Source organism: Mesoplodon bidens (assembly GCF_964165515.1).
Source record: "Mesoplodon bidens genome assembly, chromosome: X".
Lineage (NCBI taxonomy): Eukaryota > Metazoa > Chordata > Mammalia > Artiodactyla > Ziphiidae > Mesoplodon > Mesoplodon bidens.
Window position 1 is genome coordinate 45,867,041 of NC_138163.1, and position 144,179 is coordinate 46,011,219.

Here is a 144,179-nt window from a genome sequence, read left to right on the forward strand (position 1 = left end):
TATCATTCTGGCTCAACCAGTCTGAAAATTTCTTAGAAAAATGTGAATTATCATTGTCAAGACATCATAATGTAAGCTTCAGACAGGGGCATATGTTTAATTAACAAGATAAGAAACTAAGATCTGCGAGTTTTCTTATCTTACTTGGCTCTATCTGAGAAGTCTCCTTCATACTAAACACCTATGTTTTTTTTTCTTACCTTCTCCCTCCCATCTAGTTCCAACCTTTTTTCTGCTCCCATGTATTCAGTAAAAATAAACAAAACAAAAAGTTCTCCCCCTGCCGCAGAAAAAAGGAAAGGAAAGAAAATGTTGCTAGGGGCTTAATGCAGTCACTCAATTTTTCTCTATTCATTTTACCTTTAAGTATATGTTTTCCTGATATCAATATAGATCTACAAAAATTTTTGTTAGTATTTGCTTGACAAAACTTTTTCTCATTATTTTCTTTTCAACCTTTTGAGTCCTTATGTTGAGGTGTGTCTTTTGTAAATTGCATATGGCTGGATTTTTTTTTTTTGGCTTGATAATCTGTCTTTTAAAATGATGTATATGTCCATGCCACTCTCTCACTTTGTCACAGCTTACCCTTCCCCCTCCCCATATCCTCAAGTCCGCTACCAAATGTAAAATAGATAGCTAGTGGGAAGCAGCCGCATAGCACAGGGAGATCAGCTCGGTGCTTTGTGACCACCTAGAGGGGTGGGATAGGGAGTGTGGGAGGGAGATGCAGAGGGAGGGGATATGGGCATATATGTATATGTATAACTGATTCACTTTGTTATAAAGCAGAAACTAACACACCATTGTAAAGCAATTATACTCCAGTAAAGATGTTAAACAAAAATCTACAAAATAAATAAATAAATAAAAATAAAATGATGTATAATTTACCTACAGTAATGTTCATAAAGTTTAAGTGTACTGCTTAATGGATTTTACAAAAGTATCCACCCATATAACTAACCACTAACTACATCAAAACAGAATATTTCCAGTGTCCCAGAAGGCTCCTTTCTGTCCCCTCTCAGTCAATATTCCCCAAAGGTAACCACTGTAATGACTTTTATGATTATAGATCATTTTTTCAGTTATTTAACTTCATATAAATTGATTTATATAGCATGTACTCTTTAACATCTGGCTTCTTTCACTCAACATTAATGTGAGAGCATCCAAGTTCTTTCATTTTAGCAGTAGTTCATTCGTTATTTATAAGAGCTTCAAAATGGAAACAACACAAATATCAGTCAATGGGAGAATGGACAAGTAAACTGATCTGAGGGGAAAAGAGTTCAATATTTCATCATTAAGTAATATGCTAGCTTTTAAAAAATGCCCCAATTTAGAGAAGTCCCTTTCTATTCTTAGTTTGGTGTGTATGTTGTTTTTTTTCTTAAAATAATGATCAGGTGTTGAGTTTTATCAAATACCTGTCCTGCAAGTATTGGCAGCTTTCTCCTTTATTCAGCTAATATAATAAATTGCATTGGTTGACTTTCAAATACTTAAGCAAGATTCATTATTGAGATACACCTCACTTAGTCATGATTCATTTCATACATTGCTGGATTCCTTTTGTTAATATTTTGTTTAGGATTTTTTCATCTATCTTCATGACAGATATTGGCCTGCATTTTTCCTTTCTTGTATCCTTGTTAGGTTTTGGTATCAGTGTTCTGCTGGCCTCATTAAATACAACTGCTTTGGCTTTCTCTTTTGGTGTTTGCATTGTATATATTCCCACCCTTTATACTTTTAACTTTTCTGTATCTGTTATTTAATCTGAGTCTCTTTTAAGCAGCATGTAGTTGCGTTTTTTCTATAAAAGAAAAAGCAGTCTGATAATCTTTGTATTTTAATTGAAGTGTTTAGTCTATTTACATTTAAAGTAATTATTGAAGATAGTTGGGCTTATAGCTACCATAATGCTATTTGTTTTTTATTTGTTCTATCTATTCTTTATTTAGTTTTTCTTTCTTGCCTTTTTATTATTAAAATATTTTTATTACCCTATTTTATCCTTTATTACTTTTTAGTTGTATATTCTTTTATAATTCCTTTCGTGGTTACCCTGCAGATTATAATATGCATCCTTGACTTATTCCAGTCCATCTTAAATTAGTATTTTTACCATCTGCTGAACATGTAAGAACCATATAACAGTTTCACTCCATTTATTGGCCTCATCCTTTGTGCTATCTTTGTTACATGTTTCATTTCTATGTATGTAAAAACCCTATGCGAGTTAATTTTTACATAATGTATATTTTATCACAATACAAAACTCCCTACAGGACATTATTATCATTGTTTTAAACAGTTTGTGCTCTTTGCACCTTCCTGAAGTTTCATGCTCCCATCTGTGATCATTTTCGTTCCACCTGAAGTGTCTCCTTTCATATTTCTTGTAGTGTGCATCTGCTGGCAAAAAATCAACTTTTATTTGAAAATCTCTCTTTTTTTATTGAGGTGAAATTCTTTTAACACAAAATTAACCATTTAAGAGTGAGCAGTACGGTCACTAGTGTTAACAATACTGTATTATATTCTTAAAAGTTGCTATGAGAGGAGAGCTTTAATGTTTTCACCACCAGCACCACCACAACAAAATAGTAATTACATGAAGTAAAGGATGTGTTAGCTAACCTTATTGTGGTAAACATTTCACAATATACACCTGTATCGAGTCCTCACATTGTACACTGTAAACTTATGCAATGTAATATGTCAATATATCTCAATAAAGCTGAGGGGAAAAGTGAACAATTCAGTGGCATTTAGTATATTCACGATGTTGTGCAACCACCACTTCTATCAGATTTCAAAACATTTTCATCACTCCCAAAAGAAACCTTGTACCCATTAAGTAGTTACTCCTAATTTCCCCCTGTTCCTAGCCCCAAGTAACCACCAGTCTGTTTTCTGTCTCTATGGATTTAACCTATTCTGGATATTTCGTATAAATAAAATCATATAATATTATACAGGACTTTTTGTGTCTGACTTCTTTCACTCAGTATAATGTTTTTGAGGTTCATCCATGTTGTAGCTCTGCTTTTGCTGCATCCCATAAGTTTTGGTATGTTTTGTTTCAACCATATGTGCATCCCATATTTAAGGAGTGTAGCATATAAGGTCCCGCTTGTATTGTTTGCTTGTCAACATCTCCAAGCACTTTTAAAAATATGTATTTTGTGTAATTTTTATAATTATTTCCAGTGGGAAAGTTAGTCTGCTAAAAGCTACTCCCTTACTGCTGTAATTGGAAGTCTTTTTTCCCAGCCAGCTTTTGACTTCAACTGAAGAGGTTAGTCTATTATGTTTATTATGGCTACTGATATATTTGGATTTAATTATACATTCTAACCTCTTACTTTTTACCCAAATCTACAGCTCAGTGTCATCCAGGCCTCAATCTCAAAGTCATATCTGACTCACAGCTCTGTCCCACTCCTACCTCCATCCACTGCTACCAAATCAGTTGCTGTTACGTCTATTTTACCTCTTAAATGTTTCTTCCATCCACTCTCCCCTCTCTAGTCTCCTGGCTATTATAGTGTGCAGCATGGTGATGAAGAGCATGGACACTGGCCTCAGTCAGACCTGGGTTTGAATTCTATATCTGCCACTTTCTTGGATGAGTTCATTCCCTCATTCAGTAAATATGTACTGAGCATTGACTCTGTGCCAGGTACTGTTCTAGACTCTAGGGATTCAGCAATGAACAAGACTAACTCCTGCTTTCCTGAAGCTTACATTCCAGTGTGAGGCAGATTATAACTACATGAACAAAACAATAAAAAAGATAATTTCAGATCGTACCCTGATGAAAACAAAACAGTGTAATGGAAAATAAGTGTCATAGGAGGAAGAAATCTTAGAGTCATAAGGGAAGTGTGGCTAGAAAATAGAAGAGCCTCTTGGACTAAGCTCTGGGGCATGCCAAGATTTGGAGGTTTGCAAAAAGAAGAGCAAATGTGTTTATGTTCTTTACTAAATGCCAGGCACTGTCCTAAGTGCATTATGTACAGTAATCCATTCAATCCTGGCCAGAACCCTAGAGGGTATCATTTTGATCTCACCATCATTTTGCTAAAAAGCAAACTGAGGCACAGAGAAGTTAAGTAACTTGCCCAAGGTCATATAGAAAGCAAATGGTAAAACTGGTATTTGGACTTACAGCAGGGGTAGGCTAATGTTTTATGTAAAATGCCAGATAGTAAGTATTCTTAGGCTTTGTGGGCTATGCCTTCTCCATTGCCACTACTTATCCTTGCCATTTTATAGTGAAAGCATTCATAGAAAGTACATAACACAATGTGCGTGGATGTGTTCCAATAAAACTTTACTTACAAAGCCAAGCCTGGGGAGGGCTGGATTTGGCCCACAGGCCAGAGTTTGTCAACCCTTGGCCTACAGAATTAATTTGGCATTCAGGTCCCTACCTGCCTCTTTCAACCTTGCCTCCCACTTGCTCTCAATTGTTGGTTCACAGACTGACCCCTGTACACAGAGGGCAAAAAGACATCAAACAAGCGGCAGAGCTCTCCAGATTGGTAGATGACAGATTTAATGAGCAAAGGGAACTTACATACTAGGCTTATCTTTGTGGGGGGGGGGAGTCCGCAAGATGAGTAGATCTCTGCAAGATGAGTAGATCTCTGCATCCATCCTCCAGAATCTAAAAAGTTTTTATACAGGCCTTAACTGGGTTTAGTCACGTATACGCTCCAGATGGTCTCAACACATTACTATCTCAAGGCTGTGTCCTTGGGATAGCTTGTAGCGTGGGGAAAGCAAGCAGAATGCACATTCCAAGGATAAGGGCGGGGGTGAGGAGCCTCCAGTTGCCCGAGTCCAGCTTGCAGGTCAACTGGTGATCACATCCTCTCCATGAACTCCTCCAACACCAATCATCCATTTAACACTCCAGCCAAACCAGATGATGCTCTGTTCTCTTTGTTTACACTAGTTCCTATATCTTAATTGCCCCCCTCTTCAAGCTCTGTCTGTTAAAGCCCTATGTATCTGTATTGATTAGGGTCCTTTGCAAGCATTAGAACTAACTTTGGCTGTGGTATAGACTGCAGGTGCTCATCAATATCAGTGTTCTTTTCTTTCTGGATGCCCATCTAGACTACATTTCCCAGCCCACCTTGCAGTGAAGTGTGGCCATGTAACTGAGTTCTGGCCAATGGACTATGAACAGAATTGACATGTGCTGTTTTCCATAAAATCCTCCCATATTTGATCCTGCCAGCTGAATGCAGAGGATGCCTATTTTAGTCAACTCAAGCTGCTATAACAAAATACCATAAACTGAGTGATGTAAACAACAGAAATTTATTTCTCACAGTTCTGGAGCTGGGAAGTCCAAGATCAAGGTGCTGGCTGATTCAGTTCCTGGTGATGTCCCTCTTCCTGGTCTGCAGATGGCCACCTTCTTGCTGTATTCTCACATGGTGGAGAGAGATCATCTCTTTTGTGTCTCTTCTTATAAGGGCACTAATCCCATTCATGAGGGTTCCGCCTTCATGATCTAATTACCTCCCAAAGGCTCCAACTCCAAATACCATCACATTGATGATTAGGGCTTCAACACATGATTTTTAGGGGAGACACAACAATTCAGTCATAGCAACTCCTAAGACCTAGAGGAGAGCAGAACCAAAGAATGGAAGGAGCCTAGGTCCCTGAGTAGCATGGAGAATAGTCCTTCTGCTAACCCACTTTGGATTGGACATGAATAAGAAATAGACATTTTTTTTAAGCCACAAAGATTTAGGAGTTTGTTTATTACTTACCCAAATGAATATACTGGCTAATCAAGGAATATACCTGGAAGGCAATGATTTAGCTCACAGAAGGAAAAAGTAAACAACCAGGTCTCAGAAACAAGGCATCTTGCAGGATCTAGATAGAGGGAAATAATGGACCACTTTTCTAGGCACCATTGGCACTATGAATCAGCTCCAACTCTTTCCCATCTTTGCATTGCTCAGCTCAAAATTTAAATTCCTAGGAGGATCCAATTGATTTGGCTTGGACCTCATGCCCACCTCTTGACCAGAGAAGCACAGGATATATTGGTTGGCCGTCCTTCAAATGCTACACACAATGGGGGAAGGGAGTCTTCCAAAGGGAATAACATAGCTGGTGCTTGTAATATCCTGAAAAGTAGCAGTAAACATTAGTCTTTATGTGGGTCGTGGAGAATTCTTCATTTCATTTATTGTATTTTTCAATTTCATATTTTTCATTTGATTATTTTTTATAGATTCTAGCTTTCAGGTGAAATTCACTATGTTGTCATTTATTTTCTTGAGTATTTATAGTCCCTGTCATACAACTGCAATAACTGGATCACTATGAGTCTGTTTCTATTGCTTGGGTTTTTTTTCTCTTCTTGGGCTCATTTCTTGGTATGTCAGTTAACATTTTACTGACTGCAAGACTTTGTGCCTGCAAAGGTATACTGGCTCTAGATGATCGTGTGTCCCTCCAAAGAGGTTTCACCCCATTTTCTGCGAGGCAGCAGAAGGGCAAATTACCTTAATCGAATCAGCCACTGAAGTGACTTGAGGCTGTTTTACAGCGTTTGCTAGACTCAGCCTTCCTCTAGTTTGCCCCATTGCAAGGATGTAGCTCTTTACGGGGTCCCAAATGAGAGCCAGGGGGTGGATGTTTCCTAGGGACCTTCCTCCATGAGAAGTCCTGGACTCCGACCTTTATTTCCTCAGCTCTCTGAAACTTCCCCAAACTCCACTCTACTTTTTGGCCACTCTGCTTGACTTCTAATTTTTTGCCCTGTGCAACTTAATTGGCAATTTCCTGAAGGGAAAAACCTGGGCTGAGTGTCAGGCTCACTTTTCTGTGCTTCTCCTCCCTCCAGATTGTGGCCACTCAAATCCTAGTTGGCTTTGGCAGAACTTAAACTCCAATTTTTGTTGCTTCGGTCCTGTGATATTACCTAAAGCTCTGGTGGCCTCTCTGCCTCTTCAGAGTCATCCTCTACCCAGTGTCTGGTCCAAGAATTGACAAATATCCTAAAGGAAAAAACAACATGTAGGAAGTTGGGCTTGCTTTGAATGAGTTTCCCTTCTTTCTAGAATCTCCCTTGTCAAGTCCTGGTTCTCTGATAGTTTCAAAAAGGATTTTGTTTTTTGGAATTTTACCTGATTTTTCTAGTTACTCTCAGCAACAACATTGGTCTGCTACAAGTTACTCCATCTTGAAGCAGAAGTCCCTTGTATGGTACAATATTTTAATAAGTATTGGGCCTCCAAGAAATTTCTTGTATATTTATCTCATTTATGTGGCCCATAATTGGAAACCAGACGTTTACAACACCTTAAATATGTAATGTTTAATGATGGTGACAATGTTACAGTGTGTGTATCAGTCAGATTTTAGTGCAGGAAAAAAAGCCACTCTAAGTTTAAGCAGGAAGTGATGTCCCTACCTCTTTATTACAAAAATAGAATTATACAACCTGTTGTATTGAATACATCATATATCATGACATACATACACATGTCAATACACACACAACATTTTTTTCAGTTTGGTCTAAAATATCTCATAGTGAGATGTACTGTATGAATTTAGCCATTCCCCTATTGATGGAAATTCAGGATTTTTTTCACCAGGATTTTTTTTTTTTGCCACTAAAAATAACACTGCAATAAATGTCTTTGTGGCAATGGACCCTGATGCTCTTATTTCTGTACAATAGAATTTTCCAAATAAGACTGCCGGGTCAAAGGGTACAAATATTTTAAAACTATAATAGATAGTTAGACTACATTCCAGAAAGTTCATAACAACTTACAGCAATGAATTTAAAACAGAGAATTGAGTACTTACAAAATTGCTGGAAGGTCTAAAGGAGTGGGGTGTAGGCTGGATTTAAAAGAATAGTTACAAAAAAATACTGAACTGAAACCTCAAGGGAGCTCTTACTTCTGAGGTCACCTCTAGAGCCCTGCCAGAATCAAGGACCTGCCATTGTCACCTCTGCAGCTGCTGCAGCTCTCTCTGAATACCCAGGGAGCTTGACGAAGAGCATCCATAACTGCGATCCAGTGATTAGAAACCACATCAAGAAACTGCTGTTACTGCCTTTGCTGGGGGTAACCCCTCTGTTCCTCTTGATACCCAGGAAGCTGGAGAAGAAACACTGCAGAAAATCATTTCTACAGGCAGGACTGCAATTTCTAGCTTGTCAGCAGATTTCCATCTGCCAGACTTTCACATAAGTGCATCTACTGGGTGATATCTAATTCACATGCAAAGCCCTAGCTGGATGGGACTCTGGGGTGGAATGCAAGTGGAATAAACCAATGCATACTGTTAGCCACAGTCTGTAGTTATTATATAGCATTACTAACTAACCAATTCTGCGTAATGCTGGGCAAGACACCAATTTGGGCTATTCTCTGTCTACCACTGGACCTTAGAAGTGGGGGAAGATACAAAGAGACACTTTACAAAACAGGAAATGCATATGACTTACAAAATTATGGCAAAAGAATGTTTAAACAACTCACCAGTAATCCAAAAATGCATATTAAAACTAGATTTTTTTTTTGGCCTGTGGAATTAACAAGTATAAATTTGAGACAAGCTGGAGCTGGTGACAGAGTGATAAAAAGAACACTTTATTTTATTCACTATTAGAAAGAGCATAAATTGGCCCAAATATTTTGGAAAATGAATACCATACATGTCAAAAATCATTACTGATATTCATATACTCTGACCCAGTAATTTCACTTCCGGGAATCTATTCTAAGGTAATAATCCTAATATACTGAAAAGAAGTTTATATTATAAGATATTCGTTATAATATCACTTATAATAGAAAAAAATTGGAAACAACCTAAATATATAATAATAGGGGAATGGTTGAGTGAATTTTGGATCGTACACAAAATTAAGCATTCCACATCCATAAAATAATGTGTAAATGTAATGATAATAATGTTAGCCAGAAACTTTTATTTTAATCCATCAAGCACTATAGGCACAATGTCTAAGGTCTATGAACTTTTCTAAGACCTGCAAATGTGTTTGACGCGTGATGAATATTATTGGCTTCAAAATATGTAGGTAACTGCAAAATTAAAGTCAATAAATGTTTAAGTAAATGTCAAAAATGTAACGCATCGATTTTATAAATTACTTCTTTTTGTACTCAGAAACATTTCAATACATTGGGAAAATTGTTGGTTAGATTGCATCAGTTTGTAAGAGTTCCTGAGTATATATAATCTCTGCTAAGAAGTCATAACTAATACATTTCAAAAGCAAAATTAAAAAAAATTACTTCAATTTAGCAAAAAATATATTTAATGTAGGATGTGGGTACATGTTAAAGTATAAATGGAAAGATTTGGGTGAGGCCACCTAAAGCAAGAGTACACGGGGTTTAGCATGGTCTTAAAATGCTCTGCCTAAGAAATGCCATGTTTTGAGTACCTACTGTGTTCCGGGCACTTTATATGCATCATCTTTAATCCCCACAGCAGTGCTGGGTTGTAGCTCTGTTTAATCATCATTTCTTTCATAGGAGGAAACCTAGGCTTTAGGGAACTTATGCAAGTAGCCCAAAGTCACATGGCTAGGAAAGTCAGAGCTGGAATTTGAAGACAGGTTGGCTTGAGTCCAAATCCTGAGCCCTTAAATTTATGTATGTTATGGCATCAATTTTTTTTAAAAAGCTTACAAAATTGTATATGTGGTTTGATTGTGATTTTTAGAAAAAAATATAGTATTCATTAAAAACAAAATTTTTCTGATTTTTACTGCTCTGCATTTTCTAAAATATGTTTACAAGTCATGCAACACTTTAATTAAAAAAAAAATTGAGGAGTTTGAGAATACTTGTATAATAGTGACATCCTGTGGCTATGTGTGGGTTCACTACAGTCTCAGTTTTAATTTCAGTTTGGGACCTGACTACTAGAGGGCAGCACTGAGCTTCATTCTGGTCAAGATTTCTGGGCTGAATGTGGCCGAAAACTAGGTCAGGATTCTACCTTTCCTCTCAAAACTGGAGAAAAATAAACCCATTTATAATGTCATTTTTTGGCAATTGTACTTAAATATAGTTTAATGTAATTTTATTATATTTAAAAATATTATTCTGGGAAGGGTCTGTAAGCTTCACAAAATTGCCAGGAGTCCACAGCAGGAAAAAGGTCACTAATGACTTTATCTGGCATATTCCAGACAGGCCGCTCCACCAGCTGGGTCCTGGAGAGAAGACCACAAGAAGCGGAGCTGCCACTGACTCATAAAGAAATAGATAGATGGATAAATAAATAGATAAATGAAACACCCTCTAATAGCTTCTCTGTATCCTGAAGCAATATAGCAAAGTTATTAAGCTCGCAGCCCTGGAGCCATGCTACCTGAATTTGAGGCCTGACTCCACCATTTCCTAGCTATGTGATCTTGGCCAAGTCACATAACTTCTCTGGACTTATCTTTTTCTCCATCTCTGAAGTGAGGATAAGAATTGTCTCCCACATCTTAGGGTTCTGAGAGAAATAAATTAAATAATACACTTATAGTGTTAGTTGGGGGGGTGCTTAATAATTAGTAATTATTATATTGCCTGCTACCCAAAGCTATCCTTCCTTTAAGAACCAATATGTATCTTGTTGAGCATCATAAGCAGAGAGAACTTTGTTATCGCTACTGAATTCACAAAAGAACTTTCAGTGGGTTAGGGTTTATATGAAACATTTAAAGAGAGGTGGAAAATTGCACTTCAGAGCTTGCACTGGAATCAGGCAGATCTGGCTTTGAATCTGGCTTAAGCCTGCAAGGTACCTGCTCTGTCTAAGCCTCATTTGTCAAAGATGGAGAAAATAATATTACATGTGTCATAGAGTTTTTGTGATGATTGAAACGAGAGAGCGTCTTTCATGCTTGTAGCACAGTGACTGGCATGTAGAGCTCACAGCAACTGTTAAATTTTATTTTCCTCCTTATCTTCATCAGGGTTATATGTGACATGGCAGCCCTTGTGGCAAAATGTGGACGTTTGCAGTCAGGAAGTCACGTGAGAACCTAGGGAGCAAGGGAGGTGGGGGAAGATGACAGAGAGTGGGAGATTAACTAGGAACATACCATTCTGGACCTATTTTTATAGCCCAGGCCCCAGCCCTGCAGAATTATTCATCCTGTGCCTCAGTCTCAAAAAGAATACATAGATCCCAGGCTAATGTCATGGAAATCCTTTCCCACTTTCCCATGATGTATATAATTGGGGGTTTCCTATAGTATTTAGTAGAAAAAAAATTATTAAATATTAAAGGGCTGTGTTTCTGTCTTTGCAGCTAAAGTTAAGAGGGAACCTGGACACACGTGTCTGGCTTCACAATCAGTCTTATGGGGAGAGAGGGTGCCATTTTGGATCCTTGTTCTATGGCTCCTTAGGAAGTAAAGATCATCCAGAGATGCTTGAATTCTATAAATTGTTAGGCTTTGATATAGGCAACATAGAATGGGAAGCGATATAAGTTTCAATAAAATCCAGTAGAATCCCACTAATATTCTCCAACCAGACAGTGTAGCTGATGTCTCTGACACAGCGATTCTAAAAGGTCCATAGGAATGATCCCTAAGATTGTACTCGTGAATGAACTTAAGGTTTTTGTAAATTTTTAGACTCACAAGGAACCCTAGTGTTTTGAATCATTATCATTTATCATCATTAATTACACTGTCACTGAAGTCTAGAGATCCAATGAGTATTTTTGAGCCTATGGATAAATCCAATGGCCCCACCCTACAATTTGTTTTTTTTTAAATTAATTAATTAATTTATTTTTGGCTGCATTGGGTCTTCATTGCTGCGCGTGGGCCCTCTCTAGTTGCGGTGAGCGGGGGCCACTCCTAGCCGTGGTGCGCGGGCCCCTCACCACGGTGGCCTCTCCTGCCTCGGAGCACAGGCTCCAGGCACACAGGCTTTAGCAGTTGCAGCACTTGGGCCCAGTAGTTGTGGCTCGTGGGCTCTAGAGCACAGGCTTAGTAGTTGTGCATGGGCTTAACTGCTCCACAGCACGTGGGATCCTCCTGGAGCAGGGCTCGAACCCGTGTCGCCAGCATTGGCAGGTGGATTCTGAATCACTGCACCACCAGGGAGGCCCTACAGTTTCTTTTAAGAGGCAGTCGTTAAGGACCTTGACTCTAAAACTAGACCATTTGTTTTCACAATCTGGCTCCACCACATACTAGTTGTATATCCTTGGGCAAGTTACTTGACTTTTCTCTGCCTCCGTTTCCTCATCTATTAAATGTGGATGATAATAATACAAACCCTATAGGACTATTGTGATGATTCAACGATTTAGTATATGTAAAGCCCATAGAGCAGTGACTAACACATAGTGAGCCTCCAATAACTGTTAGCTATAATTATTAACATAGAGAGAGACAAGTGTTTGTGGAAGTCAATTAAAAAATATCACTTTAGACGTTTTATCTATATGTTAATTTTCAGCTACTCCTACCTATAAATTTGGAACCTCATGCCTCTTCAGGATTTTGAAGAATTCCTTGAAAGTGGCCCCTTGAGCATCTTAGCCCTTATCAGAACTCTCCTGTGAAGAATCTGCTGTCCCCGTAGGTAGAGAAGGCTAGAGGGCCATCACTTGCATGAACATTTCTATCACGTCACCTAACATTCCACAACTGGGGATTGTTTCCTTTGGGTAGTCACTAGGATTTCCTGGACCCCCTGTTAAAATGCAAGCAGCCTTGGACGTATAGCACAAGAGATGCATTAGTGGAATGTGGCAAGGATAAGAATGGGTTTTGTTGGAGACAAATGGCCTTGGGTTTGAATTCTGACTCCACCACTTATTCAGAATCCGACTGTCTGGGCTTAAATTCTGGCTCCACTGATTAGTGGCTGTGTGACTTTGGGTCAGTCACTTTAACCTCTCTTTACTTCTGCAATTCAAACAATACCTATCTTATGGGATCATTGTGCAGATTAAAGAAGATATAGGGATTCCAAGAATGCCTACCATATCATCAGTACTCAAATATTATTATTGCCTAACTTATCTGAGTCTTGGTAGCCTCATTTACAAAATGGGGGGAATAATAGCTACTTTCATGGTTGTTGTGAATATAAAATGAGATAATGTACATGTAAAAAGGCCTCCCATACTAAAAAACGGCAGCGAAATAATGACCATTGGCAAGAACAGGAGGAGAAACAAGAACTCTCGTATATTGATGGTGGGAATGTAAAGTGGTACAGCCTCTTTGGAAAACAGTTTGACAGTTCCTCAAAAAGCTAAACATAGAGTTATCACATGTCCCAGCAATTCCATGTTTAGGTATATACCCCAAAGAATTGAAAATGTATGTCCACACAAAAACTTGTACACAATGTTCATAGAAGCATTATTCATAGTAGCTGAAAAGTGGAAATTACCCAAATGTCTATCCATTCATAAATGAGTGAACAAAATGTGATATATGCAATAAAGCAGAAAATTATTCAGCCATAAAAAGGAATGAAGTAGTGATGCATGCTACAAGATACATGACCTCTGAAAACATTGTGCTAAGTCACAGATTACTACATATTGTACACGGGCATTTATATGAAATGTCCAGAATAGGCAAATCCATAGAGACAGAAAGTAGATTGGTGGGTGACAAGGGCTGGGAGGAGGAGAAGAATAGGGAATGACAGCTAACTGGATACAGGATTTCTTTGTGGCAGGTCATAAAAATGCTCTGGAATTGGATAGTAGTGATGGTTATACAACCTTGTGATTACATATATCAAAACCCACCAAACTGTACACTTTAAAAGAGTGAATTTTATGGTATGTAAATTATGTCTCAATAAAGCTGTTAGTTTTTTAAATGTGTGCCATATGGTAACCATAATTTAACAGAAATCACTTTTAGCCACCAACCCCTCAGCTCTTACCTTAGGAATACAGAACAGGTCCCTGAATGAATGATGCTTGTGACACAGAGGATTGCTAAGGGGAAGAGGATAGATTTAAAGTATGGGCGTGTGTGCAGAGTTGGGGGGAGGGAGTTGGGAGTCTCTCTTGGAAGGAAAGGCAGTGAAGGCATTTAAGGAGAACAGAAGGAGACAAACTTCACCTACTTCGAATTTTGCAGGGAGTCAGCCTGGATCATCTTTCATATCCTGGACTGGAATCACAACTGATGAATGTTCTGGCATTTAAAGCCGTCCTGGGAAAAGGGTGATGTGTGATTATTGGAGAGAAGAGAAAAAGGAAGAACACAGAGGCAAAATCCGAGGGTATGTGAGTCCAACTTTGAAAGGTAGAAGTAGGCAGTAGTCCGTGGAGGATGCATTTATCCAGAGGACTCTGTTAATCTCTGGGTCAATGCATTTAGGTCAGCACGAACTCTGCTACAGGTGGGATCAATTTAAAGGATTAGAAGTGTCTCTCTAAATCCTAATCCTGGTCTTGGGCTGGGTATGCTGAAGAGTGATTTACAAAAAGGTTTACTCTCCCTCTCAATTATTTACCCCATTAATGGAATTTATCAACAGACTGGAGTCCTTGGCAGGATTATGAACGCATAGAGGATGCCCTGAAATGGACACACAGGGTAGCCATGCCAGAGATTTGCAGGCGCAGATGGTCAATTGAAGACATTTGAGTGGTGAATTACATGGTGAGTAGTTGACAGCTCTTGGTTATTAGAAAGATTGTAGAGGGGGAAAAAAACATAGCCCACTTGGGAGCTCAATCTTCTGACTGAGATATATCAGTTTCACTGCAATACGTGGCGGGAGAAAAGAAACAAAATAAAAAAAGAAAGAGAGAAAGAAAGAATGAGAGAAAGGGGGAAAAAGAGCTTTCAAGACACTTTAAATAAAGATTTGGGCTCAAAGTTTCTCATCCAATCTTTCATTTAGTTTCTCTCATGATTCTTTTTTATTTCATCCTGATGTTGTCTTACACAAGCTGTTAACTTGATTCAGGCTGTAACTGAAAAGATCTATCATCCATAGAAGTCCTCAGCTTGACAAGCTAGGATGAGGAACCATTTTCCTCAGAGCTATTTGTCATAGTCTTTCTTTGTACATGTTTAAAGAACAGTCATTTCCCTTTTGAAATCAGGCTTCGCATCACATTGTGAAAGCTACCTGAAATAAAATGATGCATCCCTATGCTCCTTTCCATGGAAGCCCGATTCCATGCAGGTGTTCAAACCTGAGTTACCTAGGCAATAGCCCCAGAAGAGCTGTGGGTCAGTAGTATTCTATTTTCAAAATTTCATACCTTCAAACTTTTAGTTATGTCCACATTTCCCATTAATCCCAAAGAAGGCTTCAGCAGGCTTGTTGCGAAGACAGTGTCTTTTACACAAGAGCTTTATAATTTTGTTTTTAAACCCAAATCAGCAGGAAAAAAGAAGGCTTAGGGCATCCTCTCTCCCCCCTCCCTCCCTCCCTCCCTCCCTCACTCTCCCTTTCTTTTTCCCTTCCTTCTTTCCTCCCTTCCTCCCTTCCTTCCTTCCTTCTTTCCTCCCTTCCTCCCTTCCTTCCTTCGTCTTCCTCTCTTCTCTGTCTCCTTACTTTATTTTTCAGACTAAGTTTCCTTCTGCAAAATCCTGGGATCAGGGATCAAGACTACATTCTAGAGCAACACAGAACTTTCTGGTTCTCAAGGGAGTCCTAGCAGAGTTAGAAACACCACCCAATGCATGAAATAGAGCCCAGGAAGAATGGAGAGACAAATCTTCAGCTTGGGAGTTGTTTAACAAAGGGCAACAACAACCTAGACAAATAGCAAGAGGTACTCTCTGACGTGTGGCTTGAGGAAGGACCCATGTTGTAAATGTGTAAACTTGAAAAATGCTACACAAAAGGAGCAAAATTTGAATTTGAATTTTTTATTATGATAAGAACACTTAACATGAGATTTGCCCTCTTAACAAATTTTTAAGTGCAAAATACAATATTGTTAAGTATAGGCACTATGTTGTACAGTAAATCTCTAGATCTTCTTCAGCTTGCTGAGATAAAACTCTATGCTCATTGAACTTGCCATTTCCCTCTCTCCATAGCCCTCAGCAGCCACTAGTCTATTCTCTGCTTCAATGCATTTGACTACGTTAGACATCTCATATAAGCAGAATTACACAATATTTGTCCTGGCTTTTTCACTTAGCATAATATCCTCCAGGTTCATCCATGTAATTGCATATGGCAGGATTTCCTTCTTTTCAAAGGCTTAATAATATTCCATTTTATGTATTTATGACATTTTCTTTTCCATTCATCCATCGACAGACATTTATGTTGTTTCCATATCTTGGCTATCGTGAATAATGCTGCAATGAACATAGGAGTGCAGATATCTCTTTGAGAGCCTGATTTCAATTCTTTTAGATATGTATATCCAGAAGTCGGATTACTAGATTATATGGTAGTTCTATTCTTAAGGTTTCAAAGAATGTCCATACTGTTTTCCATAGCTGCTACACCATTTTACATTCCCATTAAGAGTTTGCAAGGCCTAAAACAAAAGCCTGTTCAAGAACATGGTAATAGGGCTTCCCTGGTGGCGCAGTGGTTGAGAGTCTGCCTGCCGATGCAGGTGACACGGGTTCGTGCCCCGGTACGGGAAGATCCCACGTGCCGTGGAGCGGCTGGGCCCGTGAGCCATGGCCGCTGAGCCTGCGCGTCCAGAGCCGTGCTCTGCAACGGGAGAGGCCACAACAGTGAGAGGCCCACGTACTGCAAAAAAACAAACAAAAAAACAAAAACAAAACAAAAAAAAGAACATAGTAAGAAAACCTTTCACTTGTGCTCCATGTCTCCTCTTCACTATTTATTCAACAAACACTTGCTGAGTACCTATTATGTTTCAGGCCCTGTGCAGGGCCCTGGAGATACCATGGTGAGCAAAAGCAACCAGGGAACTTACATATGAGCCATGTTGGTGGATATTATTGCTCTCTTCCTCCTGATGTACACAGTTGCTTTTCCTGATAAGATTTCTTGGCCAGGCCCTATAGTCCCCCACTTTTTATTTTGTAGCTACAGGCCTAGCACAGACCAGGTTCTCAATGTATCCTTGCTCATAATGATAAGATAGTGAATGGTTTTAGGAATCCAGATTTTCAGTATAGTATAACTACAGCATGGGAGTGGCACTTCACATTGTAGGTACTTGATAGAGGATTCTAGACCAAAATTTAAAATGATCAGGAACTGGATCTGCCAGATGGAAGTAAGTGCAAACCACTCCAGCAAAATCTGATTAGAACAGCAGAGCCTAGGGAATGTTGAATGAATTCAGAAAGCAGTTTCATAGCGCAGAGGTTTAGAAAAGTCACTGCTTGGAGGAAGTACAGAATCCCAGGATCAATGTACATCAGAGAAGAAAGGGACTTGAAGATCCTCTAGTTCAGCTGAGGGAGAAAAAGAGAGACCTAGAAGGGGGAACAATATCTTCAGAGTCACATGGTGAGTTAGTGGCAGATCTGGGTTCAAGATCCAGGCCTTCCGATTCCCAAAGCAGTCCTCTTTCCAAACAGCAAGGAAGAACTAGTATTTACTGAAGGACAACTGCGTGCTCAGCATTCTATCTTATTTAAGCCCTTACCTCAAAAGCATTAAATTATATTTGCCTCCATCTTGCAGATGAAGCAGTTAAGAAGCAGAACTAACGGGCCAAAGGTCGTACTCCCGACTTCTGCTCTCAAAGACTAGGATTAGCTTCATATAGAGTACAATGTGATTGGAGGCCCACACCCCCAGTTGTGCAATACTGCACCCTCAGTGAGGGGTCCCCAGGTTTGGCTGGAACACTGGTGGCAAATTTCTTCTAGTTGGATAATAAATTTCTGTTTGTTCCTCCTAGTTTACTCCATCCCTCCCCCTCATTACTTAATTTATTATTTCATAGGGAACAAAGGGATTTTTTAAAAAACACCAATGAATCATTCAAGCTCTATCTGGGTAGCATAGAAGGTATAATAAGGATGGTCTCAGTGACTTCATAGATTAGGGGCTGTTGGCAGGCAGTGCTTGATCAACTGGGATACAAATCCCCATCCTCCTACTATGTGCCCTCAGGCAAATTACTTACCCTTTCTGAGCCTCAGTTTCATCATCTGTAAATGAGGGTAATAATAGTATCTACCTCAAAGGGCTGCGACGAGTCAAATTTATTTATTTATTTATATTTATTTTACTTAGTTATTACTATCATTAGTTTCTTTTCTTTTCTTTTTTTATTGAAGTATAGTTGATTTACAGTGTTGCACCAATCTCTGCTGTACAGCAAAGTGACTCAGTTATACACATATATTCTTTTTTTATATTCTTTTCCATTATGGTTTACCATAGGAGACTGAATATAGTTCCCTGTGCTATACAGTAGGACCTTGTTGTTTATCCATCCTATATATAATAGTTTGCATCTGCTAATCCCAAACTCCCAGTCCTTCCCTCCCCCATCCCCCTCCCCCTCAGCAACCAGAAGTCTGTTCTCTATGTCTGTGAGTCTGTTTCTGTTTTGCAGATAGGTTCATTTGTACCATATTTTAGATTCCACATATAAGTGATATCATATGGTATTTGTCTTTTTCTTTCTGAGTTAACTTCGTTTCGTATGACAACCTCTAGTTGCATCCATGTTGCTGCAGATGGCATTATTTTGTTCTTTTTTTATGGCTGAGTAGTGCTCCATTTTAACCTGTGTACAAATGATGGGGCATACTATTGTGGTACGTCTGTAAGATCCAGCAGATGTGCCCCTGACTGGTTTCTTGAAGAGTCAGGCTTTCTCATAAAATTAGGGGTGAAAGTCAAGGTGATAACCAACAGACCCAGCCCAGACAGAATTATTGCTGGCAAGCCCAGTCACACAAGAGCCAATTATTAACCCTGAAGAGAGCCATGCCATTATTTTGATCTTTGGTTGGAATTAAAAATTCACTAAGGAGTTTCCTCATTACTATCTCCCTCAAACAGTTAATTCTTCTTATTATATCTAGTGAGGTTATTCTTGGCTTTGGAGCAACTTTAGTGTTTTATTAATTCATTTCACAAACATTTATCTGGTACCTACTATGTGTTGGCTAGGCATTAGTGTGATGAAGAAGATCCTTAGGAAATCCCAGTACAGTGGGGTCTGTTCCCCATAGAGAGTTGTCCTCATTGCCTACCGCTTGTAGTTGAAAGTATGAGGTCCTGTAAATACAGAGATAGCAAACAGTTCGGTAGCTTTGTCCCAACACAGACCAGAAATAGGGACAGTTTATAAATCAGAGGAATGCCTTTCCTAATGGGTATAAGTATGAGGCACAGGTGGAAAAACAATGAACTCAACCTGGGGGTGTTAATTAAGGCTGCACAGAGGAGGGAACACTTTATTTGGGTCTTGAAGGTAGAGTTCATCAGGAGAATCTGGAACTGGAGTATGGGAGGAAGGAGGAGGACATTCCAGGCAGAAGGAATGGCATTTTCCAAATCCTATGCTTGGCAGACTATGTGACATATATCTATAGAACTGCAAAAAATTTACTATAGCATCAGGTGAGAACAGGGAGATGGGGGGTATAGGGAAAGACAAGGGCCAAGTGGAGAAAGGCTTTGCATGCATCATCTCGAAAGAGCTCTCCACATTTACTGACTCCACTTCATTCATCCCCATTCATTTTTGACTCATTGTGGGTCCTTCCACTTGCAGCCTTACTCTCTGAATCCAAATCTAATGGACAGAGACCTTTGTATATTTAGCTCACCTGACTTCTCAACAGTGTGAGATGTGATAAACAATCTTCGTCCTCAAAGTGTCATCTTCCTTGTATTGTAAGATATCACTGTCTCCTGGATTTTGCTGTTTCTCTGGACTTTTCATGGAAGTTTTCATTATAACCTCCTTTCTCTCTGCCTGACCTTTAATTGTTGTGGGTTTTCAGGATTTTGTCCTCTGACTTCTTTCTCTACTTTGCAACTCTCTTTTGTTGACCTTATACACTGCAATGTCTTCAATTACCCTCTATCAGTTGATTACATTCAAATTTATATCTCTGGCTCAGCTTTCTGGTACAAGATCCAGTATGTCAAATTATCAACTGGATCTTGCTACCTGGATATTCTACAGGCATCATCAGTTCAACGTGTCTAATAGAATACATTATATTTCCCAACCCTTCCTTTAGTGTTCCCTATCTCAGAGACTTATATCATTTTCTAACAAGTTGCTTAGCCCAAAATCATCTTGGAGTCCTCCTTTTCCCCCCTTACCTTCTACATCTTGTCAGTCACTAAGTTATTATTGGCTTTACGTTCTTAATCTCTTTGATGTTTTTCATCTTGGTGAAATTCATCTCCATTCCTCTATGTCTTTACTACCACTCTCTTGGTCTGCCATCATTTCTCATATGGATTACTACAGCAGCCTCCAAACTGGTCTCCCTGCCTCCAGTCTTGCCCCCTTCCAACCCATTCTCCACACTGCTACTTGAGTAATCTTTAGAAAATGAAAATCTTATTATATCATTTCTCTGCTTAAAACTATTATCTACAGGATTAAATCTAAAAACTTATGAACGACATAGGACTCTTGGTGACCTGGCCCCTGTCTTGGTTGACATCACAGACCTGAGCAGAACAAATGCCTTGGAACTGTGAGAATCTAATATATCTTTTTCCTTTTTTTAACCTCTGGGCCTTACTGTATATTGTTCCTTCTGCCTAGAAGGCTCTTAGCAACAACCCCCTTGCAACACCACTCACCTGGCTAACTTTTCTTTCAATACTTAACTCAGAGAGACGTCCTTCCTCCTCCCTCTTCTCCTCCCCTGAAATTTGGGTTTGGGTGATCTCTCTGGTTTCCTCTGTCTGGGCTACCTCAATCATAGCACTTCTTACTCTGCTTTGCCATTATCTATTTACATCTGTGTCTGTCCCCAAGAGGACAGTGTGGTGGAGAAAAATGGACATATTTGAAACTAGAATAATGATAAAAATATCACTAATATAAAGTTAATGACCTGCTAAACCCTGTTAAATGTGTTTGCTGTATGTTAATCCATGTAATCCTTACAACACTGTGAGATGAGCAACTATTACTGAAGTTGAATCAACAGTACTTGGTGATGGATTGAATGAGGGGCAGAGAAGAAGGAAGAGTCTCAGCTGACTACCAGGTTTCTGACCGGAGCAAGTAGGTGAAGGGTAGATGGAGGCACCATCTCCTGAGATAAGGATTACAGGAAGTAGAGGAAGAGGAGGACTTCTGGTCAGGGTAGGGGAGAGAATCTTTTAGTTTAGGGACTGCCATTCCTTTGCCATTCTTTCATAACTGTTATTTCCGGAAGTTTCAGGAATAATGTGAGTAATATACCTTTTCTTCTGATTGACAGGCATTTGGAAACAACAGTGTCCATCTCGGGACAGCAGACTCACCTTCCAGTATTTCTTCATTAGCCTGCTGGAAGCAGGAGGGCTCTGTTCTTGGGACCCTGGCCTTTCTCTCACCTTATGCTCTGGTTTGCGGCTCCCGGAAGACAGCGAGGGCACCATGGCCTTTCATCCTTCAAGCTCCTGTGGTGTTTGTGCCTCCTGGCCCTTACATCCCTCCCACAGCGGGTATGGGCACCCCCCTACAAGATAGGGGTGGTGGGCCCTTGGACTTGTGATCCGTTGTTCTCAAAGGCCCTGCCCGAGGTTGCCGCTCGGTTAGCCATTGAGCGGATCAACAAGGACCCATCGTTTGACCTGGGTTACTCTTTTGAATACGTGATTCTCAACGAAGACTGCCAGGCTTCCAGGGCTCTATCCAGTTTCATTTCCCACCACCAGATGGCCTCAGGATTTATTGGACCTGCCAACCCTGGCTACTGCGAGGCAGTCTCACTCCTGGGAAACAGCTGGGACAAAGGGATTTTCTCTTGGGCCTGTGTGAATTATGAATTAGACAATAAAAATAGCCACCCGACCTTTTCTCGGACACTCCCTTCTCCCATCCGGGTGCTGGTAACCGTCATGAAATATTTCCAGTGGGCTCACGCTGGAGTCATTTCCTCAGATGAAGACATTTGGGTGCATACAGCCCATCGAGTTGCAAGTGCTCTTCGGAGCCGCGGCCTACCTGTAGGGGTCGTCCTGACCACAGGACAGGACAGCCAAAGCATCCAGAAAGCTCTACAGCGGATTCGCCAGGCAGACAGAATTCTCAGTGAGTGCTTTCTCCTGGCTCAGCTTTAAATGTGGCTTCAGTGAAAGGATATGACAATGTCCAAAATTTTTCTATCCTCACACCCTAGGATAGCACATCACTCTCCAGTTCTTCATGCATTTGCTCCCTTTCAATCACACTCGGGCCCCAAGACTATCCTGCTTCAACAGAGCCTATTTTATGAACTGAATAAAAGTACAAAGACCTCTGTGGTTACAATGCCCTTGGGTGCCAGTGCCTGCTCTCAGCACCTGGTTGGGGAAGATTAGCCTCAAGAGCAACTGTGGTCACACACCCTCCATGCCCTTAGGACCCCAGCAGTTTCACATCAGCCAAGAAGCGGTGTTCTTATAGCTCTAGTTTTGCCTGGTCTAGTCACTGAAGGGAGATTTACCTTTGATTCCCTTCTGGATACTTTCCCTCATAGGTGCCCAGTGCCCTTGTGTCATCACATCTCACTTAGAGCCTGTCTTCTCTGGAATCAAAAATGCACACCCACCCCTTCTCACTTTCCACTTCCTGAAAGCAGGGCTTCTCTCTCTGTAGCACACAATGAGCTGATATGGAGGGAGCTAGCTGATAAATAAAAGCATATTAAAATGAGAAGCCTGCCTAAATTGTAACCTTTCCCCTCCCAAGAGAAGTTTTATGTTCAAAGATGATTCTTAAAATAAACAAAAAGAAAAACAAAAAAACAAACAAAAAAAACAAACAAAGATGATTCTTGCAGAGATCATGGACCAAGTGTAAAGCAAAGGACTGACCCATTGACCCAGGGCGAGTTGGGTGCATTTTGGGAAAGGGGAGGGCTCTTCCTGGTCCTCTTAAATCAGATGGAAGTCTTTTACATATACATACTACAAGCCTTTGGGACACTTGGTTTTGATTTTTTTTTCTCTTCTAATTTTTTAATCTCCACTTTGCCTTTTTTCTGGAAAGTAGCAGTGATTTGTGGGAACACTGCTCATCCTCTATTGCAGTCACTCCATCGCTTTAGGACAGATAGCTCAGAAACTACAGTCAAACTGATTACTTCTAGGATTAGTCCTGGTCCCAGTCATTTCCTTAACACAACAATGGACTTGTTAGAGAATGGTCCAGCTTAGGGCTGGCCTATACCCAGAAGCCCATTTTAAGTTTCAAGTGTCTCCAGTATTGGACTTTAATTATGATCATTATGGGAGGATGAGGGCAAGAATTTTTAGTTCCAGGAACTATAGTAGTCTGCTTCCAGCTCCAGTCTACAAGATCCTATAAATGTTAAGCAATCAGTGTGGCTCTGATTACTTCATAATAGAGCTTGATTCTTTCAAAGCAGAGCACAGAATTATTTTTAAAGATATACAACCATTTCCAGGGAGGAATCATGCCAGAAACAGGCTAACATATTTAATATCATAACTTTATAATATGTTACAAATCTTCATGAAGCCCAGTGTCTCCTGCAAGTTTACATTCCATGAGTGTTTCACATCCCACCCATTCTAAATAGTATACTCTTTGAAATGACATTTTGGCCTCTACCATGAAATGTTAAATAAATCCAGGCCCCGAAGCTCTTTGAGTTGTCAGACTGAGAGAAGTTAGGATTGAGTGTTTACCACCCACAATTCTTTTGAGGCAGGGAGGTAGCAAATGTACATATTATCACCGTACTATTAGAGATGCATTCCTTTAGGTCAATGGTTCTTACTCTGGCTGCACACTGGCAATACCTGTACATCTTTTCAAAATGATTGGGGCCAGAGTACCACCTCCAGACATTCTCATGGTCTGCGGTGAGGCCCCAGCAAAGGTATTTTAAAGAGCTTCCCAGGTGCTTGTAAAATGTAGCCAGAGTCAAGAACCATTGCTTCAAGTTCAAGAAAATGCAAATAAATGTTCCCTACTTTAAGTTACCAGACAATTTTTTGTCTTAATATGACTTTGTTTAATCAGATTGCTTTCTGTATAGCAGTGTGGATCAGCTTGCTAAGGGAATGAAAATTTTAAGATGGGGGTAAGGGGGCAGGAGGCTGGAAGCCTAGAGAGGGAGGTATGTGGTTATGCAGCAAAGAAACACCCTGGGTAGGGAGAAAAGTAGCAGAAAGTGCAGTAGGGACTCAGAAAGGGAGATAAAAGGGAGTGAAGACAAAGCTCCGCTCTCCAAGATTTTGCCCCGGGTTTTTGACAAAACATAGGCAGACTCAGGTGAGGCGTGCTGGGAACTCAGCGTCATGAATCAGAACGTGGGTAGGTTGGGGCGGATGCAGGGAAACTGAGCCATTGGCTGAGCTGCGACCTGAGTAGGACCTTGGGCACCTGAGTGTGCAGTGTCCAAAAGCGTGTGTGGTACTCACACTTGGCACAGCTAGGTTTTGGTATCTGAGGGCACTCCCAAGTGATGGGTGGGATATGACAGGAGGACTTGCAGAAGGGGAGTGAGTCTTAAAGTAAGGTAAGCTTGTTGTCCACTTGATCATCCATTGAGACTAGTGCCCCAGCCAGTAGGAGCATGATTCAGAGTATGAATATAAATAGAGTATCAGGACTTTAGCCACGAGGCCTAGGGTTCAGGGCACATCTCCAGTCCAATCAGAGGGTGGGAGATCTGGTGAGAACCTGAGCTAGAAGTTAATGAGTATGGATTGGGCCAACTGAGCAGTAAGGACAGTTACAATACACCGTATCCAGCATCTACTAGATCAAATCTCTAGCTGATTTTCTAGCCCCTTTCAACTGGTAGGACTGAGCCTGTGAAAGTATTCCTAGCTGTTGACTATTGGGACCGAAAAAGCACTGAGGTTTTTGTGGTGACCTCAGCTGAGAAGGGCTGAGGAAGGCAGTGCCTGGCCTCTTCCTTATTTTGCTGGTTATGAGGCTACTTCTTAACACTGTGGACCTCCAAGTAAACCTTCAGAGAAGGACCTTTTGTGATGTACAAAATATAGTGGAAAGGGATCCCTTCCTTTGGAGAGGACTGGCAATATTTGGAAGTAATGGAAATAGCTGGAAGACTGGTTTTGTCTGACCTACTCACGATAACAGTGACCAAAGCCCCATGTGGCAGTGGCGATGGTGGCAGCAGTGAGAGATAGTGGTGGGGAGGGAGGGTAGAGCTGCTATGCCACTTCTCTTCCTTGTAAATTTATGTTTCCAATTGTCACTGGCACATTACTGGAGTCAGAAGGAATGTCTTTCTCAGAAACTGGTCTAAATTTTGCTTACACAACAGCAGGACAATGATAAAATTTAATAGTAAAGATGATCATAACAATAATAATGGTTGTAGGCTCTTGGAAAGGGAAACAGCAGGGGTGTTACTAGAGGCTGCCATTGAGACAATGAAAGCAACCATAATACCACTTTACATGTGAACAGCTCTCTACAGTTTACAAGGTATTTGCATATAGATAATGTCATTTAATTCTCAGGGTTATCCAGGAGCAAAGTATTTTCTTCCAAGTTTTACAACAGTTGTGAATCTCCCATAACAAGTAGGTAGGTGTATGCATTATTAACACCAAAGAATGGGGTAAATGAAGTCCCAGAGAAGGGGGGATTCAGGATTCAGCCTCTCCCAGATTGTCAGCTCACTTCTTTTAAGCTTCAGAGGCAATTACCAATTAACTTTGTTTCTGACAAAGTCATATAGGACAGATATTAATCAAGGACAATGGTCTCAGCTTACAGGCAGGGCTGCTGTGTGTGGTTTTCCCTGCCCAAGGGAATCTAGCTGAGTGGGCATGAGGGCCAAAATTCAGTTCACTCTCTGCTCCTTAAACCATGAGTCCTGTTGCAGATTTTGATCCAATGGCACAAAAGAGCATCACTCACCAGGCAGAACACCTGAGGGATTGCAATTACCCAGAAGTTCTTTTGCTAATTCTCACAAAGACTAGCAGGAGGCCCCACTAAAAAGCTCTTTAGAGAACTTTTCAAATGGCTATTTTGAGCCCTCCTCCCTTCTCCTCACCTTTTTGCCTATCAATGCTTGGCTGATTGTGAAATCCTTTCAATTTGGGTTTACAAGGTTGTTGAACCATTTGGGGATTCCTTTAAATCCTTCCAAATTGGGAATGCTTCATTACAGGATGATGTTCGGTAACTAGGACACAGTCAGAATGTCCTTCTCTCTTTTTTTTTTAAACATCTTTATTGGAGTATAATTGCTTTACAATGGTGTGTTAGTTTCTGCTTCATAACAAAGTGAATCAGTTATACATATACATATGTTCCCATATCTCTTCCCTCTTGTTCTTCCAAAGTCAGATACTTTATTACTACCTCATTGTCAGGGACCTGGCTGGCCTCTTCCATCTATTGAAGATTCTTGACATAAAAATCCCCAATAATAATAATAGCAACGATAATAGGTAATATTTATTGAGAATTTATTATATGCTAGTCATTTTGCAAGGGTTTTATATGGACCATCTCATTCAATTCTTGCAACCTCCCTATAAAGTAAGGCCAATTACTATTTAATGCACTTCACGAATGAGACTTTGGAGGCTGAGAGAGGTTAAATAACTTGCTTAATGTCACACAGCTAGTGAGTGGGAAAACTAGGATACGTATTCAGGTTGATCTGAAGCAGTGCCTCTCAAACCTAAGTGTGACCGGAATCCCCTGGGGGGCTTGCGTCCCTCCTCCAGAGTCTCTGACTCAGGAGGGCTGGGATAGGATAGCAGAATCTGCATTTCTAACCAGATCAAGGTGGTGCTGATGTTGCTGGTTCAGGGATCATACTTTGAGAATCACTAGTTTAATGAAAGACTTATGCTCTCCTGCCTCCTGTCCACTTGAGGGATGCCCCTAAAGCTTACTCACTTGACATCCTGTGTTCCATGGTGTATAATTTAGCCCTTCCATTTTTCTCTCTTAACTTTTGGGCCCACTGATGAAATTCTTTTAAGTGCCTCAAGGTAACAAGTATCGCCCCAGTTTTCCTACAGTAGTAAGAATAGTGATACTGTAATACTATGGCCAAGAGCCTTAGTGCTGTTAGGGAATTTGGTATACAGTTTGGTATAGATAAATGTAAGTAAATGTAAATGGTGAAAGGACAACTTGCTCTCTTGAATGGGTCCACTATCAGTAATGATATAATTATTGAAGACCCAGCCCAGGAGGAAATCTCCAAACATCTAGGCTTCCTGCGTTTAAGAGGCCTTACCTGCACAGCAGTTTAGGAAAAGCTGAAGAAAACATACGTTGCAAAGTATGGAGAAGTATTAAAAACATAAGCTGGGCAGCAATGTGAAGGCAATAAAAGTACTTGTAATAACAGTTTTACTGGGTATGAAAAAACACGATCTGATGCAGATAGAATGGCCATTGAATGTAATATGTGTGTGACAGCATGCTGAGCTACTTGGACCAGTTTGACACTGGTGGCAGGTAAGTAAGTGGTGGTCTCAGGACTTAAGGCCAAAAACATGTGCAGTGTCCTCAGTCGATAGAAATAGCCACACATCGTGTACTACAGTGTTCTTGAAGTGTGGTTTGAGGGCCTCCTGCACTGAATCACGCTTTGGGCCGGTGATTGGGAAACATGCAGATTCCAGAGCCTCCCACCCTCTTTTTATGTATCCATTTTATAGAGTGCATGGGGGAGAAATGAGGGGAGGAAGGTGTGACTCTACTTGTTTCAGAGTGTGGCCAGATGGGGCTGAATCCTGGGAGAATGTGAGACTTGGGATAAATCACACTGTATGCTCCCCTCCTCCTCTGGCCTGCTTACTCTCCCATCTCTCAACACTTGTTAACACAAAATAGGTTAAAATGAAGGTTAGTGGTAGATGTCACAAAAGGATTAAAATGAAAATTAAGGACAATAGAATGGAGGGTTTCTGTGGATTCGGAGCAGTATTGTGGGCTCACAATATGAATATGACTCCTAAGAACTTCTTTAGCAATAGCTAGTGAAACCATTTTCATCTCGCAAGGTGTGAGACTGGGCTCAGGTTCTTCCACCAAGCACTCCATAGCCAGTAATCTGGGAGAAATAAAATTTGCTTTTGGAGAAACATAGTTCCTCCACCTTGAGAAGGTATTGGATAGAGTATTTCAATATAGGAAGAGAGGTAGGAATGGAGTGACTTGGGAATTGGCTTCTCCTAGAGTTAGACATTTCCTGCTGCTAGCATTGAGGGTGAAAGAGAGGGTCCTGAGCAGCCTGCCATAGTGGGTACCACAGTATGAAGACATAACTTCTAGACAACTCAACTGGGGCTCAGGTGGCTCAGAGAAAGCACTGATATCATATCCTAGTGAGATGGGATCTCAGGAGGATGTATCTCCTGGTCCTTGTTTAGGCTATAGAGTGGCTTGACTGTTAACAATCAGGATGGAAACTTACAAATTAATATTACTCAGTGATCACCTGTTGACCCAGGTCTTGTCAAGGATTTAAGGTTTCTGTCCACTAATCCTTTCCTGACAACTTACAGGTAAAATCCCATTTTAATGAATGTCATTTTGAGATAATAAAGCTATTTAGTAAAATAATCATGTAGAACAGATGCATTTACAAATCCCTATTGACAAAGCACTCAATCTATTAAATTAAGATGGTGCTGTTTGAATTCAGTATTTATGCTTTCTGTTTTAATCGTGTTCGATGGCAAAGTCTTACCTTGCAAAAAATAGAGTAGCTTGTGATCATTCCCTCTTGAGGCTTCCATTTCATCATCTGTAAAATAATGGGGGAGTAAGACAGGCTAGATGGTCTCAAAGGGTCTTTCCAGTAATAAAAATTCTGACTCTGCCCAAAATGTCCTCTGTGTGGGCCAATGAAAGGAAAATTAAGGGGAGGGTAAGGTCTTGAGCACAGTTAATGACACTAAACATTAAACACAGGCATGTTATTATCTACCTGCCCAGCAAATATCCCTTCGAATTGTTCCTCCATACTAACAATCCAAAATGCCCATGTCTCGCATCTCAAGGAACCCACAAAAGATACCCAGATACAAAACTTCTCTTTCTGAAATTGTTTCAAACATTCATTGTTCATTGGGTATATAATGTGTACCAGGATACAGAAATAAAATACAGTTTTTGACTTCAAGGAACTCATGGTTACATAGTAGAGGCTGACATAAATAAATAAGGGCAATGAATTTTGTAACTGCCATGACAGAAGTTCAGTTCAGGGTACAGTGGGGCTCTAAACCAGTGTCACAAGTTGGTACCCTAGTAAAAAGAATGGAAGATGGAGATCTGTGTGCAGGAAGCTTATTGGGGGAATGCTTTCAAGGATAACACCTGTGAAGGAGAGGCGGCAGTAGGATTGGAAAAAGAGAAAAATTAAACTGTCATGCAGTCACAACAAAGGTCCCAGCTAGTCCCAGTGGGAACTCTGGAGCTGGGGTGGCCCTTCAGTGTTGTCCAGAATTAAGGAGTGTTGGCCTTTATGCCTCCATATTGACCAGTCATTGGGTACAGGCAGATACAGAGAAAGGGGTGCAATGTGATAATAATTGTTTAATAGCCAGTTTATCGGGGGAGGAGGGGAAAGCCCTGATTTGTAGCATTTGCTAATTTCCATGGTGTTATAACACCCACCATGGCCAATTTCAAGCTACCAACATGAAATTAACTAGTTCATAATATCCCTGAAAATGTAACCATAGTCTCTTGTGAACCAGCACAAGCCAGCTCCCAACACACTACTGTGGTTCTCCTCAGCTGAGGGCAATTCCCTGAGAGGTATCGGCTATTATCTCCAAACATTCCCAGCAGCTAGGAGAATGAATGCTTCATTCCTGAGGGTTGCATCTGACTGGCACACCGCAGCGCCCAATACACGTGGTATATGTTAAAATATTTGCTGTATTTCAACCAACACAAAGCACTTAGTTCTACTTAACATTTCCCATCCAGGGAAGTAAGTTTAATATTCCTTTAAGTTAATTAAATGACTTTTATCTCTGTTGGGTAACCTTGGTCTCATAATCTAATCTCTGTTTTTGTAGAAGATCCCAATACTGACCCGCTTGCCAAGGATACTGTTGGAAGAACTGACCAGCTACCCGAAGCACCTGACTAAACTCAGTTTTTCCCCTCAATGGACATGTTACTGAATTAATTTGACCAAAGTGATTCATGTTTAATGGTGTAGCCAAACTTAGGGAGTTAGGGGCCTTCGGTTCTAGTTTCTCTTTCTAAATCCAATCATTGTCTTGTTGGACCTCTCTGTCACTCCATTTTCCCATCATACAATGTGTGATTATGAACAAGAGAGGCTGAATTCCTTGTGTGGCTCAAGAACTAGCTCCAAAGATATCCCTAGAGTATTCAAAGGAAGGTTTGCACATCAGAATACATGTAGAACCTCTCAGGGTAATTATATTGAAGGAGCTAATGGTCATTTGAAAATTCAAGTTATGGTGTGTGTGTGTGTGTGTGTTTGGTATCTAAATCAACTTCATAACTTACTAGGTACGCCTTAAAAAATAAAGGGTACCATCTCTGGCTCAAAGGGGAAATTTTCTGAGGGTATCTAACAAGTGCAAAGAAGGTTTTTGAAAATAGATGAAGCAATACGTAAATACCAAAGACCAGTCATTGAACGTAGTTTAAGCATACTCAGTTCCTGAGATTAAAGGTTCCATGTAAGCATGTATAATTAATAGTTACCAAAAGCAGTAGGGTCTTTGCCTTTCCTCAAGGAGCTCAGAATACTTGCCAGGCATTATCTAATTAAACTACTCAATGTACCTGTGAAATGCATTGGAATCTACATTTTAAAGATGTGGGCACTGAAGCACAAGTGGGCTTAAACTAAACTCATTTTGCATGCCAAGGGCAAAATTGGATACAAGACTTTCAGTCTCATGATCTAGCTGCCATTCTTCAACCGTGGCCTCCACTAATCCACTCTATTCTAGCATAGCCTTGCCAAACAACATAGTTTCATAAGTCTAGGAAGAATTAAAGTGAGTGCAAAATAATTCCAATTATAGGGAAGTTGGATTTTTAAAAATTGAACATATCACCCGTAATATTAGTAGCATTTATAGCAGAGTGTGAGTTAGTACCATTCATTGTCTATAATGGCTTGGTAAGGGTGGGAACAGTTGGTCAACATCTGTTAGAATGTATGTCTGTAGGAGGTAGGCAATAAAAAGCAACAGTGGCTATGGGAATATCACCCATCTTCTCCCTCTAGCCTTCTTATTCTTAGGTATAATAATAGCTACCACTTATTGAGCACTGCGTGCTAAGCCCATTGTATGTATTCCCCCTTCAGTCATCACTACCACCCCATGAAGTACATATTTACTATCTCCATTTTATGAATGAGGCAGAGAGAGGTTAAGTAATTTACTTAAGGGTATACAGCTAGTAACTGGTGATGTTAGGATATAAACCTAGGTTTTCCAACTCCAAAGTCTCTTCATTATGCTACCTCCCACTTGCTATATTTCTTTATTCCAGTCTACTACCAGTCTCTGCAGCCTGTAGACATGTCTGATTTTTCCCTATTGCCTAATCAGAGTCCCTGAAATACCTCAGCCTTGACTCAGGGTTTCAACATCTTGCTCATCTTAAAGACATAAGATAGATATAATTTACAAATTGGTTATAATACAATTATTTGTTTCTCCCAGTCTGTAGTTTTTGGTACCATATTTTACTAACATATTGCTACCATAACCTCCCTGCTTTGTTGGTTTCAGTAATCATCATGTGTATGCATTCGACCTTGATTGGGGGAGAGACTCAGACTCATCTCTTGGAATGGGCTCATGATCTGAAAATGACTGATGGAACCTATGTCTTTGTTCCCTATGACGCCCTGCTCTACAGTTTACCTTATAAGCATACCCCCTACCAGGTTCTAAGGAACAATCAAAAACTCCGGGAAGCCTATGATGCTGTGTTGACCATTACAGTGGAGTCCCAAGAAAAGACCTTCTATCAAGCCTTTATGGAGGCAGCAGCTAGAGGTGAAATTCCTGAGAAGCTGGTGTCAGATCAAGTAAGTGCAGATTCACAAGTTAATCATGAACAGAAAACCTCAAAAATCAGGAAGGTAAATATTTTTCCTATCAAGTGCCTCTATTCCATAGGAAACTCAGTCAACAGCAGGCAACCACACACAAATTAAAAACACCTTTTGTTTGCAGAAAACACTTATAAAACAAAGATACATTATTGGAGTTTTTGTTTGTTTGTTTTTTTGTTTTTATCTTCAAGCGACCTGCAATGATAACATATACAGCCATGAAGAAGAAATAAAATGTGTTTAAGAACAGGGAAACAAAACTTTAATATATACTAGTGCCATTCAAGGGGGCCTAGTAAAAAGAAATCTTGTTTCTCACCCGAGTTTGGAACCAATTCAATAGGAGAGCTGGTATATAGGAAGATATTACCATTATTATTGATAAAGCTAGTGCTGGAGAATGTGGCTTCTGTCTATATGCATTTGAGTTTCCCAGTATTGAATCTAGGGGTTGATCAGACTTCTCCATGTAGTTACCAGCATTGCTGGACCCCTATATTTCTGCCCTGTGAGGACATGCCTTTTGTAAAATGTCCAGCCTGAAAGAGCATAGTGGAGCTTACTCCCAAGAGAAAGAATTTAGGAAGGCTTGGGCTACACATGTTTAGTTCTCCTTCCAAACTAACCAGTCAGATTAAGTCACTCCTTTGTGGAAGGAATGAGTAAGGGGTTGAAGAGGTCAGGTGTTTTTTTTTTTTTTTTTTTTTTTTTTTTTGTGGCACACGGGCTTCTCCCTGTTGTGGCCTCTCCCGTTGCGGAGCACAGGCTCCGGATGCTCAGGCTCAGCGGCCATGGCTCATGGGCCCAGCTGCTCTGCGGCACGTGGGATCCTCCCAGACCGGGGCATGAACCCGTGTCCCCCGCATCGGCAGGCGAACTCTCAACCACTGCACCACCAGGGAAGCCCTAGGTCAGGTGTTTTTTGTTAGTAGAGCTATCTCTATATGAAAAGAATCATTTGGAACGGGGAAGAATTCTTCCCTAATAATATACAAGAAATAATATTTATGTATGTATAGATGAATATATGTATAAACATATTTCAGATCAAATCACAGCCATTTGAGGGCTAGTGGAAGGAAAAGCAGTGGGGACAGGATGAAAGCAAGGAAATGAATGGACAAGAATAAAATGGACCAAAAAATGGACAAAAGACAAAAACAAAGAGGGAAAAATACAAAAGAGACAAGGAATATGAGAGGAAGAGGGGAAGGCCAAAGATAGTTAGATTAGAAAAAATACAGAGAGGGTTTTTATAGGTTAGAGGCCAGATGTAGAAGGCAGTCATTTTCAGAATGGCCCATCAATAAGTTTAAAAATTCTAGCATTTGCTAACATATTGTATTACTTATAATGCTCTGTTATAACTAATACATTAGTTATAATGTATTAGTTATAACGTTCTGGCTGTAACTAAGAGACAGCTCAACACAAAATGGCCCAAGTAATTGTATTTTTTTTTCAAAACTGGAAGATATGGGGGCTTTAGGGTCAGTTAATTCAGCTGCTCAGTGAGTGATGTTATCAGTGAACCAGGTTCTTTTCATCTTTCCACTTTATAATCATAGTATGCTAGATTGCCCTCCTGATCTGGTTCTTCTCCTGATCCCAAGATGACTGCTACAGTTCCAGACATCATGTCCAAGTGCAACTGTCTACAGACAAAAATGGGGAATGTCCCTCTCTTGTGTCTCTTTTTAAGAGTGAGGAAATCTTGCCCAAATGCTCCTCAAGCAGACTTCTCCCCACACTTTCCTGGTCACAATCGTGTCCCATACCCATACCCAAACTAATAATTTAGAAAGAGGAGTGAGACCATCGTGACTGACCCTATGGCTGCTGGAAAAGTGTGCAAAAATTGAAATTCCATTAGCAAGGAAGAAGGCTATCAGGTAGGCTGGTGGCTGTGCCCAACACTCACATTCTCCATGATCCTCTCCTTTTTGTATACTATTTATTCCTTTATCCTGTGCACTGCCTCTCTATCTGAATAAATGATTCAGACGAAACTTAGGTTTTCTTATCTCTTTCTGTCCTGAGTATTGATAACAAAGATTTTGCAGATTCTTGTTCTAATAAAAAAAAGTGACCAGCAGAGATATTAACAGTGCTGGCTTTAAACTTTATTGCCACAGGTATGTTTGTAACAAATCTTTCTTTTAGGAGACACACACATGTTTAATTGAAAACAATTCATTGATTTGGTCAAGAAAGGCAAGAATCCCTCAGACTGCTAAGAATGATTGCTCAAACCAGTTGTTTGGTATATTTATAGGCAAGCAATCATATGGTGAATTTTTGTACTTTTTATCCAATGATATGGCATCACATAGATACAAGACTAAGTCATCTTTTCACTTTAATCACAGGATTGAGGGAAATAGAAAGGTGTGTGTGTGTGTGTGTATCATATGTATGAGCAGATATTTTGATACAAAAATTTCAGACCTTCTACTCTTAATGTTTGATCCAATCTCTGAGCTTGTGGAAAACATAAGGTAATTAAGGTAAAAAAAGACGCCATTAGTGTGGTTGCTAGGCAGCCTGCATGCTACTTTAGACAAGGAAATAGAGAAAGTGAAAACAAAGACCCTAAAACTTATTTTTTTTTAAAAAAAAGCTTTTTTGGATTCATTTCCACCCCCACTTTGCAGGTGCCTTGGCTTTACTTTCATAACCAAAGAATGATAGAAGAGTGAGACAATTATTTTCACATCTCTGATAAACAAAACCGCCTTTTTTCCTAAATTACCTTGCTAAAAGGTACACGGGCCTCTCACTGCTGTGGCCTCTCCCGTTGTGGAGCACAGGCTCCGGACGCACAGGCTCAGCGGCCATGGCTCACGGGCCCAGCCGCTCGGTGGCATGTGGGATTACTCAGTTTTGGACATTATTTGTTGACTTCCCATTATAGTTGAGGATTGTTAGCACTTATATACTTCCTTACCCTCCTTCAGACCCTCAATATAGTTATGTCACAATTTTTAGTTAAATTCATATTTTGTGTTTTTAATATTATACCTGTCTAAATATCATTCATAGATGATCCATGTGGTATACTATGGTAATAATTCATTTCAAGTGTAACTTTTGATTTTTACTGGAGTTAATAATTGCTTTATTTTTTAATTTGTTTACCTTAATTTGGATTTCTAAGTCTTTCTGTACTGTCTGATAAAGCTGTAGAATCCTCTCAAAACAATTTTATACACAGTAAAATCTGTTAAATACCTTATCAATTTCATTTGTTTTTCCTGTCCTCCTATTCCAATCTAAACTTGTTGTTCCCTAAGGCTGCTGTACAGCTGTTATGATAGGATCTGTCTTTTCATCACCCTGGAAATTCGCTTTCTCTTTCTTCTGTGCCGGATTCACTATTCATGACTCTCATGACTCCCATTTTCTTGTTTACTCTCTCATTTTGGTTGAGCGCATCCTTTAGTAGCTTCTGAGAAAGGTATACAGGAGGTAAACTTTTGAAATTTTGCACTGAGAGTCTTTATTCTAGCTTCATTATTGATTGATAGTTTGATTAAATATGTAAATCTAGGTTAAAAATTATTTTCTATTAGCACTTTGAAGACATGGCACATTGTCTTCTTATTTCCACCGTAGGTGTTGAGAACTCCAAAGTCATTCTTATTCCTGATCCTTTGAAACAACCTGTTTTCACTCCTCCTTATCTCCCCCGGAAACTTTTAAGGTTAACTCTTTATTCCTGAAGTAATGAAATTTCATGATTATGTCTGGGTCTTTGACATGTACTATGCTGTATATTTGGTGGGATGTTTCAATCTAGAAGCTCATTCTGCCTAGAAAATTTTCTTATGTTATTTTTTTTATAATTTCCTCAACAACATTGTCTTTGCTCTTTCTGAAAGTATTATTAGTTGGATATAAGATTGCCTGGGTTGATTTTTTAATTGTATTATTAGTTCTCTTGTATCACCCATATCTTTGTTTTTAGCTTTTCTTCCTTGAAGAATTCCTCAATTTTGTGTTCTGACTCTTTCACTGATTAAAAAAATTTTTTGCTATCATACTTTTAAGTTCCAAGAATTGATTCTAGTTGTTTGATTATTCTATTTTGATAGCATCCTGGTTTTGAATATGGTATTTTCTCATATTTCTCTGAAGATATTCATTATCATTTCTTTGAAGTTTTCTTCTGCTCTTTGTGTTTTCCTCAGTTCCTAATTTTTCATGCTTCCTTGTTTTGGTCTTTCTATTTAATCTTGGAAGCTTTCCTTAAATGTCTGATGATCCTGGCTATCTGTATGTTTTTAAGTGTGAAGCTTTAAAAGGAGGATTTGAAGGTGTATGTACATGGTGGTTATGTTGACCTGTAGGCTTCAGTATAGGGCAATTGGCTTGCCAGCTGTTGTTTTTTTTTTTTTTCTTTTCCCCAATACCTGTAGATCTTGCCTCTTGAGCTAGTCACTTTCTTCAGAGAAGAATGTTTCAATCTCCTTCCTGGGAGTTGTAATCCTGGTTGTCACTATTCTAGGAGCCATGCTGGGGGAAGTAGACTGGGATTCTCATCATTAAGTATGAAGACTTTAACTTCATCACTCTTTTTGTATGGCCCACCTCACTCTCACTGTCATTTGGGTCAAGTGTCCCAGCTCTGGAGCTGCTCTGAATCAGTTTAACCTGTTTCCTGCAGAGATCTGGTTCTCCTTTGTAGAAATGGGATGGCAGAAGTCTAACTGCTCCTTACACAGACATTCAAAGCTATCTCTCTTTTCGTGCTCTGCCTAACCTCCACTTCTGTACACAGTGCCTCTAATTCCTAAGCCTTTCCAGGATTCACAGGGAGCAAATCTGCTTGTTGCTTACCAATATTCCCCTCTTCAGATACTTAGATTTAATCACCCTCCACTCTGCTAAATCAGTTACCACTCCTGTAGCAGCTTTCTATCTTCATATTCTGTGTCAAGATTATACTTGTCTTCTAGTGCCATTAGATATGGTGGTTTATTGTTTCTGTTTCTTGTTCTCCTTGTTGTTTGGGAGTGATGTTTGAGAGGAGGAAGAGAGTGAAGGAAAAGAATCTTGATTTTTCTATCTTTAATTGGGAAGTCATGAAAAGAAAAAAAGAAGTTACAAAAGGTATATATGATATTCTTTTATTGGTGGGTTTAATGACAGTCCATGAATTAACTTAGCATTTATTTATTAAGCTCAGATATAACATGGTAGTTAAGAGCATGGGCTCTGAAGGCAGACCGCTGTAAACTTACTTAAGCTCTCTGTATCTTCTTTTCATTATTTTTAGATTGGGAATAATAATAGTACCTACCTCAAAGAGTTGTTGTGAGGATTAAATAAGTTAATACACATAAAGAGCTTGCCTGGCACCTAATGATTCCTCAATAAATGTTTTTCATTATTATTGTTAATGTTGTTATTTTTATTATTATAATGGCCTTGGCACTCTGCTGGTGATATAATGGAAAACAAAATAGAAGCAAGATCTTTCCTCCAGTGAAGGGGAACAGTTTTACAATTTCAGGGTGCTAAGGACACTGGGTCCAAAACTGGCACTCTATTACACATTTGTGACAAATTCAAGACTGAGACAAGGGTCTTGAACACTAACTTCCATGATGATATTACCAGAGCCCTGTGTTCCTCTTCTTAAATGCAAACAATAGCAGCTATCATGTAGTCAGTGATTATTCTGCAGCAGGTAGTTTACATAAATGATTCCAATGAATCCTCAGACCAAGCCTACAAATTAGGTATTATCAACTCCATTTTATGGATGATGAAACTGAGGCTCAAGGTAACTTGTCCAAGGTCATACAGCTGGTAAGTGGCAGAGCTGGGATTCCAACCCAAGTCTACTACCTGAAGTAACACAACCTGACCATTTAACCATACATTAACCTTTAAACAAAATTACATCGTGTCCCATGTCTAGTGCTTTACTCAAAGTAACATTGCTAAGTGACTACTACTTTGATTTGAATGGGTATTTGATTTGAATGGGTATTTGATTTGAATGGATTGTTTTCCTCTGATATAGGAGGTGATAGGGCTTTATGAGGACCTGTGAAAAGAGAAAAATAAATCAGAATGGAGAGATTGGGGGGGGTGGTGGGACATCAGTGAAAAACTTCCTAATTTGGTCTCAGCATGATTGGGCAAGGATTATCACTTTGTACCTTTATATTTTGGCACCAAAAGACTTCTGAAATAAGGTTTTAGTTCCTGCATTCTTCTCTTTCACTGTATTCCCAATGCTTGTTTTCAATGAAATTCTATTGGTTACAAATTCATATTGCTAGAACACACATTTTGGATATTTTTTTCCAAATGTGGCCTTATTTGGCTAAGCAAAATATATCCTCTGGATTTCTCAGCCAGCCCGGGGGACCTTAATCTCCTACACCTATTGTTTTCCATTACCATAAATATGGGTGCTTGGCAGGGGGATGCTAGGCCGAAGGCAATGTGCTTAGGACTGGAACATTCCAGGATGGGGCCCACTAGACAGGTTGTCAGAAAAGCTTGCCTGCAGCTCACAGTGGCTACAATTGTCTTTGTACTGCATTCTATATAAAATAGGAGTGTTATCTTCATGAGTATCATATCAAACAGATTAGGCTATTAGACATTTTTTGGCTAAGTCCAAGGGTTGAGGTCATGCATTATTGGAGGTACCACCTTTAATAACAAGAAGTCAATTACCCTTTGGCTTCTTGGTCTCTGTATGCACCTGGCTTTTTGTTCAAAGGTGATGTTGCCATTTTGTCCTTCAAGTGGTGCTTTCCAAGCCAGGTGTTTTAATGTACACTTCCAAGGACAAAATTCTTTGGAAACCCGTTTTGTGTCTTTTAAGCACAGTAAATCTGAACTGATGATAGTCAACTTGATGACACCATGAACCATTAAACTGAACAAATTCAAATATCACTGCTCCTGACCCAGACCTTGTTCTCTTGGATACAAGCTCCAAAAAAGCCTAGGGTAGAGCTAGCTAAAGTCACTGAATAACAATGAAAGATAAGTTTCAATTATCATTCATTTATTCACAATTCATTCATTCATTCAGGCTCAGGTCTATAGAGCACTCCAAACCAACAGACTGAGTCATCAGTGGTTTCACCATTCTGGCCTGTGATATAACAAGGCCATCTGCCTGACAGAAGGTCTTGCCAATCCTGTCTTGCTTCTTTTTTTTTTTTTTTGTGCGATACATGGGCCTCTCACTGTTGTGGCCTCTCCCGTTGCGGACCACAGGCTCCGGATGCGCAGGCTCAGCGGCCATGGCTCACGGGCCCAGCCGCTCCACGGCATGTGGGATCTTCCTGGACCAGGGCACGAACCCATGTCCCCTGCATCAGCAGGCAGACTCTCAACCACTGCGCCACCAGGGAAGCCCCTGTCTTGCTTCTTTAGGACTATAGTCAGAAGCCAAGACAGAGGGTTGTAAAGAGTGTCCTTACTTTCCTTGTCCCGTCCTCTATCTCTTTTTCTCATTATTTGCAGCAGTTGCAACTACAGAGCTTTTGTTACCAACGCTAACAGAGTATGCCTTTGGTTTATGGGAAGGGGCAATTACCATTGCTGAAAGGCACAGCAGGTAAAATGGCAACACAAACCAGCTAGAACACAAATCTAAGGCCTCACAGCAAGAGTGGGGCATAGTGACAGCCCCTCTTTTGCACCCAAATGCTGTTGCTACAGCTATGTTCTTTCCTAGCTTCAAGTCCCCCTACCATACTTTTGTGGCTCTGCACGCACGCACGCGCGCACACTCATGTGTGTGTGTATGTACACGTGTGTGTGTGGTATGTGGTGGAGGCTGGAGAATCCTGAAGAACAAGCTTCAGGTTTCATTCATCTTGGGGAGTTGCTGTCAGTCAGCTCTAACAGGGGTCAATCCGAGAGCACCAAGGGCAGCATAGGCTGGCCAGCTGAAAACTCTGTGTGATGGGTCAGCTCAGAGGTGAGGATGATGTTTTTAAGAGTTTTAATCTTTGCTTTTTGTTGTAGGTTAGATGCAGTCCCTTTCCCAGAAGGCTCTGTGCCTTTCAAAACAGAATACTAGCATTCTCCCTGCTCTCAGGGTCTTGCTGCCCTGTGGTTTTTTACTCATTTGTTTTACTAGTATTGATTTTATACTCTACCTTCCAGCCTTCACTTATTGTCATAACCTACCAAAGCCCCAGAAAACAGGCAGACTCTTGCAGCAATCCTAAATACAATTAAATGGATCATCTGAGAATGTCAGGAAGGGGAGTTAGTAAAAAACCCCTGAAGGGACCTCAGTGTGTGCTAGGCAACTAAGTGTGGATGCCTTGGTGGCAGCACATGTCATCCATTCACCATGCCTATATCTATAGTGTGTGTTAAAGCAGGGTGGTGAAGGGAGATCATTGGAATAAAACACAGGAGACTGAGATGTTGATTGCTGCTCTGCTATTAGATGCTCTGTTACTGGGGCAAGGTCTTTGGCCTGAACAACTGGAAGAATGGAGTAGCTTTTAACAAAAATGGGAAAGACTCATAAATGGAGCATGAAGATTTGGGGTAAAGATCAGGAGTTTGGTTCTGGGTACACTGAAACTTAATATTTAAGTAGAGATACCAAGTAAGCAGTTGACTATATGACTCTGGAATTTAGGAAACAGGTCATAACTGGAAGTGTAAACCTGACATTTATGGCATAGAGTGGTATTTAAAGCCATGAGAGCAGAAGAGATCACCAAGCGAGTGAGTGTAGATAGAGAGGAGGACCAAGGACTGAGCTGTGCAGCACGCCAATGTTAAAAGATCAGAGAAATTAAGAAGAAACTATAAACAAACCAAACAAAAAAGTCTGCAAGCTCAATTTGCTCCCTGGACTAGATCAAGATTTAGGAAGTTTCACAGGAGTTTAGACTAGAGGAGACCACAGAGAACATCTATTTCAATCAAGAATGCTAAAATAAACTAAGAACCAAGAGACTTGGGTTCTAGTCCTGATTTTATGCCTAGGTGAGTGACCATGACCACTGCAGGACATCTGATCCTGTCCCAAATATCCATAAGACATTTGGTCCACACCAAAAAGTCCTTGATATTTGGTCTTGACCAAAACGTCCATCAACATTTGGTCCATAAGACATTTGGTCCATGCCAAAAGTTCCTTGATATTTGGTACTCTCCAAAACCATTTGGCATGGACCAAATATGCTCATGGACATTTTGGGTAGGACCAAATTTCCAGGACCTTTTGGTGTGGACCAAATGTCTTATGGACATTTTGGATAGGACTAAATATGACCAAATCTCAAGGACATTTTGGCATGGACCAAAATCTTATGACTATTTTGGACAGGACCAAGTGTTTGCTAATCGACCTTGACAAATCACTTAACTTCTTTGGGTCTCTCTTTCATATCTAGGAAGTAAGATAGCTAGACCAGATGACTCCCAAGGTTTAGACATTCATGATTCTATATCCTCATTTTAGAGAGGAAGAAACTGAAGTCCAGAGAGAGGGAATAAGTAACTCACCCAACATACTGGCATTAGGAAAAGACCCCAGGCCAGTGTGTCTTCTTCTATACTGTTGGTCTTGAACCCTGTATGAATTTTAGAATCCCTGGGGAGCTTTTCATAATACTGATTACTGGGTTCCTAACCTAAAGTGTCTCATTTTGTTGGCTGGGTTGTGTTTGGCATTAGTATTTCTGACATTCCTCAGGTAATTCTAATGTGAAGCCAGGGTTGAAAACCCTCTGCTCTACATTTACAAGGCATGGCAGTGTTTTGCTAGCTGCTACACCACTCTGCATCTTGACTTGTATTTCTAACACAGAAATGTTTCACTCAATTTTAAACCCTTTTATTCAGATGCAGATTGTTACAGGAGGATAGCTTTCTAGACCTTGTGAAACCAAAGTAACAAGTATCAGCTTTCCCTGAAGCTCAGTAAAATGGCATGACCATAGCTTTCTTGAACTCCATCCTAGAAGTGAAATGTTCTGAAAAGCCACGAAGCCATGGCCAGTGTGGGAGGAAGCATGGAGGGATCATTTGCTCTTCTTCCCCACCTTTTTGGAAAAAGGATACAAGGTTTGTTCCAAAAATAAACTTACCAGGTTAATGAGCAGGGTATCAGACACAGGACACAAATGCTGTTGCTTTTACCGTATTTATATGAGAGGAAGAGTCATGCTGTCCATTGTAGCAGCCTTGTTGCTTTACAGTGGCTTCTCACCAAAACTTTGCCACTTTGCACAGCAATAGGATATGGGATTTCTTGATTAAAACCTACTTTCTCCATACACAACAACATTTGGCTCTGTATTTGTGGGTGTGTGTGTCAGTGTGCATGTCTGCATGTCTGCATGTGTATGAGTTGGGGTATATGTTTAAAACTGTATTCTAGTGTTCACTTTCTCTGGGGAGCATGTGTCTAGGAGAATAGCCATTTTGAACTTGTTCACTTTTTCTGGGGAGCACGTGTCTTGGAGAATAGCCATTCTGAACTAAGTCGGGACAGACCTGGACTGTGGAGGCACATTATTTATAGTCTTACCACATACACCTACCACTCTAGTAGTGCCAACCAAATGATTTTACCGGGCTTCCCTGGTGGTGCAGTGGTTGAGAGTCTGCCTGCCAATGCAGGGGACATGGGTTCGTGCCCCGGTCTGTGAAGATCCCACATGCCGCTCCCACATGCCGCGGAGCGGCTGGGCCCGTGAGCCGTGGACGCTGAGCCTGTGTGTCCGGAGCCTGTTGCTCCGCAACGGGAGAGGCCACAACAGTGAGAGGCCCGCGTACCACATGATTTTACCCTGCATAATGCCCTAGTAATTGACCTGGTCAATTTCCTTTGTGTGCCTCTTGTCTATTTCATACTATTTTTTTTTTAGTGCCCTTTATAACTCTAAATCACTATCTTAGTTTAGGAGCATAAAAATATATTGTGTATGACTTGATTTGCTCATAAAATTGTCATATTTGATATATTTAAAGATGTGAAGGCCTGGGGGAGAAAAACAGAAAAATTCAGGGGAGAAACCAAGCAAGTCCTGAGAAACAATTGTTCCCCCGCCCCCCACCCTCTGGGTCTTCATAGCTCACCTCCACTCAGACATGCAGCCCTTAATAATGAACACAGGCTTGGAATACACTCTGAGATTGCTCTAGGGTGACTAGGGCTCAAGATAATTGTAATTTTTAAAAATAGGTTTCACCGTTGTTTGGAACCATCTACAATTCAATTTACTTTATCGCACAAGCCATGAATAATGCTATGAAAGAAAATGGACGGGCTAGTGCTGCCAGCCTGGTTCAACATTCCAGAAACATGCAGTTCTATGGATTCAACCAGTTGATAAGGACAGATTCAAATGGAAATGGAATTTCAGAATATGTAATCCTGGACACCAACTGGAAAGAATGGGAACTCCACAGTACTTACACTGTGGACATGGAAACAGAGCTCCTACGATTCAGAGAAACCCCAATTCACTTCCCTGGTGGCAGGCCCCCTCAAGCAGATGCAAAATGCTGGTTTGCAGAAGGGAAGATCTGCCAAGGAGGTAAGGAATGGAAAATCAATGGTAGTCAATTTGGCTCAGCTTGGGTTACAGGGAACCTCTTTAGGAGAAGGCATATTTTAATATTGGGACACTCATAGAATCAATCATTTGCATTTAGGTGACATAAACATCTTGGCACTCTACATAGTTAATTTAAAATAATAAGGACAATAATATTTGATTTGCAACCTTGAATAACCATCCACAATTTAAAAGCCCCCCCCACCTGTTTTTAAAAGGATCCCACTCCCAAAGAGGTTTTTCTAATAAGAGGAAGGCATGATGCTTTTTCTTGGTCTTTTGTAGGCTGTGATCTGTGACTGTTCCCCCTGCTAGAAAATTCACCTGTCCTTCCCTTGATATATCCAAATCCTTTCAATCAGGTTCCACCACAGAAATACCATTTTCCACCCTCTCCTCTCTGAACTCCTGTTGAACTAAAAGTCTGTACCTCACAGCTTAGCACAAAATTGCTTTTCAGTTGTTTCTTGTGTATTGATTGTGTCTCTTCCTCCCAAATGGACTGCTCCTTGAGGGCAGGGACCAGAGCTAATAATTCTTATACCCTCCAACCACCCAACACAGTTGTCATCCCATGAATACTTGCATTTGATTGACTGATGGAACTCCTCTAGTTTGTGGAAGAGGGGAAACTCCATCCAATCTCTGAGAGCCAGAGGGGAAATTTGGAAGGATCTATACTATTCCTATGCAAGTGTACCCCACACCCTTCTAAAACCAAATGCATCTATTTGAAATAGACTTCAACTTCTATTTTGTTTTAGCATGACATACCCAGCTACCTCTTTACTTGCCTCATCATATATTTCCCTCTGAAATCTTAGTAATCTATCCAGATACTTAGATTTTACAGAGGACAATTTACATCCTAGTGAAAACATTAATTATCAAAAACAGACTTACCCCTGAAGGACAAGTGTTACGTTTTTCATCTATAACTCACGAGGTCTATGGCCTCAGGTGAATTAAAAAGGTCTTTTATTTTATGAAGCCAACATAATACCCTTCACAGGTGAGCTAACATATTTATTCTCAAGAACTCTATTGCTGTCCAACTTAAATTAAAGTACTCAAAGTTTTCCATTCGTGGACTTTTTTTTCTCCAAAGAAACACCCAGGTCAGCCTTAATTCATGTGATTTGTTATTGTCAGAGTGGTGAGTGGTTTTGCTTCAGAACAGTGAAATTGCTTTCTGTGTCCATAAAGTCAACAAGACAGACTGTGCTGGAGAAAAATAGAATTAAGTTAGGTAGATGTAGCTTGATTTTAGAGTCACCAGAAAGCACGAGGAGTCGCTCAGTGGTGCCCTTTATTTACAGCCTCTTTCTGATGCCATTCTTCCTCTTCCTCTTCCTCTCTGCAGGCATAGACCCTGCCTTTGCTGTGATGGTCTGCCTTGCCTTGCTTATAGCCCTGCTGTCTATTAATGGATTTGCTTACTTTATAAGGTACATTTTTTTCTTTTTGTATATAAAACACAAGCCCATTATAGCCTTGTTAATATTGATTTCTGGGAAGTCATGTTTCAGTACAATTGCCTCATTACATGACCCACTGATTTTCTTTTTTCCGTAGTGATTTACCATCCCTACTGGCCCCATTTAGAGTGAAGTGTTTTCATGATGCCAAGAATAACTTCCTCAGCTGTGTTGTCAGTGTTGTCGCCTGTGAGTAGATCTGGCTCTCAACACTATCGTGAAATAAGAGAACTAGTACCTTAGGGCCTGCCTACTCTCTAGCTGTGCTCCCTTTTCCACTGGCAGAGTCTCCTATAAGCACTTCCTTCCTCAAATGGTATGGACTGGGATATTTTAACAAATTCCAAGAATTAGGCAGACTTTGGCTAGAATCTAAGATTTAGGAATAATGGTATTAATTCACAGGACTGCAGTGGGGATTAAATAAACTGAAGCAAGTATTGTACCTAGAACAATACCTGACTCACAGTAGGTGCTCAAGAAACAGTAAATCTCATCTCCTTCCCAAGCACGTGGGACTCTCCTGCTGATTGTTGGGAGCCCAGGATCCTCACTTTGACAGTAATCTCTTTTGCCCAGGGTATCATATTCCAGATTTTTACTGTCCTTCTTCCTTGGACAAAAAATATCCTAGCTGATCATCAACATCATCAAGTCCTTATTTATCTCCCTCAGATCATTTAATACATGAGCAACTACTCTGATGAACTAATTCAGGATCAGGGATAAATGGGTGAAGATGGCTTAATATGACACCTCTTTCTTATAATCTTTGCATTTTAACAGTTGGATCCTCCCCACATTAGGATGATTTGGGAAAAATGAAAAATGAAATCAGCCATACCCCTCCCACTTTACCCTTTCCACCCTGCAAACCACACCTTTGTTATCTCTTTGTGGGTGGTCCTAACAACAATATGACAAGAACTTGGGAGGGAATGGAGTGGAGCTATTTTGGAAAATTCCAAGAAAAAAAATGTCTAGAGTGTATTAAGTAGCTGCGTATTTTTTTTTTTTTTTTTTTTTTTGCGGTACGTGGGCCTCTCACTATTGTGGCCTCTCCCGTTGTGGAGCACAGGCTCCAGACGCGCAGGCTCAGTGTCCATGGCTCACAGGCCCAGCTGCTCCGCGGCATGTGGGATCTTCCCGGACTGGGGCACGACTCGTGTCCCCTGCATCGGCAGGTGGACTCTCAACCACTGTGCCACCAGGGAAGCCCCAGTAGCTGTGTAAATTTGGACAAGACACTAAATCTCTCTTGGCCAGAATTTTCTCATTTGTAAAATGAAGGAATTGGATTAGATGATCTTTAAGAGCCCTTCCAGCTCTGATGTTCTAATGAGTCTGCAAAATCCTGGATTGAAACTATAACAGGTGTTACTCTTAGTGTTAGAATGTTAGCATCGCTATGAAAAAACACTATTACCCATCTCCCCAGTATTAGGAACTTGATAAAGCCACACAAAGTAGTAGGTAGCTTATGCATTGTTAAAGCACACTTGATAAAGACAGTAGTGTAGTTCAAAGGAAGTTTTTCTTTCAATTTCTATGACTGTGACATATCTCTGCTCAGAACAGAAATTTAATGTCTTTAGCTGCTGCCAAAGAATAAAGTATTTAATTAACATCATGAGATACTTAGTGAAAATAAATGCCCTCCAATCAAAATCTTCCCCCTCTAGGGAGATTTGAAGAGTAATAGGCTCTGGTTCCCCAATGCCAGAAGATGCCATGGCAAGGTGGAAAATGGAGTCACTTAGCTGTTTATTTGTCAGTCCCCCCCACACTCTCCCCCAAATGACTGATCTCACTGGTCTTTCCCATGGAATGGACTGGTTTTTTGGGCTTAGAGTGAGCCTAACCTGCAATTCTCAGGAAGGGAAGGAAAAAAAGAAAAAAAAGTCATGGGGGCGTTGTTTGGATCTTGTGGGCTGAAGGGCAAAGAAGACTGGAGAGGAAAATGATTGGAGAGGAAAATGAGTTTGAGACAATTGGTACTTCAAGTGGTCACAGAAAACTCAGAGATGGGAGAGAGGCATATCATTTCCCAGAGTCACTTGGGCCTTGGTTCTTCAGTTAACAAAGCACAAAAGATGCCCTGTCTCTGATGCCTTCCTCCCTCTCTCTGCCCACCGTGGCTGCAATCAGAAGAGCTGAGCGGCTGATGAGTTTCTGTAATAGATGGTGATTACTTGCAGGAGAGTGGCTCTCTGTTCCTTCCTTTTCTCTGTGTTTTGATTGTTTAAGTTTTTTTTTCTTCAGAAAGAAAGACGTGCAAAGAACCCAACCACCCCAAAACAAAGGATTCTTTGAACTCCTCCTTTCTCCCTACTCTGAACCAGATTGCCTCGCCTTTCTATAAAGCTCTCCCGTGCTCTGTAATACTAATGATGATAATGAAAATAATGAGCTCTTATACTTTCATAGTGCTTCGCGCTCTTCGGAGCACTTTCACATATATTATCTCATTTGATTTTCAAAACAACTCTATAATGCGAGTAATGCAAGGACTATTATCTGGCTAGATAGATGAGGACACTGGGGCATGAAGAGGTTAAATTATTTATCCAAGGTAATCTGGCTAATTAATGACAGAATCTGCACTACACCCCAGGTCTCTGGATTGAGAGTCCAGTTTTTTTTTTTCTACTAGAGTGTATTCTGTAGCATGATTATTTTTACAGGTGTGCTTGTTTTAAGACAATTCACTGTGTATATGAAATAGATAAGTTAGGAGTGATGCTTTACTTTGCCAAAAGATTCATGTGCTCTACCCAAGAATTCACTACAGGGCTCTTTTAATTTTCTCTGCAGGGCAGCAGCTCCCACAGTGATAAGGGACATATTTGTTGGCAGACAATTAGAAACACATTAATTGTTTGTTTACAAATCAGTAGAATCACTGAGAAAAACTGTCTGGGTTGCCGGTACTTAAAGCTACAGTGACACTGTAGACTTCTTAGAGCAAGTTGACAAAGCATTTTCATTCAGTGGTTGTTTTCCCCATTCTGGCTGCCGGCTTTAATACATTCCACAGGGTGACCATTAAGGGGTTATGGAAAAAGTGAAGCCAAACTGTAGCTATCAGAGCCCCCAAGCCAAAACAGAACAAAACAACCACATGGACTAATCCAAGGTTCCCTTCAGGTCCTCAGGTTGCTCAGTTAGCTCAACTGAGGACCCACCTGGCTGTGTGGGTAGGCATCATAAACTCCTATGTGTCTAGTAATTGATTTGTAAGAAATAATTGCATTCACCGCAAATTAATGGGCATGTTTGGAGAGAATCAAGTTTAAACTGTGAGACAAGAATCTTTAAACAAGAGACCAATTCAGTCAAAGGAAAAAAATCTCAGTCAGCCCACTTGTTTGGAATCATGTAGACAAAGCAACCAACTGATTGAATTTTTCCACTTTTCAACCTGTTGCTTTGGCAACGTACAGATGCAACTTTGCAAGACAAGTGGTCTTGTGGGCAGAAATCTGGGCCCACAGCCAGACACCAAGGATTCAAGTCCCAGCTCTGCCTCAGGCTATGGGATCTCACATAATTTTCTTAATTTTGTTTTGTTTCTTTAATGTGTTTTTTGTATTTGTAAAATGGAGATTAATAATCCTTGGCCTTGGTATTATCAGAATATATACTATGGCATATGAGAAAAGGTGTTGAGTTCTTTAAAAGTATTCAGAGGTGGTGTTTTGAATGTACCCTTGATGTGGAATCACTGTTTTATTAGTCTGAGATACCATCCCCATGCAGCACTTTCCCTTTTGATACCTCTTTAAAAGCATTTTCACTTTTCTCTTTTGGTCTTTCTAACATTGCAAGTTATAAGGACCAGGCTCGTTCTCTCTCTTTGCTGTGGATACTGTGGTAAACATCTATGTGTGGTTATTCTCTCAATTATCTTGTGTGTGTATATATATATATATATATATATGTGTGTGTGTGTGTGTGTGTGTGTGTGTGTGTGTGTGTGTGTGTGTGGTACGCGGGCCTCTCACTGTTGTGGCCTCTCCTGTTGTGGAGCACAGGCTCTGGATGCGCAGGCTCAGCGGCCATGGCTCACGGGCCTAGCCGCTCCGCAGAATGTGGGATCTTCCCGGACCAGGGCACGAACCCGTGTCCCCTGCATCGGCAGGCGGACTCTCAACCATTGCGCCACCAGGGAAGCCCTATCTTGTATATTTTTTTAACTTCTATCATAGGGCAAATTTACCCCTGGTTTGCAAAACATTCAGCCCCCTGTGACCTTCTGATTGTATGCTTGTTTCAGACATCGTATAAATAAAATCCAGTTGATTAAAGGACCCAACAGAATTCTACTGACTTTGGAGGATGTGACATTTATCAATCCCCACTTTGGCAGTAAGGTAAGGAGCATCCCTTTCTCTTACTGCACGGCCCAAGCTGGCATCCACACGCCACAAATAACTATTGGGCACTTGGCATGTAGCTAGCCTGAACTGAGATGTGCTGTAAGAGTAAAATACACGTTGGACTTAGAAGACAGTATAAATGTAAAATATCTCATTAAAATTTTAAAATATATTAATGACATGTCAAAATGATAATACTTCAGATATATTGGGTTAAATAAAGTATATTACTAAAATTAACCTCATCTGTTTCTTTTTAGGTTTTTTAATGTGACTACTAGAAAACTTAAAAGTACATATGTGGCTCATGTTACATTTCTATTGGATAGTGCTGTCTTAGTTTTGAGAAAGTGATGCAGCGGACTTTGAGCAATAGTGTAGCTTTGACTTCATATAGCCCTTTTTTGTACATTTGGACTCAACATGTGATTGCTAGTTCCTCAACAGTGGAGGTACATCTTTTTTGTTTTAATGTTAGCTCATAGCACCTGATGTGGTGCTGATAGTGTAATAGGTGCTCTTAAAAGTGGTGAATGAATCAACTAGTGAAAGAAAGTTAAGTGTCACCAGGTGTTCTCTTCTGATTGTGATTGTGTTGTAATTGGCTATTTTCACTGAGTGCCTGCCACTATGTCCTGGCCTTGGGCTAGGCTTTGTAAGAGATGGCATGTAGTCCCTGCCTTCATGGAGATTACAGTCAAGTCAGAGAGACACATCATACCGTACGAGTTGGTAGATGCCATATTGCACAAAGGACACTAGAAATATGGTAGAACTTAAGAGGAGATAGATCAGTGGAGGAAGTCTTCTCAGAGACCCAGCACCGAGTCTAGGTCTTAAAGAAGGCGGGAGAGGATTTGTCTAGGTCCCAGGTCACAAACTGGTAACCACTTTTGTCTGACCTTTATGGTTTTAAAAAAATTGTAGCCAGAATTTTGGAATTGTGAGATTACACATAAAAACCTGGATTTCTGGGTGTTCTTTATAGGTTGGAAGATCTATCAACTTTGGGCATCATTGTGGCAACTGGCTGAAACTCTTCAGTAGTTGCCATTTTGGGAAGAATTTGCAAAAACGATGTCTGCAGTTTGACACAGTTCCCATCACTCTCTATTGTCTTATACTCAACTTATTTCATCAACTTATATTACCTGCCTCGCCCCTATAGGCCTCCTAGGCAGAGAAAACAGCACAAACAAGAGCTTGGAAAAGAAAATGTGTAGGGAAGAGGTTTTTTTTTTGTTTTTTTGTTTGTTTTTTGTGGTACGCGGGCCTCTCACTGCTGTGGCCTCTCCCATTGCGGAGCACAGGCTCCGGACGCGCAGGCTCATCGGCCGTGGCTCACAGGCCCAGCCGCTCCGCGGCATGTGGGATCTTCGCGGACCGGGGCACGAACCCGTGTCCCCTGCATCGGCAGGCGGACTCTCAACCACTGCGCCACCAGGGAAGCCCTAGGGAAGAGTTTTGTCCAATGCAGCTAGTAGTAGGAGACTGTGCCTCTTTGTGCCCAGTATATATGGTCAAAATAAAGACATTAGTCTTTGCAAATTCTTGTATGGTGGTGGCAGGGTGTAGGGAGAGGATTCCCACACCTCACATTGTTCTTATGTGCTATTTACTTTTGCTACACCAGCATACCAGATCTGAGAATTAATTATCTCTGTGACAGAACTGATCACTTGCCTAAATGTGACACTAAAAGGTATGCTTTAACTAGTTGGCTGGGTGAGAGTGGATTTACATGATGATACCCTGTGCATTTGGAATCAAATAAAAAGTTCAGCTGTTTGCTTTAAGTCTCAATTACAACCCTAACTCTTACTTGTTTAAATCACCAGATCCTTTTGTAAGGTTGATATCATGTTCCTGGAAATGTGTTGCTGAATGCCAAAATGATCACTGTGGCTGAAAGCTACATTCTGCCCTTATGCCATCAAAATGTATTGATGTTAGTCTCTATTTTTGAAGCCACCAGAGGACACTGGAACTCAGGTGGTGGAATTTGTCTCGATTTGTCATATTCAATATAACTAGATGTTTTGGGTCTAAAGTGTCAAAACAATAAACATAGCTCAGTTTTGGACTGAATTAGCCTCTCCTTTTTATAGGCCTTGCAGTAGTCCAGTAAATATAAAACCTTCTCCACCTATGCCTTCTCTCTTTCCTACTGAGACACAAAATATATTTGGGTTTCATACCAGTTCTCACAAAATCACCATAAATAGCAGAATAGTGCTACCTTCAGATGAGCAAAGTGCCTAAGGTTTTAAAATCTTGTTCATGATAATAGATCTTTTCTTTCACTTGTGCATAAATTCTGACATAAGGTGAGTTAAAAAAAAACAGTCATCACCACTTCTCACCATATGAGTGATAAAAATTAATAGCAACAGGGATAGATAGCCTTACAGGGCTGCTTCTTCTTCTTCTTCTTCTTCTTCTTCTTCTTCTTCTTCTTCTTCTTCTTCTTCTTCTTCTTCTTCTCCTTTTTTCTTTGCTACATTGCCCCAGGTGGAAAGGGATGGCATTACCTAGAAGAACATAGCCCTTGGCCTCCAGATCCTTTTTGGCACTTGGCTTGTACCATGGGTTCTGATGGAAGAAGATAAGGGGAGCATATATTTTCCTTAACTGCTGTGTAGTCACAAACTTGCAGCTGGCTGTGTCTAATCAGTCAAGAAGCCAAGCCAAGAATTCCATCCAAATGGAATGTCTGAAAGTGTAAACTCTTGGTGAATAAAAATTTAATTCAGTCTAGAAAAATTGGCAGGTCAGCAGAAGTCAGGTCAGGAAAGGAAGTTTTTAGAAGAAAGTGAAGCTGAAGCTCAAATATATGTGGATTTTGGCAGATTCTCTTGCTTTCTCCTTTGCTCTTCATGGAGAGGTTTATATCTCAATATAGAGATCTAGGTGCTCCTGCTGAGATATGAAAATAAAGAATGAAAGGGAAGTGGATTCCTCTCTGGCCTTACTCTGTTGAGGAGAGTTCAGGTTGATGCAAGGGTTATGTGAAGAGTCAAGTTTTCTACCTTGTCTGAATCTTGAGCTGTTGGGACTTCAACACATTAGGGGCTAAGTATAGTTTATTATTGCCTTGGAGCTTTGTGATAGTCTTGTCTTGGTAGAATGAACTGAACTCAGGGCTAAATCAACTGGTGATCTTCCATTTATCAAAGACTGTTAAGGACAGAGTGTGTGAAACTACTTGAGATTAATTTTTATTGGCAAGCAAAAGTGAAACAAAGCATGATGTGGTACAAAGAACACAAGACCGGAAATATAACATCTACATTCCTCTTCCAGTCCCTGAGTCCCTCTCTAGGTTTCTGTTTCTTCATTGTAAAATGAGAGTGTGGGAGTTGGTGGTAGGGAATGGCCTAGACAATACCAAATGTAACTGCTAACTCTGAATTGCTATAATTTTAAGAAAGGCATATTTAGAGACTTGGAGAAGGATATGAGGAACTTGTTGACTTATTATTTCTTCATATGAAGTACGTCTGTTGGCTCAGTTGAAGATATTAAGTTCAGTTGAAGATGTTCAATTTTAAAAGTTAACACAGATTGGAGATAACCCTTCCTTTTGTCATTCAACTGTACACTTCTTAGCCCTCTCTTATCAGACATATGTGTACTAATTAACAAATAAAGGAATAAGAAATTTGGCCTATTTAAACCTCAGACTTATAAATCATGGGCAGATGATCTTCTCACTCTCCGTGGTAATGGTAATCTTATAGCTTTCTGAGATATCTTCTGTCATTAATCTTGCCTGCACAAAAAAGTAGGCCATTCAAGATGGTATAACATAAAGAGCTAGGCCTAAGAGCCAGAACAGTGGGATTCTGTCCTAATTTTTCTATTGATTTTTTCAAAATGTTAGATTCTCATCTTTTTCTCATTTTTGTCTATAAAATGAGGGTCCCAAATTAAATTATGACAGGTGTTCTTTCTTGTCCCCCAAAATCCACGGCTCTAATCTTCTCTAGGAGATGGAAATATCTGCAAAGCTTTGCCTTCTAATCTTCTCTAGGAGATGGAAATATCTGCAAAGCTTTGCCTTTCTTTTGTGGTATATGGAGGTGAATTGTGGTATACGGAGGTGAAGCACAGAACCAATCCTAGGATAAAAAAAATGCTGGGGATAGGAAAAGTTAATCAATCTCATGTTTATAGAGCTCAACTCATAGAGTTACTCTCTTAGGAATTAAAAAAGAAAAAATACCATGTAAGCATAGTGTCTATACCATAGCTCAATGCTCTGTCCTTAATCATGGTAATTTTGTTCATAAACTTTCTTTTCTAATCCTTTCACAGAGAGGAAGTCGTACCAATGTAAGCTTCCAGATCACATCGGAGGTCCAAAGTGGAAGGTCCCCAAGGCTCTCCTTTTCTTCAGGGAGCCTAACTCCAGCCACCTATGAAAACTCCAACATAGCGATTTATGAGGTAGGATATCCAACAGCTATCTAATCTGCTGCCTTCTTGGGTTTTAAAATGAGGCAGTGACGTAGGACTTACTTAGTCTTTGTGCCAAAATATTGAGGCTTTTGGTAAGTCTTTCCTTTTGATAAGTTTTTTTGTCCATTATTCCCTTACAGACTTGTTTGGTTGACATTTTTGATGATGATTTTCCTCGGCAACTAATCTACTTACTTCCAACTTCATTGATCTTTCAACACCATGTATTTACTATGAATGCGGAGAAAAGTTCGTGAGGCCCAAACACCTAACCATGTCACTCATTCCAGAAGACATAGATATAATAATAGAAGAAATGACTTCCTGAGTGAAATGTTTGTGATGGGATGTCTAGCGACATGCTTATATAGAGTAAGGCTTGGGGCAAGCTCTTCCCTTCAAATACTGCTTGTTCTTCCTTTACCTGTTATTCTCTGATATTACTGAAATCTTAAAAAAATTATTCATTTCTTTCCTTTTCTCAGCCTGTACTTCCTCTTGCAGTAAAAGGTTACCTTCTGATGTCTAAAATAGAAATCCTTTTTATTTCACTTAAATTTCTGTCTTTCAAGCTTTAAGAGACCACCCCCAACCCCTTGTTCTAAGATACTGGAATTTGGCAACCAGAACAAATCTTGCATCAGTTAGAGAGACTAACTGTTTCTTCTCAGCAGGAAAGAGTTAAGCCGGGGGTAAAAGGGAAACTAGACTGCCTTTCTGTCCCTCCTAAGTAAGGCCTTCCCAGTATGGTTTCCTTGTTTTGTTTGAAGATACTCCCAAAAGCAGCAAACACTCTCAACTTCAATAGTAACTACAAAGAAAGTCCAAAACAGGCCAGAATGAGTTTTTAGGTTGTCCACCATTGGATTTTCCAAGTGAATGCTCTCCTTCATTGGATAAATAATTTATAGCTACATAAAAACGCCAAGGTCAGCATGGCATATATTTTCTCAGTGTACCTGAAGTGTGTTGACTTAAATTTGGAGCAGGAAACCTCTGGATCTTGCCTTGAACTTAATTTAATCAAAGAGGAGATTTGATTCGAATGTAAACTTGAGGTATTGGGGAATTGACAGTTCTACTCTCTCAAAGACCAAAGGCAAGATAATCTCAAGATAATCTTTTGAATGTCAAATGGAATGGGGCTGATGGCTTTACAAATATATTGACATCTCTAAGATTCTGAAGTAAATCTCAATACCTATGGCAGTCTCTTGGTTTTTCATCTGTAAACTGAGGGGTTGAACTAAATTCTTAATCTTGGCTATTCACTAGAATCTCTGTGGGAAACTTAAAAAAAATACCTATGCCCAGGCATAGTAACTCTGATTCATTTGGTATGGGGTGGGCCCAGGCATTGGTATTTCTTTTAAAAGTTCCCCTATATGTGCAGCCAGGGTTGAGAATTGCTGAACTAAGAGTAAGGCCTCTTCTGGCTCGGATATGCTATGATTCTCTGATCCTGCGGAAGAATTTATGTGTTTAATTGTGGTATGTTTTATTTGGTGGAGCTGGAAGGTGATAGTGTAGAATTAAGAAGGGAGAAAATAAACATCTGTATGTAATTGGATTTTAAGAATCTGTCAGATATTTCCTCATTTTGGAAGGAAGCACAGTTGAGTTAGTTCCCATAATGACTGCTGTTGGTCAGTCAGATCATGGGTGTTTCTGAATTGTGTAGGCCAAAGGAGAACTTTATCTGCACAAACGGAAGGTGTTAGTGAGAATAATACTACACCATGAGGTCAAGATTAGGCTGATGGCAGGGTGCAAAGGAAGACAGTCGAAGCTAGAAAACTGCCCAGCTAGAGCTAAAGAGGACTCCGGGAGAGAGGAGTAGTCAATCGAATCAACAGACCAAACAAAGAGGTCCAGTGTGCCTTCTGAAACAGCCCTCTATTAGGAGTGTTTTAAAGATTCATTATCTAGTTTCTGTTTAGCATAAACCGAATTTTCATAAGAATTTTTACTGGAAGGTGTGGAAGTTCCAGACAACGTGCCTGGAGTAGCAGATACCTAATAACAGAGGACAGGCTTCTTTAGGACATGCCATAACATTGTAATACATTGACACAGATTCACACTTTGATGGGACACACAGATGCATAGCCTTCAGAACTGTACAGGAAAATCAGCCCTTATCTCAGAGATACTCTGTGAGGTGTAAAAGGAAAGCCAGCTGAGCAGACTGCTGGGGAGAAAGAGCAATGACTGGCCGATGCAATGGGGACGTGTCAGGATCTGTTCTAATAGCCACAGTCTAGGGGAGAGGGGGTGAGGTGGGCAGTAGTGCAAGCCTGACACACTCAGAGAGAACCCACTGAACTGATCCTCCCTCTTTATTCTCTGACTCCTTCTGTCCCTCAACCTCTCCCTGTGTTTTTCTCTTTGTCTCATTTCTGTCTCTCCCCCGCACACCCTCCCCATTCATCTCTCTTTTCCAGAGCCTTTTTTTTTTTTTACTATCTTCCCACCTTCTATATCCCGTATAGCTCTCTCTCCGCTCCTCTCCTTTGCACCAACCATCTTTTCTCTCTCATCTCAGAATTGGATCATCAAAGCTGAAAAGGACCTTAGAAATCATCTAAGTCATCCAGCTCTATCAGTGAGGAAACTGAGGCTCAGGCCAATGAGGTAGCTACCCTAAGACCACCCCTGAATTTGAGGCAAAGCCAGGTCTAGATCTTAATTCTCTTGACTCTTAGTTAATACAACATGGCCTTAGTGCAAAACTGATGGATTTTAAATTACTTCTAAAAACTTTAGTGGATAGAGTTTGATGTTTCTTCCTCTTAATTAAAAAGTGAATGATGAGTGAAGCATTTTATCATTCTTTCTCTTAAAAGAAAAAACAAAACAAATAGTGCATGTGCACTAAAGATAAAACCGGCCCATATCCTCCCTTTTCCTCATTACTCATAAAGTAGGATACACACAGACTTAATAAACATTTGCTTATAAAGTTCATGAGCATTGTTTAAATCTTTAAACAAACACACACAAATCCCCCAAACCAAAGAAAGCCCATGGGAGGAAAGAGCAACAAAGTGGGAGATGGAAGACCTTGGCTCTGTTACTACCTAACCTTCTGACCTTGGGCAAGTCACTTAATCTCTTCAGGCTTCAATTCCTTTAAATATGATGTCCTCAAATTTGGTGATTTGGGAGGAAAAAAAGCTCTGCTTAACTACTTGTAAAAGTTAATAAGCAAGAGAGAAAGCGGACCCATATCTGCAATAGGGCAGACTCCAGGAAGAAGGTATTAGGCACTGGCTATAGGCAGCGTCAGGGCTGCCAGTACTGATATTCAGGCTGTACACTGCACAAGGGAACCACTTCTAAGAGGGTACTCTTCACATTGTAGACCTATAGTAACTTATATGAGAGTGGTGCAGGAGTGAGCAAAGAGATTCTGGCCTCTCAGCCTAGTTCTGGAATGAGGGGGCGGACCTGACAAAGAGGCCTTACCTGGCAGGCAGGGCTTGGTGGTACGCAGAATACTGAAGCTGCTAGTGGAGTGTTTTCCCTGGTGTCTGGAGTATGTGTGAGTCAACGAGAGTGTGGTACATGCACAGATATATACAGCTGGGACTGCTGCCCAACATCACAGGGCTGCCACAGGCTGCAAAATAATATTCTCACATTATTTTTTTTTACTTGAGGGAAAGCACCCTTTGCTAATTAGCACAAAGGTGCCATAGAGGCTAGCAGTGACCATGGTCCAAGTAATATTATTGCAAAGGTGCTGGGAAGGCTTTACTATATACACATCAGTGTATAACCCACACATGGGCTGACTTTGTAAATTCCAGTTAGAGTTTATTCTTTCAGCTTAAACCTCAGCCTTTGATCCCTCTAAAGGGCAAAATCCTTTAGATTTTGTGGGGCCTTACAATGGGCCTTTCTAACCAGTTCCTAAGTGACTATGATGTAACTGGTCTAGGGCCACACTCAGGGAATTGCTGGGCAAGAGACCAGGAAAGCTGCCTTTGGGACTTTGACCACTGTGCTACAGGCAGGCACTGGTCCTGGACCACCTTTCTGAATTTTGTGGGCGTGAGCCTGGCTGGCACAGTTTTGTTCAGCTGCTGAAGGTCTCTAGAAGCTATTTCCTAGTTAAAGGGTTTTGAGCTCCTTGGCCAGAAGATACCCTCTAACACACAGTACGGCAAGTAACTCAGATGCCTGCAGCTCCCATTATTAGCCTTTGCCTCCGGCTGGTCTCCAGATGTAGTGCCACAGCTGGATATATTCCATAATAAGAGAGTGGCTACACTCTCTTATTCTCGGAATTTGACTGTACAGAGCTCTCTGCTTTATTATCTCTACTTGATGACAAATTGGTGCAGCCTGAAATGGAATCTCCAGGCTATAGGTAATAGACGTGAAAGCACTTTGAAGAGGAGAGAGCGCTGTGCAAATGTAAGGCATTATTATTATTATTACAGAGAAAAAGGAATCTATGTATTGCTTTTTTCAGATTTGGGCTGGACAGAAACTAAATAGGGCTCGGTGACTGATGAATTCTTGAGGCTATGCACGTAGAAGAAAATTATCTATCAGGCACTGGTGTTAAAGTGAAGACAGTAAAATAATTGTTGTTTTTGACTTGACAGCAGCCTTAGAAATAGCTGTTTTGTGCTTAAAACGTCAGAAATAGACTTCTGAAAGAGTCTAGATTACCCTATTACTATGGTGGTACATTTGTACATCCAAATAAAAAATGTTTAATCGATGTTTAAGCCAATCAGTTTATGATTAAAGCATAACAGGCCCCCAAAATGGCCTGTCCCACAAGAGAAAAATGGATGAAGGTAAATGCAGGAAACATTTGCTGTACTACATCTCCTGCCCTACATCTCTCGACATAGACGCCTCAAGGCAGTGAGAATTGCAACCATCAACCATCACCATTAATCGCAGGAAACCTGGTGCTACATCACTTAGCTATGAATGAGTGAAATGACCCGGCACTTTCTGCAGTTAGTTAAGGAAGTCGTTGCAGAGAGCAGTATCATTCCTTTTATGGCATCTGCATCCCTGCAATTGTTTCCCTGCTTTAGTTAATTGGAATTTTAAACTTTAACTTCTCTGTGTGACCTCCTTTTTCTCTCCGAATTACAGAATGTCCATGGGGTGGAGGGTGAGAGAGGAGGAACAACGCTTGTTTAGGTTGATGGTCTAACTATAAACTCTTCATGTGGAAGGGACATTGCTCTAAAGCTGCTGGCAACTAAGGCTCACCAACAGTCTTTATCTTTTCTTTCTAGGGTGATTGGGTGTGGCTGAAAAAGTTCCCTTCTGGAGATTTTGGAGACATTAAATCCATCAAATCAAGTGCAAGTGATATGTTTGAAATGGTATGAGAAACCCTCTCATATATATTCCCACTGAAACCACCAATCCTTTCTCCAGAGTAACTAATATCAGCTGTTAGGAAGATCCTTTAAGAGATCAGTGCAGGGAAACTATAGGGTAGCTACTGACTCGTTACGACCATATGATGCAATGGCAAAAGTATGGGCTCTGGAGTCAGAAAGACATGAAGGATTCACTTCTCAGCTTTACCACTTAAGAGATATATTAACTTGGGAAAGTCACCTAAACTCCCTGAGCTTTACTTTCCTTATTTGTAAAAGGAGTATATTAATGTCTGCTTCCCAGGGTTGAGATAATACATGTAAAGCATCTCGCACATTTCCTGACATATAGCTTCTTTGTAAAATGGTAGGTATCTGATGATTATTAAGTACATATCCCATAATCATTCAAAATCTCCGTTTGCCAGGCCTGGAAAAGTCATCTGGTAATTTTTATTTACATAAGAAAAAAGGTGATTTCCCAATCCCACCAATTATATTAAAAAAGTCCTTGGGGGCTTCCCTGGTGGCACAGTGGTTGAGAGTCTGCCTGCCGATGCAGGGGACACGGGTTCGTGCCCCGGTCCGGGAAGATCCCACATGCCACGGAGCAACTGGGCCCGTGAGCCATGGCCGCTGAGCCTGCATATCCGGAGCCTGTGCTCCTCAACGGGAGAGGCCACAACAGTGAGAGGCCCACCTACCGCAAAAAAAAAAAAAAAAGTCCTTGGATAGTTTGTTTAAGGAAGTAGTCTGTACATAAGGCAGAGATGATGATGCTTCCTCTCAAACCATTTAAAATTGACTCCTCCTTGAACTTTGAGTTCATAAAAGATTTATGGAGACTGTCTCTGGTTCCTTCAGACTCATGAAAGTGGGATTTCTAGAAGATAATGATATATTTCTTCACATTTATGAATCAGGCAAGTTCAAATCAATCCAATAGGATTGAATGAGACACCTGCTACATCCAGACTGCTGTACAAGTGAGAAAACAAGGGAAATGGGGAAATGGAAGAGGTGCAGCCCATGAGGGACCCAATGTGCCCCATGGATCAGAATGAGATGTTATGATTTGGTATTTCCCTTATATGTGGTTTTGATGCCTGGAGCTGAAGGAAAAATAATGAGAGATGAATCCAGAAGGGGGGACTAAGGTCAGAGCTAGAATAAGCAGTTCCACACTGGTTTGATTATCTGGGATGCTAAACAGAGAGCTAGATCCAAAGTATGGAGCCAAACAATGCCAAACCTGGGGGAGCTGATAAACTAGAAGTATGGAAATGAGAAGACCCAAGGTAGAGTGTGTCCATGATACCTTTTTTGGGTAATTTAAAATTCTGACATAATTTCAAACTTGCAGCAAAGCTGCAAGAATAATTCAAGGAACTACTGTATATCCTACCCAGATTAAGCAATTGTTTACATTTTTCCTAGTGCTTTTCATTCTCTATTTATAAATTTATGTACAGACGGCCTTCAGAATCCATGTGTTCTGCACCCCTTGATTTAACCAACTTCAGATTGGTTAAATCTGCAGCTGCAGAACCCACGGATATGGAGGGCCCACTGTACTATTTTATTTTATTTTATTTTTTAAGTTGACAAGTATTTATTACATTGTTTGATAACAACCAATATTATGTGTTAAATAGTATTTTTTTAAAGGATAAAATCATGATTCTCGCACAAATACCAAATGAATACATGTCAAAGGTTTTGTTTAAATCATTAAATATATAAGGGAATCAGGAAGTTACTACAACCACTTCAAGGGAGAATTCAAAGTACTGCTGTATCATTTTATATAAGGGACTTCAACGTCCATGGATTTTGGTATCCTCAGGGGATTGGAATAAATCCCCAGTGGATACTGAGAGATGACTATATATTCTTTTTTTCTCAACCATTTGAGAGTAAGGTGTAGAAATCATGCCATTTTCCCTCTAAATACTTCAGTGTTTATTTCCTAAAAACAAAGACATTCTTGTATATAACTATGGTATAATCATCAAAATCAGAGAATTTAGCATTGATACAGTAATATTATCTAAACTACTGCTCATATTTTAATTTTATCATTAGTCATAATACATTATAGCTAATTTTTCCCTGGGCCAGTTTCCAATCCACGTTTACACATTGTAGTTGGTTGTCATGTCTTTTTAGTTGCCTTTAATCTGAAACAGAGTCTCAGCTTTTTGTTGTTGTTGTTGTTGTTTTTCTTTATTTTGATATTTTTTGAAGAATTCAGCTGAGTTATTTTGTAGATGGTCCCTCAATTTGGGTTTTTTCCATGTTCTTCATGGTTAGATTTAGGTTATGCATCTTCAGCCAGAATGCTACAGAAGTGATGCAGTGTTCTTTTCAGTGCTTTGTATTAGGAAGCGCATAATGTTGATTGTCCCATTATTAGTGATATTAACTCTTATTGCTTGGTTTAGGTGGTGTCTACCAGATTTTGCCACTGTAGAGCTACTGTTATTTTTTCCTCATTGTAATTAATACATAATTTGTACAGAGATACTTTGAGTCTGTATAAATATCCTGTTTTTTTATCAAATTTTTACCTACTAATTTTAGCATCCATTGATGATTCTCTAACTCTAGCATTCTTTCTATGTTTATTTGTTGGCTCTGTATTGTAAGAAAGAGCCTTACCTTCTCTACCGTTTATTTATTTATTCATACATTTATACCAGTGGTTTTAATTTTATTCAATTATCTATCATTTATATCTATCTATCTATTTATCATCCATCTAATACCTCCAATTGTAATTGAATGCCACAGAGTTCATTCTATCCTTTCCCTTTCTGTATTTGTAACTCCTTTTCCCAACAGTTAGAAAACTGGCTCCCATTATCCTCATGATATCTTTTTGTGTCCCCTTACTAACTTGTGTTACTATGTCAGGTGCAGATAGCAACTCAATTCTAGGGTGAAGGCCAATTTTCCAGAATTTACCATGTGAAAGGCCCCAATTCCTTTCTAGTACTTTTATGAAGCAGGAAGTGGATCTGACGATGCTATCACTGTGAGTCTAGCACTGCTTTGCCTACTATGTGCCTTCATGATTTTAAAATTTTGGGACTGAGTATCAGGGCCCAGACTGGAAAACACATCTTGGTGAGCCAGCTATAGAAGGGAGTCATGTAGAGTCAGATAGATATTCCTTAAAGGGAAACAGCTGGAGTCAGAAGGCCAAAGGACTCATGACTTCCAACATCTTTTAGGGTCCCAACTTCTGCAAAGATGTATTCAGGAAAATCAGGCTGTATCTATCTCCCAGTCTCATGTTCTTTCCCATCATCTGGAACTGAGTGGCATACTCCTTGTACCTTCTAATACCTTGGCTATTTAGTTCCTTGCCATATAATCTCTAATCATCTTCTCTTCTATTTCACTTTGGCCATCCACTACTATCATTATACCTTGGGGTTTGTCATTATCTATAATTGCTACTGAAAGTGCTTCACTTCCAAAATCATAGATTCAAACATCACACTCTCTGACTATAGCCTTCTCTTCTTTCAACTGTGCCTATATTTTACATTGGGTCTTCCTGTCTACTGACCTCTACTTTCTCCCATCCCACAAGCCCTTCTTTTATCTTCTTTCATGCCCACCTTAGATTTCATAGTTGACCATTTGAACACATTCTTATTTCTGTCTTTTTGGACACACTTACAAAACTCATATTCAGGATGACCCTAACTCTTAACTTTCTTTGTGCCTGCATCTGAACAGCTGAGTATTATGGCAGAAGGTCATGCAACAAGGTATATTGTTTCCATCTTAAAATGTCCCTTAAAATTATCCTTTAAGACCATTATAATACTTCATTAGTTAATTCACTTTCTACAACCTGTATTTCAGAGCTTCTCCATTTTCCTTAAAAGTCCAATGTTCTCTTCCTCTATTTTTACTGTTACCATCCTGGTCCAAGCCACCATCATCACCCACTAGAGCTACTGCAATTGTCTGTTTTTTTTTTTTTAAAGAGACAGTTTAGTTTTTAGAGCAGTTTTAGGTTCACAGAAAAATTGAGCCTCCCCCACTAACAACATCCTGAACCAGAGTGGTACATTTGTTATCAGCCATGAGCACACACTGACACATCATTATCACCCAAAGTCCATAGCTTACATTAGGGTTCAGAGGGTAGTACATCCTATGCATTTTGACAAATGCATAATGATGTATCTACCATTATAGTAACATACAGAATAGTTTCAATGCCCTAAAAATCCTCTATGCTCTGCCTATTCACACCTTCCTCCCCCTAAACCCTGGCAACCACTGGCAATTGTCTTTACACATATCCACTTTTATCATTGTCAAATCTTTTCTCCACATTGCAATCTGAATCCAAATCAAACCTGATCTTGTCAGTTCTCTGCTTGAATCTCTTTAATTAGATTCCTATTGTTCTTCTCTTTGTGTGGAGATTTTAAATTACAGATTCAATTTCTTGAATTGTACTATTCAATTTAATTTCTTGAATTGGACTATTCAAACTTTCTATTTCTTCTTATACCTGTTTCAATAAGTTATGGCTTAAAAGGAAGTTGTCCATTCCATATATGTTGTCGAACTTACTGGCATAAAGTTGTACATAATATGCTCATGCAATCTTTTAAGTAGCCTTAGGATCTGTAGTGATGCTCCCATTTTCATTTCTGATATTGATAATTTGTGTTTTCTCTTTCTTGATCAGTTTTGCTGGAAGATTATCAATTTTATTAATCCTTTCCAGAAATCAACTTTTGGCTTTGTTGATTTTTCTCTGTTGTATGTCTGCTTTCTATTTCATTGATTTGTATTCTGGTTATTTCTTTCATTCTAGTTTCTTTGCTTTTAATTTGTTGTTCTTTTTCTATTTTTTTGAGCTGGAAGTTTTTATAGTTGATTTTAACCTTTCTTAGTTTCCAGTACAGTCACTTAAAGCTAGAAAACTCCCTTTAAGTACTGCTTCAGCTACATCTGAAAGTTTTTCTTTTCTTTTAAAAAACTTTTATTATAGAAAATAACAAACACATACAAAATAAACAGAATGATATAAACAAACTCCATATGTCCGTCACCCAACTTCAACAATTATCAACATTCTACCATTATTATTTCATCTCTACCTCCACCCACTTCTCACATCTCTAACTTGGTTATTATTGTTGTTGTTATTTTGCAGTTCTGTATTTCTGAGGTACAATTACACGCATTGAAATGCTCATATCATAGATATATAATTTTGATGAAGAGATATGCCCATATAATCTAGACTTCTATTATGATATAGAATAGGGATTGGCAAAGTTTTTACATCCTGGCCTGTTTTTTACATCCTGGGAGCTAAGAATGTTTTTTACATTTTTTAAGGGTTGTAAAAAAAGAAAACAAAGATTATGCAACAGAAACTATACATGATCAGCAAAGCCTAAAATATTTACTATATGTACAGAAGAGGATTGCTGACCCCTGATATAAAACATTTCTTTCTCTCAAGAAAGTTCCCTTGTGTTCATTAGTAAATTATTGCGTCCCCCCCAACCAAAGAAGACCACTGTTCTGGGTTTTTGGTCTATCTTGCATTAATTTTGCTTATCCTATAACCTCATATAAGTGGAATCATACAGCATACTGACTGATTCATTCGTGTTATCATGTGTATAAATAGCTTGTTCTTTTCATTGCTGAGTAATAGTCAATTGCATGAATATAACACAATGTAATTATCTATTTTCCTGCTGATGGGCATTTAGGCTGGTTCCAATTTTGGCTATTGTGAATAAAACTGATACAAATATGCTTTTTTTTTTTTTTTTTTTTGCGGTACGCGGGCCTCTCACTGTTGTGGCCTCTCCTGTTGCGGAGCACAGGCTCTGGACGCGCAGGCCCAGCGGCCATGGCTCACAGGCCCAGCTGCTCCGCAGCATGTGGGATCTTCCCGGACCGGGGCACGAACCCGCATCCCCTGCATCGGCAGGCGGACTCTCAACCACTGCGCCACCAGGGAAGCCCACAAATATACTTTTTATGTCTTTTTATGGACACATATTTTAATTTCTCTTGGGCAAATACCTAAGAGTAGAATTTCTATATTAAAATATAGTATATGTTTAACTTTATAAGACACTATCAAACCTTTCCTAGTTTAATTTCCTACACGCAAGTCATGAGAGCTCCCTTTACATCATCACCAATGATGTAGTCTTGTCAGTCTTTTTCGTTTTAGTATTCCAGTGGGTTTCTATGGGTATCTCACTGTGTTTTTTTTAATTTTAAATTATGATAAAATGACAGAAATTACCATCTCTCAGTGTTGAGTATATTCACATTTTTTGGCAATAGATTGTCACAGCTTTTCTCTTGCAAAGCTGAAACTCTGTACCCATTAAACAAAACTCTCCTTTTCCCCACTCACCCTCAATGCCTGATAACCACCATTCTATTTTCTGTTTCTATGAATTTGACTACTTTAGATACCTCTTTTGGTCACTGGTTTATTTCACTTAGTATAATGTCTCATTGTGTTTCGAAAAGACATTTTTTATTTGCGTATAATTTGATGAATGAATTATCTGTTCAGTGAATTTTGATAATTGCATATATTGCATATATCTGTGTAACCACTCCCCAAAACAAGATACAGAATATGTCTATCACCCAAGAAAGTTATCTTGTTTCCCTTCTCAGTCATTTCTTATATCCCAGAGGCAATCATTGTTCTGATATCTATCATCATGAATTAATATTTTTTCTGTTCTTGGATTTCGTATAAGTGGAATGATAGACTATACTCTTTTGTGCCTGACTTTCTTCTCTCAACATAGTATTTTTAAGATTAAATCCACGTTTTTGCAGGTATCAGTAGCCGTTCATTTTTTAAAATTTCTGAGTAGTATTTCATTTTATGAATATATCACAATTTGTTTATAATTTTCCTGTTGATGAACATTTGGCTGGGTTCCAGCTTTTTGGCGTTATGAATAAGACAACTCTAAATATTTGTTTAATTATGAAAAAACACATTAAATTTACCATCTTTATTTTTAAATGTACAATTCATCAGTGTTAAATATACTTGCATTGTTGTTAAACACATCGCCAGAACTTTTTCAATTTGCAAATATAAAACTCTGTACCCATTAAATAGCAGCTCACTTTTTTCCCCTCCCCCTATTCTGGGTTAACCACCATTCTACTTTCTGTTTCCATGAATATGACTACTTTAGACACCTTATATAAATGGAATAATATAGTATTTGTCTTTTTGTGACTGGCATATTTCACTTAGCATAATGTCTTCAAGGTTCATCCATGTGGTAAAGTGTGAATAGATTTCTTTCCTTTTAAAGGCTGAACAGTATTCCATTTTATGTTATTCATTCATTTCTTGATGGACATTTGGGTTACTATGAATATGGGTGTGCAAATATCTCTCTGAGATCCTGCTTTCAATTCTTTGGATATATACCCAGGAGTGGAATTTCTGGATCATATTATAGTTCTATTTTTAATTTTTTGAGGAACCTCCATACTGTTTTCCATAGCAGTTGCATCATTTTACAATCCTACCAACAGTACACAAGAGTTCTAATTTCTCCACATCCTTGCCAACTCTTGTTATTATCTGGTTATTTTTTTAAATTTATAGTAACCACCCTAATGGGTGGGAGATGATATCATATTGTAATTTTGATTTGCATTTCTCTGATGATTAGTATGTTGGGTATTTCTTCATAGGCAAGTATAAACATTTTTGTCCAAGTATTGATATTTTTGTGAACATATATTTTCACTTCTCTTTGGTAAATTCTTAAGAATAGACAAACTGAGTCATAGAGTAGATGTACGTATAACTTTATATGAAACATCCAAACAGGTCTCCAAATTGGTTACAATACTTTACACTCCTGTCAGAAATGTACAAAAGTTCCAGTTGCTTTAAATTCTCAGCAACATTTGTCTTTTTTTTTTTTTTTTTTTTTTTTTTTTTTTTTTTTTGCGGTAGGCGGGCCTCTCACTGTTGTGGCCTCTCCCCTTGCAGAGCACAGGCTCCGGATGCGCAGGCTCAGCAGCCATGGCTCACGGGCCTAGCCGCTCTGCGGCATGTGGGATCTTCCCAGACCGGGGCACGAACCCGTGTCCCCTGCATCGGCAGGCGGACTCTCAACCACTGCGCCACCAGGGAAGCCCAACATTTGTCTTTTTGATATTTGCCTTTCTATGGTGTATAAAATGTTATCTTATTGTGGTTTTAATTTGCATTTTCTTGATGACTAATGTTATTGAGCATCTTTTCATGTGTATATAATTCATTTGTATATCTTCTTTTGTGAATTGTCTGTTCATGTTTTTACCCATTTAAAAAAAAAATGAGAGTTTTGCCTTTTAATTGTTGAAATGTAGACGTTCTTTATATAACCTTCCTTTGGTCAGATATATGTTTTACAATATTTTTTCTCAGTCTGTGGATTGTTTGTTTAATGGTTTCGGTGAGCAAAATTTTTAATTTTGAGGAAATCCAATTTATGATTTTATTTTGTGGCTTGAAAATCTTTGCCAGTTCCAAGATTTTAGATTTAGGATTATGATCCATTTTGAATTAGTTTTTGTGTATGGACTGAGATAGTGGTCATGGTTAATTTTTTTTTTCCATAGCGATATCCAGTGTTCCAGTAACAATTATTTTAAAAAGGCTTTCCTTTCTCCACTTAATTAACTTTTCAACTTGGTGAAAAATTAACTGACTATATATGTGTGGGTATATTTTTAGACTCTGTACTCTATTTCACTAACTCATTAGTGTACCCTTCTGCCAACATCACGCTATCTTGATTATCACAGCTCCATAGTAACTCCTATAGTTAAGTGGTGTAAGCTCCTGCAAATTGTTCTTTTTCAAGATTGTTTTGGATAAGGTAGTTCATTTTAATTTTCAATAAGTTCTTGAATAAACTTGTCCATTACTTCAATAAAACCTTCTGGAATTTTTCATAGGGGGTTATATGAATTTATAAATCAATTTAGGGAAAATGGACATCTTAACAATACTGAAACTTTCAGTCCATTAATGTGGTATAGATCTTCATTTATTTAAGTTTTCTTTAGCTTTTCTCATCAGTGTTTTGATGCTATTATACAATATTGAGTAGAAATGGTGAAGGAAGACATCCTTGTCTTGCTCTTGACTCTAGAGGAAAAGAATTTAATGTTTTACTCTTGGGTTTGATGTTACCTGAAGGTTTTTTCATACATGTCCCTTTGACTTCTGATTTTCTGTGAATTTTTTTTAATCATGAAGAGGTTTTTGTATATTCTCTGACTGCCTGCATAAGTTTATCTTTAGATTTTAGGAGTTTAATTATGATGTGTCTAGGTGTAGTTGTCTTCATCTTACCTCACCTCTCTAGTATTTATCACATTTTCCTGAAATTCCTTCTGGCATTTACCTCACTTCCCTGAAACTCTTCCTGTGGTGTTCATAATGTTGTTCTAAATAAGCCTTTCTCCACTTCTCTAGCCTCATTTCTAAGTCTTTATGCAGGAAGTTCTTCCTTTTCCCATCTTTTAAATGTTGATATTCACCCCCTCCTTTTCTTTTTATTTTATATGCTTCCCTTGGGTTATCTCACTCACTCCCACTGATTTCATCTACCATTTACATGTTCACAATTCCCAAGTCTATTTATCTAGAACACACTATCTCCTTGGAATAGTTCCACCTTGGTGTTCCACAGGCACCTCATTCTTAATGTGTCTCAAACTGAATTAATCAGCTGTCCCCATCACCCAAAATTTGCTTTCCCACTGTCTTAGGTCAGATTCTCTAAAAGCTGAGCCTGAGATGGAGATTCTTGTTCAAATTACTCATTGAGAGAATGCTCTCAAGAGAAGAGGAGTGAGGATGAAGGATAAGGCAGAAGTAAAAGCTCGGCAAGTATGTGATCTCAGCTTGAGACTAGCTTCAGTATGATTTTATGGGAGAAATACTGGAGCACAAGTTGTACCATGCGTTCCACTTTGAGGTGAGGGAGTTGAACTTTTGTACCTTTCCCAGTCAGTCAATCATTAGCTGAGGTCTGTGGGTGGGCCCCAACCTTTCAAGTAAGATAGCTCCCCTTTGGCTTAGCCTCTAGGACAATCTTCCAGAGAATGGAGCAACTGTGAGTTACCAGCCAACATTTACAGCAGCTACAGGATGCACTGTAAAGGGGATATAGGTGGGGCACCAATATATCCACTACTAAAACATCCCTGAATTTCTTATATTGATGTATATCACTGCCATGTACCCAGGAATCCAAGTAGAAATCTAGAAGCAATAATGGAGCCCTTTTCTCTCTCATCCCCCATTAAAAAGTAATAATAATAGATAACAATTATTGAGTGACCGTAATATTAATTTCTAATTCTATAGCACGGTTCTCAAAGCTGCACAGGATGTGTCTCCTGTCTAACTCTCCAGCTTTTTATAAATTTATTTATTTATTTATTTATTTATTTATTTATTTATGGCTTCATTGGGTCTTTGTTGCTGCACACGGGCTTTCTTTAGTTGTGTTGAGCGGGGGCTACTCTTTGTTGTGGTGTGCAGACTTCTCATTGCGGTGGCTTCTCTTGTTGCAGAGCACGGGCTCTAGGTGCACGGGTTTCAGTAGTTGTGGCATGTGGGCTCAATAGTTGTGACACATGGACTCTAGAGCGCAGGCTTAGTAGTTGTGGCTCACGGGCTTAGTTGCTCCGTGGCATGTGGAATCTTCCCGGACCAGGGCTCGAACCCTTGTCTCCTGCATTGGCAGGTGGATTCTTAACCACTGTGTCACCAGGGAAGCCTATCTCTCCTGCCTTGTCTCATATTCTTTCCTTTGCACTGTGTTCTGGCCACCCTAAACCTGTTGCAATTTCCTCAGCATAACATGCTCTCGCTCTCAACCCCTCCCATCATGTGACCTTCTCATAGTCAGCTCTTACTTGCGCTTCATGATGGTCTAGACATTACCTCCTCAGGGAAGCCAGATCTCCCAGGCTGAATTAGATACTTACCATCTGAACTCTACCAGCATTGCGTTCTCCCATAAGAAACCATTTCACAGGGAAATACAGCTGTCAGTTTGTTTGTCTATCACCATTCTTTATATGTGAGCTCTTTCAGGATATTGATTTCATTTTGTTTATCTCTATATCACTAGCATGCAGTCCAATGCCTTGGACATTGTTGATACACACTAAATGCTTCTCACATTAGTGGAAAAAAATGAATGGATACAAAGGTAAAATGTAGTCAAAATTCGAAGTGTTTCTTCTGAAACAAATTTTGTAAGCTTTGGCCTGATGTTTATGTAAGCTATTTATTTTAATAGATGCTGCATAGATGAATATTCACGGAAAGACAATCTATTCCACCTCTTACTGTACTAACCTCTTTAGTATTCCTGGGTCACTGAGCTCCACTCCACAGTGTCCCTAAAGAATCAGGAAGAAGGCCCCAGCTCCAATTGAGACAGAACAGCTGTGACTCTCTTCTCTCCCTCTGTTTCCAGATGAAGGACCTACGTCATGAGAATATTAACCCTTTAGTGGGCTTCTTCTATGTTTCGGGGATGTTTGCCATTGTGACAGAATTCTGTTCCCGAAGGAGCCTGGAAGACATACTGACAAACCGGGATGTGAAACTAGATTGGATGTTTAAATCATCACTCCTGCTGGATCTCATCAAGGTTAATGGAAAGACTGAAAATCCAAGATTTTCCCTGTAGTTTAGAACTTCAATATTTTGGGATGTTTCACTTTCCTTGGGTCATTGTGATGCTCCACCTTCCTTCCCTGTGTCTGCCCTCACTTCTTCTCATAGCCCCTTTGTCCATATCTGTTATAAGGTCCTGATACAGAAAGAATTTGCTTGCTCCTCACCTGCTCCCCCGTTTGAGGGCCAGATCTGTGTTTACTCCCTATAGCTATTGAGCACTCTTCTGCCTTAAGCAATCCTTTCTTCCATCCCATTTCTCTGCCTTCCAGATGTGGGAAAGTGCTCATTCCCAGGCTCTTTGGTTCTGCTTAGCCCCATCTCCTGGCTTTCACGTTCTAAAAGGTGGTTCAGTCTAGAACTAGGTGATGGGTCTTTGCATAGGTCCATACCATAGGTATAGATGTGGAACGCAGCATGACCAGAAAGCCAAAAGACCATCGGTTCTATCAGGCAGCACCTCCATTCTCAGAGGCAAGGACTATTAACAGCCAACGGGGTTCACAGATGGGTCCATGGATGGGCTTCAGTGGAGTCTATGAACTCCCTAGAGTGATATGAAAATTGTGTCTATGTGCACTTGTAGTGGGCTGATTTGGATAGCCAATAGTCATTGAGCTTCCTGTATATTAATCACAGTCTTGACCCTTGTATTGTGGCCTAACTCTTTTCAAGGTAGCTTTATAGACATTATCTCATTCCAATTTTCCATAAAAGAAGTGTGATTATCCTCCTTTTACAGAGGCTCAGAGAAACTAAATGAGGTTTTTGTTATATAGTGTCTACCACACATAGTAGATACTCAATAAACATTTACCAGCTGGCTATTAAGTGGAAGAGCTAATAATAGAATCTAAATCTCCTAATTCCTATTCTAATACTCTTTCCACTCACTCTGTAAGCAAAGTCCCATGAGTTAAGGGAGAGTCCTCTAAATGAGTCCTCTCAGACCCGTGATGAATGAAACCCAAGCATTAGACATCTAGGGAGAAATCTCCCCCACTATAGACTCTGCTTGGAAGTACTGGGGACAACAGAATTTCCTAGGGTGCAAGATGTAAAGCATACAAATACAAAGGGGTGTCAGGCAGCAAAATAGAGCCAGATACTTAAAAGGACTCAGCATAAACAGTCCCAAGATGACTGCAGTAGAAAATGGATGTATTTATATGTGAATGATTAAACCCATGTGGTAAAGTCTTAGTAGATCACATTTGAATGTCATATAAGGTTGCCAAGCAAACTGTAGCAGTCAGTATCAGCTTTCTTGCTTTCAGCTTTCTTTTTTATTGTCTATTTTTAATTAAAAATATATAAAAAATAAATTGTATATATTTTATATAAATTATAAAAATAAGACATTTCTAATTATAAAAATAATGCATTCAATTAAATTTAGAAATCAGGTGATATAAATATATTGGGAAAATACTGACAATTACTCAATCCTCCTTCATATCTTCCCCCCAAATTAATCACTGTTGACAATTTGGTGATTAACCTTGCAATTCATTTTTTTGTGTATTTACATACATTATAGATTTTGTTGTTTAAAATACATACTGTCACATAGTTCTGCAACTTACTCCTTTTCACTTACTTTATGGCTTAGATATGGTTCCCTATCAGTACATACAAATTGATCTTATTATTTTTAATTGTTGCAGAATATTCCATATGTTGGATGTACCACAATTTGGATGTCCCTTCTTGATATTTATTAGACATCCAATTATATAATATAAAGCAGAGCTGCAAGGAGCATTCTTGTGTATGTGCACATGTGCAAGCATTTCTTTGGGGAAGTAGAATCCCTAGGTCACAGGGTACACATACTTTCAATTTTGATAGCTATTTCCAAATTACCCACCCAAAAGGCTGTACCAATTTCCATTCCTGCCAGTAGTAGATGAGAGTTTGACTAGACCTTTTGGGGGAAAATCAGAATCTTCAAATTCTTGGCAATTATATATGTATAGATCTATCCTGTGTTTGAAATGTCAATAAATCTTCCAATAACACACAGTTCTTTATGCCCACAAGGTATGATTCTTCAACAAAACGTAAAATTTTAACGCTAGAAGGGACCTGGAAACGATTCTTGTTGTCAAAGTTTTGCTTTGCCTGTGTGTAAGAGAAAAAGGCTGAATTCTAGATCATAATAGCTCATGCCATTAACAGTCTCAGAAAGTGGCTCTAAAAGCACAAAATAGTTAAATAAGTTGCTAAATAAATCCCGTTTGTATCATCTGCAGGGCATGAAGTACTTACATCACAGAGAGTTTGCTCATGGGAGGCTGAAGTCTCGGAACTGTGTGGTAGATGGGCGTTTTGTACTCAAAGTGACAGATTATGGCTTTAATGACATCTTGGAAACGCTAAGACTCTCCCAAGAGGAACCTTCTGCGGAAGGTAAGCAATGTATTGTACCCTTCTGATGCACACAAGGTAACTCCAAAGTTCAAATGAGAACATGCCCTGAATTAAAGCCTCAGGCTGATTCAACTCCGCACTTTTGTTGAAAAGCAGCCTCATTTCCAAGCCAAAGGAGTTGAATGAAGTCTGCAGGCTGTAATCTCAGCGCAGCCAAGCCTTCTGAACAAAGCCAGTGCAATAATGTTGAGTTCCTGCTGTGGCAGGATTAGGTTATATTGTGTGGAGACCCCAGGTGTCCCTGGAGGAACTTGCTGAGCGCTAGGCACACAGTAGGTGCTCAATAAATACTTGTCAGATTGAATGGAAGGTAATTTGGTAGCTGGACTCCCACAAAGCCCATTCTGGAATGGGATGTCACTAGAGCCTACCCTCACTGTCTCTGTCAGAGAGAAAGAAGCAAGGAGTGGGGGTCGCCAGCAAGTAAATGCTCTGTGGGTTGTGTGGGATGGCTTCAGACCGAACTATGGCCTTCTAGTAAATCAGTAGGCATGCCTGTAATGTCCACTTTGTGTTTTTGTCTTCTATTTAGTGCACCTGTGGCAACACCAAACAATGCCTGTAGAGGTCATAACAGATCAAAGAAATAGAAATCTGAGATGGGGCTTGGGAGTGGGTGATTGAGAACTATGAGGGAATGAATTGATGGAAGGGAGGGAGGAAGATAGAGAAAGAGTAAGAAGGAGAGAAAATGAATAGGGTTAAATACATATAGGAAATTTGCACATTAGAAATTTTAACTGGTATTGCAAGGGGGAAGAAGAGAAATAATGACACAAAAACACAGAGAAACAGACAACCCAGAAGAGTCACAGAGAGGGAGAGGTGCAAAATGACAACGTATACTCATATTCTTAAAATGATCTTTGGTGTTATAAGTTTTAAAATTGCTGACTTTATAGGAGAAATGAAGAGTGGAGGACACAGAGAGACACATGCACGGATAGAGACACAGTCTAGTCATCAGTGGCATCATCTTTGAGCTTTACAAAGCTAGTGGAATATGAAATTTTAGGGAGTCGTCTGGTCCAACTTGCTCATTTAACAGATGAGACACCTGAGTCTCAAGATTTGCCCAAATCATGCAGCTACTTAGCAGCAAGCAGTTCCAGGAATTCAGTTCAGATCTTCTGAAGACTAGCTCCTACACCCAGCTAAATTAAAACATTTAATAACAATTTCCTCTTTCTCTGCCCATCCATGCTTTGAAGGACTTGAAGCTCCTGGTAATCACAATAGAAACATGTGCTGTTGTCTTCCTCTGTGTCTCTGTTTCTCTGTCTCTCTCCGTCTCTGTCTCTCTCTTCCTCTATTTCTCTCTGTGGGCCTGTTCTTGTTGACGACTTAGTCGTATGGTTATTATTTGGCTAATCCCAATTTGAAAGCTTGGAGTAGTTGCCTGGTGTTAGCGCTAGGATGTTGGGACGACCGCTGTAGAGTGGGAAGTACTTAGCTTCCTGTCAAAATTACTCATCTATAAAAGATAAAACACAATGTCCAGCTTCCCAGAATTCCATTGAATTCACAGGTTGGCTACTTTCAAACTTAAGAAACTCTGGTTTTAGAGTGAGGAAAGGAGAGCTGCAGTGGGTGTTTTTTATTTTTATTTTATTTTATTTTATTTTTGGTGGACTGTGTCTGTCTCTTTCCCTGTTTCTCCCTCTTAACGTTTCATTCCATTCTCGTAATTGCAAGGGCAATCTGGATGCTCAATCCATTCTTCGCACACTGCAGCCAGAGGGAGCTTCCTAAACTGCAAATCTGATCATGTTACAACTGTGCCAAAGTTCATTGAATGGCTTCCCATTGCTCTTAGGATAAAGTTCTAACTCTCTTACATGGCTTACAAGCCCTTCATGGTCTGGGCCATGAGGACCTCTTGTGCTTAACCACTCCCTCCTCTGTCTCTATGCTCCAGCAATGCTGACTGCCTTCCAGTTGTGTATTTGCACCAGGCTCTCTCTTACTTCCAGAACTTCACACATGCTGTGCCCATTGCTTGGGACACTCTTCCCTTCCTAATCTGTTACCCACTCATCTGAGTCTGGCTAAATTCTCCTCCTCCCACAGGGCTCAACTTAAATACCACTGATTCAAGAGACTTGCCATGACCCCTTAGGCTTGGCTAAATTCTCCTCTTTATGATCCTTTAAGGCTTTGAACTTTGTTGTAATACCACATTTTGTTGGTATTACATGTTTAATTAGCTGTTTTCTCTCCCTCCCCAAACTGTAAGTTTTGTGAAGGTGAGAAACAGGTTTGCCTCCCTCGGTGCCTTTCACAATACTTGGTGGAGTAAATGTTTGTTGAATCAATGAATGGATGAAATAAAATAAAATAAAGAAATTTGATGCTCCCTACCTTAGACGACAGGGCTAATAGAATCTTATAATTGGAAGGCCCTTGGAGATCATCTGGCTCAATTTCCATTTTATGGTTGGGGAAACTGAGGTTCAGAAAGGTGAGCTGATTAGTGACCAAGTTGAGATTGTGAACCCAGGTCTCTTGACTTCCACCCTGCGTTCTCCTGTACCACACCACACTGGCTCTCCAAGGTTGATTTTATCACCATAGCAGGACTCAAGAGTTAGTAGTAGTTCCAGCAAACACAAAACAAGCCAAAGTGATTTTTCTAGTTTTTTTTTTTTTTTCCTGAGAGTTCAAGTCTAATGGTAGGTAGTGGCTCTTACTTGGCTCTGGAGTGGGAATGGGAAATGGGGGCAGGTTTAAGTGTATTCATTACTGCTCACTCTCAATTACATAAGTATAGTGCAGATAAAGCCTCATTTTAGCCATTAACAACATACATGTAAGTGCTCTCTGAAAATACTATTTGGTAGTGATTGTATTTAATAACCCAGCTTTTTACCAGAGAGTCATGTCCTCTTTTCCCTTCTTGTGCTTTTTTTTTCCTTCTTGTGCTTTTAAATGTGCAGGGAGAGAGGATGCCAGGAAGAAGCAGCTGCATACCATTTTCCCTCCCCCCAAAACCATATGCCTGAAATCCCATGGTCAGAAATGTATTCCTTTGACTAAAGTATTATTCAATCTTTTTGGCTTTATTTGCAAATATCAGTTCTCCTAGGCGAGGAGACAGAAGGGCAAAACCACTATAGTGAGCGTATCAGAGACTCTCACAGGGGTGGTGGGGCAGGCGAGTTGGGAGACAAATGCTGGGGACACCTGGAGGGCAAAGAGAGATGAGTATGTGATTGGGGGTGAGGCTAGAATTCCCTGTTGCACCATTTTGATCAGAGTTGGCTCAAAGTAAGAATTTCCAGGGTGAGTTTCTCTTTCCTGGGTTTCACTAACAAACCAAAATCATCTCTGACCTTTTATCCTCCTTCCTGCTTCATAGGACCTTGTCCTTTGGGCTCCCTTCCCAATACCCCAAATTTGACAAGATGAAAAGTTAACTAGCGCTTTCCCCATGCCACCTTCACCCTCAGGAGGCACTCTTTTCCAGCCTCCCTATCTGGACATCAACCTGCTGTTTACTCCACCTCTCTCCCCTCAGAAGAGCATATTGAGCCTATCCCCAGCCCTGTCCCTTCCCTGTCCATTGTGGCCTACCTCTGTATCTCTGTTCCCCATCCTGCTGCTGTTGCCCCTGCCCCCATTTAGGCCCCTTTCACCTCGCCTCTGGCTCTTACTGTAATAGCTTCCTAGCCGGTCTCCCTGATTCCAGCCTCTCTCCTTCTTCAATCCAGTTTGTGCAGGTTGCCAGATTAATCTTCCCGAACACAGCTTTCATCAAATCCCTCTCCAGCTCCAGCACCCCTACTGCCTTTTGTATTCACTCCAAATGCCTTCATTTGGCTCTCAGGGCCTCTCACCTTCTGCCCTCATTCTTCCAGCCACCCTCCCTCCCCCACTTCATCAACCCCATTTCTCATTTCTCATTATTCCTTAACAGAGCCCTTCTCTTCAGCCAAGCTAATCTGCTTACCAGCACCCCCATCCGCAATTTGCTCCTTTCTACCTCTTGTTCTTTTGCACATACTGTTCTTTCTCCCTGCAAAGCCCTTACCCTGTCGTTGGCTCTAGGAAACTGCATCCTTGACCTTCTTAACAAGCTCCTTTAACTTTTCCGGGAAGCCTTCCTGGATTAATTTGATCAGCTCAGTTTTTTTATTAGCTTGAACCTCATGGAATTGCCAATATTGAACCATTTTTGATCTACAGAAATGGAATTTCATATGGTTCAATATGAAGCATTCCCTCCAACTTTTAACTACTCAATTTATATTATTAACTGGTATTTCTTTATATATTGCTTAAGGGGCCCTTGCCCCAAATTTCTGAGTCTCTGCCATAACTCTCTGAAAGCAGAGATAATATCTTTTTTTCCCTTTTCGGGTCTGAAATGCAGCAGAGCACACAGTGGGTGCTCAATATTGGCTTTTAGTAGATTCATTTCCTTACACTATATAGTGGCCCTCATCACTATCTCTGTTGTATTACAGTTAGGGGTACACATGTGTGTCTTGCCCACTGGTCTGTGAACTCTGCAAGGGCAAAGGCAAGGTCTAATTCATCTCTGGCACTGCCCCTGTCCCTAGCACAGTGCCTGGTACATAGTAAATCCTCAATAAATATTTACAGAACTGAGATGAAGGAATTGCTGCACTCTTTTGCTCTGCAAGGAACAGAGGAGACTTGGGGTTCCTCTAATCCTCTTAGATAAGACCTGGAGAAAGCAACTTGTGACTCCTCGAGCCCCAGCATAGTCAAATTATCAGACACATATAGATCTCAGCACACAGCAGATCCATGGCAACCAGTCGGGCAGTGCACTCGCCTTTCCCTGGAAGCCTGCCAACTGCTACTTGCAGGCTCAAGAGAGCAAGAAAGTCAGCACCAGATAGTTTTTTTTATTTCGAGCTTCTCTGCCCTTCCCCACACCTCCGCTGTGTCTGCCTGCATGGTCCTGGTGTGGGGAAAGTAGTATGCTTTCTCTGAGAGTAATTCCTTAGATTCATAAATTCAGACTCCAGTGGGAGGTGGGCGGGGGAGCGCGGAGGCACTAGCGTGCCAGTCTGTCTTAATAAAAATATAAAGCAGTCAATGAAACAGCACCCTTGGAGCCCTGGAGGGCATTGCAAATGCTGTCAGTTAATCCGCCCTGTATTCATTACACAATGCTTTCTTTTCAGAGTTGCTGTGGATGGCCCCTGAACTGTTGAGAGCCCCGAGGGGCAGCAGGCTACGTTCTTTTGCAGGAGACGTGTATAGCTTTGCCATCATCATGCAAGAAGTGATGGTCCGGGGCACCCCATTCTGCATGATGGATCTGCCTGCCAAAGGTAAGCGGGAGGTGAGAAAAGGGTACCAGGAGCCCACCATGACCCAGATCATCAGGCCAACACAGGCTGCTGCGATTTGCCAGAAGAGAGAACACGATTCCGTGTTTGTGCTAACTGCCCGCTGGTCTGCAAGCAGCCCTTGTTGTGTGCAGGTGGGACTTGGAGCCAGACAGCTTTAGGAATTTGGAAGAAATAACCCTCACCCAAGAAGCTGGTCCTTTTCCAAACTGTGACATAAGCCAAGGGCCTACAGGACTTATGTTAGTCCTTTTTTTAGCAGCCCCCTACTACTCCTTTGAGACACCCCCTGCCAGACATTTCAGTGCCCCCTCAGTGATGTTCCTGGATGTCAAAAGTCCTCCCATTCTTTCCCTGTGACACACCATAGTCTTTCATCCTTATCTCCCATCAGAATCTTCAGCTACCAGGCAAAATTTGAGGGGAAGCAGGATATTTACGTATTCTAAAAGTATGAAATCACTAGATATTTACTAATTACAAATGGAAAAAGTGTAAGTTTATTAGTGGAGGGTCCTGCAGACACCACCTTAACCAAGTGATCAAGGTACATCAACATCATGTACCCCTGCCATGATGCACTGAGAAGGGCTCAATACCACCCTCATGGTATTCTTGCCCCAAAATGCATAACCTCAATCTAACCACGAGAAAACATCAGACACACCCCAGCTGAGAGGCATTCTGAAAAATAACTGGCCAGTACTCATCAAAAGTGTCAGAGTCCTGAAAGACAGGGATGGAATGAGGAACCATCACAGATTGGAGGAGACTGAGACATAACAGTTAAGTACGATATGGGATCTTGAATTGGATTGTGAAACAGAAAAAGGACATTAGGGGGAAACTGATGAAATTCAAATAGAGACTTTAGGTTAGTAATAGTATTGTACCAATATTAACTTCCTTTGTACTGCAGTTTTATAAGTTGCTAACATTCAGGGACATCCCTGGTGGTCCAGTGGTTAAGACTCCGTGCTTCCACTGCAGGGGGGCGTGGGTTCAGTCCCTGGTCGGGGAATTAAGATCCCACGTGCCGCATGGCATGGCCAAAAAAGAAAAAAATAATAATAAGTTGCTAACATTAGGGGGAAACCGAGTGAAGGATATATAGGCAATTATTGTACTGTTTTTACAACTTTTCTGGAAGTCTAAATTTGTTTCAAAATAAAAGATTTAAAAACGGCAAAATCAAACCAAACCAAACCTAAAATACTTAGTTGTCTCTTGCCCTACTCGGAGTTTTAGTTCACTCCTCTACTTAGAACACCCCCACAACAGTTCCTCATCACAAGTTAAATGAAGCCCAGTCTCCTCACATGAGGTACAAGGCTCTTCACAATCTGGTCCCTAGCCACCTCTCTAGGCTTATCTTCTGTCACTCCCCATACTCCAGCTAAGCCACGTGACTGGCTGTGCCCTGAAATCACCACCTCCCACCTCTGTGCCTCTACACGTGTTGCCCCTACCTTCTCCCCACCTTGCCTCATCCAACTCATGTCACCTCCACTGGGAAACCTTCTCTGACCTTTTTCAGTGTGGGTCAGGTGTCCCCTCTGTGTTCTCCTGTGCATATATCTGCTAGAGCACTTATACTGCTGGTCATTGTTTATCCTCCCAATTGAACCATGAGCTCCTCGAGGACATAAATCATGCTGGGCCTAAGCAGAGAGGTGACCTATTTCACTCGTTGGTGTTCTCAGAAAGGGACTCCCTCTACCAGAGAGTTGGATGGGGTGGTTGCACTCCAAGGGGTCGACGTCCATGGAATCTATTGCACTGGGGACAGGGTGAGAGATGTGATGGAGAAACCATTACTGGTATGGGCTAACCTGGGTTAACAGAGCAGAAGGTGTGGTGTCACAAGGAGCTGAGAAGTCAGAGGCAACAACTGAAATTCTTTCATGGAGGCAAGGGGACACTTATAATAGTATAAAGCAGTACAGTTGGAGTGTTACAGCCAAGGCAGGGGTGGGAAAGACACACTGGTGGTGCAAGCAAGGTTTGGTTCATGATGAGGATGTTAAAGTCAAGGGTGTGGAGAGGGGACTAGGGATAAGAAATGAGCTGAAGCAACTATACACCAGTAAAAATTAATAAATAATAAAGCTATTCTGAGAAATGTGGAACATTAAATTTGAAAATGGAAGCTCCAACTTCCATGTGCAGTAAAATCTTTCTTCAACCAAAAAAAAAAAAAAAGAAAGAAAGAAAGAAAGAAATAAGCCGAAGAGATAGTCGGGGCTTGGATTTTATCCTGTGGGTAATAAAAATCCATGAAGGGATTTTAAGCAAAAAAGTGACACGGCCAAATCCATGTTTTCAGAATGCTTTGTTGAAGGCGAGGCTGGAAGCAGAGAGACCATGCAAAGTGCTCAGCCCATATTGAAGGCGAGGCTGGAAGCAGAGAGACCATGCAAAGTGCTCAGCCCATAGTCTGATACACAGTTAATGTTCCACTGAAAGTGGGGTTCAAGTACCAGCAGCCAGAAGGATCCCAATGAGGCCCTGAACTATTTACTGGAGTTTTTTTTTTTTTAATTTATTTTTTATTTATTTATTTTTGGCTGTGTTGGGTCTTCATTGCTGTGCGCGGGCTTTCTCTAGTTGCAGCGAGTGGGGGCTACTCTTTGTTGTGGTGCATGGGCTTCTCATTGCGGTGGCTTCTCTGTTGCGGAGCACGGGCTCTAGGCACACGGGCTTCAGTAGTTGTGGCACGTGGGCTTAGTTGCTCTGCGGAATGTGGGATCTTCCCGGACCAGGGATCGAACCCATGTGCCCTGTGTTGGCAGGTGGATTCTTAACCACTGCACCACCAGGGAAGTCCCTTTACTGGAGTTCTTAATTCCCTTACCTTAGGGGCCAGGCAGGACCCATAGCCTGGAACTGGGCTGTGCCTGGGCCTTCAGTGGGGGCTAATTGGGTCTACCGTAGAGATTGAGAGGCTTAGATGATTTGGGGGTGGGTGAAAGGAGCCAGATCATTGAAACAGTGGATAAACAACAAAGTCCTAATATATAGCACAGGGAACTATATTAAATATCCTGTATTAAACCATAATTAAAAAGAATATGAAAAAGAATATATATGTGTATATATATACACACATATACACATATATATATATAAACTGAATCATTTTGCAGTACACCACAAATTAACGCATTGTAAATCAACTATACTTCAATGAAAACATAAATAATATCTAGCAGAAGCAGAATAAAGCTGTGCTTAAATGATACCAATAGCTCAACTGATTAGTTTCTCAGTCCTTCCTCAGTTGATTGATGTAGGCTTTGTTCAGATACAATTTATATTCAGGCCACCTAAGGAGAAAGCAAAAGACATTGCCTTTTTATAATTTCTCCTGACTAACCCTATTCTTGGCTAAAACTCAATTATCTTTGCCAAATCTTGGTGCTTTCCCCACAATCTGTAGACCTCTTTCTTCTTGCTTCTGGCCAGAAATCATAGAAAGACTTAAGAAGCCTCCTCCTGTCTACAGACCGGTGGTTCCTGCTGAGCACGCCCCTCCAGAATGTCTCCAGCTGATGAAGCAGTGCTGGGCTGAGGCTGCAGAACAGCGACCAACTTTCGATGAAATATTTAACCAGGTAAGGACTCCGTGAATCTTAACACTCACAGCCCAGAAGCCATAGTGAAACCAGCCTACCTAAAATGAACTCCTTGGGTTGTCATCATACTGTGGAACCTCTTGCAAGAGAAAAAGGCATTCGTCTTGGGGAAGAAGCATGGAATTGGCTATTTGAAGGCCTTTGGTGCTGGAGCATCCCCAGCACATCCTCCAAGGGCACAAGGATAGGTTTTTGTGCTCTTTATCTGAACCTCTGTTCCAGACCATCCACAATCCGATCTAACTAACCTTTCAAAGATGGAGTTGAACCACTAGGCACTTGCAAGACAATGGCATTGAGACCATTAGAAGATGGAATAGATGTATCCTGGAGTAGATGGGGATCCTCTTAGAGCACCCTTTGCTTTGGAAATTCCAGAGAACTCTGATTAGTATCCCATTTAAATGAAGCCAGATTGTTTTTGGAGGGTCAGGGAAAATATGGGGTGTTTGAAATGGTGTTCCAGATGGAAGGAAGTACAAATGTGGAGTACAAAAGCAGGGGATTCCTTAGGTTTCTAGGGAATGACTTGAGGCAATGGAGTGCACGAAAAGTGATAAGCTCTCTCCTTAAGATACTGAGTTTCTAAAGAGGTTGATGCTTTCCCTAGAGTTGGGGATTAAAAGGGGAAAATGGGGAGCAGACAGAGAGAGCCCTGCTAAGGGAGCCCTGCTAGGGTGTGGTTCCTCTTTTGGAGCATGCTGTTGAGGGATTTGTTCAAACTACAGGATACCGAAGCTGAGGGTGCTCTCTGGGAGTGCTATGTCAGCTCTGGCGGAGAGGCTTTTGAGCCTGGCTAGGATACAGCACTGAGATGCTTTGTGAATGGCAGGTATCTGAGGCGGAAAAAAGAAAGACTTGGATTGAAAGCCTGAGGGGCCCTGAATGTGAAGTCATCCGTGTCCCCAGGTAACAATGCTTCCATTAGCCCGGCTGAGTTTTTTGAGGACACTCAAACAGGTATTCAATAGTATGGAAAAGGCAAAGGACCATGAAGGTCAAGTTTCTGAAAACTTACCATGAGGCAGGAGAAAAAGCATTTGCCCTGGTGTTGATGCTAGAGATGTTATTTCAGAAGGCAGCAGAGAAGCCGGTGATAGATAGAAGGAGTGCACATCATACGACCTTCAAACAAGATTGCTTGGAGCTGCCCTCACTGAAATGCTTCAGTGGAAGTTTGGACTGTCTGAAAGACAAGGGTAGCCTCCCAACTCCCTGCAGCTAATAAAACTGAAATGGGAAGAGGAAGAGAGGGAGGCTCCCTGGGTTAGGCAATGGTGGGGGGCAAAGCATCTGAGCTGGCTACTGTAGGACCTTGGTGGACACGTAGATGTGGACCAGGCTCAGAAGAAAGCTCCTAGTGTTAGCCTTGGGGCATTGAGTGCTACATAGAGCACGTGGGGCTCAGCTGTATAAAAGGGTTCATTGGGACAGATTCCTAGGCATGTTCTGAGCAAAATTACCACCAGTCTTCCCTTGTTGTCAGCCCAGCATTTTGCATGGTGAATACAGCAAAAAGGAGGGGTTACTTCCTCGTGATTCCAACGCTATGCCAAGCTCCTTGTCTCTGTAAATGAACAGGGTCCCAGGAGGGCTTATTGAAAATCTGTGGCATGCAGCCACCTCTAAAGGACCAGGGACAAGACCAGTTGAATTCTTACATGACCCTGACTGACACGAAGGCCAAGTGCTAGGAGATACCATTATTCTTGGACCCCATGGTAAGAAATAAGGGTAGATCTTACCATGTCGGTCTCGGGTCATATTTAAGAGGTCAAAGAACCTCCCACTGTCCAAGAACTGGCAACATGGTAGCATTAGAAGATAAGGATGGTTTTATAGGTTGATGATCTAGAAGAGTAAAAGAGTACTCCCTGCCCTCTTCCCCCGACGCCACTCACAACTGGCCTGAGCTGAAGACCAAATCCTGCTGCCTTTGAAGTGGCTAACTGTTCATGTGCTAGCATCTCAGAACTGAAGGATCCTGCCTGGAGAGCACCTTTGCTTAGACTTGAAAGAACCAGAAGGGTAAGGGAAGAACTACTCAGGGAAAAAGAGCCCTGTGAGTGGGCCAGGGTGACAATAAGGGTAGGTAGTGACTTTTCCTATTTAGACTTGGGGTCGCCTCTCCTGCCTTTTCATTTTAGAGGAGGGGGTTTATGATAAGGGGGCCCTGTTCCATCATCTCTAAGTTTAAGAAGTAAGAATTCCCTGGCTCCTCTTTCTGTTTACTTCCAGTTTAAAACTTTCAATAAAGGGAAGAAGACTAATATTATTGACTCTATGCTTCGGATGCTGGAGCAATATTCTAGCAACCTGGAAGATTTGATCCGGGAGCGGACTGAAGAGCTGGAAATTGAAAAACAGAAAACGGAAAAGCTTCTAACACAGATGCTACCACCGTATGTGTGAACACCTGAGGAGTGTGAATGCTTGTAACAATGTGTTCTATTAAAAATAGAAAAAAATGACCCATCAACTAACTGCTCCCTCCCCCTGTCCTGTACACTCTCTACTCCCAGTAGGTTTGCGTCACACCTTCAAATCAAAGAAGAATTGGAACGCCAAGGGAGCAGAGCACACTTCCTAATTTTCCACTGCTTGTGGGTCACGCTAGTCATTTAACTGTTTGATGCCTCGGTTTTTCCATGTGTCACTTCATGACTTTGCCTGGAAGTTGACCAATTAAAAGGAGGCAGATTTTTTAGCTCCTAGAGGAAAGTAGCAGGGTTGTTTTTCTATGTTTTTCCTGCCTTAGGTGAAAGCCTTACGTGTTGCTACAATTTCCAAAATTTCCAAGGCACCTTATCGTGTTGTAACATGATCTTCTAGGAGATAATTGGGGAAGCTAGTCTCATGCAAAGGCAGCTGCCTGGGAACATTTCCCCCTCAGGTGGGGTAGAGTTGGGGTGGGGGGGAACTGAGGAAGGATAGAGAGTTGAAAAAAACTCCACAAAGGTACAGATCAGGGCTCTCTGCTCAATGCTGCATTCCAGCACCTGTCACAGTGCCTGGCACGTTGTAAGCACTCAATATCTATTTTTAAAATAGATGAAACAATGAGTGTTTGCATCCAGGTGACATTTTCTTCCTTATCACTTACTTGGTAATGATTTTTGGAGAAGTTGTGTTCGAGCAGATGTTTTGTGTGGCCTGGAGGGAGACCTGTGTCCTCTGAGGAATAGCTGTGTCTATTTTCAGATCAGTTGCTGAATCCCTCAAAAAGGGCTGCACGGTTGAACCTGAGGGCTTTGACTTGGTCACCTTGTACTTCAGCGACATTGTGGGCTTCACCACCATCTCGGCCATGAGTGAGCCCATCGAGGTGGTGGATCTTCTCAATGACCTGTACACACTCTTTGATGCCATCATTGGCAGTCATGATGCATACAAGGTACGTTACTTAGCAGAGCAGTATATTCCAGAGAGAAATTTTGATATGAGGCTCACCTATGTGTATTCCAAAATGGAAGGAAGGATGCAATTGTATTGAATGCTGTTATTTAGGAATTAAAATGTAAATAGTACACTCCTTCCATTGGTCTCCCATTGGAAATGAAGGTCAAATAGAATGCATAGAATTTCACACTTTCTAAAACAACAATCTCAACCTGGCAAGAGCTTGTCAGTCAGATTTCTTTTGAGCTATTTTCTAGAACTGGGACTAAGAAGAGGTTGGGGCCAAAAAGCATTATTGCACTTCAGTTTCTAAGTACCCACAGTGCAGACACGGAAGGGGATACAGAAAGTACTGGTGCCTGGCCCATAGTTGATGACTATGACAGAGTTCATCCTGGTAAAGTTTGTGTACATCTAATATATGCTGTTAAAACTTGGTTTCCTCCTTTAGGTACCGTTTTTATACAGGAGGGAACTCTGGCATTATACATGGCAAAGAGCTATTGGACCTGAGGCTCTCTGGGATTGCTATAGGGTAACCTAAAGCCCACCTAGTGGTCTGAGGTCTTGGGAAGTGATTAATTGTGAGGTTGCAAGCCACTGCTTCCACTTCCCCCCACCCCTCCAGCCTGTCAATTTCCACTCTTCCTTTCAAAGGTTGCAGAAGATGAGTACAGAACAGATGACTACATTCACTCATTTCGGTGCCATGCTTCTTTACCCTTGATTGTATATGTTGTCCTGTCTCTAGGCAGAAAATGACTAAAAATCTCATAGCTACATAGGAACATTTCCACGTCTGCAACATAGTTACTTGTTTTATTGATGGAGAAAGATGCCCCAGGCATCCCACACTTTAGACAGCTCCTCTGTCCCAGGAACCCAGGTAGAGCTGGAGAATGAGTAGCTCCATTCATTGGATCCTTCACAGTAGTCTGAAATGTTCCAACTCTCAAATCACACACAGGGCAGTGTGTTTATCTCAGATTAGACAGGGCCCTTTCAGGTCAAGTAGAGAGCCTCGGGGCTAGGCCAAGCTGCCTAAATAGGGCTCAGAAATAGACATCATACCTGTCAATCAGCAGGAGCTGCAAACTAATCAAGAAGCACACATGGAAACCACGGTGGAGGAAAAATCCATGGAATCAGACTACCTGTCTTAACTTGTTGAACTCAAGCAGCCTGAAGAGAAAAACAAATCACTGAAAGCTAATTCAGTTGAAACTAAAATCAAAGATGACTCAGTGTGGGCAGTAACACAGCCACTGGTTTAATCAATCCAGCTGATACTGTTCAGACAATTGTTGGGGGTCTTAGGAATGAGGTTGTTAGGTATTTTGATACTTCATGGCTGCAGTAAGAAGCTAGTGGGCTGTTTTCAGGACAGAGCAGGGCTATATAAATCCAAAAATGGAATCTAAGTTTTCAGTCATTTTTAATAAAAGCAACACAGTGCAAAGGAAATAAAAATTGCACCAGCAGCGAGTTACCAAAACCGTTTGTGTTTTCATTTTCCTTACCTGTAAAATTGGAATCACCTCCCCTGGCACTTGACAATCTGAAATGGAAGTAAGAAGGCTGCTGCAAAATTATGAAGTTAGTGATTTGTTTTCAGTTTCAGTTCTCCTACTACCACTCCGTCTCAACCAGACCCCTTTCTATACCTCCTCTTCCCTTTCTGTGTCCTTATGCTGGTTTATACAACCCACAGTTCCCCACAGCAGTCTCACACCAAGGCCAAGTAGTGCCCGTGCTCCCTGCCTTTCTAACTTTCTCATCCATATTCCTGGGGGCTCCTGGATGACCGACTCATTAAAGCTGAAGTGTCAACCACCAGTCAATGATAATGGCCAGCCAGTGAGTTTCTCCCTCCCATATAGTATTTGCATTGTACTGTTGCCTTCCTCTGTGAAGGCAGGCATGCTTATCTGAGAGCAGGGATCCTTTTCTCAAATTGCACCAGGTATAGGAGGCCCTGAATGGAAGCATCCTGAGGTACAAAGTGCCATAGGTGCAGAGGATCGCTGTTATTGGCTACATAGGAAGTCATGATGAGGGGCCTATTGCCAATTACGAAATTTCCTCTGGAGCCGAGTCATAGGCACAGTCCTTTGACTTGTTTCAAGACACGTCAGTTTGACGATGATGATGTGGTGATAATGATGGCGGTGGTGCTAATGGCTTGCACTTATTATCCACCAGACAGGTTTTAAGTGCTTTGACATATATTATTTAGTACTTAGAAAATTCTAGGAGGTAGGTGCTGTCATTATCCCTATTTTACAGGTAAGGATACTGAAGCACAGAGAGCTTAAATTATGTGACTAAAGCCACACAGTTTGTAAATGGTGCATCTGGAATTCTAAACGAGGCTGTATGCCTTCAGAATTTCATGCTCTTAACTATGGCAATCTGTGAGTTCAGTTCTTTAGGAGAACATAGATTTTAACTGGATCCAAACTTGTACTAGCAGAGTCTGACAGGCACATTTCATAGAAGTCCCTTCAGCTTACTTATCTTTTGGATTCACCTGAAAAGTTTCACCTTACTAATCACCTGAAAGAGTGAGTACACTTCTGTGGGGAAGACGAGCACAGATTCATTTGCCTTTATTTACAGGTGTCCAGCTCTAACCGCCCCTGCAAAGCAATTGAGGGCTAGTACTGCTGCTCCTTTGAGAGGTAGCAGTAGGACAGGAGGAGGGAGCTGGTGGGAAAAGACTGAGTTCTCACAGCCAAGGAGACTGCAAAACTAACAACTCCATCATATTAGCGAGGCAAAGCAGAAGGAACAGAATCTTTCACCTCCTTCCTTTCCTTTTCCCTATACTTTCCTTAAGGCTGTTCTAGCTTATTGACCTGAAATCATCTAGAGAAATGCTTGCTGGGAAAGCACCTTCTCCTAGGATGAATTATTTGGAGCCTGATAATTCTCTAGGGTCAGACAGGAACCTGAGAAGTAACTGCAGAATCTACAGGTATGGGACCTAGACATCAGTATTTTTTTAAGTGAAGCTCCTTAAGTGATTCTAACGTACAAGCAGGCCTGTGAAGCACTGACAGCCTCTCTCTGGCTTCCTCACTTTACAAGAACACTTGGCCTCCATCATACCCTTTAAGCTCTGTGAAAACACACACACACACACACACACACACACACATATACATTATTTACTTGCTAATTCTGTTTCCCCTGATTTCCAGGTAGAGACCATTGGAGATGCTTACATGGTGGCCTCAGGCCTCCCAAAGAGGAATGGCATGAGACATGCAGCCGAGATTGCAAACATGTCCCTAGATATCCTCAGCTCCGTGGGTACCTTCAAGATGCGGCACATGCCAGAGGTGCCAGTCCGGATTCGAATAGGCCTGCACTCAGGTAACAACCAGCAGCTAAAGCAAGAGAAGACATCCCCATGCACCTCAAGGGAAGGCTAGAAATGGGAGGAAGAGGGTAGCTCTCCCCTGGTTATTGGCAGCTGGATTATCCAGGTGTCTAGTGCTACATCATTCCTTTATGTCTCCCCAAGTTTACTCTCTTCCCAGCACCTGCCCTACCCCAGTGGGCAGCAACCCTTCTTCTAGGTACCAAACCCTTCCAGTCTACCTTTCCTGTTAGAGCCAACAGTTCCATGTTTGACTATGATACAAGACCAACCTGCACGTGTGGTATTTAGGATAATTCCTTTAATTCGTTAAAATCTCAACTCCTGGAGTATTTTTCTCCCACACGCCTCTTCACTTGCTTGAACATCTTCAGGACTCCCCTTCATTGTACCCTTTCCACCTATCTTCACATTCACAGGTATCTTCACAGGTCTCTCACCTACTAGCCTCTTGCTCCCCTCTTTACTCCCTTCCTCTTTATCTTTGCTTTGTTCTTCCAGGTTCCTTTTCTTCTCCCATCATTTTCATCCCTTTCCTACCAAATTTTGTAGAAGAATGATTGACATTTATCATGTCATTTCTTCACTATCCATTGCCTCTTTAGCCCCTTTGCAATCTGGCTTTAGCCCTACCACTTTTCCCAGTCCTAGTCTGCCCTTATCTCTGCAGCATTTGATATTCTTGACGATTCTCCCCCAATTGGCTTTTATGACCTCCTCCTCACTCTCTGAATTCTTCTTCTCCATTTCATTTACTGGCTCTCTTAGCAATCCCTGCTCTCTAACTTCTCCCATATTTTCTGCAAAGCTCTGAGCTGTGATCCCCTTGCTCTCTGTATGTCCTGACCTCGAATTCATTTCTCAACCCACTCCAACCTGGCTTTCATTTCTACCATTGTCTGATAATCTCTTCTGGCTTTATCTGTCCCTTAAATATTGATATGCCTCAGGGTTCTGTCTTTCATCCACTGTTTCTCTCCCCTTATATGCCCTTCTGGGTCATCTCATCCATGTCTATAGTTTAACTGCCACTCGTGTGCTGATGACTTCCAACTCTACAACTTCAGCACCAGTCTTCTCCCTTAAGCTTCAGCCCTATATATCAGACTTGCTACTGACATTTCCACTTGAATGTTCCACACAGACCTCAGACTAAACAGATCCAAAACAGAATGATTTTCTTCCCACATAAACAGTTGGTGTCACCACCATTCACCTAGTTATTCCAGTTAGTCTTGAGAGTCATCCTCCTTGACTCCTCCCTCACCCTGACCTTCACCATTCAACCAATTACTAAGTCTTAAACGTTTTACCTTTTCAGTATTTCTTGATTCTGTCTTTCTCTTCTTGACTCTCACTACTTAAGTCTAGGCCACCAGCATCTCTTGCCTGGATTACTGCAATAGCATCTTCTTGCTTCCACTCTTGCTTCATTCTGTCCATCCTTCTCATGGTCATCACCATATCTGTGTTTGCTTGCCTGTCCTTCCATTAGACTGTAAGCTCCTTGATGGCAGGAACCAGATCTTACTCATTTTTGTATCCTGAAGGCTTAGCACATAGCAGGTTTTCAGTATTTTTCTTTTAAAGAAAAGCCTTCATCTCCCATTTGTGCTTCAGTTTCACATCAACAACCCCCCTCTGCACATCTCTTCTTGGATGATTCATTATTACCTCAAATTCTGCATATCTAAAGCTTCAAGTCATCTTTTCCCACAAACCAGTGTAAGCTCATAAGCCCATGCCAATTTCCTCATGGTTGTCAATCAGACAGTCAATACTTCTCCTTTGATAATGTCTCTCTTTTATCACTCCTTTTTGCCCTCCGTCCATCATCACCTCCTTTCCAGTACTTACAACTTTGTGCTTGAATTACTGCTATTACACTTAACGGTTTTCCCTGGTTTTACTTTCTCCCCTTTCGATGCGTTCTATACACTGGCCTGAGAAAAAAAAAAGAAAAATGATTTTCATCATGTGATTCCCTGCACAAACTTCTCTAATGATTCAAGGTCTGCCATCTTGTACAACCCAATAGCCAACCTTGTCTCTAGTTTCTCCTTAGGCACCTGAACTAAGCAGACTGCTTTCTCTAAGAGCTTCCCAAAATTCCATGCTCAGTCCCAACCACAAACCTTGCCTTACCTTACCTTCTCCATTGGGCCATTTTTGACTGAACCAGGTCTTAATAAGCAACCCCTCCCCCATTTTCTAAACTATTAGAGCACTTCTGCCTGTGCCATTTATCTTGCCTCAGCCATACATTGTCTTGGGTTGTTGCTTAATTGCTTCCAGTTTGGTAGTCTCTTTTCTTCAATTAGATTATAAACTCCTGGAGAACTGAGACCATGCACTACATTTTTTATTCCCCTTGGTGCCTACCTCAGGGCTTAATGAATGCTTCTTAATGGGTGAGAAATGAATTAAAATGAGAAACAAAATTTTTATTCTTAAAAATTAATGTTCAGAAAGAACTTTTTGAAGCAAAAACACTTAATTATTTTCTTTAATTCAGGAAACAGCAAAAAGATAATGCTGAACACTTTTCACATAGAAACAGAACAGAGACCAGAAAGGTGAAGGTGGAGAAATTTCTAGATCATCTTGCACTAGGTTTTCAGTATGGTTGCTGAGATTTTTTCAAGTAATGTTCACTCTCTGGACACTTAACATGATAGTATTAAAATGCAAGTACAAAACTCATTCTAAGGGCAAATAGAAAATATTCTCAGATTATCTTTATATACTACTCTTCCATGCCTCTAACACAAATGATTGAATGCCAACTCTACTTCTTTTCAGATTTTCCAACTGTCTTAGCAATAATTCTCTTTATAGACACAATTTGGGAGACAGCCCTATGAGATCCCTCCTTCCAACCCTAAGGCACAAGAAAGAGTCACATTTTTTCCCTTGCAACAAACATGTTTGGATCTTGAATCCCTGCCCGGGCTTTTCTGATTGGGTTTAATGCTTATTTGTCCCTGTTGACAGATATAAGCATCTTGGGTGTAACTGTTACTTGGAACAAAGGTATAAATCAGAAGGGTAATCATTTCTTCATCGTTATAGATTTGCTTTCTGGTAGGGCAAAGAGTTCATTACTCACTGTAAGACTTCCTTCAGATGCCCAGAGCTATTTAGTGGCAACTTTATTCTTTTATGCAGCTGCATTCCTTGCCTTGGCAGTGTTCCTCTATTAGCATTGGATGCATACCTGTTGACTATACTCCCAATTGCCTGCTACTCTATAGGGCCGGTTGCTGCTGGAGTGGTGGGCCTCACCATGCCCAGTGGCGAGCAGCCGTTAACTAATGCCTGCTTCTAGAGAAGCCGTTAACTAATGCCTGCTTCTGTTTATTTGGAGACACTGTGAACACAGCTTCTCGGATGGAATCAACAGGGTTACGTGAGTACTTCTAGAGGGATGGATGGGATGGTAACCTCCTGCTACTGACAAAGTGATTCTTCCTCAAGAGAGGAGAAAGAGGGACTTCCCTGGTGGTCCAGTGATTAAGACTCCACGCTCCCAATGCAGGGGGCCCGGGTTCGATCCCTGGTCAGGGAACTAGATCCCACGTGCCGCAACTAAAGATCCCACGTGCCGCAACTAAAGATCCCATGTGCCGCAACTAAAAACCACCCAAGCCACAACTAAGACCCGACACAGCCAAGTAAAAAATAAATAAATAAATATTTTCTTAAAAAAGAGGGGAAAGAGAGCAGGGAGATGTTTTAATGTTTCAAAGAAAAATCAAAGATAACTTGAGATGAAGATTTAACACACATTATTTTGGTCTCTAATGGCAAACCAGCAGGGGGTGATGTTGGATTGAACATGATGTCGTTCTAGCCGTGAAGCTGTAGCTAAGTGACGCTGAAACAGCCAGACAATTTGATCAAAACAGCTCAAAAGAATCCTTTGGGTAAAGGAACAAACTGGCCAACCTGGTGGGTTTGGGAACGTCATATTGAAAAAGGAAATAGGTAAGGGACTGACATTTTTCAGTTTTTCAGCTAGTTTGTGGAGACACACCCAGAGCCACCTGTCTCCCAGCCAGCTGCTGTTTGCTGCTCTAGTCCTCTTTTTGAACTCGTCACGACCCCAGGAGTTCTGGCTTCATCAAATAGTGCCCTCAAATTTAGCTAGCAATAATCCCTCAATCTAAGGAGCTTGGAATTCTGAAATGATTAATTTCAATTTGCCTGTATATAAAACTCTTAGCTTCTACCAAAACAGGCATGGTATAAAAGATACCATTTCTCCCTACTTCTTTGAGAAGAAAACTGTACAAACCATTAAGTCATTTGTGTGCTGCTGGCAACCCTTCCTTGGTTATTTCCTGCTACTATTAAGGCAATGTCAGAATCAAAACGTGCTTTACCTATATTATGGTTGAGCAAAGCGATTTGTTCAAGCTAGTATAAAAAAAGCATCAAGAACCACAATAGATTCTATATATAGTTTTCATGGATTTTACATTTAAAAAAACCACTTAAGCCTTTAGCAGCCCTGGCTCTGGCAGCTACTAAGCAAGACAAGCTCTTCTCAAACTTTAGCAATATACGTAAACAAGTCCCTGATGATGGTGGCCTATATCACAGTGGGTGGTGCCCTGTCTGACCCTCCCCCCATCACTCATGTGTGGAAACAGCCTTGCACGATGGGTCCAGTCTTAGTCAATCTAGCCTGTGCAGCCATGATTAAGGAGGCAGCATGGAACTTAGAAGCTGTTGTCAGAATAAATTTTCTGACATCTGGGAAAGTCTTCGAACTCCACAGGTATGGCAGAGCCCATGGAAGGAGTCATCCAGGAACTGCTGCACGCATATAACTTTGCTCTGGAAGTGCAACCCAAGATGAAGTGAAATTGATCATGGAAACGCAATGCAGATTTGGCACAGTACTCTGGACTGATGTAAGCTTGTAGAACACTGAAGTCATATTCTGGTCTGCACCAGGGAAACTCCTAGGAAGGAGAAAATGGAGTGAATCATGCACAGCAGTGTATATTAAGCACTGACTATGCAAGGAAGGCATTATGAGGGATACAAAGAAGCATACATATGTGGTCTCTGCACTACAGGAACTGGTTAGAGTGCTTTTCTGGAAGCTAATGACTGTGACTGAAATACCACATTAAGCGCCACTCCTGAGTGAAGATCTGTAAAGAGGTAGACTAACTTCATGAAGACCTGTAAAGAGGTAGACTAACTTCATCGTTGGATATGATACTAGGACGTGTCATAGGTCTACTTTTTAAAAAAATCAATTTCATCAATACCTCCTTTATGCTCAGTTGAATCTACTGATTCTGGAGTGGAAGTGACTAGTAACCCAGCCCTGGAGTGATCTTCCTTGCCACACAACTGGATGGTGGTTGGAATGAGCCACCTCTCTGTATTGAGCTGTGTGTTCCCCGTCAGTAGGATTATTCTACTGAAATGTTCCCTCACAACAAGATGCTAGTGGAGTGTCACACATAGGGCTGGCTAGGGACACACTAGGTGAATTTTAAGGATGGGACAACCTTTTTGGAGCAGAGGTTTTGGGTGACCATGAGGTAGTGCGGAAGATACAAACAATACTGAGCTGTCAAGAGAAGGAAAGTCATTGTAGAACACATCAGAAATTTCTTGCAGTCCTTTTCGGCCATGACTTGCTACTCAGATTGTACTCAGATTCTAAAAGAATTACTTTCTCAAGTGTGTGTGAGACTGTCTTGTACTTTTATTGAACACAACTTGAACAAGGTCTTACTTCATAGGATGACAGTTTTCAGGACAGTTAAGGATCCTACCTCAGTTAAATGATTGTTCTTCACCAAAGAATTAGACTTAATTTCTAAAAAGAAGTTTTAGTCATAGTTCCTCATATAAAGCTCTCATCCTCAGTTGGGATTATTAGTTGGAAAATGATCCATTCATGTGTGTACACAGCTAGAGGCACCCACCCAAAGGACAGCTATAGAAGTAGTCACCACAGAATGTTGGCAGAGGTCTTGGTACATTTCTCTCTGATGTTTTAAGTTCAGCAATACTGAAAGACAGTTGGATGGATGTATATGGAAGAGACACCCTTTTGCCTCTTAAGTAGGATGTGCAAACCTTGGGGGTTCAGATCCAGCAGCAGCCTGTGAGAGTGGCTGCTGAAGCTTAATTTCCCTCAGATGAGGTCACACTTCAGCTAAGAGCCAAGTAGTGGTTGCTTTTTTCTTCATCTCAAACCTCAAGTTGAATGAACACCTTTCTATCGCATGGTCTTTCATCTGAGATAGTGTCTAGGAGGCTGATAGGTGCTACAGCTAATGTTTTATTTGGTGTTTGGCCTGGTGAGGAAGGCCATCCATCTCCCTCTCCTCCTCCTGTGAAACTCTAACTAAAGCTCTTTCTCTCTCTCTCTCTCTCTCTCTCTCTCTCTCTCTCTCTCTCTCAGGGACTTTGCTTAGGGTCTAGTTCATTTAGAAGTGGGGGCATTTATTACATTAATATTTTTCTCACTGATTTTACCTGAAAAGATCCAAAGTCATGCCTCTCTTGCTTTTACAGCTTATCGCATTCACGTCAGTCACAGCACGGTGACAATTCTTCGAACCCTGAGTGAAGGCTATGAAGTGGAGCTTCGAGGAAGGACAGAGCTCAAGGTATAATGTCCTTTTGTTTTTTGAGTCAAACCACTTGGACACACCTGCTCCTGGAGAGGTCATGGTCTGCTGAAAGAGTTTACCTGGGTGTCTGATTATAATTTGGGCAGAAGTTCCAGCTCCATTTCTGGTTCCCAAAAGATTGTTCCTTTTTGCCTCACTTTTCATTCCTTTAAAATATGGCTACAGTGAGAAGGGTCGTTAAAATCCCTCTGCATTTTTCTGACTAGGAGTTGCATTTTTCTCTCTTAAAAAATTGCCCAGAATTTGCATTTCAGTGAGCGGCACTATTATTTACATTTTCTAACTTCCATTTCATTTAGTATGTGGCAGTGCTACAGTGTTGGGGAGTTTGGGTTTTCTGTCCATCTGCTTGGTGGCTCTCCTTTCTGATTTTTCATCCACAACATTGACCCCCTGTTTACGGAGAGGCTTTATGTCTTTCCCCAAGAACCAGTCAGTTCTGATGAAAGACAAACATTTTATAGTGCCTTTTCTCTGTTAGGACTATCACTCGATCTGGGATTCAGGATTATAGTAATATTCCTTTTTCTTTTTTCACCGTTTCCACTGGATTCTTTTCATCTTCCTCTGGGTACCCCAGGGCCCCTGGTCGTCCCAACTGTAAGAGACTCTAGAGATTTGATAATTTAACTCCATTTTCAGATGAAGAGCCGAGGCCCAAAAAGGTGAAGTAATTTGATCAGGGTCATATAGTCAGTTGATAGCAGAGTCAAGCCATAACCCAGGAAGCCTGACTTCCCATTCAGTAGTCTTTCTATGATACCATTGTCCATGAAAATTATTTCCCCAGTGATTATTCTTGGGCAAAGCAAAATCCGGGCAGTGAGTGATGCACAATTTGTCTCTGTCATTTGCATGCCTACCCCAAATAGTGGCAATTTACATATAAAAGGATTTCAGAAGTCAAAGATTGGAAGGCCTGGTTCTAGTTGATCAATTAATTCCCTTTATGGCTAGTCTTAGGTTGTCCCTTCCAATAGATCCTTAATATCTTCTAGCAGGGGGTATGGGTCACTTATTAGGGGACAGAGGTTTCTTTTCCACCTCTTCAGAGAGCGCAAAGATAGGATGTGGGTGACGATATTACTTAGGCAATGAATCAAATCACCCAAGGCGTTTGTGATCCCTCTATATATTTGGTCATTTCTCAGCAGAAGAGGACAAAGGTGGCTTGGTTTCCTGAAGCACTTGCCTGCCTGTATTACTAGACACAGATTCCCTCATTTAAGAGAGGATTTAAGGGCTGAAGAGTGCCACTTTTGAAACTGAAAAGGAAAAATATACCCCCATCCCCATGGTTTTTATTACCCCCCAAATACCAGTCAGGAGCAATCACATCTTTGGGTGGTTCACATACAAAAGCAGGACTACTTTAAAAGGCCCCTTTGCAACTTCACAATTTCTCCTACCCCAGGGAATTTGGGGGAAGAGGCTGGGAGAGGCTTCCCCAAAGGCCATGTCAGGCCTTGGTTATTGGGGTGGCAGGGGCCTCCTGAGGAAGAGAGATTGACGGGGAGATACTGAGAGAGAAGAAGAGAGGGTGCCCCAGGGGAAAGGAAGGGAGAGGAGGGGAGATCTTTTCTGTCTCTGTACCTCTACCTCCCCACCAGAGGCAGGTATTGGCTATTACCTAGTAGGGACTTGGGGACAGAAGATTCCTTGTCCCTTGAGGGCATGCAATACATCCCCAATAAGACCACATCACCAGCACTTTAGAAATTCTGATTTAACATTTCCACCACCACCCGCCCCCCCCCCGCCCCCGGCATCCACACTGTGCTGCTGGAAAGCAAGAACCGCTGTAGTGCCTGGGTCAGAAGGACCACATTTGATGGCCAGCCAGGTGTGATTTCAAAGCTGATGGCCAAAAACATCCTCTCCTTCCAGCTGGCTGACGCTTAAAATTCCTCCATCAGAGCCTCTTCTCTTCAGCTCAAGGCTTGGATCCAGTAACAACAACACTCTTCTCCCCTCTACCCCCCATCCCATTTCCTTCACTGGAGTGATGACGCTTTAAGTTGTTTCTTTTAGTGGGATCAAAGATGTGGATTGGATTGGCTGAGAGAGGAGAACACAGAGAAGTTGAGTAATTGAGTGGGAGGGGGATACAAAGAAAGAGACCAAAATGAGGAAGCTTAGAGGCGGACACATTTAGAGACAAGAAGCTCATACTCTCTGGGAAGCTGTTCCCCTGCCCACTCCAACCTCTTCTTGTACTATACTGGCACAGAATCATCAGTGCTTAACTGGCCATTTCTGCCTTTTTAAATATTTTTCTCCTAATGGCCTGGCGATAAGTCATCTTATTACCTCTTCTCTTACATGAATGAGTCCTGGTTCAGTTACTGTTTTCCTAACAAGTTTGAAGTTCCTTGCTGAGACTTTGTATATATCTAGGCTTATCACATATATTTGCCAGGGCCTCTTAGGTAGGTTTACATTCTGAAAAACTTTCCCCAAATGGTTGTTCTTAGTTGGTTTCTGTTGTCCTTGCCAGAGGTGGACATTTACACACCAGCAACTGAGCTAAGAAGTAATGAGGTTGTATTGACAGAGTCATGAAGGTCAGAAGGTCTGGTCCATAATTCTTGTCCCATCAATGACTCAATGTGTGACATTGGACAAGTAACTTCATCTTCTCTGTGCTTCCATTTCTCAACATGGAGGCCTCTTCTGACCTGTGATTATCAGGCAGATCATTAATCACAAGCTTTAAAATTCCCCGCAGTTGCTTTTTGGCCTCTAGACCTGCCCCTTGACTCCAGTGTGTTGGAAAAGTTATATGGTGTAGAGGGAAGAACACTTAAAATTTGGAGTCTAAGGTGTTAACTAGACTTCTTGTTGTGATCATTTCACAATATATACAAATAACGAATCATTATGTTGTACACATGAAACTAATATAATGTTTTATGTCAATTATACCTCAATAAAATATAGCAAAGTCATAGTAAAAAATAAATAAATAAAATTTGTAGTCTAGTAGGGTTGGGTTCAAGTCCCAGCTATGTCTACTTATTGACGAGTCATTTTATCACCATAAACCTCAGGGACCCCATTTGCAGAATGAGGTTAATAATAAACCTATTTTCCACAGTTTTTGTGAGGATTAAATAAGACAGGAGGTGCCAAAGTATCTTAAAAGTGTCAGGCCAAAGTAAAGTGCTATTATTTGGGAGGTCTCTGGGACTGCCTAGGGATTGATACTGAGTCAGAGAGTTCACTTTAGGCTTCAGTTGTTGCACACTTGTTTCCTCCCCCACCTCCCTTCAGTAGACTTTTGAAAGTAGGGTGGGTAAACAGAGAGCTAGGATTCTAAGAATTCTCCTGGATGGGCTCCCAAACCTCAGAGAGCCCCTGGAGCTCCCCAGCATACTCTTTGATTTGGAAGCTTGCCTGAGTCCATAACACTTCCATCCTATTTTGCAACCATTGGTTTTGGCGTGCCAGTATGTCCCAGGACTCACCCAAATATCTAGACAATCCTGGCATCTGCAAATCTCCCTTGGGGATTGGCATGCTGTCCTGATAGCCCCTAGAGCTCAAGAAAAATAGTCAACTATGGTTGGGGGTTGGGGTCAAGTTCTGAGAGTATGTTTTACCAAAATGAGGTACAATGACACCTTGAGTATTCCAAGTACTCAAGGAATGAGAGTGCCAGTTAATGGAACAGTCTATTTACTGAGCACCTGTTCTATACGAGACACTGTACTAGGTTCTGTGAGGAAAATAAGGAGCTGAGGAAGCAGAAGAGTTGGGCTTCTGTTTAGGGCCCAAGACATGGCCTGATAATTGTTTTTATTTAATTACACTGTGAGCTCCTTAAGGACAGAGCCATCTCTGTATTCCCGGCCCTGACACCACGAGGGTGGAATAAATGTAAGAATGAGTGATGGGAGCATATTTTTAAGTTGCTCACTTCTTCTGAAAACAGAGTGGCCCCAAACAGTCCAATTATTTGAGGTTTAGGTTTAGGGTGGGTTGGTTGCCTGTTCATGGAGGTCGGGCTGTCGTGGTATTCTCTTCCTACTCACCTCACGGAGGGCTCGTTCAGAGCCTTGAACCAAATATTTGCGAAATGCTTTGAGATTCTCCAATTAAATGTGCTAATTATTATTATGGTTGTTGTTGTGATTGTTAAGGGCTGGATATATGTGATGTAAAATAGGGAATAATGGATTTGATATTTAAAGGGGGCACACCTCATTGGAATTTCTAAGTTAAACTATTTAGAACTGTTCCAAATGAGATCTGCCGAGAGTGAGACCATATTTCAGATTAATGAGTTGGAAACACATCCCATTACTTTTCTCAGTCTTAGTAAACACATTTTTCCCTTACGGATTGGGGAAAATGAGAGGACAGAGAAAAGAGAATTGAAAGCAGGAGAGAGAACCACATTGCTGAGGAGGGTTGATTGGAAAGAGGGGAGGACAGGGCAGAGGCAGAAAATTTGGCTCTTCTGAGGTCATCACGCAGGCTCTGGGGCAATGAACTTGAGTTTACATTCCCTTCCTCTTCTCAGACCTGTGGTTCTTGACAGTCAACTAATGGGGCTGTAGGTGGAGGCCTCCCTGGGGTCTCTCTCTGTAAGACTCCCTTGGCAGGAAGAAAAGAACATTGCAGAAATGCAGACTTCTCAAAGCAGCCAGGATGCCCTGGGCTTAAGATCAAAGTTGCATGGCATGCTTTCCATTTCTATTTCCTTTTTGGGTTTTGTGAGAGCCATTGGATGGTGGAGTGTTGGGGATGGAGGTGGACTCTGAACGTATGTACTCTAGATACAAAAGACAATGGGTTGCCTAATTCCAAAAGATCATGGCAAAAATGACAAATGGAATCTTTGATTGAACGTACAGATGTTTGGTTGCTATGAAGTGAAACATCCACGTATTCCCAAAGATGGAGCTGCGTGGCAGCGGGTAGACAAAACATCTGGATGACAGCTTGAAATGCTGTTTGCTTTTCATCTGGCCGCTGTGGCAGCTTATGGAGCTTGTCTGAGCCTTAGGTATATATGGCAAAGAAGCCGTGTAGGAAGGAAGACTCCAGGGAGTGGTGATAAGGGGAAAGCAGAGGCAGTTTCTGAGCCAAATGGAATGTTTGCACCCTATTGACCAGAAGGACTTCTTTAGGAAAATTGGTTATAGCACGTTTAAGATTTTCCGTATTTTCTATAATAAGGGCAAAGGCACAGAAGAGACCTTCTGGCTGGTTGGAAAAAAAGGCTTCACGAAGCCCCTTCCCATGCCTCCACCAGTGGGCAAAGATGGGTAAGTGGAGATCACACTTAGTTAGCATCTTCCCATGCCCCTCTCTGCCACACTCTCTTCATTAACTATTTTTGTGTCTCTCCTGCCCTGCAGACAAGTGGGCCATGGCCTGCAACCAGTGGAGATCACAGCCTTCCAAAGAAGAAAAGCAGAAAAGTAGCTGGTGAGAAACAAGCCGTAAGGTAATGGCCAGCAGGAAAACAGAGCCCAGGAACTGGCCAAATATTCAAAGCTGGGGCTCCCTTTGGCATGGGTGCTGGTCTCAGCCTACATTCCGTTGGCAGAGTGTGATGGAGTTGGTGAATTTCCAAGCTCCACTGAGTTGCGCAAAAACCTTGTGGGGAGGCCTATTGCAGAGCAAGCTGCATCTGAGGGAGGTCAGCTGCCCCGGCCTTAGAGAGATCTTCACCTCCTCACTGATAACGTATTTGAATGTTAATGAGGCTGGCCTTGTTATCCAGTTATCAGGCAGGTGCACCCATCTGTCTCATTGTGAGCACTTGGGCCTCACGGTGAGCCACCTCTGGTCTTTAGAGACTCACCTCTACTTAAGCCACACAGCAATATTGCAACGACCCCCTTTTCCCAGGATCTATTGGCAGCATCATCTTCGAGGGGATGCTTATGTCATTTCCTCTGCAGGCCCTGCCCAATTGCTTCTGAGGTTGGTATTGCCAACCAAAATAAGACTGGCAACTCCTTGACTGCCTGGCTCGGATTCACGACAATTTCCCTCATCCCTCCTCCCCTCCTAGAAGGGTATCATTCCTAAGCAGCAACAACAGCCTAATTATCAAGAATTCTCCCCATGTATTTATCTCTGAGGAATCCATTGCTTTATTGGGCTCCTGTCAGTATCTTTTCTTTATCTTGCTTTCTTATTCTCTCTTTCATGGAGACACTGACCCTCAGACCCATTGCTCTCTCCACATATCCTTGGAAATCACACGATTCTAAAGTAAACATTAGGGCATCTCCACACACTCCTGCTCCCTTGTCTTTTTAACATGTTCCAGAATAATCACAATTCCAACAGCAGCTACCAAAGGCATCCACATTCTTCCTATATTTCCACTAGCCTTTGTTGACTTTGTCAGCTCTCGATGACTCTTTTCTCCTAAGAAAACCCAATGCATCCTCATTTCTGTGACTATCACAGGTACCCTCTATGTGTCATAACATTTATGCTTCAGAAAGCTTCTGTACTGAGCATGTGGCTGCCCTGCGGCCCCCTGCACCACCCTCTGCCACCCTGCTACCTGGGACCTGGCTCTGTTCTTTCCTCCTAACCAATACAAGCAGATAATCAACTGGGACACACATTCATCCAATCTCCAAGACATTCTTTCCTGTGGGGAAGGAAACACCCAAGACACACAGCACACAGTCAGTCTTGGTCTCTGCCTCTGTCTCTGTCTCTCTCTCACAGCAGGAAAGGGTTTGGAAGCTCTTGAAGGGTTTTCCCTCTGGCAGGGTGGCACAGGCATTGGAGGTACCGCACAAGAATCTATCCATTCCTAAGAATGTGTTGGAGTTTGCAGCAGAAAACACTGCAGCTGACTCGCCGTCGTTTGCTGTGTGCTTGGTAGCACTTCCCCAGCACTGGAGATGGATGTAGCTGAGGCCATTTACACTCACTCATCTGGATCCCCTTGATAGAGGGCAAGATTCGGTGGGCTGTGCATCTGTGGAACGGATTGAAGTCAATTGGCCCCAAAGTGGATTTGACCTCTGATCCTGGCCTCATCAGCACTTGTGCTTTAAGCAGCATGTTAATTGACCACAATGGCCTTGGCAGGCTGTACAAATCACAAAAGTCCTCAAAAAAGAGCCCCCTCGGGCTTCCCTGGTGGCGCAGTGGTTGAGAGTCTGCCGGCCGATACAGGGGACATGGGTTCGTGCCCCAGTCCGGGAAGATCCCACATGCTGCGGAGCGGCTAGGCCCGTGAGCCATGGCCGCTGAGCCTACGCATCCAGCGCCTGTGCTCTGCAACGGGAGAGGCCACAACAGTGAGAGGCCCGTGTACCGCGAAAAAAAAAAAAGAGCCCCCTTAACAAATTTCAGAAGGCTTGACCTAAATCCAAGAGCTCCCAGACATCTCACTTACCTTTCATTAAATGTCCTATGTTGATGCCACCGACTAACACCACCTATTCCAGAATGTTTCCAACTTTCTATGAATTTTCAGGCTGACTCTTAGTGAGATAGACTCAACTTGTAAAATACCCACAAGATCTAGGAATGCCTCACACGTGCTGCCACTACCATGGGAGCCATTGAGGAGACACTTGAAACCTTGAGAGAGCATTGTGGTGTCAGACAGGGAGGAAGGAAAGATGCTGTGAAAGGGGGCATAGCTTTGGCGAAGTGACTGCAGGGCTTGCCTTTCAGGCTGCACCCTGCTATCTACCTAGTAGCTCCTTCCTCCTGTCCTCCAATATCTACCACTTCCTAAAACTTCCTAGAGGTTGTTACTTTCCCTTAAATTTCACCAACTGGGGTTCATTTGGGGTTGACAAGCCTCCTCTTCCAACCATAGATATACATTTTGGAGGGTAAGAGGCGATTCATCACTAATATCATAATGAAGGTGAACTGAGCTAGATGCTCAGGAGGACTGAGAAGTTTCATTTTCATCAGGACTAGGAGAAATGAAGAAGTTGGCAGTTTTTTTTTTGTTTTTTTGTTTTTTTTGGTAGTACGCGGGCCTCTCACTGTTGTGGCCTCTCCCGTTGCGGAGCACAGGCTCCGGACGTGCAGGCTCAGCGGCCATGGCTCACGGGCCCAGCTGCTCGGCGGCATGTAGAATCTTCCGGGACTGGGGCACGAACCCGCGTCCCCTGCATCGGCAGGCAGACTCTCAACCACTGCACCACCAGGGAAGCCCGAAGTTGGCAGTTTTGAAGAATGAAGGATTATAGTGGAAGACTTGGGACAAGACATGAGCAATGGATCCCTAGGAGATGTGTGAAACAAGTATGAGGGTGGAAAAGTCAGTTTAGATTCCTCTACTTTAAAACTTTTGCTTTGGGTTTTCCTTGGACCCAAAGAATGGGAAGAATGAATGCTTTTCCTTCTGCTCTCAGGACCTAGGACCTCAGCCAGAGGGCTAATATAACTCTGCTTCATGTGGGTTAAATCAGCCTTTGTGTACTGGCCTAGAAACCTGACCACCACATATGTAACACAGTTTCTATGCAGCAAGGCATTCCAAACTCCAAGTCATTGACTTATAAATGTTTAGGACACATCTTATTAGGAAGTTGAGAATTACCTATGTATTAATGTGCCTTCTCTTTTTTTGTTAAATCTGTAAAAACCTTGTAAATAGCAACATTATGCAATTGTAATTATGGAATCCTGACAAATGTAATAATGTTTATTTGTTCAACGACCCAGGAAAGTTTAGCAATTTGCAAACTACTGGTGGAGTAGCATGATGTTGCAGGGCTTGGAATCATTCATATTGAAATCCTGTGAAAGGCCTAGGATGGAGAAGGTATACTTACTGTTTTCTCTTTCTCCCACCCAGGAGCAAAGGGCTCCAAGATTGGCATCTTCTCTTGGTGAGGCAATGGAAAAGCTCACTCCAGTTCAACAAATTGTTCTGCCTGGGCAAGAAATTAGTGAACGACTATACCTCTGAGGATGATGACCAATGTCTAGGGTTATTCAAGCCTAATTCCACTGTAAGGGGGCCCCTGGGAAGTAACTTTAATAAGCTGCACTCACTACACAGCTATCACCAAAAGGCCATTTGAATGTATACTACAATGGATGTGAACCCTAAGGAAGGGCAGAGAACCACCTCCAAGTTTAGTCATTCTAAAAGAGCAGACCCTACTTGGACTAAGATAAGAAGCTCTCTATTTTCACAGAAAAAAAGTAGGAGGCACTTTGTTTTCTTTTTCATTTCGTTTGAATCTCTAGAAAGTATTTAATGAGCACAATTTATAACTCAGATACTGTGAGACTAGTGCCAGGATAAAACATCTTCCAGCAAACATACATCTGAATCCCAGTGCGCTGTGACCTCAGTTGGCTGGAATGCATAGGGAAGAGGAGGGGGGAGAAGAGTCTGGTTAACTGTGTTGTTTGGATAACTGAGGGCTAAGAAGAAGTTCCTTTGTTTTCTGATTGCTTATTACTCAAAATCTTTCCAGGACTGTCATGGTCTCTTTTCTTGTCTAAGTAAGGAGAATCTAGGCAATACAATTGAATTGTCCTTGCTAGGTGAGTATCTCACTGGGCCTCAGGGTCACATTCTGAACATGACGGAAGAGATGTAAGAGATATTGTTAGGGTAAAAGATATAGCGGTCGTAGATTGACTTGAGCAATTCCCTTACAGTTTGGTACTTTCCCTCCCTTCCCCCGTCCACCCTGCTTTTCAAGCCCCTACCCCTGCCCTTAAACTAAATCCCTTTGAACATTTGCTTTTACTTTATTCTTTTAGTTTTCCTACTTTCAAGGGGTTATTGGCAGTGGATTGCTACAGTCACATGGACCGAAGCAATAAGGCTTAAGTCACAGGCATGTTTAAAATAGTTAAGCAAGCTTTTCCTCTCTTTTATTATAAAAAATAATCTCTTTATTAAAACAGCTGAACCCAAACATATCAGCCAGTAAAGCAGTTAATTCTTTTAGAACAAGCCTTTTTAAAGAAAGAAATGCCTAAGGTATAATTTGATACCTTTCTCACTAATATTTAATTTTTCCATTATCAGCTCACCCTGAATCTGAGCTTAGAGTCACAAGCCCTTCCCAGCATTTTTCCCTCAATTTTCAGTCAAAGCGCCCTTGGACTATTCTCTTCACAGAAGCTCACTTCTCTCAGCCTCAGGGTGGTCTATTTACTATACTAAAGCTGTTCAAGAGGACGCAGAAAAGGCTCAAGTTGCCTTTCAATCTCCTCGAACTGAGTTTCTAATCCCTTTTTCTAGACATGGCAGTGGAGGAGGAGACATGAAATATCATCTTCTACTGGTGGCAAGGTTCAGTCAAAAGCTGAACTTTTAAGACTTCTAGAAAGAGTCAAAGCCTGAGGGAAGTTTCAAAGAAAGGTACCAACTTAAAACATGACTTTACTTCTACGGGAGGTGGTACTGCCCTCTTATATGAATATGGAAGGATTTTGGGGGGCAAGGTAGGGGGAATGAGGATGCAGCTGTAGGTGCCATGGATCAGGATTCTCCCAGACATCGTGTAGTGCTTTAACCCCAGGGACTGTCTAGCCCCTGGGCTGGCCCTGTAAAGTGAGCACTGACCAGCCAAAGTCTTTTAGTGAGCCATAAGATCCACTGAGTGTGATCGCTAGCTCTGTATCGAATCCTACCCCTTAGTTCCCCCTTTGGTATTTCTCTAGTCCAGCATGCCAACCAAGCCTACCTTGTCTAGCCTGCTAGTCCTGTCTTGGTCATGATCACATCTCCCTTTGCTTGATTCTATCATGAACCTCTATCTAAAATCATCCATCCTTTCTTGGATTCTTTTTCATTAAGGCCTTCTGCATTGACCAAAACTAAGCTTTCTTCAATTTGCCTTAGTGTTTTAATTATTTATAGAGAAGAAAAACACTCTCTACTTTCATGTACCATTTGATTTATTTAGTGGAGTATAGCCTGATTCTTATATTTCTCTATTCATCCATCACTAATAACACGGGAGCTTGAGTTGGTGGTTAAGAGGGACCAAAATGATTTTTTCAAAATGATGTTTTCCTAAATAAGCTATATTCTTTGTGCAAAACAAAATATTTAGAAAACAACTTAAACAAGGTTTTCAAATAGCTATTTAAATCAGTTTCACCACATCCCTTATATCTGTTTGTTTTCTTGTGATTTGGCTCTACTCAAAATGGATTATTGGAAAAATAAAGCCAAATGCTGATGAACTTCAAGTTGGGTTCTGCTTACTTGAGGTTGGACTGTACTCTACAAACGTAACGTAACAGAATGGTCATCCCATGGGGGATTATTTAAATCTCTTTAGATTTTTTTTTCTTACTGATCTCAACAGCAATACATGTTCATTGTAGAAAATTTAGAAAACACAGAAAGGCACAAAGGAAATTGAAATTGCTCAAAATCCCTTTAAATCATTTATTCTATTTTATCCTTCCTGTTTGGGCTCACTTCATAGATTATTGCATGTTATTATAACATCCAGCCAGCCAAAGAATACCTGAAGTCAGCCTGATTCTCAAATTAGTCCACTTTACTTTTATTTGATTTTATTGCTGGCAGTGTTACTCATATGTCTGGTGGCGGAGGCTGAATCTGTTTAGATTGTGGGCAGCTTTCAGTGATCCACTTATTCCTTATTTCACTGGATGTAGCTAAGCAGGAGGAGATAGCAGATGGCTATCTACCTCATCTGTAACTTGGTTTACTACACAAAACTACTCTACCAAAAAGTGTTGTTCCAAGGACTCCCATTCTGCCCACCTTGTCTTAGACTTAGTATAAACAACTTTATTACCAAGCTACTCATCTCATCACATTCTTGTCCTTAAGCCAAGTGGAATCAACTTGCAAGGAGTGGGAGGTGGCAAACGGCCAAATGGTAATACTTCGTACACTGGGTGGTCACATCTATGTGGCATCAAACAATTGGATGTAACTTGAAAACTCAGTTGAATCAAGTAAGCATTAATTAGACAAAAGGCCACAATGGATTGGCCCTTTTATTTTAGCCTCCTCTTCAGCCAAAGCTAGTCGACTTAATCAAGCACATTTCCCACCTGGCTGGTTACTCCTAGCCCATTAAAATAATGGAATCTGTGCAATACGATTCTCTCTTACCCCTTCTCTGGTCCATGCTGTCTTCTCAGCTCAAGATGACTGATAGGTAGACCACAAACATAGACACAAGGTACCTTTTAAAAACCTACAATACATCTGTTATTTGTATGTTGTTTGGGTTTCTCTGGAGTGGCTTGTAAAAACTGTGCTATCTTACCTCCTTTCCAGTTTGGATTTGCTGCAGGATAAGCAATAGTGGATCTCTTTCAAAGAGGCACTGAGAACAGAGGTGACTATTAGTCTATTTTCTAACTTTGGCTCACTGCAAATTAGAGTGGCTCCAGATGCCACTAAAGATTTTTCAAAGGTGGCCTAATTCCAAGCAAATGAACGTGAGCACATAGAGTTATAGACCTGGCAGGGCCCTGGAGACCATCAACCGTATTGAAATGTGGAAAAGTACATTAAGGTCCAGAGAGGAGAAGCTGTCTTCCTAAAGTCACTGTCTAGTTAGTAAAAGAGGAACTGCTCTTACCAAGTCAAAAAGAGATCTGAGTTATCAAGGACAACCCTTGACCCTTAGGAACACTCCTTAGAGATCCTGGGGAAAGACCCCTAAGTGTACGTATGGGCATAAGCTTAGCAGGAATACTTTGGTTTGGGGTGTCTTGAGCTAGGTGACTATTGACATCACAGTCCAGAGAGAGAGAGAGAAAAAAAATTGCAGATTCCTTGGTCACTAAATCACCTTTATCATGCAGACAGGATCTCATCCAGAGCCATACATGTTCCTAAGTTGATTTGGCCCAAGCAGATGAAAAACAACCCTCCAATTCTGCCCAGCCTTATGGATTCATTTGTTACTTGAAAGCACATGGTCTTAGTCCTATTTATAGAATTAAAGTCTCAGAAATACCCGAGAAGAGGCCTGACTTCAGAGGACATCTTAGGAATATTTTCACTGTGCCCATCATCCAAATAAGAGCTCCAGTATATGGGGAGGGAAGTCAGAGGAGAACCAAGCCTGCAAACTTCAAAGCGAGATAAGAACCAATTCTGATTACTATTGTTGACAACACCTTTCTCCTCCAGAGCCATGAAATCTGAGCTGTGGGTACAGTTCTGTACCCAGTGGGAATAGTCTGGCCAGGGAGGAACTTTGCCCCTGCACTCACTGGCTGCAGCTACCTCAGGGTGATTGAGCCCAGCATGGGAAGTAGTCCCAGGTGAATTTCTCATGACCATGCTTTTCTGGAATGAGAGATCAAAGGAAAAGCAATTCCTCCAAGCAAATGCTTAGAATCCTCTAGGGAACTAGCTGATGGAGGCAGGTTCTTTATAAGTGGCAGTATATTACCTTAATTGGGACATATTTGATGTGACTAAGAAGCAAGACTTGCTTGTTCTTTTGGGTATCCCTTGGTCCAGGAGCAATCTAGGGTCAGATTAAATTCAGTTGGATGGTTGTGAGTCTGCAGAACCTGTCTCATAGGTCAGACTTGGGTTGACTTGGTCTCTTGTCCTCAAAGGACAAATATTAACATGAAATATCCTTATTTATGCCTATAAAGTGCAACACTATTTTAATGGTTTGTAGTGACAGTGTTCCAAAAGGGTGTCAAAAGATGGTTATGTTACTCCAGAGAAGTAAATCTTTTCTCTCTCTGGGTATATCTCTATCTATATTTCAGTGTACCTTTCTGGGATTAAAGCTCAGATCTTATAATCTTCTCTATCCTCTTTCTACAGTTTATGCTCTAGCCCAAACCTAGTGCTTGCTCTTTCCCCTGACCTTTTCTGATTCTATGCCTTTATTCATGCTTTTCCCTCTACCTGAAATTCCCTCTGAATACCACCATAGGAGGCCAATCCTTCAAAGTCTAGTCAAATATCACTTTCTCCAAAAAGCCTTCCTTTTTCCCACTAGTGATATGTCCCTATTTCTGAAGTCCTGTAATAATTGTACCTATACTTCTTTAATGGCTATATAATATTAACTTGTTTTCTAGCTATTTGTATATTTGTCTTGTTGTCTCTACTATACTTCATTCTAGAGAGAAAAAAAAAATAAATGTTACAAGCTTCTTGATGGCAGGAACCATGTTCAATTCATCTTTGTACTCTGCACAGTGCCTGACATATATAAAAGGCACTCAATAAATATTTGGTGAATGAATAAATGAATGTTTCTATGCCTCTCTGTATATCTTCCCTCTGTGCATTTTCATCTCTTTTCCTTTTTTATTTAATGTTTTTCCGGTGTTTCCATCCATCTCTCTATCTCTCACCACCCCTCTCTGTCTGTATCTCTATATAAATTTATATATATATATATATATATATATATATATATAATTTAGTTAACCATTATACAAAAATGTATTTTGTATTTGTTGTGTTTATTAAGTTGAGGTTAAATATCTTGCTTTTCATTTGAAAAGCAGTACTGTTTTTATATTCCCCTCATAAAATTTCCAAGAGGTAAATTAAGTCACATTTCTATTATGCCATTGTTGCTTAACCTTTTTTTATCTTGATAGCCACTGTCTTTTGATAGCAAAAATGGTCTCCATTCATGCATTGAAAATAATCCAATTATTGTTTACTATGGTTTTCTCTTAAGGCATTGAGAGGAGCCAATTTTAGGAATTATAATACTTAGCCAAGAAAAGTGGAGACTAAAGAACTAAGGGGGAGCATGATAGCTGTTTTGATGTATGTGAAAGGCTACAATGAAGAGCAGGATTTCACTTTGTTTTAGGTGGTCTCAGGAGACAGAATCTGAATCAAATGATGGAAGCTTGAAACATAAGGTCAATATAAGGAAGAATTTCCTAGAAATCAGAGCAGTCCAAAAATGAATGTTTGAGTCTCAAAGATAGTGAGTTCTCTGTTATTAGGGGTATTCAGATAGAGGCTGAATGACCATGTGGTGGGGAGAGAGTAGATGATATTTCTAGGATTGTAGGGGGGTTGCAATAAATGATCTTTGAAGATCTCTTCCTACTTTGAGAGTCTCTTGGTCTATGATTCCCTAACATGCCTACTTAAAATAGACTAGGGTGGTTTTCAAATTTTAAGAGCATATAAAAACAGATCAATTCAAATTAAAAACAGAAGAAAAAGTTACAGGAAATAGAACTAGAAAGTTCAGACAGCCCTATGATAAATCACTGTCTTTGACCACTAAGTTTTACTCTTTCTTGGCAGTTAAGGTAAAAATGGAAGAAAACAACAAAATTGAGTCACATGGTTCTCTGTCGAGAAAAAAAAAAAAGCCTGTGAGTTCATCTGCCCAGGTTTTTTTTCCTGCCACTGAATTCTAAGAGGAATTTATCATATAATTCCTTGTACAATAGGTAGTGTTTATTATAATGGACAATGTGGTTTTACAAAAGATACTGGTATAATCTTCAAATGGAAATGTCTTTTCTTCCCCTTCGAAAAAAGGGGATGTGTGTAAACTGTCAAATCTTAAGCCAGTAAGAGCCATTTTCTGTTGGAACACTAAGGTATTATGGTTAAGGTAAGTTGCTTTCTGTTGATCTGCTTCAATATGGAGACCCAGAACAGAGAACCTAGAAGAATGGACAGTTGACACGATCCTTATCTGTTCTCAAGTGTCTCCTGTATCAAGTGATCCTTTGGATCACAGACAATTCATTGTTGAATTCTCTGAGGGATCTCTCAAGGAGGATTGAGATTAGGGGCCTAAGGATTTGTGGTCTTTGCCAATTACCTGCTGGCAAAGGACAATAGAGATATGCATCCTGGTCCTACCTACCCAGTAGGGATGCCCTGAGGATGGAAGAAGAGAAAATTGATGTCAAAGCACTGGAGAAAGTTACAATATCTAACCAAATGTCAGGGATGAGGGATAGTGTTATTGCCACCAGACTGCATCTTACTAGGGCCAAGGCCTCTGGCAGGGCTTTGGTAGTTAACTACTGGGAAAAGCCAATTTGTGAGATCTGCTATGAAGTGTCATTGCATATCGACAGGGGCAAGGCATTCAACCTCACAGAAAGATGATTTTGTGAAATTAATGAAGCTTTGATACAGTAAGGACCCTCGTTGTCCAGTATCAGAGTAGGTCTTATTCAAAGACATAGTCTAGCAACCAAAAGTAATTTCAAAACAATTCAAATTCTTGTGCTAATCAAAAACCATGAAGGAGATTCAGAGCAACTCGTTAAATACCCCTTTTTTTTTTTTTGCATCATATTCCACAGGTCTCCAGTGTCTCTATCTTCAATTTATCCACCCCACTCCCAACTTTCCCTGGACCTCCAGGCAGAGCAATTCTCTTTCCTCAGTATTTTCCTCTGTCCAAGCACTTTATTATGTATATTGGTTTAGAATGAAGCCTAAATCCTTTCCCCCTGCCTCTCATATATTCTTGCTCTCTCTTCTTGATTGTGTATAGCAAAAGGCCAAAGGTCAATTTTGCTAAACATAGGAGGGAGAGGTTGGAATGGTGAGAATCCGAGAAAATAAAACTCAACTTCTTCTTGATGCACTGGGAGAGGCAGAAGATTGTTAACATCTACACATGAATAATTTTTCACTCCATCACACCATGACATGGAAATTTAGTCGGCTCTTCACTATGGACAGATGGATCATCAGAATAACTCACTTTAACTCTCTTTTGTTATTAACCCAATTTCTCTTGTTTTTCACTCCAACTTATAGAATAGATTTTCCCACAAGAGTTGGAAACAAAGACCTTTGGAAACAATAGTTGATTATCACAAGACCTTCTTGTGGATGAGGTGAGAAAATGTAGCAAGCCTGGTGGAAAGGCTGGGGTTCCTCTTGGACTGGTTGTATACATCATTCTAAGAGATGTCATCTTCAGCATGTAGAAGGAGCAAGGAGGAATTGGCTAAACTTCCCCATGTTTCCTATGTCTTCCCTTGGTAGTGCAGCTTCAATATTTGACTTGTGTTATGAAATCCCCAAGCATTAGGAACACCTCTTCAAACAAAAATCCAACCCCAAATTCTAAAGCCAAATGTAAATATTTTGGTAACTGATTGCACCAGTCATTCTTCCCTATTGGCAAAGATTCTGGCTAAGAGAAAGAAAATTGAGTTGAAAGCACCTTAAAGGTGTGGAGAAAACATCTTCATCCTCTCATTTATGGCTCTAAAACACTGGCTATAGAGTTAAAGAAATGCCAGGTTCTGTACATTTTAGAAAGGTAAAGAAGTATAGACTATGTATAGATTTCTTCAAGATTCTTCCCAGATTAACAATGTAAATCACTTTAGTAGTCACTCTAACCTTGCTATTTCATGTAAGTCATGGGATGGTGATACCAGATGGGATATGCATTCTGATTTCATACCAGTATTGGCACAATGTCTAAAGCACTTAGCAAAGGCTCTGGCATGTATGAATGAAAAAGCAGGTCAAGCTTAACGGTGATGAAAATGATATCTATCCTTAATCATCTACCCAAATATCTCGCCTACAGACCCCCCAATATTCAGTTTTTATGCGTTGTTTTTCTTTATGGTGCCAATAAATAGATTCATATAACTTCAAAGGTGGAAGGGACCTCAAAGATCATTTAGTTCAACTTCTTATTTCACAGACTGGTAAACTATTCCCAGAGAAGAAAGTACCCTCTTAGTTTGCACAGCTGGTTAGTGGCAGAGCTGGGACTAGTACTTCCTTTCTCCTTGTTTCAGGTGCATAGTTACTGTTAAATTCAAACACTAGCTGTCGGCAAAATATCCACTATTGAAAAGGCACCAAGTGTCCTCAATAACTTCTGCACTTCACTTCAATATATTCTGACCCCTTTCCATTATGAAGCAGACGAATCATTAGTGATTAATTAGGTCTTCATATGGCACTATCATTTCTAGCCTGCTCCATGATCTTGCATTTTCTCCCTTCGTCTTTGGCACCGATTGAAAAAGCTACACAAACTATTTTTTGGACGAGCTCAGTTGGTTAGTTATATCACATCAGTAGAAAGGAAAGGCCTCAACTTTTGATTATTTAGTCTACACTCTTAAGAATTTCCTGACTTATACTTTCTAAATGGACTTAGTCTTTAGACCTTACAAGGAAGTAAATCATACTTATGTGAATAATGTATTTATTCAGTGTTCTCCTTCCCCATGGGAGAGAGGCTTGAGTTTGCCAATCTATGGATCAGTTTAGGATCACATGTCAACCAATTAGTTTCCAAATCCACTAACCCAAATCTTCTGACTGTGAAAGGTTACAACTAGAACAAGAATCTGCTAAGAGCTGCCAGATCTCCCACATAACAGTTTTTCAGACTAACTTGTTCAAATAATGCCTTCATGATATTAGGTTACCTGATTTTAAAATTCTACCTTGTATTTGTGCCAGTGAGTTCTAATTCACTTAATTATGACACTCACCAGAGTGGTATTACCTATCCTGGGAAAGACAGAATTGAATGTATTCAAAGTCAGTTGTAGGCAATGGCGACAGTAACTTCAATGGAACTGCAGTTCTGGACCTGTCGTTTTTTTTTTTTTTTTTTTTTTTTTTGCGGTACGCGGGCCTCTCACTGTTGTGGCCTCTCCCGTTGTGGAGCACAGGCTCCGGACGTGCAGGCTCAGCGGCCATGGCTCACGGGCCCAGCCACTCCGCGGCATGTGGGATCTTCCCCGACTGGGGCACAAACCCGTGTCCCCTGCATCGGCAGGCGGACTCTCAACCACTGCGCCACCAGGGAAGCCCTGACCTGTCCTTCTTGTCCCTTATAAATATAAACTTAACTTCCAGAAGCATGATTCAATATACTGAATATTAACCAGTAAACAGACTATTACCCAGAGGTCTAATATAGCATTTGCTTACCTGACTGCAGTAGAACAATTTGGAATAGGAGGTTGTCTAGATTCTGTCCAAGGTGTTACTCATTAAAGTGACTCATTGGTTAATCTGCATCCTGTGAGATCAGCTGGATATTCATACAGCCTGGTGACCCTGAGAATGTGCTTGGAAGTTTCTCCAGTCATTTTTTTCTTTTATCATAGTGTCAAAGAGGTACTGGCAAATGGGCAATAGTTGGAGTTTCTTTTCTGCTTCTTTTCCAATCCCATCTCTGAGCCAAGGAATCAATGCAAGGATGTCACATATGGCAAAGAGATCTGGGAAAATACTCTGTTCATCAGGTCTGCAGAAGCAGCCAAACCAGATAAATGATCTCCAAAGTGGATTTTTGTTTGTGGTAGGGGTGCTGAAGTGATCTGGATTGTCAGTTTATGAGCAATCAAGTAACTGTGGAATTTCCAATGCATATTTCTGCTTTAGCTCATCATCTTTGGAGTAAAACATCAACTGTGGCTATTAACTCCAGGCATCATTAGCTTTCTGAAGAGCCAGATAAGCTGTCGTTTTCAGATCAGAAAATTGCTAATCTATTCCTTTTAGCAGAAAGTCTCATCATAATCAAAAGCACTATCACTGTGTACCTACTATGTGGCGGAAACTGTACATACGTGATCCTCACAACAGTCCTGGGAGGCAGGTGCAATTAGCTCCAATTTTCAAATGAAGAAACAGGCTCAGAGCGGGTAAGCAAATGCCCAAGGCCACAAAGGTGGTAAGTGGCAAGTGGAATCAAAACCAGATTCACATTCTACTGTACTCAAATGAGGCAAAAGTATCCCAGGAGACCAAAATAACAGTTTCACGGCAGACTTTGCAAGGCAGTGGACTTTTGGAATTCTGAATTCTAGGAATTTATTTCCCACTTGAGGGAACAGTTTCCTAGCTTTGAGGAGTGGTTCGACAGATACTTGATGGATGAGGCAGCTACTGGAGAACACATAGGGGTGGGGGGCAAGCATATTCAGTAACCAGAAGTAGAGTGTGTGCTCCCTGTGTTTTGCCTGGCTGGGTAGGTAGAAATGAGTTCCTTCAGAATGCGAAACAAAATAAGCAAACACAAACCATTAAATCACGTTGCTCTTAACTGAAATTTCAGCCTGTTAGAGAGGTTTTGTTTTAAAGCATTAGTCAGAAGAAAAACAATCTACTGAATCAAAAATTTTAAAAAGTTTTGTATCACTAAAACCATCAATGCTTCAAGACGGTCTACCTTTGCTTACAGAAGGGGCCTCTGATGGATACTGAATACTGGAATTTGGATGAAACCAAACCAGGAACCAAATGCCAGGACTAGCCACACTCATTTGCTAAGCTGTACTTCACCAACTGAAGCCAAATATTCTCACTGAACTGTGACCTGAACCAAAGTTTGTTGTTATTGTTTTTCTTTTCTTAACAAACAGTGAATTGATTCAAACTGGAACGAATGCTGTATATTTTCTGAAGTGATTGAACCCAAACTAACACTGAACTTCAAAGTACATAATCTTAATATTAAACCTGAATTTAATTGATATACCTGTTAGTCCAGTCAGTTTCAGTCCTTGACTGATGATGCCACTGAGATCTTAGAGTTAGAGCCCTACTCTGTGTTTAGAGAGCTCAGCTCTGCTTTGACTGAGCAACTCGGTCAACACCCCTGTGTCACATTACCCCTAAACTCACCCACGTTCTGAGAGAGCATGAGCAATAGAATAAGGTGGAATTGTCTGCTTTCAAATACAATAGGATGCATGTGAATGTCACTATAAGATATGAAACACACAGGGCTGTTTCTTAAACACACCGTGTATACTCTTGCCTCGGTCTTTGCACATGCCTGGAAGACTTTACCTCCACATACTTTGCTCTCTCCTTTTTTTCAGGTCTCTACTCAAATGTGACCTTAATGTAGAATGCTTTCTATGATTACCTCATCAAAAATAGCACCCATCATACTTTTCTTCTTCATCTTTTTTTTATAGCATCCGACACCACTTGAAAAATTATACTTTTATTTTTAGTTGTTTATTCTCTCCCACCACTAGAATGTAAGCTCCATGAGAACAAAGACTGTTTTGTTCACTGCCCTATCCCCAGTTCTTTCAATAGTGCCTAGAAGGTGGTAGGTGTTCAATAAACATTTGGGGGAAAAAAGAAAAATATGACAAAAGATAATATGGCATAGTCCAATGAACATAACTCTGGGAGTCAGAAGCCCTCAGATATAGTCCAAGCTCTGTCATTAACTTGTGGTCTGGGACAAATCATGTTTCCTCTCTGGTGGAGTGGGACTATTTGATTCTTCTTTACCTAGTTCATGGGGATGTTGTGAGATTCAAAAGAAATGATATAGATGGTAGTCCTTGGAAAAGCAGAGGGTACTAGACTTGTGTATGTTTCCCTTCAGACTCTTGAGGTCAGGTCTTCTGCAAGAAGCCATTTTCACTTGTTTAACCTCTGGCAATTGTCATGTTGTCTTCTTATATTCGTAAACTAAGGTAAGTTCCAGGGGACAAAAAGCAAATAAGCTACTAGTCAGTGGGCCTGGCCAGCCTTACTCCTTGGCAGAGTGTGCCTAAAGGCCAAAAGGCCAGTCTAACTGAAGCCAGAATCCAAACTGATTCTCTTTGCCAAAACTTGCACTGGTCCAGGGAATGAGCTGCACATTTGAAACAGGGACTCAGAGCAATGACCTATTTGGTTCAGTCACCTCATGTGCCAGGCTGGAGGCCCCTTAATCCTTCAGGATTTGGTCAATCATCAGCCTTTCAAATGGCCTAGGACAACCAGGCGCAAGGAAGTAAGAAGTTGACTTCTTTCCTGGCGTCCTGTTCTGCCCTCCTCTGGCTTGCCATGGACATACACTGAACAAGTCATCAGAAGTCACCAGATACCTTGGTGTCCTGGCAGATATTCACCGGCTCCAAGCCCAAATCCAATACAGCTAAACAACAAGCTGTTGATGAAGTCTCTGAATTAAATTTATGTGAAAGGTGCTATGGTCTGTACGTACAAAGATTCTTATTCAGTTTCCATCCATCACCTGGGCATGCCTTTAGGGATCGCAGGCTGGCATGGTTACTTTGATGAAGAACGAAAACAAATCTGCTTTCCCCCAAAGCTTCAAATGAATCGACTGCACAGCCATTAGCTAATACCCCAAATGAGACTTACTACTTCATGCTGCAAGAGATTTTGAAGGCGGTGGAGTGGACAGAGTGGGTAAAAGCTGAGGTTGCCTTGTGAATAAAAGAGAAAAAGGCACATATAAAGAGTTTTCTGGTCCCTAAGGCCTCTGAGTCTAAGATAACTTAAGGGTAGGTTCTGAGATAGGGGAAAGGGGACAAGAAATAGACTTCTTTATTTTCCCTGCTCACAACCCACCGCATTCCAGCTCTGCCTCAGCCACTCATCCCTTTGGTCTTTTGTTTCTGGGGGTGGTGGGAGTAGGGTGGTGATGATGAAACAAGTCCATTAGTGCCCCTCAACTGCAACTCATAGCCCCTGCCCAGCCTGGGAGGGGCCCTCATTGCTTTGCTTCCAGCTGGCCACACCCATCCCTGGCTCAGGGATCTAAGTACTCTTGGCACCTCTCCCTCACAGGTGCCTGCCCTCCTTCTTCAACCAGTTTAAGTTGGCACCAAAATTACATTCACAGATTAAGTTACTTTAAATATTTTAAATTACAAAAGACAAACATACTTGTTGACAAATTTTCAACCAATACCAACGTGTATAAACTAGAATGGGAAAGGTCCCCTTTAATCCCCCAATTTCCACCCCAGGGGTAAATGCCATAAGTGGCTTGGTACGTTTAGTTCCAGACAATTTTCTATGTACTCTATGTTCAGACAATTCAAGCAGATCATTAAAATTTCCAGGGAAATTCAATTTTGAATTCTGGTAATGCCAGATGCTACAGACCACAGGATAATTAGGGAAGGTGAAAAAGTCCTGGGTAGCATGGCATGGCTCTTTGAGACCCCTGCTGGTGGGTGGCAATGCATGTGTTGGATAACTAGTTGGCTGTCCATTAACGAGGTGCTTGCTGAGACATACGTGGGACACCTATACCTCAGGAAGCTGTACTGAAGCAGCCTAGAACCTAGGCTGAGAATTCTTAGCTTACCCGGCAAACTCTGGGTTGTGGTTGAAGCCAAACATCCATGCCAGCCTGAGAGATAAGATGTCTTCTTGGTGAAGGTGAAATATTGATGAAATATTGATTTTTTAAATGGGTGCCTCTTACACTGCTGCTTGCTCTGCTCTGGCCCCTCTCCCAGAAACAAAAAGCCTTAGTCAACTTAGTCAATGGAAAGCTCTTAGTAGAAGAGCCTCAGATGCAACCAAGAAAAGTGACATACATACACGATGGGTTCATGGTTAGGGGTTAACTAAGCCAGTTTACTGTGGAAGGGATGAAGATGTGTGTGTCAGAGATTTTTGGAATATCTAAGATCTTTACATTTAGTCCTTCATTCAGAGCACCCTCCAGTCTTTCATTGTTAAGCACTTTTCCCTGCCACCTCCTCACTGCCTCACAGATGTCATAAGCTGTTGTCCTCTTTGGGTCACCAGTGAAGAAGCAGGGAAAGGGTGGAGGTCAGGTACTTAACCTGTGATAAGGACTACAGAAAACCCAGCAATGGGAGAAAGAACTAGTGGAAGCCAAGAGTTGCACACCCTGATGTCTGCTTCTCAGAACTGTGTTCAGTAGAGTCAGATTTTTAGCCTGCTTGTAAGTGTTCACTCGTTCACTCCCCACTTCATTTTACCAAGGACCTGAGGAAGTTAGGAATCTCAGCTGTTCTATCTTACATTAAAAGTGCTGCACAGGGGCTCCCCTGGTGGTGCAGTGGTTGGGAGTCCGCCTGCCGATGCAGGGGGGCGCGGGTTCGTGCCCCGGTCCGGGAAGATCCCACATGCCGCGGAGCGGCTGGGCCCGTGAGCCATGGCCGCTGAGCCTGCGCGTCCGGAGCCTGTGCTCCGCAACGGGAGAGGCCACAACAGCGAGAGGCCTGCGTACCGCAAAAAAAAAAAAAAAAAAAAAAAAAAAAAAGTGCTGCACAATGGGAAGTGACGCCTCTTTTTCCAATGTGGATAGCCTCCAAGCAGCCCGGTAGGGTTGGGCTTAGGGTGTGTAAAGCTCAGGAGATTAGAAAACTCACTGTTTTAAGAAATATGTTGCCTTGTTCAGGTAGGTCCTAGTCTAATCAGAAGGTCTAAAGATCACTGCAGTTTGCAGCTGATAATATATAGATCCACAGAACGGCAGAGCTAGAAGGGGCCAAACATAATATAATCTCCCTAATTTTACCCTAGACCTGGGAACACCAAGGCACACGAAGGCACATGGTCTCATCAGACCACAGGCATGTCATCCATCCCCTCCTGTGGCTACCACTGGCCTATCAGAGATCAGAGGGCTTTGAGTCATTAGAAAGGGTCCTTCTCTTGCCTTGCAGCTTTCAGGTTTCCATTCCTCTAGGAGCTTTGTATTTGTCTTCCTTGCCAGCTCTATCATGAGAAGAAATTACTTTTATTCAGACTAGAACATTGAGGTGGGAGGATGATAATGGTCGTAAAAACCCTGAGACACTTTCTAACCACACCCTTTGCTATCATCAAATTCCCCTTTGGGGTGTCCCCGGTGGAACATATTATTTCGTTTAATCTTGCCAGTTGCTAGGAAGATGAGCCTAAGGGTGTGTGAGGTTCACATCACGAGGCAATTAATTTATTAATAATACTGTGGCTACCTTCAGTTCCATTAACAAACAGGCCTGGTGTGTGTGCCTTCCCCGAGGCATCTCGTTAAGCATTTGATAGAGCAGTGATTAGCATTAGCGTCACTAATACCTGACACTGGCTGTGTTCCTGGCATCTGCCCTTTCAGGGCAGGAAGCAAAGTCGAGAAAATAAGCAGAAAGCAGAGAAAATAAGGCGAGTGAGGGGATAGATATATTACTGGAAACAGGATGGGTAGCTTACACCAGTGCTCCCCAGAATTTAGAATTTCATAGAAGAGTACAAATCATTTAATTTGGAAATGGCATAGGGTGGTCAGCTTTTATTTTTTTAAAAAAGAAAAACCTCTATAAGCAAAATTTTCCACCACTTCATTAAGCAATGACACTTTAACTCCAAAAAGGTAGGAAGGACAGAATAAATTTAGATAAATTTAATTCATAAAAAAAACCCCTGCATTGTCCTGATTCATCTAATTTCAACACAGACCACAGTTATAGACTAGAACTGGTCCATACATTGGCTTTTGGACAGTTCTGCTCTATATGAGAGCCAACAATCTCGGCCTTATGGAGGCACTTACTTACTGGTCTGGAGTGACACTGGTTAGTTTTCCAGAAGAATAGACAGGTATGAGGAAGGGTAGGAAAGTTCTGGACCGAAAAAGGCAGGAAGATGGAAGGTTCTATTCACTGTCCTTCTGGGGCATGAGGGTGTGCTAAAAGCAGGAATGTCCTATGGGTAGACAAATCGAGGGTTTTCCAGTAACAAACTGGTATAGTTCCTGGATACAGCAAGGTAGCACAAGCAGACTTCCCACAGCATGGTCTTTTACCCACCCCTCCAAATGTACACACACTTAGGAGGCCCCCGCTTTTCCAAATACTGGATGACTGCATTATGTATTGATAGGGTGAAAGAGCCTTCTACTTAGAGTCCAGACACTCAAATTCCAGTCCTGGTTCTAATACTAGTCAGCTGTATGATTTCTGGCAAGTTCCCTCCTCTCCCTGAGCCTTGATTTCCTCACGGGGATAATGAGGGAGTTGGACTAGACATGTCTATAGGCCCACGTAACTCTGTCATCCTCCCCACACTACCCCACCCCTTACCCAAGCTGGTGTCTGTTTATTCCATGGCTGCTGCTTCATTTGGGGTTGATGGAGTCTTTCCTGGTAGCTCATCCCTCTTTTACCAGCAAGTTTATTATCTGGTCCTTGCTGGATTGGTGGTGGAGGCTTCCTCACCCTGTTCTTACTCTTCTCCTGCCCCATTACCAGTTCAGCAAGGTCGGCTAAGGACTGCGTTTCCCCTACTGCTGTGCATTATATCACCAAAGAGTGCTTCATGCTGGGGTCTATTAGCTGAGAACCCAAGGTCACTTCACTAATTGTCCATGGCTCTCTGGCTATATGCTTTTTCTCTAATAGGCCAATTTGTCCATTTGTGATAGACAAGATTGCCTTTGGTCCAGAAACCCTTTTAGAGTGGATGACTATGATCCGGAGGCTGCTTGTAAACCTAATTGCTGTCCTCCATTAGATATTGCTGGAGCTGCGCTATCAAGACCAAAAGAAGTAGAGAAAGGGGGAGTTCAAACGGAGGAAAGAGGAAGGAAAAAATGTGGTTGAAGCAGAAGGGTCCACTCTTCCAAGCATTATTTTCCCCCTCACTGTATACTCCCACCAAGGGGCACTGACATACCTGAATTTTCACCCCAGCTCTGTCACTTATTAGTTGCATGATCTCTGGGCAATTTTCTTAACCCCTCTGAGCTTCAGTTTCCCATAATTGTAAAGTTGGGAGGATGTTTATACAGATTAGATGAGAATATATATATAAAGTAGCACTCAATAAATGGTAGTTCTTGCAATTCCTTAAAGCAGCTCTGTGGAGCTCTCTATTGCTATTTAATGAAACCCTTACTGCCCTGCTGGGCAGAGCTGGCTAGTCTCCCTAGCTAGGCATGCCTATCAGAAAACAGGCCAGTCCCTTCAGAGAGGTGAAATATATACACCCAGGCTGACAGTGACAGGCAGGGAGCCATCTTCAGCTTACGTATCAGAGAAGAGCTCACTGTAAGATGCTCTAGGCCTCACTGCATCCTGGGGAAGCCAGACTGAACGCTTCTGGAACCACTTCGGGGATCACGAATCTTCACTAGGGCAAAGTGAAGATTGAAAGGGTATCTATTTCCTACCTATGTCTGGCATATGGTGTTTTAAAAATTAATTAATTTTACATTGAGGTTTAATTGATATATATTATGTCAGTTTCAGGTATACAACATAACCATAATGATTCAGTATTTGTATGTATTCTGAAATGATCACCACAGTAAGTCTAGTTACCATCCATCACCATACGCAGTTACAGAATTTTCTTTTTCTTGTGATGAGAACTTTTAAGATCTATTCTCTTAGCAACTTTCAAATACGGCATATGGTATTTTTAATCCTGACAGCACTGTAAGATAAGCATTACATCTGCACTTTACCATTAGAGAAAGAGGCACAGATTAGTTTCATATGTTACTGTGGCCTTGGTGATGCCATGCTCTACCTATTACGTTAGCTTTGAGGTAAGGTTCATGTCCACAGCTAGCTAGTTACATCCATCCTTCTATGTGTGTGGGTTAGGAGGTAAGGTACTTCCCTAGGGGTCAAACACCAGATGAAAAAGGAGGCACAAAACCACAGACATAAACACGGGCGGAGACAATCTTATGTGTTCACCAAGTTCTGTTTAATTTTCCTCTTTCTGGGCTCACAGGAAGGTTATATCTCCCACCCTTCCTTGCAGTTAGATGGGACTGTGTTTTGGTCAGTGGTATGTGGAAGAAGTGATGTAAACTACTCCCTAGGCTGGCCCTTAAAATATTTCACGGGAACCTTCAGCCCTCTCTTCCCCTGCCGCAAAGAGCTTGGAGCTCCATGTTGAGATGGAAAGAGCTTGGATCCCCACGTTGCCCAAGTTGGAGGAGAGCCCCTGATGACTCTCATCAGATTTTATGTCCATGTGAAATAAACTTTAGTTGTGCCAAGTCACTGAGATGTAAGAGTCTATTTGTTATTGTCGCATAGCTGATCTTATCCTGACTAATGTATATATCAGTCATATATAGTTAGAAATATATGCATACTCAAAAGAGTAGGTAAAGAAAGAGATGACAGGGGAAATGGTTTGGCCTGTCACACATGGGGGAATAGACGAATGACAACACGGATGGGAGTAACGCAGGTTGGGGAGGCAGTGCAGGGGGTTTGTGAAGATTAAAACAACCTGAGGATGCCTAGCCCTCTAAGCTTCTTGTTTCAGGTAAGAAGAAACCTTATCTTCAGCTCTTGCTGAACCTGCTCCCCCATCCAGAAAGACAGAGCAATGCTGGGAGAGAACATTCACAATATCTTAGATTAGGCTCACATGTTAATCACATCCTGGTTGAGCAGAAGCTGATATTCAGCAACCCCTTGAGCTAAAAGCCATTTTGAAGATCATTTAGTGTATTTTCCCTTAAATCTTCCTTAGAAGAAAGGAATTTTCCTGTTTTATGTCCTTAGACAAAAAGAAGTCTCATCTGGCTGGGTACCATGGGCCAACCCATTCAGGTTGTCCTCTTGATCAGAGGCCCCAAATGTTACACTGGAGAGTGGTCTCTACATGCCATGTCAGGTATGCACATCTAGCCCCTGAACTGCCAAAGATCTACGCTGGAGCAGCTGTCCATGTCTTCCTCTAAGCCTGGGCCATTGCCTGCCAGCAATTCAGGCTGTTGCTTTAAAGTTCCCCTAAAGCCCACATGCTACAGTTTAAGAGCATTTCCTTTCGTGCTGTTGTCAGTAGAAATGGGGAATGCCTATTACCCATTCTGGCTAATTGCCTCCACCCAGCTTAGCTTCTCCCCTAGGATGCTGAGTTAACTGCCTTTCATTAACCTAGGAAAACTTCCCTTTTTGGAAAGCCTCCCTTGGTGAGTATTCCGAGCCTGACAGCAGCTGTATTCCTTCCAATGTCTATGGAAGTCATTGAAGATTTTACAACTTCTCCATGAAGTCTGAAGAGGAAGTGAATTCTCAGCTAGGTTGGGCCATCCACAGTCTCCCAGGGGACTGTAGAGTGGCTTGAGGAAAACCTCATTCTGGCCTATTACAACAGTGCTGCCTTGCCAAGGTACACAAGGCCAGCCACTGCGCTCTGCCTCGAGCTGAGCCAGAGCAATGGAGGGCAGAGTGCAAGGACGGCAGGGCTTCCCTGACCTGACAAGTCAGGTGGCCAGTCCTCAGGCCAGTCAGCTCTGTGCCATGCAGGAGTCACTGCAGCCAAGTGAGCACACTGGCTTCCACGCAGCCATGCTGAATGCAGTGCAGACTTCCAAGAACTGCCTTTAGTTTCTGATCCTAAAAGAGGTACTGAAATGAAATATAAAGAAAGGATGAAAGAATGAGAGAGGGAGGTAGGAAGGGGGGAAGGAGAAATGAAATGAAATTAAAGGAAGCAAACCTTGCCTCGGAGTGTTTCTGGGCCATGACAATGAGCCATGTTGAGATTATATCTGCACATAGCTAGACAACCAGAATGTGTGTGCCTGGTAAATTCAGAGCTCTGGAATTATGGCGGGAACTTAAGAACCAGGGGCCCTCCCTGCCCTAGTGTGCCTTCTCCTGCTATCTAAACATACCCAAAAGGACTTTCAGACAATTCCAAGAAAGCATAGCAGATGTGAAGTAATAGAGTCCAGGTGGATGTACAGAAGTGCTTAGATAATTTCCCTCATGCAACTTAGCACCCCAACCCAGGCATGGACCACTGGATTTCTTAAGTCACACTGTTTTTCCTATTGGCCCAAACTGCTACCTGGCTCCACCTTGGAGCCAGCCATAGTCTTCCTCTGGCAGCAGCTTTGTGGAACTCTGATACCTCATTAAGTTTGCTGGAGAAACACCAAACACCAGCAACCCAGTATCCATTACACTCAGTACAGCAGGGGCGACTTTAAGGCCTACATTATGAGGAACTGTGTTGTTTCTGGTGTCACTGAAAGGAAGTAGCAGGTACATCTTCAATGGACAGAGATGAAATAAGCACATTCTCTGAAGACCTGAGGGCAGGGGTACTGGAACAGATGTGATTTTTTTTTTCTTCTAGATCTCTTTCAGTTCCAAAATCCTGTAATGAGTACTATCATTTTAAAAAGTTTTATTTAGAAAAATTTAAACTTGGCTTCCTTGAACTCTTGCCCTCCATGATAAGGGCATAGTTCTGTTCAGCTTCCCTGTAATAGTCAGCCTGTTTGAGAATGCTGTGTGTGTGTGTGTGTGTGTGTGCACGTGTGCGTGCGTGCACGTGCTCATGTCTCTATAAGTGTGTGTCTATTTCTTTCCAAAGACAAAAGATTCCTGAAGAGTTATAGAGACCCACCTAAAGGTGTCCCCCATCCCAATCACCCTCAACCCACCCGCTTAGATAGGCTCGAACTCTAGGGATTCCTGAAGCCAGTGTACCCCCCAGCACACACTTGAAATAGCTCTTTATGTTGCCTTCCACCTTTTACAAGCGCTGTCAACAAAGCCATCAGGGCTGAAAGGTGTCTGAAATAAGCAAGTAAGCAAAATGCCCTAAAGGAAAGCGGGCAATGGGGTGTAGGGCATTGCTCCTCTTGGATTAAAGTTGGTTTTCCTCTGGGTCTTTAAGAAGGAGGGCATTGAGGTGACAAGGTCATAGCATGAGAAGGGACTTTGAGAAATAGAGTCACATTTAAACCACCCCAGACAGATGCCACAGCACCCTTATTTTTTAAATTTCTTGACAAATTCCCTTAATTATTGTTTGTAAGTGCTCCCTTTTGGTTGACTTCTACTCCTTGTGCTACTTACTTCTCGGTTTGTGGGTGATGATGTACGTAGTAATGAGTCGGCTGTCCTGGGTGAGGCACTATGTGGTATACAAAGGAGGAAATCTTCCAAGATGTGGTCACCCTCTCTGCTTAATAGAGAATCTGGGTGCAGTTCGGACAGCTCAGAGCCTCAGTCTGAGGGAGTGACAGGCCAGGCGAACAAGAACTATAGCAAAGGGATCCCACTGAGATGTGTGACACTTGCCCAAGAAATGTTCAGAACCGTCTTTGCGCTCGCTATTTCTGAGTAGTCCTACAGGAGTCCTCAAGAGTCAGAGCACTTCTTTGTTTCCTGGGTACTTCAGGGATTCCTGGCACAACTAAAGAAAACCAATCGAGAAAGCAGCTTCTTTCTCCAGCTTGTCTGTAGAGGGGTTATTTTCAGCTCTCTGCACGTAGCTTGGGGCTCCCTTTCTATTAATGCTCTGCATCTCAGAGGAAATATGGATTCTTGTTTGAATGATAGGCCACGTGTTTCCACTTAGCATGTGGCAGTCAACTATTATTCTCATGCCATCTTACTGATGGTGGAAGTTGTGTGGATTGGGACCTGTTAGTGACGTTTCAGAGGAGGGGTGACAGAAGCATTAGTTTGTCTAGCAGCATCCAAGCTGGGACACAGTGTGAAAAATAAAAGAAAGTGCAAATATATAGACACATGCATACACATCCACACATCCACAAGGTTCTGGGCTTTTCTAACCTCCTCTCCCTAGCACCCCTCCCATACACACACACATAAACAGCCATGGAAGCAAAGCTTGGCCTCCCAGATGTACCCAAATAAGAGCTATAGGGCTCATATCTGGAATAGCAAACATCAGGATTAAGGAAATTAGAATCTTCTCCTCTCCCACAGATGTTCCTCCAGGCAAGGTCATCCCTAGATAAAAATAGGGCTATTAGGTTCCTCTTCTTAATGTTCTCCATGCCCTGTGCTCAACTTGCTTGGCCTCACCGCCACATCCCACTAAAGCACTCACCTGTCCTCCACCTGCCTTCTGTCTGGTGGCTCCTGCAGAGGCTGGCCTCTCCTCCAGTTCTTCGTGGCCAGCATAGCTGTGCAGATCAGAGTGGCAACCTGGATGGAAAAGGTCAGCAAAAGCTGAGAGGGCTGTTCGTGCTTCTGTGCCCTGTCCAGACTCTCCTCTGCAGTCAATCACCTGTGGTGCCTTTAGTGAGGGAGGCACTATGGGTTGTGCAAAGAAGGAGGAGACAGGTTCTGAGCTCAGGAATCTCACAACAGAGCTGAGGAGGAAGAGGCTAACATACTCACTGGAGACTGAAAAACTGGATATAGTGGTGGAGAGAGAATTGCCAGCAACCTCCTTCTTGCTGAAAGAGCCTAGAGGGCATGGAAGCTTCCGGGTGAGCTAGAAGAGCTTGGGAAGACTTTGTATAGGATGTGGGAATTGACCTAGTATCCAGTGAGACTCACCATCGAGCCCCATACTGCGATGGGTTGGCGATCAGCTCCGCCTGGGTGTATTGGGGTTTGGAGTTGGGACAGAGGGGTGGGGTGGGGGGAGCCATAACCTAGAACTCTTCTAACTGCAGTCCTCCTGTGGTTCTCTTCCTCCCTAGCTTGGCCTTCTGCACCTCCAGCTACCCCTCCAGGTATCATCTCCTTGAGCTTGGAAAATTCACCAAGCAGCAGCTGGAAGCCAGGCATTGGCTGCTCAAACAACATTGGCTGGATTTCAAGTTGCCTTCAGACCATCACAGGGGGAAATCTGCTGTGCTCTTGCTCATTCTAATCAAGACCATGTGCTCTGGGCCCCATGGAAACATAATTGGTGGAATACTTTCTCCAATAGTTCAGCTTGGGGATTCAACAGCAAATACAAACTCAAGGTGCTGAGGAAGGGATGCTGACTGCCTGGGCTCAAAAGCAAGGCACCTGGGTTCCCAAGGGGATTGCTTGTCCTCAAAAGAGAGAAGCTTGTTGCACCTCTGGAAAGGGCACAGGATTCTGATGTTTCTCTCACTCCCTCCTCCCCTGAGAAACACAAAAGCTTCTTGTATCAGTAGCAAGGGGAAGCTAGCATGGGAACCGTGATCTACTTCAAAAAGCCTTCAGGGTACACTGAATGAGAAGCTGGGTATTTCTGCCAACAACTGCTGGCCAGAGGAGGCCCGGGAAAGGTCAGGCGTTTACTGAAGAGACCTCCGGTGTAGTGGGAAGCTAGGGACCTGGGCTCTAGCCCCAGCGGAGCCATGAATTCCTTGTGTGATCTGGGAGCAGGCTACTCTTCCCCCTGTTTCTTTTTTCCCATCTACCCTGGGCCCCAATTTTCAAAATGAGGGAAGAGCCTCCTCTCTAAGGGCTTTGGCAGCTCTGAAATTCTGTGATTCAAAGTCCAGCTCTTTAGGCAGTGGCCAACACTTGAGGGAAAGCAGCCTATGAGAAAGCTCACTCCAGGGATAACGTCATGCACAGGAGTAGTGGATATTGTTTCACTGGGGTGATTTGGCATACCCTTGCCTTGCCTAAAAGTATCCCCTCATTGATGCATCAAGAGCCTCTGCTTAGTCTGGTCTCCCTTCCTTTGGGATAGTCGCAGCTCCAATGTCATTTTCTAAAACACAGATGATCTATGTAACCCCTTTGCGTGAATGCACTAATCAGACATATTTCTCCCTAACTGGAGGATAGAGAAATAGGGAGAAAGTGATGGGGGAAGGGTACAGATTTGGAAAAGTGGTTGCCAAGGATGCATATTTTCCTGCCTTACAATCTTACTTGGGGACAGCCCTGGATTTTCTAGTCTTCTTGTTGTTGTTTTGTTTCCAGAGTGGATAAGGAAGTAGAGAGTTCTTACCTCCTTCTAATTATACCTTACTTGGAAAGTCAGTTTTCAGAGATGTTGGCTTATCCCCAGTTGGATTTGCATGAAGAGAAGCACCAAATCACAGGGCATTCCTGCTGCCATCCAGCAGCATTATATTTATGTCCTCTGTGAAGGATTTGGAAAGACCTTTAACAATGGAGAGCCTATGGTCCTGTGCTCATCCATTTCCGTTAATTAGACCCCTTTGTCATCATCAAATTTCGCTGTTAGCTGAAGTTTTTCATGCTATGATTTGCAGGAGACATAGGGTTTAGTCCTAGCTCACTTCTTACCTAAACTTGTGACCTTGGCAGAAGTCATTTAATCTCTGTCTACACTAGGTTATGAACCACGCAAGAAAAATGGTCTTAATGGTTCACAGTTATACTTGGAAGGAAGGGCAGGAGAGAGGGGCAGGTAGAGTGAAGTAAGTTGGGGAAAGGAATGGCGAAGAGAAGGAGTGGGTTGTTTTTTAATTAAAAACTCTATCACTGAGCTTGATCACCCACCTTATTCTCTAGACTTGGCTCTGTGTGACTTTTGGCTGTTCGCTAAAATCAAATCCACCCTCAAAGGATGAAGATTTATCACCACTGAGGATATTCAAAAGAATGTGCCGCAGGCTCTGAACTCAATTACTAAAGAGGAGTTCCAAAGAACGTTTTGAGCAATGGCAACATCATTGCACTAAATGTACAGGGATTTAGCCTCCCAAGGTGCTAGTCTGAAGGGAACACCACTCTTTTGGATGTGCACGTCCTAATATGCTTGTGAAAGAGCAGCAGTCAAATTACATTATGGTCATATTTCAAATTATTGCCTGCTTCCTCTCCTTTCGTTCTCAATGGGGATTGGCAACAGCTAGTTGCCAAGTTTTGTAGGGAGCAGCTGAAAGCCATGTGGAATTTTTACCCTAGCTTGTTCTGTACCTATGTCTATTAGTTTCCCTTCGTTGTACATGCAATAAAACTATACCATAGGAAACTGGCACTTGTATAATGCTTTATGTTTTTCAAGGCAGTTTCATATCAGATAATAATCTCCTGGAGTGAAGGAACCCCATCTTATTTACTTTTGAATACCCAAACCCTAGAACAACGCCTCACCCATAACACTCAATAAATGTTCATGGAATGGAATAGCTAACCTCTCATTTTATCCTTGAAACATCCTTGTAAAAAGGCAGACAAGGTATTAATCAAGGTATTACTCCTATTTTACAAGGACCCAGGACACAAAGAGTACAGTGTGTATGGGGGTGGAAGAAGTCTACCATAGTATTCAGGAACATGGGCTTTGGAGATAGTTCTGGGTTCCAATTTGGACGTTCCGCTGTATAGCTATTGACCTTGAGTTAATCGCTAAACTTCAGTTTTCTCAACAGAGGAAAAATATCCTCCTCAACTGAGGATAATAATAGTTTCTACCTCCTAGGGTTATTGTGAGGATGAAATGTGATCATCTATGTAAGGCACTTAGCATAGGGCTGACATAGTAAGTAAGCATTCAATCAATCAATTCATTATTTAGTGAATTGTTTAGTTTATACAGCTAGCTGGTGGCAAAGCCCGACATGGAATCCAGAGCTAACTTTAAGTGTCAAATTCTTTGCACAAGACAAGGTAGAAATGAGTGTGAGATAAAGTGGCCTAAACTCTAGAGATTTGGCTAGCAAATGGAGTACAGAATCTCCTGAATGCCCTTTGTGCTTCTTACACAAGGGATCTTCTGAAATGGATGTTCAAGACCATTTGGTCCAATGCCTGCACCTTACAGAAATATTATATCAGGCTTGAAGGAGATCCTTTTGTGACTCAGTCATTCCAACCATGGAAGCCAGACCCTCTTATAGTCCCCAACCTCTCTGAGAATGGAGGCAACTATATAGATTGATAGGTAGTTTGTAAATACATATACATATACACATACGTACCCACACACCCACACACATACATATTTTTAAGTAGCTGAGATAAAAACCAAGTAGACAGAGTAGCCACTGATTATAGGATGAAATCTGAGGCGGCATCTCCTTGCATTCCAACTTAAAATCCCATGGAACGGAGTTAAACAGAGGCCCATGTTGGCCTGTTTCCTGATTTCAGAAACATAAATCCAATCAACTGAAATGCCTCCTGTTTATACTGGCTACACAAGGCCCCTGAAGACTTTACACAGGAAGTCATTAAAATTCCTTATATTCTCCCCAGGCAAAGGCATACCCAGTCAAGCGTCTTCCCTCTTCCTTCTATCCAGAGGAGAGCTAGGAATCTAGCAGCCTTCAATACAGGGAAATATCTTCTCTCTGTTTGGAGACTTGCAGATTGTCCCATTTGGGAATCTTGAGTGACAATTTCAGTGAGCTACCCAAGGATTCTTGGCAGACCCAGGAATGGCCACTTATCTCTGCCTTTGTACCTGAAAAAGCCCATATTGTCTCTTCACAGGGCCTACTCCACCTGATTTCTCTCTTTTTTTTTTTTCCCTGTCCTATAGTCACACCTGAAAAAACAGGGCCCTTACTCAGGCTGAGAATTACAGCCCCAGAGAGCCACAAACCCTTCAATCTTCAGTGTCCAGAAGACCAAAGGACCAGATCTCCACTTCTATTTGGCCCTTCGAAACCCAAAGCCTGAAACACCCTGTTCTTTTGCCACATCTGTTTCTTTACCATACAGCTGAAGCTGCTCCAGTGGGGCAGAAGGATGAGTTCAAAAATACCCATCTTAAACTTTATATGTGGCTTGTCATCAACCTACAAGGAGAGCTTAAGCTAAAGCGTGGCATTCTTCTCATTCCTTCTTTTCTAATTAACAACATATGATCTCCACTCCTTTCCCTCACTCCCCTGCCAGGAGCTCCCCCCTTTCACAGTGCTAAAAGCCCAAAGATACTTGCAGTTCAGGCCAGCAGGAGCCCATAGCTTACCCAGGTCTTTTCTTCTTCTGTAAGAGGAGTCCCAGATTACTTTTCTATGCACCAAGCTGTTTCCTGCTCAACAAATTTTCAACTTCATCCTGAAGAGACAAATATAAAGGCACTTGTGGTTCTATGCCTCCTTGGGTTTGATAGATGCTCCCTGTCCTAAGCCCTCACACTGAGTACAGAGAGCAAGCAAACAAGCTCTGAGCCAGCCCTTCCCAGAGTTGGTAGTTTTGATCTCATCAGCCCAAACTTACATTTTCTGGCTCTCTCCCAAGCTTCCAGCACTCCCACTTACTCCCTTCTTGTTCTAGCTATATTTTTTAAAGAGCATTTCCCCCAACACGAGAGAGAGAGACAGAGACAGAGACAGAGACAGAGACAGAGACACAGAGAGAGACAGAGACACAGAGAGACAGACAGGCACATGCTTAACCCCCCAAAATAGAGCCTGGTGACATAATTCAATGGGGAGTCATTCGAGGACTTAAGGATCTTCTTCATGACCCACAGAGCCCATAGCCTGGGTGACTAACTCCAAAACCTCTAATATGAGACCCACATTTCTTTGGGCTCCCATTTTATACTCACAAGGTCTCCTAAACTCCATCTTGGGAAAGAGTTTTTGTGCTTGGCTATAGACCTCCCACAGAGCCTGGTGAGGGGCTGAGGAATAGCTATTCTTAGGTCATACTCAGATCTCTTCTTAATGGATGCACAAATAAAACCATGGATAGAAATATGACCTGAGGGTTCCCAGACCTCAAGACCACCCTTGGAGCCCACAGGAAGTCCCCTGCCTCTATACACACACATGCAAAAAGCCTCCCCTATAGCATAGAGAGTCCACATGGGAAATATCCTCCCTCCGCCTCAAGGGGCCAATTGCCTCTATTAAGTGTGTTAGAGTAACTAGGTTTTGCACCTTGTGACACATATCATGGTCTCCTCGGTTAAAAGGTGACACTCATGATGTCACAACTGCAGGGGTGCTAGTGGCTAGAGAGACATGTACAGCCAGATTTAACCCCTATGAATAGGTCAGTAGAGGAAAAAAATATGGCATAGAATGACATAAAGAAGGAAAGAGGAAAGTATCTCAGTATATTCCACAGGATCTGAACAGCCATGCCTAGAGGCCGTGAGTTAAGGCCCACTTCTACTCCATGTCCAAATGGTGTCTGCACTAAAGCTATTATTTGCAATGCCTCATACTTTTTGACTGACAGTTGGCTTCAAAGTTTTACTCATAGCAAACCATCTTATATTTTCCTTTGCTGGGTATAGGGTATTATATTGATGGTATTCTTCTAATGAACATGGGATTGGAATCATGTTGAAGATGAAGATTCTCAGTGGACTGAGGGGTAGATTTGAGACAGGACTCCCAAGAACTAAGGCCTCTCTCTTCCTCTTGTGCTATTGTTGGGAGTACTGGTTCAGGGCTCTTATTCCGTAAAGCCCATGTGAAACGTGAAGTCCACAATGTGGCTCCTATAGCAAAATTTATTGTCATACCAGTAAGTGAGCTTGACAACATGGTCACTGAGGGCCATGCTGGCCCAGGCAACAAAGATAGAGGAATAGGTATCACTGTTAAACTCACAGGAAACAGCCTGATCCTCTGTGTAGGCCAGGATGTCCTTCGAGGGGCTGTCCGATGCCTGATTAACACCTCCTTGATGTCATCATATTTGTCTGCTTTCTCCAGAATACAGGTCAGATCTATGAGAGACATGTTAGGGGTAGAGACACAGAGGCCAATGAGATTCCCATTTAGCTGAGGAATGACCTTGCCTACAACCTCGGTGGTATCAATGCTTGTAGGGATGATGATTTGAGCAGCACCATGATCAACAGGCTGTGGTTTTCCAGAAGGGCCATTCACATTTTTCAGTGTAGAATTAATGGTGTGATCATGAGTCTCTCCATGATCCCTATATTGTCAGGGGTAAATACCCTTGACCAAGGTACCTAGAAGTTTGTGGTACAGGAGGCAATGCTGGTAATATTTAGTCAGTGATCATACTTCTCATGGTTTCCTTCCCTTACAAACATGAGGGCATCTGCAGAAGGGAAAGAAATTATAAACCTCCAACCCTCAAGTGAGCTCCAGCCTTCTCCAAGAGTAGGAAGAGGCTAGTGGACTCCACAGCAAACACCAACCTGTTGGAGAAATGTGGTTATGGATATTTTGACTAACTAAAATGTTCAAATTAACTTTCAAGGCTAAATGTTGATTAATTAATATATAGCTAATATGTTACCAAGTTCTAATGAAACAGAAGCAAACAGAAAGGGTCCAGCACCCCATGCATTTAGTAAGTTGTAAAAGAGCATGACTAGGTCAACTGAATCATTTCTCTGATACTGAGAAAATGGCATGGCTGCTATAACATGGTTGTATTTTTAAGGTCACCATGAACAAGCTACTGACAAATCACACCTGACAACCCCACAACAAATCAATGATAACTAAGCAAGCTTAACTTTCAAACCAATAAACAGAAGGATGGAAGAGGTGTCATTAAATGCAGCCTTCTTGGAGGCCAACGTTGGAGGCGATGGTAGTAACTTGAGAAGAGATGCATGCTCTCCTGGCCTTTTAGCTTTAGGGTTGACAACTGATGGCAGTGCTTAAGGTAAAGGAAGACGTCAGCATTCTCCCAGGCCCCATATTAGAAGCATATCACTTAACATATGCCTTATCCACATAGCCTATCAATTACCTAATCTGTTCTTTCAAAACGTCTCCTGCCACTGTCCATCAACCTCTTCCATCAGCCTAAGTGAAAGTTTTTCTCCATTCATGATTAATAATAGCTCTATATGAAATGCCCAAGTCATGCTAGACACTGATCCAAAGAGTTAGGAATACACTGAATCCTGTGTTAGAGATAGGATATTGGAATGATTATTCCGTTTCCCAAATGAGTGCCTCTGCATTTCCCAGAAGGAGAGAAAGTCAAATGCAGTGACCTGTGTATGTAAGAGATGACTTGGTTTCCTGGGCAGATAGATTGCCATACAGTGACTCAGTGTCTGACCAATAAGCTACCCTTTTTGATGGGGTCAGTCATTCCCTTTATCAGTCACTTCCTTTATAGGACTTGAGTTATCAGAGTGTGTATCACTGAATTTACCAACAAAGAACTTGGAAAGAGTTTCTATAGCACTATGACTTCTGTCCAAGCTTACCTCAATTAGTCCTTACATTTAGTTGATCAAAACATAAGTATTTATAAAGTACCTGAGGGCAAAGCATTCCGTTAGGTACAGTAGAGTGGCATGAAGTGTAAGATGTAGCCCCTATCTTGGGATAGTCTATTTAGGAGGAAAACCTTATATGAGGCTGGTTGAGCAGCCTTCATGGAGTTATGAGGATTTGGCATGGAAAAGAATTGGAGAGACGGAGGGGAAGGAAGGCATTTAGGTCCGTCCAGAATTTTATTGTTTTTGGTCTGAAGCCTTCGTAAGACTCACAGAATAAAGTACATATAATGTGCTCTTAAAAATAAACTATCAAGATCAAAACAGAAGTTAGAAGGCTTTTTTGAGTTTCAGTTTAAGAAACATTTTCCAGTTGTTTTCATAAAAGGGATTGTCAGTCTAATAATACAGTTGGATTAATAGTAGTGTCTAAAATAGTTTTAGTTCTGATTATTAAATGATTGGCAGAAATAAAGAATCCAGTGGTTATGAAACTGCCTGGGTCAAAACTAAGCCACTTACATCTTCTAGCATTACTCTAAAGTTGATATTAGTTAAAATGATCAACCAACTCTCACCAAAATTTCCAGTATGTTCGCTGGTAACAAGAATCCATCAGCTCAAAGGAGTGATGGAGCTTTTTTTTTTTTTTTTTTTTTTTTTTTTTAGCACAGAAGCAGGTGCACTGGATTAGTGGAGCAGATGGAATCAGCCATCTCGAATGGCAACAGGTATAGTTTGGGAGCAGGATATTACAAAGGCTTACTGATGCCCACACAAGGAAAGAGTGACCAGGGAAACAAGTCTATACTTTCCCCCTAGGTACCCACCTGGTCTCTTTCTCTATAATAGTGTCTATATAATAATGTCTCTTTTAGACACTATTAATAATAGCCTGTATTATTAATATTATCTACAATAGTTTTAGTGCTGATTTTTTAATGATGTCACCTCCTCAGAGGGATCTTCCTTGGCTCTCCCTATATAAAGTCAGACCCTCTGTCACTGTCTATCTTCTCATCCTGTTTCATAATTATTTGAATATATACTTATTGTCTCTTTCCCCAGTTAGAATGGACTCTTCAGGAAAGCAGGGACTTTCTTGCCTTGTTTACTGGTATATGTTCAGCTCCTAGAACAATGGGGCCAATAAATATTTGTTGAATGGATGTCATAACATTTGAAAAAAGCTATATATCAGTAAATCCCAAATAGGTGATTGGACATTATATTTTAAACCAATGAGCTCATATAGATTACTACTTGCTTTAGAAATGGTTTATGATGTGGGAAGGCATAAAGACCCAACTTCCTATACAGTCTCACTCCAGTTCCACCTTTTCCATGAAGTCTTCTCAGGTAACTCCATTTCTTTTTCTGACCTCTGAATGCGTGCAGCTTAATGTGTAACTGTCCTTTGTGTATAGAATTTATTTATAAGTTCTTTAAGAATGAGGATGATATCTTATCTTTTTTACCCTATATTTTCTATCATGCCCAGCACAGCACGGGGAACATAGTAGGCACTCAAAACATTGCATGACTTGTTGATTGATTCCAGGTGGGGAAATTGGCAAGCATAAGCTGTTAGAAACGAGCTTTTTTTTTCTGTTTTTCTAAGACAACCCAATAATCAACTGGTGTTAAAGACATTACTCATAAATCCTAACAAATCATTTTAACTATAAAGGTAAATTTGATCCAGCAGTGTCCCTTGGGCACTCTTCGCACTTGCTGATGAATAACTTAGGGGCTTAAAAAAATGAATTACAGGACCTAGCCTTTGGTGGGGAAAGTTGTCAAATGAACACATTAATTTTTTCATCTGCTTCTGCCCTGGGCTATGTGGATTACAGTGGGCTGGGCAGCCTGCAAAGATTGCTTCATGCCTTGCCCTTCCCAGATTTCTCCTTCTAATCAGTGAGTGTTGCATTCTTTCTGGAATATGAAGATATTAGAATTCAAGCTGATTTTTGGAGGCAGTATATTCTCCAGCCCTGGCCTTCTGTCAAGAACATACTGGTGTGTGCTGGGGTTTTTTTCACCAATTTCAGTGACTTTTGGGAGTCCCAAAACCCAGCAAGAGACTGTTTCATTCTAATTCATCCTAGAGTATTCTAATACAAACTGGGAAGTGAGGCGTTTCCTAAATTCTTCTGATGACTGTTGGCTCCCATGATACCTTGTGCCAAGCCTACATATTCCTACTCAGAAGGTATACTTATACATCTTGGGATGTAGAGGGTTTCCTTCTCAGGGACAGTGGCCTGCTAGTAGCACTGGCCAGTTATGTGGATTTTCAGTGCTGTAACTGACCTAAAGTAGCATCCAGGCTCATTGTCATACTGTTTAAGATGTTCTCTGCTTGCTCATTTCATTTCAAAATGCACCTGAATCTATTAGCCTCTGCAATATTCTCTGCTGAACTGAGTTATGGATTTCCCGTAGGTCAGCCTACTTTTAATTGCAATGTTACTTACAGCTGATGATAGGGACCAGAATCAGCATTCCTACCAGGGTGCTATCTGTCTTCAAGGCCAGTAACTCCTAACATTTTTGGAGTAGTGACAGTCTATTTGATTTTGCTTTTTAAAAATTAAAAAAATTTTCTTTAAAATTATTTAAAAAATTTTGTTGGTTAAAACTAACATACAGGGGCTTCCCTGGTGGCGCAGTGGTTGAGAGTCCGCCTGCCGATGCAGGGGACACGGGTTCGTGCCCCTATCCCGGAAGATCCCACATGCCGTGGAGCGGCTGGGCCCGCGAGCCATGGCCGCGGAGCCTGTGTGTCCGGAGCCTGTGCTCCGCAACGGGAGAGGCCACAGCAGTGAGAGGCCCGCATACAGCAAAAAAAAAACAAAAAACAAAAAACAAAAAAACTAACATACAATATTATATTAGTTTTAGGTGCACTACATAGTGATTCAATATTTTTATACATTCTGAAATGATCACAACAATAAGTCTAGTTACCATCCATCACCATACAAAGTTGTTGCAATATTATTGACCATATTCCCTGTGCTGTAACTTACATCCTCATGGCTTATTAATTGTATGAATGGAAGTTTTTACCTCTTAATCCCCTTCACCTACTTCATCTGCCCCCTTACCCCACTCCCCGCTGGCAACCACTGGTTTGTTCTGTGTATCTATGAGTCTGTTTCTGTTGGTTTGTTTTGTAGACTTCACATATAAGTGAAATCATATAGTATTTGTTTTTCTCTGTCTGACTTATTTTACTAGCACAATACACTCCGGGTCCATGCTACAAAGGGCAAAATTTCATTCATTTTTATGGCCAAGTAATATTCCACTGTGTGTGTGTGTGCGTGCACACACATCACAATTTCTCTATCCATTCATCTATTGATGAACACTGATTTTGCAACACTTCTGCTTCGTTTGTCTTCTCTTGGGAAGAGTCAACTTTTGGCGGACAACATTAATGACAGTGGAAGAAGTAGTGGAAAAGAAGAGGAATACTAGTTGAGAAGTCAGTGGGCCAGGGGTCTAATTCTGAGGCTTAACAGGGGTTCTTCAACTGAGTTGTGACCTGAGAAAATCACTTACCTCATTTGGGCCTCAGCTTCATTTGTGAAATGAGGAGGTTGGACTAACTAGATTAATGTTTCCTAAATCTTGCTGCATCTTAGACTCACTGGGCAGAAGCACCAGTGAGAATTAAAAATACTAATTCTAGGGCTGTATCCACCCCTGACCTACTGAATTAGAGTATATCATGGTGAGTATCTATAGTTGTTTAAAGCATCACCAGTAAGTCAGATATATATATATATATATATATATATATATATATATATATACATGGTTAAGACTAAATCAGGGTTTCTCAAACTTTAATATGCATACAAAATCACTTGGGAAAGTTATTGAAATACCTGCCCTTTATGATTCAGTATGTCTGGGTTGAGTCCTGAGATTCTGCTTTTCTGACAAGTTCCAAAGTGATGCCCATGCTGAACTTTGAGTAGCAAGAGGCTAGAACTTTGATGGTTCTCATCTGGGGACAACTTTGCCCCCCTCACCAAGTAGTGTTGCCAGATAATGTACATTTTCTAAATCTGGCAATCCTATCCCCAGGGGACATGTGGCAATGTCCGAAGACATTTTTGGTTGTCACAACCGGGGATGGGGGTTGCTACTGGGATCTAATGGGCAGAGGCCAAGGATGCTGCTCAGCATCCTACAGTGCACAGGACAGCCTCATCCTCCAAACAAAGAATATTGGCCTAAAACATCAATAGTGTCAAGGTTGAGAACCCTGTTCTAGATGATCTAATATAAGGTTTCTTCAAATTTTTACATTACTGCATATGATTCTGGTATATAATTATAATAATGTCATATATTTTGATCAGTGGTCAATGGTTGCTATATCAGAATTTTCTTCCCTAGCCATGTAGCTTATCACAACAGGAAATTTTCTAATAAACATTTCTGGAACTTTCCAACAAACCTTTTACGTTTTATTTCTCCAGGAATAACAACTGAGCACTGAGAATAGGAGAAATATTGAGTGTCAGAGCCTGAAAGGCCTTTAGTAATCAATTCACTCAAACCCTCTTAACCCACAGACAGCGAAATAAAGGCCCACAGAAGGGAAGTGTCCAGCCCAAGCTGTGTTGTTTTAAGGAAATTCTCCACATATCTGAGGCTGTTAGGGTAATTAATTGTTTATAAAATGTCAATAGTACTACCTGCTTTTAATTGGAACACATTCTCAAAATAAACTGGATAAGGAGATACATTTTCCTCTCATTTGAAGATCACCACCTCCCCACCCCAACTCTGGCTTCTATTTCTATCCACACATTGAGAGTGATTTTTCTAGACAGCTAAAGTTACCTCATTCACTGAATACACTCATTCTGATATGGCAGGCTTTGGAAGAATTTGCTTTGGCTTGTAGTGGTAATGATAATAGATATTTATGGGGGATTTACAATTGTTGGGCGTTGTTATAAGGGCTTTACATGGGCTAACTAATCTTACCGACCCTTACTTCAGAGATGAGGAAACTGAGGAACAGAAAAGTTAAGTCACCTGCCCAAGGCTACACAAATAGTAAGTGGTAGAGTCAGGACCTAAGCCTGACAGTTGGATTCTAGGGTCTATGCTATTGGCCATCAAACCAGACTTCCTCTCAGAGCTTGCAGTTTTACTAAGAGTTAGGAGTTCCTTGAAGGAAGGGAGCATGCCATTTGTCTTCATATCCCCTGAGATTAACACAATAATTGGCACATATTAGGAGCTCATTTTTTGTAGATTGCATGAGTGAATGCCAAGATTGGTGCTCTCAGCAAAGAAACCCACAGGCAGGTGAAATGATTTTTTGCTTATTGCCCTTCCCACAGGTGTGAGCAAGAGTTTGCACAAGACTTGACTGCCCACTCTGTTGCCTGAATAATTAGAACTTTTTTCTGATGCAAATGGTCTTTATGTCAGGGAGGTACAGTGAAGACAGTCAGATCTGCAAGGAGCTACTCATCTGTCCTAGGTAAAAGGTTAGCAGGTGGGAACGCTCCAAAGCAAGGCCAAGGGGTTCAGCCTGGGTTCTCCACCTGGAGGGCTGATGCCTCCATCTCCTGCTGCCTTTGATGCCATTTCTAGGCTGGCAGCTGCCAAACCCAGACTTGAGCAAATGAGCCTATAAACACAGCAAAGAAGATCCCTTTCTTCAAGAAGTGCTGTGACAAGAGTTTGGTTAGGACTCAGCTCAGATGTTCCTCCCTCCCTTTATGGAGGCAGATCTTATGGAAAGATCATGAACTTTGAAATCCAAAGGACCTGGAGTCTCACTCTGGTTCCGCTACTTTCTACCTGAGTAACTTGACCTCTATTAGCCTCAGTTTTCTTGTACTGCATGGAATTTTGGGAAAGACTCCAAGTTAACTTCCCTGTCACATGGAAGGCTTTCAACAAACGTTAGCTCTCTCTCCTCCAGCAGATCCAGGACTCTCCCTTGTTCTGAGTCTTGTGGAAAGAGTATGATTCTCCAGGCTGCAGGCAATCTGTAGCTTGTCCGCACATAGTTGTTCATTGCTCTTTATTCCCTTTCCTCCTTTCTTACAGCAGTAGAATTGCAAACTGATATCTGCAAGTTGACCCTGTGATGTTGAAACCCAGGAAAATCCTCAAGAGTCAAAGAATCCCAAGGATAACAATGGTCAGCTAACTGCTGAAATGTGGCATCATGGTGAGTTGGTAGGAAAAGTAATTGTAGAAGTCAAAATGGTTGGAGTGACCTTAAATGTCCTTGGAGGAACTTTCTGCAGACATGTTGGTTTTCTGTACAAAAGGATTTGCTGCCTCAAGGTAGTCACTGGGACTACCTTGGCAACTGGGAAATGGAAGAGCAAAGAGGAAGGCCTCAGTAATAGAATTCTACATCCAGAGGTAAATTATATCTCAAGTACTCAGTCATTTTGAACCAATATTGTTTTTTCAGACAGAAAAATTACCACCAGGAGGTAGAAGCTTTTTCTTATATGAATACAGAAAAGCCACCCCAGCCATGCTTTCCCCCTACACATGGATAGAATTTCACCTTGTTCACAGATGCTCCTGTGTCAAGCATTTGCTATCAATAATTTTTTAAAGCCAAGATTTCTGGTCTGCATGTGAGTTCAATTTGTATATACTTCTGTGATCTGGAGAAAGAACTATAGACTTTGGGCTATAATAGGAAAGCTAGGAGCAATAACCAGAAGATCAGGGTCTTCCCAACTTAATAAGAACATACTCCATCTTTACAGGGACAGTTACAAGAGGAAACCCTTAAGAAACACTTGACTTGTGACTTATAAGAACACACTTGTCCTGAGCTTTTGGCTCAGATCTGCCACTAACTAGCTTGGAGACTTTGGGAAATTCACTTTTCTGGGCCTCAGTTTCCAAAGTTGTTACAGGAGGGGACTACAGTAGACAATATTCTTCTAGCACTCATACTTGAAGATTCTATGGGAGTGCCAGAGATAGAACTGGACCTTGACCTTAGAGTATCAATAGCTAACTTTCTGTTCTCCCAGTACTATCAATATGTCACTGACCAAGTTTAAGGGAAGGAGTATGGGGGAGGGAGAGGCAGAGAGCAAGGCCTGTGTGCTGAGACTACACCATGTGTTTTGTATTTGCCTAGATTTACACGTGGCCTCAAGCCTGTTTGTTCTGTGCCTGTATTGTTTCAACTTCCCTCCGTTTCATTGGTTCTATAAATTGGCTTTAACCCAATTCTCTCTGCTTTGGTCATTAAATTTCAAATTGGTTCCTGGCTTTGTGTACAGTCCCCTTCTTTCTTTAATAATAGAATCGATCTTACTCCCCAAAATGATGGTTGGAAACTTGAAAGCAGGCTAGTTACTGTTCCTTCATTGTATTCAGTTTCCTACCATTTACCTTCCTTTGGATTTTCTCTTTACAGCAGTGTCGAGCATCTTGGGCCTCAAATTCCTCTCTGATGGGCTGAGACCTCTTATGTTTGAGGAGGCTGGGTAATCCAGTGCCCCTTGGGAATATGTTGTTAGGACATCCACAGCAAACAAACCTAAAATGAGAAGTTGAACCAAAGCAGTCTAGTCCTAGCCCAGTGAAGCTCTTCAGTTGGTAAAAGGCCCTTGACACTTGCCAAGAGCTGAAAGGGTCCCACCTTACCTGAGCATAGAAGGGAGCTGTATCTGACGCAATGACAGTTAATCCTGCCCAGAGATGTGCTGGTAAATGCTTAACAACTGGCTCTGTGGGGGGGAAAAAAGCCCCGATTTGTAGTGTTTGCCAATTTCCATGGTGAAAATACTCCCACCATGATTGATTGCAAGCTAACAGCATGACATCACTAAATGTGGAAATGGAAAGCGATGAACACAAATGGCCCTTAAGGGTGGTGCAAGTACACTCCAGCATACCACCCACCACCCAACTGCATCTACAATAGGCCTACACAGCCCAAAGCTGCCAGACCTGGGTTCTCTGGCAAGGATTGGGGAGGAGAGAGAGAGTGGTGCTTATACACTGTCCTGCCTCTCCAACCTGCTCCTTGGGAAAGAAGCATTAGAACTGAGTGTAAAACATCATATACTTTAAAATCTCCAGGAGGAAAACTCAGTCACATCATGTTCCTCCCAACATGTTTTGGTTTTCTTTCCCTACAATTTAGCTCAGGGTAAGTTTCATTCCTGGGTCCCCAAAAACCTTTTAAAGAAGACTCCTTTCCTGTTTAAGTCTCTAGAAAGGAACCTGCGACATATCCAGATAATGGAGACTCCTTTCTTGGTGCCTAAAGAGCTCAGAAACATGTGGTTCGACAGAAATGCCTAAACTCTGGTTGTATCAAGAGACCAGTCATCAAATTGATTGTCTCACAGTTAATCTGATCCACTTTGGTTACCCCAAACCTGGGTTGATCATTTGATGGATATTATCAGATTTATTTATGTGTGACTATCCAACCACTTGCTTAGTAAAGGACCCCAAATGGTTTCTCAAACCTGTCTTATATATAACAGTTAACATTTACTGAGTACTTGCTATGTGTCAAGCTTTGCTCTACAGGTTTCATATGTAATATATAATCCTCCCAACAACTTTCTGAAGGAGGTACTACT

At 41.4% G+C, this 144,179-nt stretch overlaps 1 protein-coding gene across 1 annotated transcript; it reads left to right on the forward strand.

The window, feature by feature from the left end:
- Positions 1-21,530: 21,530 nt before the first annotated feature.
- On the forward strand, positions 21,531-101,498 carry GUCY2F (guanylate cyclase 2F, retinal; the record flags this gene model as incomplete). Its single annotated transcript, XM_081222056.1, has 19 exons — positions 21,531-22,227; positions 31,896-32,197; positions 43,419-43,773; positions 45,158-45,242; positions 49,549-49,645; positions 53,969-54,100; positions 59,383-59,472; positions 71,019-71,195; positions 73,477-73,633; positions 78,811-78,960; positions 82,444-82,592; positions 84,852-85,015; positions 85,815-86,007; positions 89,216-89,390; positions 92,652-92,690; positions 92,726-92,806; positions 95,947-96,041; positions 101,250-101,338; positions 101,432-101,498. The coding sequence occupies 19 exons, from the start codon at positions 21,531-21,533 to the stop codon at positions 101,496-101,498; spliced, it is 3,294 nt and encodes a 1,097-aa protein (XP_081078182.1).
- Between the last annotated feature and the right edge of the window lie 42,681 nt (positions 101,499-144,179).